At 47.1% G+C, this 142,436-nt stretch overlaps 5 protein-coding genes and 3 long non-coding RNA genes across 31 annotated transcripts; 6 read left to right on the top strand and 2 right to left on the bottom strand.

The window, feature by feature from the left end:
- Nucleotides 1-7,699: 7,699 nt before the first annotated feature.
- On the top strand, nt 7,700-14,077 carry LOC112272392. The gene is made up of 2 exons (XR_002966117.1): nt 7,700-7,923; nt 13,855-14,077. It is a non-coding gene; the product is annotated as an uncharacterized LOC112272392 (long non-coding RNA).
- A 74,927-nt stretch (nt 14,078-89,004) lies between these two features.
- LOC104584625 lies at nt 89,005-91,169 on the top strand. Of its 2 annotated transcripts, none has more exons than XR_002966451.1 (2): nt 89,005-89,442; nt 89,666-91,169. It is a non-coding gene; the product is annotated as an uncharacterized LOC104584625 (long non-coding RNA). The 2 variants fall into 2 exon arrangements; XR_002966450.1 differs by having other exon boundaries at nt 89,559-91,169.
- Nucleotides 91,170-92,394: 1,225 nt separating this feature from the next.
- LOC104584626 lies at nt 92,395-99,085 on the bottom strand. Of its 20 annotated transcripts, none has more exons than XM_024463564.1 (6): nt 98,627-99,085; nt 98,454-98,535; nt 96,722-96,845; nt 96,214-96,265; nt 95,799-95,863; nt 92,395-92,667 (listed from the first exon to the last, which is right to left on the bottom strand). In XM_024463564.1, exons 2-6 carry the CDS (start codon nt 98,523-98,525, stop codon nt 92,639-92,641), a joined length of 342 nt encoding a protein of 113 aa, XP_024319332.1. In that variant the 5' UTR covers nt 98,526-98,535; nt 98,627-99,085; the 3' UTR covers nt 92,395-92,638. The 20 variants fall into 20 exon arrangements, 1 of the variants encoding a protein (XP_024319332.1); XR_001407881.2 differs by lacking the exon at nt 92,395-92,667 and adding an exon at nt 96,458-96,514 and having other exon boundaries at nt 93,771-95,863; nt 96,722-98,370; nt 98,627-99,072; XR_002966446.1 differs by lacking the exon at nt 92,395-92,667 and adding an exon at nt 96,958-98,370 and having other exon boundaries at nt 93,771-96,514; nt 98,627-99,075.
- A 1,422-nt stretch (nt 99,086-100,507) lies between these two features.
- On the top strand, nt 100,508-101,206 carry LOC112272513. Its single transcript, XR_002966452.1, has 2 exons — nt 100,508-100,678; nt 101,010-101,206. It is a non-coding gene; the product is annotated as an uncharacterized LOC112272513 (long non-coding RNA).
- A 4,535-nt stretch (nt 101,207-105,741) lies between these two features.
- LOC100832378 (protein NETWORKED 1A) lies at nt 105,742-114,509 on the top strand. 2 transcript variants are annotated; one of them, XM_003577725.4, is made up of 6 exons: nt 105,742-106,405; nt 107,764-107,991; nt 108,880-109,227; nt 109,303-110,624; nt 110,758-112,521; nt 113,144-114,509. In XM_003577725.4, the coding sequence occupies exons 2-6, from the start codon at nt 107,889-107,891 to the stop codon at nt 114,200-114,202; spliced, it is 4,596 nt and encodes a 1,531-aa protein (XP_003577773.1). In that variant the 5' UTR covers nt 105,742-106,405; nt 107,764-107,888; the 3' UTR covers nt 114,203-114,509. The 2 variants fall into 2 exon arrangements, with proteins under 2 accessions (XP_003577773.1, XP_024318845.1); XM_024463077.1 differs by lacking the exon at nt 105,742-106,405 and adding an exon at nt 107,004-107,139 and having other exon boundaries at nt 113,144-114,202.
- An 803-nt stretch (nt 114,510-115,312) lies between these two features.
- Nucleotides 115,313-115,759, top strand: LOC112268673 (egg cell-secreted protein 1.2-like). The gene has a single exon (XM_024454604.1). It carries the CDS (start codon nt 115,313-115,315, stop codon nt 115,757-115,759), a length of 447 nt encoding a protein of 148 aa, XP_024310372.1.
- A 9,968-nt stretch (nt 115,760-125,727) lies between these two features.
- LOC100831778 (MLO-like protein 4) lies at nt 125,728-130,903 on the top strand. 2 transcript variants are annotated; one of them, XM_024463223.1, is made up of 15 exons: nt 125,728-126,368; nt 126,457-126,514; nt 126,782-126,996; nt 127,110-127,226; nt 127,308-127,373; nt 127,459-127,566; nt 127,959-128,033; nt 128,116-128,201; nt 128,909-128,958; nt 129,055-129,095; nt 129,212-129,382; nt 129,470-129,505; nt 129,792-129,859; nt 130,089-130,149; nt 130,297-130,903. In XM_024463223.1, the coding sequence occupies exons 1-15, from the start codon at nt 126,252-126,254 to the stop codon at nt 130,591-130,593; spliced, it is 1,566 nt and encodes a 521-aa protein (XP_024318991.1). In that variant the 5' UTR covers nt 125,728-126,251; the 3' UTR covers nt 130,594-130,903. The 2 variants fall into 2 exon arrangements, with proteins under 2 accessions (XP_024318991.1, XP_003577771.1); XM_003577723.4 differs by having other exon boundaries at nt 125,729-126,368; nt 127,308-127,368; nt 127,478-127,566.
- A 287-nt stretch (nt 130,904-131,190) lies between these two features.
- LOC100831479 (disease resistance protein RPM1) lies at nt 131,191-137,363 on the bottom strand. 2 transcript variants are annotated; one of them, XM_010239583.2, is made up of 4 exons: nt 137,090-137,363; nt 135,313-136,564; nt 134,107-134,721; nt 131,191-133,463 (listed from the first exon to the last, which is right to left on the bottom strand). In XM_010239583.2, the coding sequence occupies exons 2-4, from the start codon at nt 136,366-136,368 to the stop codon at nt 131,670-131,672; spliced, it is 3,465 nt and encodes a 1,154-aa protein (XP_010237885.1). In that variant the 5' UTR covers nt 136,369-136,564; nt 137,090-137,363; the 3' UTR covers nt 131,191-131,669. The 2 variants fall into 2 exon arrangements, with proteins under 2 accessions (XP_010237885.1, XP_003577770.1); XM_003577722.4 differs by lacking the exon at nt 137,090-137,363 and having other exon boundaries at nt 135,313-137,083.
- Nucleotides 137,364-142,436: the final 5,073 nt, after the last annotated feature.

Genomic DNA, 142,436 nt, shown 5'->3' with positions numbered 1-142,436 from the left:
TAGTATTAATGTTGTACTTTGACTGTTCTACTTTGTCCGTTCAGTGAATGAAATGAAGCTAGTGTTGAAAGCATGAAATGATTGTGGACAGAAATATGAAATTAAGTCATATTTAGAATTGTGGACAGAAATTTGGCAAAATTTTACTACATTATAGCATAGCTTAAAGTGCCTTCATACATCACAACAAAATTCAGAAATGGTCAGATATCACAGCATAGATTCAGCACAGCTTCAAGTTTCTTCATACATCACAGCAAGATCTATCACTTCATAGTTTTACATCATCACAATACTTAAAGTTACTTGACAGCAAGCACAATTCAGCCATGCCTACTTACTTCATACATCACATCACAGCAAAATGCATCAAGTTTTATGACAACTTAGTTTCAGCAAATCACAACAAAGTTTCATCACATCACAACATACTCTACTTGTAGCCACCTCCTTCAGTCATGGATAGCCAAATTCTAGGTGCTTGAACTCCAGCCTGCCTCCTGCTCCTCACAGGTGGTATCTTACCTCTCACAGACTGTTCTTGGGCATACCTTGCTGGCATTCTACCTGTTGTGGCCCTACTTGGTCTTGCTAGAGCTGCTTGCCTTGATCTTGTCATTGGGGCAGTAGTAGTTGGAGCAGTAGATGCAGCTGGAGCAGTGTTACATGCAGCTGAAGTAGAGTTCTTCCTTGGGGGCTTGAAGGCAACTTTGGCTGCTAGAATTGATCCTGCCATTTTCCTTGGTGCTGGAGGTTTCCTTGGTGCTGGTGGAGCAGGGGGTGAGGGACCAGGGGGAGTTGCATCATTTCTTGAAGATGGCCCAGCTTCATATCTGGAAGATTTGCCTGCCTCATTTCTGGATGATTGCCGTGTTGTTCCATCATGCATAGTAGAAACATAACTCCTCTGCAAAAAATGGCGGGTTAGATATTTGAAACCAGCAGTGAAACATAAAAAAATGGCATTGACAATTTGAGCAACTGGATGTATACCTTGTGTTTGCTCTTTCTTAATGCAAATTAAGGCTTTAGAGGGACATCACAGCTAGTATATTTATGCCCTAGCATGTGACAATTTGAGCAACTGGATGTGGTCATCCTTCCTCTTTCAACTGGATTCTGGTTTTCATCTTGACTTTTCTTTCTGTTTTTCTTTTTCCTACCAACATGGACTAGGAATATAGGTGGGTCAACATCTCTTGTGTCAGTCTTTGTCCAATCAAGATGCCCTGGCACTGGGAATATAATGTGACTGTGTGTGTTTATGTAAATGGGCTTCTTAAAGAACTCATTGACATAATCTTCTGGTGATTCTTTTGCCTTGTAGATGGCACAAACAGCATGTTTGTAGGGAATTCCAGTAAGGTCCCACTTCCTGCAGCCACAAGTCTTGTTCTCCAAGTTCACTGCATATGCATTGTTTCCAGAAGTTACTTGCCATAATCCTTTTGCTGCACACACAGGCTTGAAGAACTTGTACCACGTTTTCTCAGTTTCCAACTTCTCTGCATAGTGTTGTGTTATGTCCCATTCTGCCTTCTCAAGTACAACTCTTTTTGCATGGAACCTAGCCATTAACTTTGTTCTAATGCCATCTATCATTGTTACTATTGGCTTGTCCCTAACATTGATAATGACGTTGTCGAACACTTTACTCAGATTGTTAACTACTAGGTCAGTTTTGCAATTAGTATCCATGGCATGCCTAACCCAGTATTTTGGGTTGATTTTACTAAGCCACTCCCAAGCTTCTTCACATTCTTCTTTAAGCCTACCCATTGCAGCATCAAAATATGCTTTGTTCCAAGAATAAGCAGCATCATCAAAATATGTTTTCAATTCCCCCCCTTTGAAACCAGCGGTCTTAAAGTTGGCATATATATGTATTGTGCAATATCTCTGAGGACAATTTGGGAATACTCTATGGATTGCAGTAAGCAATCCCTCATAATTGAAAGTTAACAATGTAAACTGAACTTCCATTGCAGTTAAGTAAGCAATAGAGAACAAAATTTATGTCTATCAGAAATTAACAGAGCTTACCTTTTGTCTGTCAGACATGAATGTGAATCTACCAAACTTTCTGCTGCCTCCACCAAGTGCATACTTCAGTTGCTCTAAGAACCAGCACCAGGACTGAGTGTCTTCTTTGCCAACTACACTAAATGGAAGTGGGAATAGGTTGGTGTTCCCATCCTTACCAGTGGCAGCTAGCACTTGAGCACCGGTGGTGAGCTTCACAAAGCATCCATCAACACCTGCATTAATGATTACCATTAGTTATATGCCTCACAAATTTTTTGCAATTAAAACTTTTGTAAAGAATCATTTAACATACCAATGAAAGGTCTGCAACCATTAAAGAACCCCTCCTTCTGTGCATTCAGCATCATGAACAGACCATGAAACCTGGGGTTCCTTGCTGGATTAGGATGGTTAATTGTGCAAACTGTTGCTCTGCTTCCAGGGTTGGTATCCATAACTGTCTGCACATAATCTCTTATCCTTTTGTACTGGCCCTTGTGATCACCCAAGACTTCTGTCCATGCTTTTGCCCTAGCTCTGTATGCCATCATCTTGTGTACATCGACACCATGTGCTCTCATTGTGTCATCAATGATTGACTGCACTTTATAATCTGGATCAGATCTCACATTTTCTTGGTATGCTTTAGCTAGCCAAGTGCTGTTGATCCTTGAACTCTCATGGGTTATACCACATGTATGTGGTATACCAACCTCCCTCAAACAATGTGTCTTCTCTCTTGCAATCTGTGATGATGCCATGTAAAATGGACAAGGACCATCACTTTTGCAGCAAACTATGACCCTATCTTTTTCATTCCTAAGGTAAGTGTAGTCTCTTCTGTTCACAATGTGGTAGTTCTTCAAAGCATCTCTGAAATGGTACACATCCTTGAAGCACAACTGTTCCTGAAATTGTTCATGTGGCAGTGCCAGGTTATCATTGTACCAAACCCTAGCCTTAGCTGGCTTTGCTCTGCACTTCCTTTGTGGTCTTGGTAAAAAGGTAGGAATGGGCTGAGCACCACATCATCACAAGAATCTACAAGGTCAACACAGTCCTCACTATCTTGTGCACTTATATATTTCTCATCTGAACTATTCCTCTGTGATGCCTTTTGCAAATGTTTCCTTGTCTCCTCCTTTGAAACCTTGCATTTCTCTGCATAATTCTTTTTCTTCTTAGCCTTCTTCATATTGTCAATCCCTGCTTTAGGGACAACATTAAGAGGCTTTGGCTCATAATCATTTGATTCCTCATCATCTTCTTCTTCTTCTGATTCTGGTGCATACAAATCATCAACTTCAGTGTCTCCTTCATAGACCTCACCCTCTGCATCATTGTACTCAGCTGTGTTTCCCTTACTGACTTTTGAATCAGGTTCCTCTGCTTTCTCCTTTCCTTTATCTCTTCGGTCTACCCTCTTCCTCTTTGCTCTGACATTGCTCTGAGCTGCCTGCTCTTTGTTGACACTCTCCTCACCAGCACCAACCTTTCCCCTTCTCCTTTTCCCAGCAACTGGTACATCAGCATAAAACTCATGAAAAGAGTTGCTCACAGAACATGGCCTGACAGGAGAGAAATGAATCTCTTGACTGCCCCTTTCCAGAACATAGAGGGTTAACACCCTTTCTTTCCCAAGCTTCTCCAAAATATGTGGCATTTGTTTCTGATGATGCAGCAATGCCCAACCTGTTATCCCTACATGAGGCGTCTCAACATACTCCCTCTGTCCAACAAAGGATGTCTCAACTTTGACTAAATTTGAATGCATCTTTTTTTGGACGGAGGGAGTAATAAATATGATCCCAAGAATCCATTCCTAAATAACCCACCAACTGATGTATATTGCCGAAGGTAAGATAAGATTTGCCTACTGTCCTATGTACCATCTCTCTGCCACGGCACATAACCTTCACCGTCCACAACTGGTCCTCGAAACTACGAAGGCGAAATTGCAAGAATGTTGTAAGAATTCTTAGAGACACGGCCAAAGAGACGAACGAAATCAACCTAGCTCGAGAAATCCCCAATTTGGGAACCCTAGTTCTCTCGGCACAAAACTAGAAGCAAAATCGGCTAATAGAGTAAAATCTGAGCACCATTTCACCGAGAATCTAAGGATTTGGCAACAATTTCACGTCGATCATTGCGGATTTCAAAATGCCAAAAGCTAGGGTTCTACGCAGATGGTGCGGGGGTGAGGGGGGAATCGATTCGGCCGATGTAGAAAAGAGGCGGAGAGAAGGACAACTTACTCGAGCCCGGCGATTGGATCCAACCAGTCAAGCGACTTCTTTGGCGGCCACCACGCCATGGCTCGACGGCGGCAGTAGCTTCGCCGCGGCTACTTCGCCTCGGACAAGAAGAAGGAAGACGTGGTCGGGAGTATGACAAAGAGCTTGTGATTCGTGAATCCCTGACAAAGAATAAAGAAGAGAAGGGTAATCGGGTCGGGTCGGGCGGGCGCCCGTTAAGAACTGACGTGGCGTCTGAGCTGTGGGCCGCACCTGTCGGATTTGCTGTCAAATTGACAAAACCGGATCATTTGGGTTTTCTAAAACAATTAGACTCATAACTTGTGGTTTTCTGTTGCAAATCACAAAACTTGTGTCCCCGTGAAATCCTAGCCTCCAAACCTGTGGTTTCTTGAAATTTACTCCTATTTTTTTAGACTGACGTAGACTTGTATACTTTTACACATTTGGAGTTTTGGACCATTATATACTGTGAGTTTTGACTAATTTGTAGTGCTATATTCTAACACTGATGTGCACTGCAGTTCTTTATACTACATTTCTCTCGTGAGTATTTTCTTTTTTGGTCACAATGAGCAGTCACATATTTCAATTAGGCGGAGATAAGCAGTGAAATAAATGTCGAGACAGCAACTACCCAGCGGCTAATTCAAAATGAATGGTAATTTGGGTTTAATAAATAAAATGGGTCATTTAGAAGAATAAAACGATTGTGTAGATACAGTTCGATTAATTGGTTCATGCACGCAGCATATTCAACTTGGGGCATAAAATAGAAATCCGTATAAAACGAGTGTGCGAGTACAAGTACGTACATAAACCCAAAATCCGTGAAGCAAAGCACGAAGGCGACGACTATATCACTCGATCTTCCGTCGTCATCATCGAGCGTCCCTTGTCGGCGTGTATTTAGTGTACGTGTGTGCACTGTGCAGAACTATCTTTCTCCGTACATAGCTTACGACGTGCTACGTGTAGGAAAATTAAATCCGAGTTTTTTTTAGCTAACAAATTTAGCCGACCAAGTGCACGTGGGCCGCTCCGGCCTGTTGTCTCGTTATTATCCAGACACCATGCTACACGTACAACACCCCGGCCCAACCGGCCAATCGGCCATATATCTACATTAAACGTGTTCTACGGTACCTCTGTCGACGGCCTGCTAGCCGTCCACGTAAACCCGCACACCTGGCACATTCCTTCCCAGAGTTCAATCATACAGCATGTAGCCACTGCCTCGTGTCTAGCTCGGCCGGTTTGTCGATCAAAAGTCTCGATCTTACCCAAAAGCACACGCGTCAAAAAGAAGAAGAAGAAGCTAGCCGCTCTATCCGGAATCCACGGATGGCCGGCGCCCGGAGCTGCATATAAAGACGATCTCGTAGACAGAGAGAAAAGAGCACAAACACACCATCGACCCAATCGGCTCTGCTCTACTCTCACGGATACAGTACACCACCTTGAAGTCTTAAGTTTTTACTTGCAACGCGAGCACGTCGCTGTGGCAGAGGAAGAAGAAGACGACGAGGCCGGCGCGGCGGAGGATACGTCGTCGACGCCTTCCCTGGGCGCGCTGTGGCGGCGCGTGGCCGGGGGCAGGAGCAAGGCGAATAAGACGAAGAAGAGCAAGAGCAAGAGCAAGGCCGGGACGACGCTGTCACGCGCGTTCCGGGTCTTCTCCTGCGTGCGCTACGGCAAAGGCGGCGGCGGCAGGACGGCGGCACGCACCGGGCGTCGCTCGTGAGCGAACGTTATTTGGTTGTGATCGGTGGATCTTGTAGATCCGTTGTCCATAGTAGACTCTTAGCTGTGTGCACGATGAACTGTTCGTTCGTTGAGTTCTGTATTTTCTTTTGTATGCATCTTGTAGAGGGTCCCTCTGGTACACCACATGTCTGTACAAAAAAGTACTACCATATGCTATTTATTAGTGTTCTGCAAATGTGTATTGTGTACCTGTGATGTTTTGGTGGATTAAACAAAACTTCTTCATTCCCTCTAATTAAATAAGAACATCTTCAACAAAGGTACTAAAGATGTTATTTATACTCTTTTGAACTGATGTGAACCAAAAATTGAAAAGATGGTTACTTGAATAAGGCCACAAGAACCACGAATATGAGGAGCGAAGTAGAAGAAGAAAAGTGTGACATATGGGTCCAAACTTGATAAAGTTACCTTGAAATAAGATATCACATAATTAATAGAGCAGGAAGAAAAACAAAGTAAAAGAGAGAAGATAAGTAACGTCTTACGTAACACCTTGTTGAGGATGCTCTAAGTGCCTTGCGCAGAATGACACACTGTTGTACATGTGCTCTGTTTCAGCGACACCGTAATGGAGGGGCTGAGAAAACTTTTTCTGTTTTGGCGACACCGTACACGGAGGGGCTGATAAAACTTTTCCGGCGACGCTGTACACGGAGAGGATGATAAAACTTTTTCGGTGACACTGTACCCAGAGGGGCTGAAACTTTAATTTATGTATAATTCTTTTAATAAGGTCTTCTATTTATTCACATTTGTATTTATGTCCATATTTATTTTACCGAACTCCACACTCCACAAATGATTGTGAAAAATCATCATGTTATTCAAGACATGGCTTTTATTGTTACTTAATCATATGCCAATAGTAATGCAAACCTCCTATCTCTCCTTTCTCTCTAGAAAAGAACCTCCTATCTCTCCTATTCTTCCCTAAAAAAATATCTCACCTATTCAGCCGTAGCACTCAATGTATGTTGGCACAAAAATTTCAAAAAACATAGAAATTGTGGAAGATTTAGTAACAACCTAAGAAACATGTTGTTGGAGGACATGTTTCTTCGAATAAAATTTCACATTCTCTCTCCTTTCAGTACGACTGATGAAAGTAATACCTTGTTGACGATGCTCTTAGCTCTTGTTCTCAGATATAATAAGAAAACGTCATTGATTAGTGATGTCCATATAATCTTAGAGCCTGAGCGAAATCTACCTGGTAAACGTTGGTCCATGTGCTTCCACCACCTTCAGATTTCACTTCGACAGGAAAGAAAACCTCCCTATAATGACATAAATTGGGCCTACCACTGCCATGCTCACAAGCTTTGTCTACTTGTAAAAAAAGGTAGATTTATTACGATGTTATTCAAAAAGATAACCTTGATTCTCTTTGATAGGATCCTAATCCATAACACAGCTAAAAGGGCAAATATAGCTTCGTTGATCCTGGTCAAACATCTCAGCCTATGAAGGTAATTAAATGCGATGTTCATTGATTTGTGGGCTTTGTCCTAAACAGCTGTTGCTCCTGTCAAAAAAATCGAAACCCTCCTGTTAATTGGGCCGCGTGGGCTGCCTCGACCAAGATGGGCCCACGTAACATCTCATGCTACATCCTCGTTTGTCGGCGTCGCGACCCATCTCTCGTCCTTCGCTCCAAAAAAAAAAGGCGCCTCTCTCGTCTTCTCTCCCGTACGCGCCCCAGTGAATCGAGCAGTGGCAGTGGCGATGGGATTCGACGAGGGATGGGCGGCGGAGGAATCCGGACGCTCATCCGGCCGGCGGCAGCAGGTGGACACGGACCGGACTCGCTCCGGCGCACGTGGCTAGCCGCTCGCCAAAGAGCTCTCCATCACGCTCCTCCTCGCAACCGGTACCAACTTGGCTGAAGTTTTTTTCTATCCTTTTATCTGTGTATGTGATTCAGGATTTTTCTTATTCTTGGACTTGTCATGATATTATGAGCCCTTCTCAGATGTAGCGCCGGTGGGGGTCGCCGGCAGATCTACACAGTGCCTTAATTCTACATATCCCCATTGCAACCTTCTTTTAATTTTATCGAGAGGTAGCAACACCTTCTACTACTGATCAGGAAATAAATCGCCCAACTACTACAGCCGCAGATGCTTCAAATACCTCAACAAAAAATCTGGCAAAAAGGTCATTCATATTTATTTTCTTCCCTATTCATTAATAGTTTGTTCAAAGCATATATGAACTCATAACAATGCACATATGAACTACAGGACTGCAGCTGAAACAAGTAAACCCTTTAATTTTCTTCAAAGAAGTCCAGTTAAAGGACCATCATGATCTAATCATATATATATAGATATAACAGAAAAGAATCAGTGTTTCACTTTGTCTTTCATTGCAATTCACATGACACTACTTGAACATCACCTTGATATTTGCTTAAGATAAACAGTATATATAGCCGCAGCATATAATTAAGCACACACCGGTGCTTAACAGGGAGATGAAGCTGCTGCCCAAGAGTACGGGAAGCCAACCATTTGGATATAATTGTAAAGGAAAGAATGCTCATCTGCAACCACACCAAGTAGCTGGCTCTCATCCTGTAGAATGCATACAACATGGTCATTTTCACAAAAGTAACAACAATTGGTAGGAGTAGAAGGTATGTTCCTGGATGAGTTAGCAGCGTCTTGTTGCTGTTGTCATCCTCGTCCTTTTCCTTTGCCTGGCAGACACACGAACAACATAGTTGTGTGATAGGAACCTAAGATTTAACTGGTTGTGGCCATGTGTCAGTAGATGAAGGGATCTGCTTCATCAAATGAAACCACATGCTTCCCGTTAATTGCATCCAGGTAACAAAATGGAGGGTAGGCTGAAAAGTAAGTAAGCAGCTGAGGAAAATATATATGATAAATTATTCTAGTATTACTTAACATGGTACATCTATATCTATAGTACTTGTAATCGTGTGCTTGCAACACGAGTGCATACTAATATAAATTTAATCACTCTTTAGAAATGCACAAATTCAAGCACAAGCAAGAGGTTGGGAACACATGATCAAGCACTACCAGTTGTCTTCCTGTCTAAGAATTGGGCGGTGCCTTTGTCTGTCACAGCAAGAAAACCAAGCCAACCAACACCTTCCGCTGCTGGTATAACCATGATGTCATTGATGCTATTGGCATACATATCCACTGGCGCCAGTATCAAATTTAGGATCTGCCTGCCGAGACCAAACTCAAGAATGTCAACCAGAGCAATAAGGAACCAGTGAAGAGAATCCCCAAAAGAAGAGCAGTGCTCGAAAGAACCCCAAACGGGCCCCATAGCCTCAGCTAGAGGCGGCGTCGAGACTAAATCATCCGATACGCTAGTATCCGATGAGCAAACACAACGAGCAGTCTTGTATGTTGTTCCCCGTTGATGCTTACCACAACGACCTTGATGTTGTGCCATTGTTCACAATCGGCGTCGTCTCTGTCTTCGACAGTGTGAAGCACTGCCCCGTCGATCATGGTTATATATGTTCCCATCCCCGAGAGCATAGCGAGCATGGTTCGTCGCTTCGTCTCTACCCTGGGAGCAACATCGATGTAGTACTTGTGCTGTTGATGAGAACCCACACCAACGACTGGTTCCAGGTCTAGAGGAGGATTAACAGGCAGCCACGATGGCAGCTGAGGACATTGAAGTGGTCTTGGTCATGGAAGTGCAAGCCGGGGAAGAGCCCCAAAGGGAGGCGTACACAACTGGGACAGGATAGGGCCTGTTGGCACAAAGGAGATTCCTTGTCGTTGCTAGTCCTTGATGAAGGGACCGAAGATTGGAGAGTTGCGGTGATGGTCGAAGTGGAACTGGAGGATGAAGCCGTGGTCAGAGACGTGACAAAGCTTGCGCTTGGAGAGGAGGGAGCCGCGTGGGGGAGTGAGGACAAAGACAGAGGGGGATCTCACAGAGGAGACTCTCGTCATCCAGCAGCGCTGTCGTTGGACGATGATGACCTACTCTGTAAGATCCTCCTCCGCCTAGCCGCAGAGGTCCTGGTTCCCACACGCCTCTCTCGTGTCCAAGCGTTAGCTCCTCCTTGTCTCTGATGGTGGCTTCATTGACCACTTCCGCTTCCACCAATGTTGGAACTCTCTCCTATCTTCGTTCTTTTCATCAATGACGACCCATGACGATGAGGAATCTCCTTCGTTCCTACAGGCCCTGCCCTGGGTGCTCTCAACCATGTCCCTCGCTTGCACTTCAACAATCGAGACCACTTGATCAATCTCTCAGTAACCGCCATGGCCTCGTACTAATAATCCACTAGACTTGGAACAACTTCTTGGTGTGGGGCATCATAAACAACGATGAGTCCGCATCAATATTCCTCCCATAACGGAGTCGGAATGAAGAACCATGCTCCTGGGGATTGGAACATATGTAACCATGATCAATGGGGTGGTGAATCGTTTTCGGAGACGGAGACAACGACCACGACGAACTTTTGCACCACTTTAAGGTGGTCACGATAGGCATTCATGAGAACAAACATCCAAGACTGCTCACCTGCGTTTACTCAATGAAGACCGGCGTATGGCCGGGGTGATTTCGTGTCGATGCCGCCTCCGAGGTTGCTAGGCTAGTTGGGATTCTTCTAGGTAGGCCTGCTGTTCTGCTTGGGGACTCTCTTTACTGGTTGCTCTCTGGCTGCCATCCTTGAGTTTGACCTAGGAAAACAGTCCCTAAATTTGATACTAGCACCAATGATATGTGTGCCAAGATTGAGCATCAATGTCATCATAGTTATGCCGGCAACAGAAGATGTTTTTTGCCTTGGTTTCCTTGTTGTGGCAGAGAAAGGTAGTTCCCAATTTTGGAAGAGGAAGACGATAGATAGTGCTTTATCATGGCCGGTGTTGGGAACAAGTATTTGACTAGACAATAATCAACTTCCCCTAGCTCCAGAATCAAAGAGTGGCGACATGAGGTGCTAGGATTTGTTGAGGACAGTAATGTGGCATTCCTATCGATACCTGTGGGTCTCTTCATGGTCCAGCTAGCTTAAGTCATTTCGGAGGGGGTTTACTAATGGGTGCAAGTCCATGAAACTGTTAGGACTTTGGGTGTCGCTATTGTCCATTCAAATATGTCTATGCAACAACAGGTAATCAACTATACCTGCAAAAAAACATGCAATCAATTATAGCATGTTCTTAGACTGCATAGGGTATAAAAAATCCAAGTTACCCCTTTTTGTGTTAAACTATAACAATTTTATTAGTGTCATATATACTAATTCTTTATTTTCTGGTTGATTATCTCTCCAACATGTATATAGCCATGTTTAATTTGTTGGGTGGCACTTTATGTGTGGTTCTGATCGGAAACCTAGCTCGAAGCCGCAGTCAATCTTGCCGCCAATTTCAAGTTTCGTCGCCATTTCCACGCAAACTCCGGCAAGCAATTCCTACCATCTCGCCCCAAATTAGCCCGATCCATCACCACTTTAGATCCCTATCGACGCCTAGAACACCATACACCACAGCTTTGCCTTCGGAAACCTCTGTTTCGCCGACTCTCATCAACTCCGGTGAACTTCATCTTCTCCGGTGAGCTTTCTTGTTCTGTTTTCGAGCTGCAGTCTGTTTTGATTAGTCTACTTCTAGACCCCGTATCTTTTCTTCCGTAGATCCTATCTAGGAAATTCTTTTTGAATTTGTTAGCTTACATCTTTTTCTATAAATTAGATCTCTTTGGAAGCCCCGTCTCTATCATCTTCAGTAGTGCATCGTCGTTCCAAATCGGTATTCGCAGTAGTCTGTTTTGGAGTAGATACCTTTCGAAGTTCTTGTTGAGTAAATCATAGACCCGTCTAGATTGTAAGCTTTTGTCGTTTGATGAGTAGGTCTTGTGTTACACCCTGTTATTTTTGTGCACCTTTTGTAGGTTTAGATAATGAACTAAAAGATTGTCAAAACTAGCTACCACCGGTTTAGTCTAGCCAGCACAATTATTGATTTGACACCTTGTAGAGCTTAATGTTTAAAATCTATAATGTAAACATTGGTTAAAACTTTTGGTTTATTCTTTCTGTAATTAAACATTGGTTAAAACTCTACACCTCAGGACTCTTTTTACGTAACATGTAATTAGATTACACTGGTAGATTAATAATTGAAAACTGTATTCACAGAACCCTATTTTTGATTAGCTACTTTCGTAGGTTTGTATCTTTTGTTTCGTAGCTCCGTTTTAGATGAATCTTTCTGTGTTGTAAGCCTTAAGTTATGTTCTTAACTTCAGTACCTTCTGTGCCGTTAGTTCAGGCGTGTTTCGACAGTTCCCTTTCCGTTAGAATTGCTATATGTTATCAGCCTGTAGGTTATCAATCGGTTTCCACTTGGTTCCAAATCTTGTTCCTAGCCTTAGATCTGTGCTTGCGGTTGGATTAGTATTAGTTGTGACCTGTTAGCTACCGTTCTAAATTTAAATTTGTGTAATTCTTATTCGGTTCTTATTGGAGTTATTATTTGGAGTTGTTGAAAATTATTCATTACTGCTTTCGTTCTTCGCGATAGATTATCCCGAGTGTGAGTGCGAATAGTGCCAGGAAAATTCTGATCGTTACCGCAACTCAGGCTCAGGTAAGTGGATACCTTTCATCATCTAGAATCCAATAAATTTTGCATATGCTACTTTGTTTACAAGTTGTAGGCATGCATGTGTAGGTTTATATTGTTATGAAGTATTTATAAAATGCGTTTGAAATTTATTAGCTATGTCCTAAGTAGTATGCCTATAGGTTATTGTCATGCCACCAATTACCCTAAGTTATTAATTGTATGTTTTACAAAGTGCTTGCTACATTATTTTACCGGGAGGGACCCAAAACTTCAAAGTATTAAGTGCTCAGAATTGAGTCGTATGTGTTTGGAAAAATGTTTTCGAAACAAAACCTCAAAATGTTTTCAAATGGGCGGAGTGGTATGTTTGAGACCATTATTGGTTGTCAACAAGGGCAGCATCCAGTTCGGCTCTGCAGATGCTCAAGAATTCGGTGGGGACCGCCGTCCAGAATCTAAAAGTTCAATTCTTTTCCAATGGAACCCAAAAGCTTACCTGTACAACCACCTGCTATTATGGCTCTGGCTTAGTCGAGTAACTAGCGGGAAACCCTTACTTGGGTATCGTCCTCCGGAGAGGGGCCAATGTGCTCATATGGAACGGGCGGTGCCAGGATTAAGTATAGGGGACTTATAGTGAAAGACTTCGTCACAATCTTTACCTGTTGCGCACGCTTGTCATTAGGCAACACTTTGGATTGATTGTATCTGGTGGCTAAAGTGTACAAACCTCTCGAGAGTGTCAATCTAATCTATTAGCCATGCCCTTGGTTATGGGCGATCCTTGAGCTACTAAGTCTGGTTAAGAGGAGATCTTCTAGTTTTTTTTTTCAAAAACCAAAAACTGTTTTGACTCGATGGAAGCATCCACAGAATGAGTATCTACTCGATGGATCCCACAGAATGGGTCAGGGAAATCAAGGGTTGCTATGTGAGTGTCAGTTTGACCCAGATTACATAGTTAGGTCATGGAGATTCCACAGAAAGACAAAATCTACTTTTCAAACTATTTTCTATGAAATTGTAGATTAGAGTTTTGCAAAAAAAGCTATTATGAGTATTTCAAAATAAAACTTGTTGTTTCGGCAAATGAACCATAGAAGCCACTTAGGAACTATCCAATCAGCATGTACTTGCATTTCTTCTAACCTCACAGGTATTTATTTGCGAGTACATTCAATGTACTTATCTGCACCTATCATGTGCAGAGAGCGATAATTAAAGGAAGGAGGTATGCAGGGTCGCGAGTCTACATTCAACGTGCCTGTGGCGTGGATGGAAGCTCATTTATCTAATTTGATATTTTTAGACTTCCTTTGTGTAATAATACTCTGGATTATTATGTTTTATGCGTTGTAATAAAGACATGAATTGTGATATTTCATCGTGAACTGTGGGTAGTAGCATTGATCCAGGGACTAGTACTATAAACACAATGATCCCAGGTTTTTAATGGTTTGGGTCGCCACAGATGGTATCAGAGCTCATGTTGCCCGTAGGTCAAGACCCTAGACTTGAAAAACCTTAGGAAAAATCTTATCACCCTGAAAATTTATATACTTATTTTTCTTGTACCCTTTACTATCTTCATGAATTAAATTATTAAATTTAATTTTTGCTAATCTCTTCTATTCTTCTATCTTTTAGATGACTTTCCCCAAACGATTCCACCAAGCCGGCCAAGGAGACCATGCTTTTGAGAAACAGCTTTGTGACGTTGCTAGTATCCTGAGTTTACTAGCCCCGGAGTTCGTAGGACAGGAAGGTGGAGTGAACCGTCACCGCCTTGACAATTGGACCGTGAGAGCGCGCATCAGGAGCAATCCTGCTAACCTCTACGGCAAGGACATTGTCTTTGAAGTTTCTGCCAACTCATGGGAGACGACCATCTCAAGAGCAATGCAGGAGGCATTGACTCGGTTGTGTGGAGTTTACGCTCGTGACTTGAGGGGAACGGAGTACTACTATTTTGCGAGGTTGGACCGACATGGAGAAGTTCAGACCCTACCCACTGGCCCTGACGCCATCACAGTCACCATGGTCCAGATGCATCATCTTCTCTCTGCCACTCAGAGTGAGTACAATGTTGCAAGAGTCATCGCTAAAAATCATCAAGACAAGGAGAAGTATTTCAACCGTCGTATGGTAAGAATGGAGGATAAGATGACATGCATGTCCGAGTACATTGACCGACTTGAAGATGAGAAGATGGCCCTCCAAGAAGAATTGGAAGAAGCAAGAGACGAAGGTGAAAACATTAAAGATGGACATGGCGCCTTTGTCAGTGATGAAGAGGATTTTGAGGAGGACAATGATGACATGGATGAGGATAACAATGGAGATGGAGGATCCGACGATGACTCAAGTGGAGGAGACTCTGACCCCGAAGAAGAAGACCCTGAGGAGAGAGTTTTCTACATTAGTGATGACGAGTAGATGCTATCTTATTAGAACCTTTTCGTTTAGTTCTTCCTTAGTCCTTTGTTTAAACAATACTGACCAATCAAACTTTGTGGTTGGCAGACTTTGGATTTTTCGTGAAACTATTCATTCGAGATTGATTGAGTTTAATAAAGTCGAATTTATTTTAGTCAATTTATTTGACTTCTTCATGCTGCAAGCATCTATGGTTAATTATGTTCTTATAGACCCTTCTTTCTCGACTCTTATCTTTCCAGCAAGATGTCAACCCGCAACACTAGGAGCAACACCGGCAACAACAACACTGGCAACACCAACCCCAACCTCAACACCAACGCTGGCAACAACAACAATGGAGTACCCGGACTCAGCTAGTGAACCTGCTCACTCAGAACCAGAACCAGAACAACCGCAACAACCCGCAACCTCCACCACCACCCTCCGACCGTTTGACTAGGTTTTTGAGGCTGCACCCACCTACTTTCTCTAGCTCAGCTGAACCCATTGAAGCAGATGATTGGCTTCGCACCATTCAAAAGAAGCTACTCACCATCCAATGCACTGATCAGGAGAGAGTACTATATGCAAGCCATCAGCTCGAAGGAGCCGCAACAGCTTGGTGGGATACCTTCAAGTTCAGATTTGGAGGAGATGAGATCACATGGGACGATTTTGTTGAAGGTTTCCGCAAAGCTCACGTTCCAGCAAGGAGTATGGGATTGATGAGGAAGGAGTTCCTTGCATTGTGTCAAGGATCCAAGATTGTGCAGGAGTACTTGGAGAGGTTCACTTAGCTCGCTATGCCCCTGACAACGTAGCCGATGATGATGATAAACAGGAGCTCTTCTTGGATGGTCGAAATGACGAGCTCAGTGTGTAGTTAGTTTCATTTGATTTTCACAGTTTTCAGAATCTGGTTGACAAGGCAATCCGCTTCGAAGACAAGCAGAAGCAAGTGCAGAACCACAAGAGGAAGGCAAGTAACAAGTTTGGTATGGGATTTCACAGCAATCACCGTACCCATTCACCTCCAAGGCACCGTCACTTTGGTTCTTCATCAGGACGATCCCATGAGGAGAAACGCCACCACCAGCACAAGGATCAGTGCCAGCACCACCATCACGGGAGTAAGCATCGTGGAAGCAACCATGGAGGTAATGGCAGCAGCAACATCAGTGGACACCGTCAGCACCGCAGTGGATCAACTTCAGAGAAGAAGGACTTGAGTCAAGTGGAATGCTATCATTGCCACAAATTGGGACACTACTCAACACAGTGTCCGGAGAAGCAGCAAAGCAACAAGAACCAGGGAGACAAGAGGCCTAACCCCTTCGTGAAGGCCAAGCTGAACCATGTTTCTGCAGAGGAGGCTTATGAAGCACCGGACGTCGTAGTTGGTACGTTCCTTATAAACTCCAACCCAGCAGTTATATTATTTGATACTGGAGCATCGCATTCTTTCATTTCTAAAGCTTGGGTACAAAAGCATGGGTTAGCGATAGAGGCACTTAGAACACCATTGTTAGTGACATCCCCTGGGAAAGAATTTAGGGCAGACCATTGTTGTCATGGGGTTTTGATAAAGCTTGGCAGTGAGACTTTTCCCTCAAACCTTATCGTACTAGAGTCCCTAGGTTTAGATGTAATCCTAGGGATGGACTGGCTATCTAGACATAAAGGGCACATAGATTGTGCTAACCTAGCATCTACTGTGACCAGCCCGGAAGGAAAGAGAATCAGATTTACATCCAAAATCAAGCGAAGAAGATCCATGGTTAATGCACTTAAGGGGAGTAGTCTCGAGGAAGTTCCCATCGTTAATGAATACATGGATGTGTTTCCAGAGGATTTACCAGGAATGCCACCTGATAGGGATATTGAGTTTTTAATTGACTTAGTTCCAGGAGCTGCCCCAATATCCAAAAGACCCTATAGGATGCCCGCAAATGAATTAGCGGAACTTAAGAAACAGTTGCAAGAATTGCAAGCAAAGGGGTACATCAGACCGAGCTCATCACCTTGGGGAGCACCGGTACTGTTTCTACAGAAGAAGGACAAGAGTATGAGGATGTGTGTTGACTATCGTTCTCTTAATGAGGTCACCATCAAGAACAAATACCCTTTACCCATGATCAATGACTTGTTTGATCAGTTGGAAGGAGCTAGTGTGTTTTCCAAGATAGATCTGCGATCAGGTTATCATCAGTTGAAGATTCGAACCCAAGACATACCCAAGACGACATTCTCTACAAGATATGGACTATATGAGTACACAGTTATGTCATTTGGTTTAACCAATGCCCCAGCCTATTTTATGAACATGATGAACAAGGTGTTCATGGAGTTCTTAGAGAAGTTTGTCGTAGTCTTCATTGACGACATTCTTATTTATTCCAAGTTTGCTAGTGAGCACGAAGTACACCTTCGGAAGGTATTGGATAAGCTTAGAGAGCACCAGCTTTATGCCAAGTTTAGTAAGTGTGAGTTTTGGCTTAGTGAAGTTGCTTTCCTTGGACACATTGTGTCAGGAAAAGGAGTGGCCGTAGACCCCTCAAAGGTAGAAGCTGTCACTGAATGGAAGTCACCAAAGTCAGTTCCAGAAGTTAGAAGTTTCTTAGGACTTGCGGGATATTACCGTAGGTTCATTGAGAATTTCTCGAAGATAGCCAGACCGTTGACCCAGTTATTGAAGAAAGAAAAGAGGTATGATTGGACACCTGAGTGTGAAGCAGTATTTCAGGAATTGAAGAAGAAACTAGTTTCAGCACAGGTTTTGATCCTACCAGACATACACAAAGACTTCCAAGTCTATTGTGATGCGTCACGCCAAGGTTTAGGATGTGTTTTGATGCAGAAAGGAAAGGTAGTTGCATATGCGTCGCGTCAACTTCGGCCACATGAGATGAATTATCCCACTCATGATTTGGAGCTAGCAACCGTAGTTCACTCACTTAAGATATGGAGACATTACCTTATTTGTAACCACTTTGATATTTATACGGACCATAAGAGTTTGAAGTATATATTCACACAGAATGAGCTGAATCATAGACAGAGAAGATGGTTGGAACTTATCAAGGATTATGACTTTCTCATTCAGTATCACCCAGGCAAAGCTAACGTAGTAGCCGATGCCCTTAGCTGTAAGAGCCACTGCAATTTCATAACGACAACAGTGATTCCTACGGAGTTATGCGAGCAGTTTAGGAACCTAAGTTTGGAGGTGGTACCAAAAGGATTACTAGCCACTTTGGAAGTAAAGCCTACTCTTTTGGACAGAATTAGGGAAGCCCAAAAGAAAGACGACAATTTTGAAAAGATCAAGCAAAGTATGAGAGAAGGAAAATCTTTAGAGTTCTCCGAGGATGAGCATGGAACCATTTGGTTTGGGGAGCGAATTTGTGTGCCCCAAGACTCAAAAATAAAGAACGTGATCCTTCAAGATGCTCATGACTCACCATACTCTATACACCCAAGAAACACTAAGATGTACCTCGACCTGAAGGAGAAATTTTGGTGGCCAAGTATGAAGAGAGAAATTGCAGAATATATCTCATTATGTGATGTGTGTCAGAGAGTCACGGCAGAACATCAGAAACCCGCAGGATTGTTGCAACCCCTTCCTATACCGGAGTGGGAGTGGGATAGAATTGGTATGGATTTTATCACTGGACTACCTAGAACCCATTTAGGCTTTGATTCTATTTGGGTAGTAGTTGATGGACTCACCAAAGTCGCCCATTTCATCCCTGTCAAGACAACATATACAAGTGCCCAGGTAGCCAAGTTGTACATGTCCAGGATCGTGTGTTTGCACGGAGCGCCAAAAGAGATTGTATCGGATCGTGGAACCCAATTCACATCCAAGTTTTGGGGCCAGCTACATGAAGCCTTAGGTACTCGATTGGAGAGTACCGCATTTCACCCACAAACCGATGGACAGACTGAGAGAGTGAATCAGATATTAGAAGACATGTTGAGAGCGTGTGCTTTGGATTATGGATCCAGTTGGGATGACAACTTACCTTATGCAGAGTTTTCTTATAACAATCGTTTCCGTTTGAAGCTTTGTATGGAAGGAAATGTAGGACACCACTTATGTGGGATGAAGTTGGAGAACGTCAGTTGTTTGAGCCGGACTTAATCAAAGATGCCGAAGAAAAGGTTAAGTTAATCAAGGATAGGCTGAAGGTAGCTCAGTCCCGGCAGAAGAGTTATGCAGATTCTAAGCATAAGGAAGTCACGCATGAACCAGGTGACCGAGCTTACCTCAGAGTTTCGCCACTTAGAGGCGTAAAGAGATTTGGAATTAAGGGAAAACTAGCACCTCGCTATGTAGGACCCTATAAAATTCTAGAGCGCCGAGGAGAGGTAGCTTACCAGCTAGAATTACCAGAAGCTTTGTCCAGTGTGCACAATGTTTTCCATGTGTCGCAATTGAAGAAGTGTTATGCAGAGGAATCCGAGTTACCACTGAGAGACACTGTACCAATAGAAGCAATTCAGTTGAATGAGGACCTCGCCTATGAGGAACACCCAGTAAAGATTCTTGAGACGACTGAACGGATTACTCGAAAAAAGACCATTCGATTTTGCAAGGTTCAGTGGAATCACCATACAGAGGAAGAGTCAACTTGGGAACGTGAGGAGGACTTGAAGAAGGATTACCCTCACCTATTTGCTAGCCAACCCGAATCTCGAGGACGAGATTCATCTTAAGGGGGTAGGTTTGTAACATCCCAATTTTTCTAATTTGGATGTTATTACCTTTTTCATGTCACATGCATATCATTTTGACCATATTTGAGTTTGGAAATGATCTTGCAATTTAATTGGGAGTTTATTTGGACATTAAAAGTGATTATATGCATTTGTTGGAATTTATTTGAGTTGCATATGCATTAAAAACATTTTTCTAAATTATATTCCATGAGGAAATTATTTTTCTTAGCTTCCAAACAGGTATTTGGAATTTCAGGAATTTTTTGGAATTTTTCATATGCCGTTTGGTATTTTATTTGCCTTATTTGATTTTCTGGCGATTTAGAGACCCAGAAAATCTATTTCTTTTAATTCCTTTTCAGTTTTCCGCGGAGTACGTTTTCCTATTGTGGACGCGTATTCTGCGAAAAACCGTTTCCACTTAAGTGAACCCAAGGGGTATCTTCTAATCTCACCCACCCATTTATCATCCAATGGTCCAGATCTCTCCTTTTCTTTTACTTTTTTTTCTTTTTCTTTTCTTTTCTTTTCTTTCTTCTTCCTCACGCCGGACGTGCTCGTGCATCTCAGGCCGAGCGCCATGGCCCCGCTCCGGCCGCAGCTGCCGCTGGCCCCCGCCGCCCCGCCGCCAAGCCCCGCGCCCTCCTGCTGTAGCCGAGCCCGAGCTCGAGCTCGTGTTCGCCGGCCTCAATGGCCGCCCCATCGCGAATTCAAATCCCCTAACGTGTTTTCTCCGAGATTTTCGCACCAAATCTTTCCCCTTGCGTCAAGGAACCTATCCACGCAAACTCCGGCGAGCAATTCCTACCATCTCGCGCCAAATTAGCCCGATCCATCACCACCTTTACATCCCTATCGACGCCTAGAACACCATACACCACAACCTTGCCTTCGGAAACCTCTGTTTGGCTGACTCTCGTCAACTCCGGGTGAACTTCATCTTCTCCGGTGAGCTTTCTTGTTCTGTTTTCGAGCTGCAGTCTGTTTTTAATGCCTACTTCTAGACGCCGTATCTTTTGTTCCGTAGATCTTATCTAGGAAATTCTTTTTGAATCTGTTAGCTTACCTCTTTTTCTATAAATTAGATCTCTTTGGAAGCCCCGTCCCTATCATCTTCAGTAGTGCATCGTGGTTCCAATGGTCCAGATCTCTCCCTTTCTTTTTCTTTTTTTTCTTTTTCGTTTCTTTTCTTTTCTTTTTTTCCTTTTCTTTCTTCTTCCTCACGACGGACGTGCTCGTGCATCTCTGGCGGAGCGCCATGGCCGAGCTCCGGCCCCTGCCGCCGCTCGCCCCCGCAGCCCCGCCGCAACGCGCCGCGCCCTCCTGCCTTAGCCGAGCCCGAGCTTGAGCTCGAGTTCACCGACGTCCATGGCCGCCCCATCGCCAATTCCACTCCCCGAACGCGTTTTCTCCGTGATTTTCGCACCAAATCTTTCCCCTCGCGTCAAGGAACCTATCCCAACAAGATTGAAATCATCCTGGACTCTATCTCGTCCGAATTTTAAGCGAAACCGATCCCGTTCAAATCTCACCCGCCGCCGGCCTTATCCCGAGCGCCCCGCGTCGTATAAAAGCATCCAACCTGACGCACTCGAGAGCCCCGACCAATCCCTTGAAACCTAGCTCGAAGCCGCAGTCAATCTTGCCGCCAATTTCAAGTTTCGTCGCCGTTTCCACGCAAATTCCGGCGAGCAATTCCTACCATCTCGCCCCAAATTAGCCCGATCCATCACCACCTTTAGATCCCTAGCGACGCCTAGAACACCATACACGACAACCTTGCCTTCGGAAACCTCTGTTTGGCCGACTCTCATCAACTCCGGTGAACGTCATCTTCTCCGGTGAGTTACTTGTTCTGTTTTCGAGCTGCAGTCTGTTTTGATTAGCCTACTTCTAGACCCCGAATCTTTTCTTCCGTAGATCCGATCTAGGAAATTCTTTTTGAATCTGTTAGCTTACAGCTTATTCTATAAATTAGATCTCTTTGGAAGCCCCGTCTCTATCATCTTCAGTACTGCATCGTCGTTCCAATGGTCCAGATCTCTCCGTTTCTTTTTCTTATTTTCGTCTTCTTTTCTTTTTTTTCTTTTGTTTATTCTTCCTCACGACGGACGTGCTCGTGCATCTCTGGCCGAGCGCCATGGCACAGCTCCGGCCGCTGCTGCCGCTCGCCCCCACAGCCCCGCCGCCGAGCTCCGCCTTAGCTCCGCCGCTCGCCCCGGCAGCCCTGCCTCCTAGCGCCGCGCCCTCCTGCTTTAGCCGAACTCGAGCTCGAGCTCGAGTTCGCCGGCGTCCATGGCCGCCCCATCGCGAATTCCACTCCCCGAACGTGTTTTCTCCGTGATTTTCGCACCAAATCTTTCCCCTCGCGTCAAGGAATCTATCCCAACAAGATTGAAATCATCCCGGACTGTATCTCGTCCGAATTTTAAGCGAAACCGATCCCATTCAAATCTCACTCGCCGCCGGCCTTATCCCGAGCACCCCGCGTCCTATAAAAGCCTCCAACCTGAGGCACTCAAGAGCCCCGACCAATCCCTTGAAACCTAGCTCGAAACGCAGTCAATCTTGCCGCCAATTTCAAGTTTCATCGCCGTTTCCACGCAAATTCCGGCGAGCAATTCCTACCATCTCGCCCCAAATTAGCCTGATCCATCACCACCTTTAGATCCCTATCGACGCCTAGAACACCATACACCACAGCCTTGCCTTCAAAAAACTCTGTTTGGCCGACTCTCATCAACTCCGGTGAACTTCATTTTCTTCGGTGAGCTTTCTTGTTCTGTTTTCGAGCTGCAGACTGTTTTGATTAGCCTACTTCTAAACCCCGTATCTTTTGTTCTGTAGATCCTATCTAGGAAATTCTTTTTGAATCTGTTAGCTTACATCTTTTTCTATAAATTAGATCTCTTTGGAAGCCCCGTCCCTATCATCTTCAGTAGTGCATCGTGGTTCCAATGATCCAGATCTATCCCTTTCTTTTTCTTTTTTTCTTTTTCTTTTCTTTGCTTTTGTTTTTTTCCTTTTCTTTCTTCTTCCTCACGTCGGACGTGCTCGTGCATCACTGCCGAGCACCATGGCCGAGCTCCGGCCGCTGCTGCCGCTCGCCCCCGCCGCCCCGTCGCCGAGCTCCGCCCTGGCTCCCCCGCCCCGCCGCCCCGCGCCGCGCCCTCCTGCCTTAGCCGAGCCCGAGCTTGAGCTCGAGTTCGCCGTCATCCATGGCCGCCCCATCACGAATTTCACTGCCCGAACGCGTTTTCTCCGAGATTTTCGCACCAAATCTTTCCCCTCGCGTCAAGGAATCTATTCCAACAAGATTGAAATCATCCCGGACTCTATCTCGTCCGAATTTTAAGCGAAACCGATCCCGTTCAAATCTCACCCGCCGCTGGCCTTATCCCGAGCGCCCCGCGTCCTATAAAAGCCTCCAACCTTATGCACTCGAGAGCCCTGACCAATCCCTTGAAACCTAGCTCAAAGTTGCAGTCAATCTTGCCACCAATTTCAAGTTTCGTCGCCGTTTCCACGCAAATTCTGGCGAGAATTTCCTACCATCTCGCCCCAAATTAGCCCGATCCATCACCACCTTTAGATCCCTATCGATGCCTAGAACACCATACACCACAGCCTTGCCTTCGGAAACCTCTGTTTGGCCGACTCTCATCAACTCCGGTGAACTTCATCTTCTTCGGTGAGCCTTCTTGTTCTGTTTTCGAGCTGCAGTCTGTTTTGATTAGCCTACTTCTAGACCCCGTATCTTTTCTTCCGTAGATCCTATCTATGAACTTCTTTTTGAATCTGTTAGCTTACAACTTTTTCTATAAATTAGATCTCTTTGGAAGCCCCGTCTCTATCATCTTCAGTAGTGCATCGTCGTTGCAATGGTCCAGATCTCTCCCTTTCTTTTTCTTTTCTTTTGTTTTCTTTTTTTTCTTTCCTGTTCCTCATGACGGACGTGCTCGTGCATCTCTGGTCGAGCGCCATGGCCCCGCTCCGGCCGCTGCTGCCGCTCGCCCCTGCAGCCCCGCCGCCCCGCGCCGCGCCCTCCTTCCGTAGCCGAGCCTGAGCTCGAGCTCGCATTCGCCGGCGTCCATGGCCGCCCCATCGCGAATTCCACTCCCCGCACACGTTTTCTCCGAGATTTTCACACCAAATCTTTCCCCTCACGTCAAGGAATCTATCCTAACAAGATTGAAATCATCCCGGACTCTATCTTGTCCGAATTTAAGCGAAACCGATCCTGTTCGAATCTCACCCGCTGCCGGCCTTATCCCGAACGCCCCGCGTCCTATAAAAGCCTCCAACCTGACGCACTTGAGAGCCCCGACCAACCCCTCGAAACCTAGCTCGAAGCCGCAGTCAATCTTGCCGCCAATTTCAAGTTTCGTCGCCGTTTCCACGCAAATTCCGGCGAGCAATTCCTACCATCTCGCCCCAAATTAGCCCGATCCATCACCACCTTTAGATCCCTATCGACGCCTAGAACACCATACACCACAGTCTTGCCTTCGGAAACCTCTGTTTGGCCGACTCTCATCAACTCTGGTGAACTTCATCTTCTCCGGTGAGCTTTCTTGTTCTGTTTTCGACGTGCAGTCTGTTTTGATTAGCCTACTTCTAGACCCCGTATCTTTTGTTCCGTAGATCGTATCTAGGAAATTCTTTTTGCATCTGTTAGCTTACATGTTTTTCTAAGATCTCTTTGGAAGCCCCATCTCTATCATCTTCAGTAGTGCATCGTCGTTCCAAATCGGTATTCGCAGTAGTCTTTTTTGGAGTAGATACCTTTCGAAGTTCTTGTTGAGTAGATCATAGAGCCATGTAGATTGTAAGCTTCTGTAGTTTGACGAGTAGGTCTTGTGTTACACCCTATTATTTTTGTGCACCTTTTATAGGTTTAGATAATGAACTAAAAGTACTTAGACACCGGTTTTGTTTAGCCAGCACTTTTATTTATTAGACACCTTGTAGAGCTTAATGTTTAAAATCTAAAAATCCCTTTTGGTTTTTTATTTTTTTAATGTAAACATTGGTTAAAACTCTACACCTCAGCACACTTTTAACGTAACATGTAATTAGATTACACTGGTAGATTAATAATTGAAAACCGGTGTCTAATAATTGAGTATAAAATAAGGACCCCCGCCAACTCTCAAAGGGTTGGAATCTCAGTTGGTTCCAATAGACGCCAGGGTTCGGTTGAGTTCGATCAGCCCACAGTTAACCCCTAGTATTAGCAGAGATAGTAAGGAGTACCTAGCCAAAAGGAGAGGGTACCTGAGAACTTACCCGGCAACCTGTAAACACTTGATTCAAAGCCAGTACCAGCTCAGACAAGCAGGACCTAGGGTTTTACACCTCCGGGTGGCCCGAACCTGGGTAAAAACGTGTGTGTATCTGTTCTTTGAATTAGCGCGCGCTTTTAGTGCATCATTTCGCCGGCCCCGCAGGGCCTTATCGGCCGAGCCGGCGATCGCCAGGGTGAACCCCGACGCCCCTATCGAACCAAAAAGGGGGCCGTGACCGCACGCCCCCGGTGTCAGAGCACCGTGCGACGACATCGGGCGCGCCAGGTAGGGGGCGCGGGAGAAGATCCTGCCGGTTGTTGCCGGCAGCATCGTTTGCATCGACGTCAGCCTCGCCTTCTTCGCCGATGAGACTAGTCGCCATGCCCCCCAAGCGGGCTGGTGATCCTCGTATAGACCCGCGTGAAGCCCCAGCGGCGCACACGCGGTCACATGACATGCGACCCAAGTCGGGGGCTCAGGAGAACCCCGAGCCCTCGAGGGTGCAGCAAACACAGCTGCCTCCCCCGCCTCCTCGGCCGAGGGGACCGGCTACCCCCAGTGCCGGGGCCAGTCGCGCGAGCACGCACGGTGCTGCCCGCGTCGGGCAGCGGGTTGAGTTGCGGGCCGAGGATGCTCCGTGACAGTGGCACCAGGAGCATACCGCGTCGCGGGCGACCCCTGGGGTTCGCACCTTGCGCACTCGGAGGCATCCGGGGCCAGAGCGGGAAGCAGCCGCTCGGGAAACCGGCTGCCCCCCGCACGAACCCCGGCGGAAGCCATCATCGCCGCGCGCGTCACGGTGCGGTACGAACCACAGCAAGGTGCGCCAGCGCACGAGACGTGGGGCGAGGAGTTAGAAGCGCTTCTCGCCCTGGCCGCCCAGCAGCCGCAAGGCGAGGGCACCCCGGTAGGCTCCGGCCACGGGCAGAACCTGGAGCACGGGGACGCACCACCCGCCTCGCGACAAGGGGAGAATCCTCCCTCTCCGCAGGGAGGCCAAGGAGACGGGGGCCCAGAGGTGTCCTCAAACTCGTCGCCCACCATTCCAGGGGGCGATGCGCGCGGCATCTTGAATGCCCGCCAGCAAGAGGATTTGCGCCCGCGCTTGGAGTGCCGGCGCAGGCGCGAGGTAGAGCACCAGCGCCCACAGGAGCAGGAAGACGCTCCCATGGGCCCCGAGGACGGTTGCACCGCGTTCACACGCGAGTTGCGGCGGGTGACGTGGCCTCGTAAGTTCCAAGTACCCGCGCTCGGTACGTACGACGCGACCGCCAACCCCAAGGATTTCCTCCTTACCTACACGTTGGGTATGCACGCCATTGGCACCGACGACAAGGTCAGGGCAAACTGGGTCCCGATGGTCCTGAAAGGATCAGCACGAACCTGGCTACTCAACCTGCCCGCCGGGTCCATCGCCACTTGGGCGGACCTGCGCGAGCAGTTTGTGAGCGCGTTCTAGGGCGGTTATAAGCGCCCGGGAACCATGGCGGAGCTGCACACTATTGTGCAGAAGCCGGGAGAGACGTTGCGGGCCTTCGTCAACCGCTTCTCCAACCTCTCCTATTCCATCGCAGAGGCGGAGGCGGCTGCCAACATCAACACCTTCGCCAGCAACGTCCGCGATCCCAAGATGCGCGAGAAGCTGAGCACGCATCGGATCCGGACGACGCAGGACCTGTACGCCCTGGCACACAAATGCGCCATGGCCGAGGAAGGGCGCCTAGCACCCGAGCTAGCAGCTAAGGCTGCCGCGAGCCCTGGCGAGGGTTCGCAGAAGAAGGGTTCTCGTAAGCGTAGCGGGAAGCAAGTTCTCGCTGCGGACTCGGGGGCTCCTGCCACGAGGCCTGCGAAGAAGGCCTCGCCGGGTGGCGGATCTGGCGGGAAGCAGGGCGACGCGCCCCGCGGCCCCATCCACAGCAACTCCACCCACGACGCGCAGAACTGTCGCGTTCTGCAGGGGATCAAGCGGCGGCGGGAGCAGCACCATGAGGAGCGCCGCGTCGCCGACGCCTGCTTCAATTGTGGCGACATCGGGCATCTCTTCCGAGACTGCCCGAACGACCCCAGGGCGGGGCCAAGGCCAGCCGGTGGCGGTGCCAGCAGGGATGAACCCCAAGGGGGGCGCGGTCAGCCCGCGCTGGGCGGGAACGCCCACCCCGGGGACGCGACAGGGCACGCGCTGAGGAGCAGCGCGAGTCCGACTGTACTGGCGGTGACGAGCAAGGTTTCCAGGAGCCTCGCAGCGTCGCCTGCATCCATGGGGGAGCTTACGCTCTCCCATCCCACGCCGCGGTAAAACGCCTCACCTGCGACGTGTGCGCACTGTTGCCGGATGCGGAGCCGCAACAGCCGCTGAGGTGGTCGCACGTGCCGATCACCTTCAGCGCCGACGATCACCCAGCACGGCAGTTGGGTTCAGGGGTAATACCCTTTGTTGTCTCGCCAATCATTAACAATATGACGGTGACCAAGGTGCTGGTGGACAACGGAGCAAGGTTTAACCTCCTGTCCGCCAGGCTAGGGGAAAAACTCCAGTTGCCGGTGGAGCAGCTGAAGCCCACCGACCCGTTCCGGGGGGTGAACCCCGGGATCGTGCGCCCGCTGGGACGGATCATGTTGCTGGTCACCTTCGGGTCCCGCGAAGCGTTCAGGACCGAATGCAAAGTGTTCGACGTGGCGCTTCCCCGTTGCCCTACAGCGGGATCCTTGTTCGGCCAGCGCTGATCAAGTTCATGGCGGCCACGCATTGCGCCTATGGCATGATGAAGATGCCGTCCGTCTGTGGAGTCCTCTCCATCAGGTGCGACCTCGAGGACGCGGCCTGGTGCGTGGGCGAAGTCGTCCGGGCCGCGGCCGCAGCTGGCGCCGGCAAGGGGCAGAAGCTCCGGGAGGAGGCCGCCAAGGTGAAGAAGCTGCCGCTCCAAGCCGGCGACAAGGAGCGCACCGTTACCATCGGTGCGAACCTTACTGCCGAATAGGAAGGCGCCCTCATCACCTTCCTTCGGGATAATGCCGACGTGTTCGCTTAGGAAACGTTGGATCTTCCCAGAGTTCCTAGGGAGGTGATTGAGCATCGACTCGCGGTGCGCCCGGACGTGCGCCCCGTCAAGCAGAAGGTCTGCCGGCAAGCACAAGAGCGTAAGGAGTTCATCAAGCAAGAGGTGGACAAGCTCAAGGCTGCCGGGGTGATTAGGGAAGTTCTGTACCCTACTTGGCTGGCTAACCCTGTAGTAGTGCCTAAAGCGGGGAATAAGCGTCGCATGTGTGTAGATTTTACTGATCTTAATCGCGCATGCCCCAAGGATCCCTTCCCTGTACCCCGAATCGATCAAATAGTTGATTCTATCGCTGGTTGTGACTTGCTGAGTTTTCTGGATGCTTTCTCCGGCTACCATCAAATCAAGATGGCGGTCGAGGATGAGGAAAAGACAGCGTTCATCACCCCGGTTGGCTGTTATTGTTATACATGCATGCGTTTCGGGTTGAAGAACGCGGGCTCCATATTTCAGCGCGCCCTGCGCGAATGTTTGGGGCCCCAGCTAGGCCGCAACGCGGAGGCCTACATGGACGACATTGTCATCAAATCGAAGCGTGGGGACTCGCTGATTGATGACCTGCGGGAGACGTTTGACAACCTTCGCAGGATCAAGCTCAAGCTGAACCCTGATAAGTGCACCTTCGGTGTCAACCCCGGACAGCTTCTAGGTTTCTTGGTTTCACACAGGGGGATACAGGCCAACCCGAGCAAGATAGAAGCCATCGAGAAGATGGAGGCCCCCCGCAAGGTGAAGGATGTCCAGCGCCTCAACGGCTGTGTTGCCGCGCTGGGACGCTTCATCTCCAGGCTGGGCGAGTGTGCCCTGCCTTTCTTCAAGGTGATGAAGAAGAAGGGTCCAATCGACTGGACTCCCGAGACTGAGGCGGCGTTCCGGGAAGTCAAACAGTACCTGAGGTCGCCGGCCGTCCTCGTCGCCCCCAAGCCGGGCGAGCCGCTGCTACTCTACCTAGCGGCGACTGACTAGGTGATCAGCTCGGTGCTGGTTGCCGAAAGGGAGGAAGATGTCCCGGGAACTGAGGCTGCAGGGCAGGGGGCTGAGCGGCCCCCGGCAACCGCCTCGGACCCGGGGACCACCCTCGAGTCGGCAACCTCGGCACCGCGGAAGCGGGTGGTGCAGCACCCGGTGTACTTCGTTAGTACGGTGCTGCGCGACGCGCGGACGAGGTACCTGCAAGTGCAGAAGCTCCCTGTAGGGATTCTCCTTGCGTCCCGCAAGCTGCGCCACTACTTTCAGGCGCACCGCGTCACGGTGGTGTCGGGATTCTGCCTCGAGAGGGCCCTCACCAACCGTGAAGCCACCGGGAGGGTGGCCGAATGGAGGATGGAGTTGTCGGAGTTCGACCTTCACTTCGCCAACTCCAAAAGCATTAAGAGCACGGCCTTGGCGGACTTCGTCGCAGAATGGACGTCTACGGGCGTGGAAGAGAATGAACTGTAGACCAGCCTGCCCGGCAAGCTGGACGAGGACCACTGGGTCCTCTACTTCGACGGTGCGTTCAGTCTTCAAGGAGCAGGCGCTGGAGTCGTCATCGAGTCACCGACAGGGGACCAGTTGAGGTTCGCTGTCCAACTCGACTTCGTGAACTCCACCAACAACACGGCGCAGTACGAGGGCCTGCTTGCCGGGTTGCGGGTGGTGGTCTCCCTCGACATTAAGCGCCTAGTTGTTCGCGACGATTCCCAGCTCGTGATCAACCAGGTGAACAAGGACTACGACTGCCCACAAATGGCACCGTACATGGAGGAGGTCCGCAAGCAAGAACGTAAGTTCAAAGGTTTGCATTTTGAGCACGTCAAGCGGAAGGATAACTTCGCTGTTGACGAGCTGGCCAAGATGGCAGCAGAGTGTCGAAAACCTCCGGCGGGGGTGTTCTGTCAGAAGCAAGCGGCTCCTTCAATCGCCCCCCAGCCGGCTACCGGGGACGCCCCTCCGGCAACCGAAGGAACCCCTGCAGTAGCAGGGGTCCATGCCGCTGACATAGCGGCATGCGTTGGCAGGGAGATCACTCTCTGGGCGGAAGAGATCGCCCACTACTTGAAAGGAGGGGCTCTCCCGGAAGATGACATCGCCACGGAGCGAGTAGCGCGGCAAGCCAAGATGTACACTATGGTGGATGGGAACCTCTATCGGAGGCGTGCGAACGGTGTCAAGCTTATCTGCGTGCCGCAGGATGAAGGGCGCGCACTGTTAGAAGACATACACCAAGGCACATGCTCACACCATGTGGCCTCCCGGGCTTTAGCCAGCAAGGCGTTTCAGCACGGCTTCTACTGGCCCACGGCCCTGGCCGACGCAGAGCGGCTGGTGAGGACGTGCGAAGCATGCCAGTTCCATTCGAAAAAGAGCAACCAGCCGGCACAGGCTTTACATGTCATCCCTTCCTCGTGGCCGTTCGCGGTCTGAGGGCTCGACATCATCGGTAAGCTACCAAGGGCGGTTGGCAGTTACGAATATCTGTTCGTAGCCATCGACAAGTTCTCCAAGTGGATGGAGGTGGAACCAGTGCGGAAGGTGACCGTCCAGGCAGCCGTCAAGTTCTTCAGAGGGATTGTGTGCCGGTTTGGTGTGCCTAACAGCATCATCACCGACAACGGCACACAGTTCACGAGCGCGGCGTTTCAAGCCTATTGCGAAGACATGGGCACTAAGCTGCGTTTCGCGTCCGTTGCTCACCCAAGGAGTAACGAACAGGTGGAACGAGCCAACGCAGAGGTGCTGCGGTGGCTCAAGACGAGAACCTTTGACAAGCTCAAAGGCCACGGGAAACACTGGGTCGAAGAACTCCAGCCCGTGTTGTGGTCAATCAGGACCACACCTAGTCGGGCAACGGGCGAAACTCCTTTTGCCCTTGTCTACGGGGCAGAAGCGGTGCTGCCCCTCGAGCTCAACCACGGATCTCCCCAAGTACGCGCGTACGGCAACACCAGCCAACACGAGCAAAGGGTCGACGATCTAAACTTCATCGAAGAGCTTCGATGCCGGGCTACTGTGCGAGCCGCGCGCTACCAGCAGGGACTTCGTCGTTATCACGACAGGCGAGTCCGCCCCCTGGGGCTCGAGAACGGAGACCTTGTCCTGCGCCGGGTACAAGGAACGAAGGCCGGGAACAAGTTGACTCCGAAATGGGAGGGCCCCTTCCAGGTAGTGCAGGTCACCAGGCCAGGGGCTGTCCGGCTGGAAACCGAAGACGGCTTGCCGGTGCCCAATAGTTTGAATATTGAGCACTTGCGCAAGTTCTACCCGTGAAGCGGCGGAGCCCGACCCTCAGGTGATGCTGCCGATGCATACCTCTCGAACTAGTGTAGCCGGGCAGCCCCCGTGTGTAAACCACTAGTTATTGTGAATAAAGATAAGTGTTTCACCCCTGAGCTTTGAATTTGCCTTGTTTATTCGCATGTTCCTCCTTCTTCTGTCTCCTGCTTTAAGTGCACAAAAGTGTCTTCCCATACTTGGTTGTGAGCAGGGGGCTGTTGGAGCCTCGAAAACATAAACCCATTGCCGGATCGTTCCGGCACGGGACATGCAGTTGCCGGGCTACCCGCAACGTGCATCACTGGACATGCAGTTGCCGGGCTCCCCGCAACGTGCACCGCGCAGTCGCTGTTCCTGGGAAATGAAATGCTCACATCCAAGTTTGGCATCGACCCCTTTGTGCCCGGGGGCTGGGAGGTAGGAGGAGTTTGTCTGTGTTGCTTTGTGTATTTTCGTGAATTTCGAAAAAGTTTGCAGCACCTCGGGCCTGGTAAGAATCTAACCGCAGGAAAGGGTGGAATCTTGTGCACTGTGATGCCCGTGGGCTGCCCACGGGTCGCGGCATGCACCGGTGCCTTGTGGTGCGGGACGACCGCAATACAAGAGACTCACCGCACTCCGAGGCTTCTGACTCGGGATGGCACCGCCACATGTACCACAGTTGCTTGGCATGCATGGTGGCTGAGACTGTATCGCGTTTCAAGGGAAGGGTGCCACGGGTGCTGTGCGGATCCATCGCACACGATGGTAAATCCCCCTCCCGCGCCTATAAAAGGCATGCCCCAGCCACAGAACGGCTCAGAGCGAAGCCGAGTGAGGGGCCGTTAAGGCGGGTAGTGCCACGGAGGCGCGATGGGGGTGCATTCCATCAGCGCTTAGCGCCGACGGGTGCACGGCCATCGCGCCCTTGCCGCATCACCCCATCGAGCCCGCCCCGAGGGGCGTCGCAGAGGCACGGTGGGAGTGCCTGCCACCGGCGTTCTGCGCCGACGGGTGCACTGCCGCCGTGCTCCTGCCACGCCTCGTCAAGCGGGTGGCTCCTGGGCGAGGGTTGCCGTGGAGGCACTGGGGTGGTGCATCCCATCAGCGTCCGGCGCTGACGGGGTGCATTGCCGCAGTGCCCTTGCCGCATCCCTCCATAAGGCACCTCCGCAAGGAATAGGGGCTGCCGTGGAGACTCTATGGTAGTGCATGCCATCCGTGCCTTGTGCCGACGGGTGCACTATCATAGTGTCTCGGCCGCATTCCCCTTGAGAGAGCCTTATATCGGGCGCGGGTCGTTGCGAGGACGCTGTGATGGCGCCGGTGCCGGCGCCCGCTGCCCGCTTCGGCCCATCACCGCCTCCTGCCACGGCCCTCGAGCAGTTTTGCTCCCGGACAACGAGGGCTGTTACACCCCTTGGGATGAGCTCCCCAGAAAAATCAGGTCTCCCCAGTTGCGGGGGCTGTCGCCGAGAGGCTATAACTTCCTCGCCACCCGTGCCCGCCGCCAGGGTGGGGTGCAACTGGCGGCGAGGACATTATAGCCGTCTTGCGGCCGCTCCCGGGGCGGAGTCCTCCCAGGCCAGGGTTCCTTCCTGAAGGCGAGGATTGCTGCATGAGCGTGGTGGTAGCATCGTTGTCGGCGGTTGCCGCGGGCGGCGATCCTGCCCCCGCGTTCCTGCCGCATCCCTCAGAAACAGTTTTCCTTGAACAGGTACCCGAGGTGGGTCCCTACCAAGGCAGTGCTCCAGGTGCACTTTTCTGCCAAGCGTCACGAGGCATTGGACTGAACGGAAAAGCTAAGTGCTTGAACATGAACGCCGGATTCGCTAAGAACTGAACGAAATTGAGCGCTGTCTCGTTGGGTGTGGTCCCAGATTCTGTGCGTAGCCAGAGTGTTAAAAGGACGCTTGCGGGGAGAGTGCGTTCCCCTTGTGGCTTCACGGGTCCATCTCGGAAGGGCACGGCTTGGAGTAGTTACCCCGCAAGTGGAGTGACTCCCCGCTACCGCTTGGCCCCAGGTCAGCACCGCGGGTCCGTCCCGGGTCCCTGGTCTGGTCAAGGGTGAGGCGCGCGAGTCCCCTGCAACACAAGGCAAAATGCGCAAAGGCTGAAAGGGCCGCCCCGCTATACAGTACCGGGAACAATGAACATGTCGAAAAACTTAATTGACTAAGAGTCGAACGATTACATGGCCTAATCTGAAGTATAATTGTTCAAATGGCGCTAAGCGCCACACTTGCAGGGAAAGCAAACAAAGAAGATACATCTGGGAGCAACAAGCACGGCTGGGGGCTGCGGCAACTAGTTGCCGCCGTCTTTGGCCGGGGGGTCGGCGGGGAGATCGGGCTCTGGCTTCATCTGCATCCGCTCGACCACCTCGTCGACGAACGCGCGCACTGCTTGGGTGTGCGTGGGCTCGTCCTCGCTGTCGGACCAAGCGTCCAGTAGGGACTCGAAGTGAAACTCCGGGTCCCGAAGATGAATCCACGGGAGGATTGTCCCGGCAACCTCCTGAGCGCAGTTGGCGACTTCGTTGGCACCGTACTGGGCGATCCAGACGTCGAGCGCCCCAAGCTTTCCCACCAGATCGGAGAAGAAGGGGATCAGCGTCGTGACATCTGTCCCGTCCACTTCCGCCGCCTGCAGCTCGAACTTGGGCAGCAGGTCATGCAGCACTTGGGCGATCTTCAGCAGCTTCTCCGTCTCGATCTACCGCTGCCCGATCAGCGTGCCGTGATGGAGTCGAGCATCGTGCGCGGCCTTTTTAGCCTTGCGGACGTTGCCTTCCATCGCCGCGAGCTCCGCGGTCTTCACCGCGATCTTGTTGCCGGCCTTGGCAAGCTCCTCCCGGACGGCGGCCAGCTCGGTCTCAAGCCTAGCCACTCTATCCTTGGCGGAGCCGAGCTCGGTCTCATGCCGAGCTGCCGCTCCCACCGCATCTTCGGTGGCCTTGACTTGCACCTCCAGCATAACGCGAAGGCCTTGGATTTCACCGCGGTAGTTGGCGATCAGGACACTCTTCTCGTCCAGCCGGGTCTGGGCCGCCGCGACCACCTCGGCATGTTCCTTCCTGGTCGCCTCGAGGGTGGCCGCCATTGAGTCCAGCTTCCCTTGAAGCTCCGTGCGCTGGGCCTCCAGCTACCGGTGGAGCTCGGCCGCCGGGACCACCGGCTCCCGGGCGTCCTCCAGGGCTTGCCGGGCCAGCCGCGCCTCCTCCCCGGCGAGCCGCGTCTCCTGGCGCAGCCGGGACAGTTCTCGCCGCTCTCTCTCCACGGTCTCCCGCACCTCGCCAAGTTGATTCTTGGCGGCGGCGTGGTGCTCCCTCACCTCGTTGGAGGTGACGAAGGCCTGCTGCTGGTCCCTAACGGCGTCCAGGAACCGGTGCCTCCGCTCGAAGATGCTCGACTTCTAGGTGAGGGGGTTCCAAGCGACCCCGACGAGGGTGCCGAGGTTGGTACCGGGGAGAGCCGCCGAGGACGATGAAGCCCCCGCTGCCGATGTGGGGCTATGCACAGGGTCACCAGCCTGCTCCTGGGGGTTTTGCTGTCCTTCCCCGGCAACTTCCCCTGCGCCTGTGCCCAGGGACCCCGGGGCTGGGGAAGCCTCCCTGCTCCCGACGGGGGCTGTCCCCTGCAGGGCAGTAGGTGAGCCCGCGCCAGTCACATCCGCAGCTGCGGGCGCGTCATCGGGCGCCGTCACAGCGGCGGTGGTGTCCACCGATGCCCCTGTCTCCGCCGCGGCGGGGCTTGACGTGAGAGCCGATTCCGACTCTACCTCCGCCCCCGCAACTTCGACGACCGGGTCAAGATCGACCTCGGTCGCGCCCGTTCTAGGTGTGGGCGCACTTGTGCCTGTCAAAAACGGACAAAGGTGACCAGGATGGTTACCTTGCGCGGCTGTCGGGTTTGCGGGGGAGCCTCTACTGCCTCGCCCGCGCCGGCGGGAGCGTCCAAGAGGCTTGCCGCGGGCAAGCTCCCGCTCATTGCGAAAAGAGGTACGTTCATGAGTTTGGCTAACAAAAATTGCAGCTGTGGAGAAGTAACGAAGACATACCGGTTGCCGGCCCTGCCTCCGTGGGGGCTGGGCCGTCAGGGGACGCGATCGCGTCGCTGCTAACCCTTGCGGCGATGGGGTCGGCGACGCCGCAGGCATCGGCACGCGCCCTCTTGCTTGGCGTGCCGGTGAGTTGGACTTCGGGGGCTTACGCCGGAGCGCGAAGCCCCGGAAGACCCCCCGAGCGGGCGGTGCCGTAGGCGGCCCGGAGTGTCCCGGGCGTTGACGGTGATGCCGCCGCAGTACCGGGAACCAACCTTGGGGAGGCTCCTGCTATTGGGGCGAAGACTGTTGCCGAGACTCCGGAGGCCCCTACGGATGCGGGCTCTGCCGGAGTGCCGGCGGGCGCCCTGGGAGCGGCTGCCGCCATGGTGCGGGCGGCTGCCGCTGAGGCGGAGGCCACCGCCGAGGCACCCGCGGCCCCTGTGGCCCCTGCCGCCGAGCTGCCGATGGGCGCCCCTGAAGCGGCCGCCGCCGCAAGGGGGGTGGCCGCTGCCGGGGCGGATGGTGCCGTTGAGGAGACAGCGGCGGCTGCTGCGAACGCCCTCGATCTCCTCACGATCAGGGGCGCGCTGTCACTGCTTTCGTCGTCGTCGTCCACGGCGACGACCTCCAGGGACGCAGCCGCCTGGCCCGCCTCGTCGTCCAGCGACTGGAGGGAGGGTTAGCTGGGCTCAGATCCGCCCCCGCTCTCCTCAAGCACCTGCTTCTCGCGGGGTGCTTGCGGGGAGCGTGTGGGACCCACGTGGGGGTGTCGTCCATCAACCCCCACTCGTTGCAGGGCGGGAAGGCGCTGACGATGTCGCTGAGCGCCTTGACGCCAGCGTGAAGAGAGGAAACCCCCGGCGGGAACTCCGTTGATTGGAAGATCGCCGGAGATCCCCCTCACCCACGTCCTAAGGGTCTCCAAGTCCACGCGGTGCTACTGGTGACGTGTCCTGTCCTCGGGACCCGTGTACATCCACGCGGGCCAGGAGCGTAGCTGCAGCGGGGCTATGCGCCGATGGACGAAGGTGCGTGCCACATCCACGTTGGTGAGCCCCGCTAGCCGCAGTGCCTTGATCTTCTCCATGATGGGGAGGAGGTCGGCGTCGTGGTGGTACCTGTCCTACCAGCCGTTCTGGGGTTGCGGCAGCTCCGTCGGCGACTGGATGAACTCCTGGGGGTCCTCCACTCGGACCCAACACCAATCGCTCCGCCACTCCTTTTCGATTTTCTTCCTCGACCGGACGATGAATTCGGACTTCATCTGGTCGCGGGCGCAGAATACCACCCCCGACGACATTGCCTTCGCAGTGTCAATGCGGGGGTAGAAGTAGTGGCGGAAGAGCCCCACCGACGGCATCACCCCCACGAACGCCTCGCAAAGGAACTGGAAGGTGGCGAGGAGGAATAGCAACGTGGGGTGGAGCTGCGCCACCCGCAGCTGGTAAGACTCCATCAGTGCATGGAGGAATAGGGAGAAGGGCGGCACCAGGCTGCAGAGGAGGAAGCACGCGAACACCCGAAAGTCGTTGTCCTGGTGCTCGACGCCCACCGGGAAGATCAGCGTCTCCAGGTGCTCGTTGAAGTTGGAGGCGACGGCGTGCCGGAGCTTCCCCAGTGCCTCGCCGTTGTAACCGGAGCGGAAGAAGGCGACCGCGGCCCGCATCTCCTGCCTCTTTTGGTCCTTAGCGGCGGCCGCCTTGGTTGCCGCTTCATTCTTACTGGCCGCGGCTTTCTTTGAGACCTGGACCTCCTTCCCCTTTCTGGTGGTGGGGGGCGCCATGAAAAGCGAGGGCGAAAGTTAGCAGGAGCGCAGGGATGCGAGATGCGGAAGGGGATGAAGACGAAGGCTATGGGGGCAGAGTGTTTTTCCCCTTTTGGCAACAGTAATAGCTTTATAACGCCCGGCCGTATGGTAACGGCCGGTTCCGTACCCTACGGGTGCGCGGGGATAACTTCTAATCATTAGGAGTAATGCGTGGAGTGGCCTTAACTTCCCTATTTAGTGGGGGAGTTAGAGCGAAAATCACGCGCCCACTACCCCGTCTGTAACGGCGTCGTACACGGGCAGCGAAGGGACGCGGGCCCGCGGCAGATCGGGCCCACACGTCGGTTAAGGGCGTAGCCCGGCAACCGACCTGGGGGAGACTCATCCGGGAATAGGTGATGCCGGCCCACGCCCGGGGGCTACTGTCGCACCCGTGGCACCCGGGGTACCACCGCTGCGCGACACGTGGGCCCCGTCCCTGAGTTCTCGGGAAGGTTTCATCCCGGGCAGCGTCTACGAGCAGCCCAGCAAGCTACCAGCCCGGAAGGGCTAGTGGGGCTTCGGGGAATATTCCCACCTGGGCACCTCACGGGAAGCCGCTTCCCGGGGGGAGGTTCCCGGGTGCGTTGGGGCCGGGCGCTTCCCGGAGAGCGACTTGCCGGGACAGAGGGTTTTCGGGCGCAGGCCCCCGCCTCAAGCGTGGGGCCTAGTAGGCAGATCAACAGCGCCACGCGGGCGTGTGGCGGGCGTGGGGTGCACGGCCCCACTAGGGCAAGGAGTAAGGCGCACGGCTCATTAAATGAGCCGATTGACGGGGCGTTACCCGTCCGATCAAGTGAACAGTGGCTGTCCAATCCTACGCTAGGGTTTTAGACCCCTAGCGGCGGAGGTGGAGTCCATGTGCGCCACCAGCTCACCGAGGGGGAGTTGTATGCCTCCCCGCTCGACACTTGTAGCCCATGCACCGTGGCACCTATGGCATCTCCTTGAGTATAAAAGGAGGACCCCCGCCAATGGTCAAAGGGTTGGAATCTCAGTTGGTTCCAGTAGACGCGAGGGTTCGGTTGAGTTCGATCAGCCCACAGTTAACCCCTAGTATAAGTAGAGATAGTAAGGAGTACCTAGCCAAAGAGAGAGGGTACCCGGGAACTTACCCGGCAACCTGTAAACACTTGATTCAAAGCCAGTACCAGCTCAGACAAGCAGGACGTAGGGTTTTACACCTCCGGGTGGCCTGAACCTGGGTAAAAACGTGTGTGTATCTGTTCTTTGAATTAGCGCCCACTTTTAGTGCATCATTTTGCCGGCCCCGCAGGGCCTCATCGGCCGAGCCGGCGATCGCCGGGGCAAACCTCGACGCCCCTACCTAAAAGGGGGCCGTGACCGCACGCCCCCGGTGTCGGAGCACCGTGCGACGACATGTCCTAAGTAGTATGCCTATAGGTTATTGTCATGCCACCAATTACCCTAAGTTATTACTTGTATGTTTTACAAAGTGCTTGCTACATTTTTGTACCGGGAGGGACCCAAAACTATTTTCAAAGTATTAAGTGCTCAGAATTGAGTCGTATGTGTTTGGAAAAATGTTTTCGAAACAAAACCTCAAAATGTTTTCAACTGGGTGGAGTGGTATGTTTGAGACCATTATTGGTTGTCGACAAAGGCAGCATCCAGTTCGGCTCTGCAGATGCTCAGGAATTCTGTGGGGACCGTCGTCCAGAATCTAAAAGTTCGATTCTTTTCCAATGGAACCCAAAAGCTTACCTGTACAACCACCTGCTATTATGGCTCTGGCTTAGTCGAGTAACTAGCGGGAAACCCTTACTTGGGTATCGTCATCCGGAGAGGGGCCAATGTGCTCATATGGAACGGGCGGTGCCAGGATTAAGTATAGGAGGCTTCTAGTGAAAGACTTCGTCACAATCTTTACTTGTTGCGCACGCTTGTCGTTAGGCAACACTTTGGACTGATTGTGTCTGGTGGCTAAAATGTACAAACCTCTCGAGAGTGTCAATCTAATCGATTAGCCATGCCCTTGGTTACAGGCGATCCTTCAGCTACTAAGTCTGGTTAAGAGGAGATCTTCTAGTTTTGTTTTCAAAAAACAAAAACTGTTTTGACTCAATGGAAGCATCCACAAAATGAGTATCTACTTGATGGATCCCACATAATGGGTCAGGGAAATCAAGGGTTGCTATGTTAGTGTCAGTTTGACCCAGATTACATAGTTAGGTCGTGGAGATTTCACGGAAAGACCATATCTACTTTTCAAAACTATTTTCTATGAAATTCTAGATTAGAGTTTTGCAAAGAAAAGCTATTATGAGTATTTCAAAATAAAACTTGTTTCGGCAAATGAACCATAGAAGCCACTTAGGAACTATCCAATAAGCATGTCCTTGCATTTCTCCTAACCTCACAGGTATTTATTTGCGAGTACATTCAATGTACTTATCTGCACCTATCATGTGCAGAGAGCGATAATTAAAGGAAGTAGGTACGCAGGGTCACGTGTCTACATTCAACTTGCCTGTGGTGTGGATGGAAGCTCATTTATCTTCATTTGATATTCTTAAACTTTCGTTGTGTAATAATACTCTGGATTATTATTTTTTATGCGTTGTAATAAAGACATGAATTTTGATATTTCAACGTGAACTGTAGGTGCTAGCATTGATCCAGGGACTAGTACTATAGACATATAGACACAGTGATTTCAGGTCTTTATTGGTCTAGGTCGCCACAGGGTGCGGGAGCGCAAATCCGTCCTCCTTGCAGCCCCTCGGATATCTCAGAGCGAGCGAGCTCAGATCGGGACTACTTGCCGCGGATCGCTGGCCGCAGGAGCATGGTCCGCTGCGTGGAGGAGAGAAGAGAGGGTCCGTGACGGCGTGTAGGGAGGAGGGCGGTGGTGGTGAGGTGTGGGGAGGAGGAGGGGTCAGGGAAAGAAATGAGAGAGCCAGAGAAGGGAGGTAGGATTGGAGACTCGGGGGAGAGAAATAGGAGTGGGAGGAGTAGGTGCGGGAGTCATCCGCCTGCGACGGAAGAACACCAAAGAGGTGTTTTGCACACATCCCCTCACCTCCAGGAAAAAAAAAGTTGTCACGTTATTTCCTTTCTTGCATGTACGTAGCACACACATAATAATTCATCGCATTCCTTGTATCTCTGCAATAGGTTTCGCTTCCGTTCGGGACAATTTGAACAAGTTACTTCTCAAACCAAGTCGAGGTGGGTAGGCTTTCTGAGAAAGGAACTTGCAACATGTCAATGCAGCATATATTCAATAACTAAAAAGGAAAACAAGCTTTAGACATGGAAAATCGAAAAAGAGTGAGGGCACTTGGATACCTCTCTTGGAGGGGTTCTTAGCCGGCCGTGGGTGATAAACAGTGCTACTAGCTAGTTCTTCATGTACATCGGTGTGGAGACCTACCCACCAGAGGGAGTTTTTTCCTTCTAGTAGTGAGTGCACACAGGTTCCATTCATGCATGCGTATGCTAGCTGCAAGCAAACACGTCTTCCCTCCGTTGCATAATTCTTATCGAAATATTACATATGTCTAGACGATTTTTAAGAATACATACATTTATTTTTGACGAATTTGAGATAAGAATTCTGCAACAGAGGGAGTAACAAACTAGCCAATGTTCCAAGCTTTTTAAAAGCGATAAAGAATTCATGGTACAGCTAGCGTGTGCTAATCTTCAGATCAAACAGGAGGATTGAGAGAATTGAACACGTATATATATGTACCTGAATTCAGGAGAACGGATGGACAATCTAGAGCATGCCAGGATCAAATTAGTCGAGACCGGCCCCTTCCAAAAGAATGGATTTCCAGCTCGTACTGTGTTCCTTGCCTAAAGTGTTTCACAATTTTTAGATTAACGCGTTATGTGTTTTTTGTCTCTGTATGTCGTTTTAGACTGATGTAGACTATATATTTTTACACTTTTGGACCATTGTGTGCGGTGACTTTTAACTCATTTGCACTCCTTATTTCGGCCTAAATTCTTGTCGTGATTATAGTGCAATTTAAACTAAAACCATGACGAGAATTTAGAAACGGAGGGAGTACTATAGTCTACGCCCTCTGTACTGAATTAATTCGCGCCAAAAATTCCGAAAAAGACCTTGCTATTTTCCGAAATCGAGCTGCAGTCCACGTGCTACCAAAACTTTTGCAAAGAAAAACCCTGTAGTTTTCGGAATCAACACGCAGTTCACGTTCAATTGAAGATGTGGACTGCAGGTTGATTTCGTAAATTAATAGTTTTCTTTTTGCAAAACATGCACTGTGCAGTTCTTTATAGTACACTTCTATTACCTTCGTTTCATAATTTTTATCGAAATATTACATGTGTCTAGACACTTTTTAGCAATAAATACATCCAATTTTTGATCAAATTTGAGACAAGAATTATGAAACGGAGGGAGTACATTTCTCTCGATCGTGAGTATATATATTTTGTCACAATGAGCTGTCACATATTTCAATTAGGCCGATCGAGATAAGCAATGAAATAAATGTCGAGACAGCAACTTACATAACCCAACGAGTAACTAAAACGAATGGTAATTTGGGTTTAATGGATAATTTGTGTAGATACAACTTGATTGGTTCATGCATGGCGGCATATAAACTAGAAATCCGTAGTAACGAGTGTGCGAGTACAAGTACATAAACCCCTGAAGCCAAGTCACGAAGGCGACGAGAATCAGTCGATCATCCGTCGTCATCATCGAGCGTCCCTTGTCGGCGAGCAGTACGCGTGTTTGCAGAACTCTCGTACTACGTAGCGTGCAGTTGACGTGCTACGTGGAGCAAAAATAAAGCCGACTAGCCGACTAAGTGCACGTGGGCCGGCCCCCACCGCTGTTCCAAAACCGTACATGAAACCTTAGCAACAAAGAACTGGCAAACTGCTTTTAAAGGGAAGGGAGGCAGACTGTGCAGTTCTTTCATTTTTTTTTTCTGCAGGGTAGGATTCGGAATTGTCTTTCTTTCCAAGAAAAAATTGTATCCTTGCGCTTCAGATTATTAGCCTGAAATTCGCCACCAGCGGTATAGCCAACCCTACCTTATCAATGAAACTTTCGTTTTAACTGGTGTGACCAAGAAACCACCGGGTTTGCTTGGTGGGCTGGGAATAAAAATAACAGAGAATTAGAAATCGTAGCTTGAAACAAGAACTACAAATGTAAAGCAATAATTAAAGAGCCATCCGGGTTAATAAAATCTAGAAAATTAACTCGGAAAGACATTTTTTTGAAGCTCCGTTGCAGGATTCAGACCTAACCATTCAAGGAGAAGCAGTGGGAACGACAGAACCTATGACTCCATAGGATTTTATTGCAAAGAATCCAAAAACCTCATTGGACGGAATGGCGGAACAAACCCTGCTTCTTTCTATTGAGATGAAAAAGGAGAAAGAGTAGATTTTTAGGGCTGCAAAATTCATAAAAAATAGGAACCATTAAGTAAACGACTCTTAAATGTATATCCCCCCCTCTTCCTTTTAAAGGCATAATAAAAGATTCTTTTTTTATACCTAATCCCTGTATAGGTAAACTCCAGGTCCGGAAATCTGTGCCTGCTGCTCTCCTCTATCTTCTGATGTCCTTAACCATCTCTCTGAAAAAAGTAGACAGTAAAAGCCAAAAATAAGAAAAATCCGGAATATCCTCTCAAGTTGGCTCATCTATCTTTCTTCCTTTCCCTTATTCTTTTTACTTATTATTTATTCCTTCAGAAAGAGATAAGAATAGGTTTGGTGAATCAAAACGCGAAGAACCTTACTAGGGCTTGACATGCCACGAATCCTCTTGAAAGAGAGGGGTGCCCTCGGGAACGCGGACACATTTTTGCCAATAAATGATGAGCTACAAAAGGATTCATTTTTTTTGTGTCACAGCTTATTACTCCTTTATTTTTCCTTTTTAAAGAGCGGCAATCTATGTCCAAAGAATCGTCAACAAGGGCGTTCTAGTGCGTTGTAGATTCTTATCCAAGACTTGTATCATTTGATGATGCCATGTGAATCGCTAGAAACATGTGAAGTGTATGGCTAACCCAATAACGAAAGTTTTGTAAGGGGACTGGAGCAGGCTACCATGAGACAAAAGATCCTCTTTCTAAAGAGATTCGATTCAAAACTCTTATATGTCCAAGGTCAATATGGAAATTCTTTCAGAGGTTTTCCCTTACTTTGTCCTTGTCAACAAACAATTCAAAATACCTCTACTTTTTCAGAACAGGTCCGAGTCAAATAGCAATGATTCGAAGCACTTCTTTTTCCATTACACTATTTCAGAAACCTAAGGACTCGATCGTATGGATATGGAAAATACAGGATTTCCGATCCTAGCGGGAAAAGGAGGGAAATGGATACTCAATTTAAAGTGAGTAAACAGAATTCCATACTCGATCTCATAGATCCCTATAGAATTATGTGGAAAGCCGTATTCGATGAAAGTCGTATGTACGGCTTGGAGGGAGATCTTACTTATCTTTCGAGATCCACCCTACAATATGGGGTCAAAAAGACAAAAAAATAAGTGATTTTAGCCCTTATAAAAAGAAAACAGATTCTTGAACCTCTTTCACGCTCATGTCACGTCGAGGTACTGCAGAAAAAAGAACTGCAAAATCCGATCCAATTTTTCTTAATCGATTAGTTAACATGGTGGTTAACCGTATTATGAAAGACGGAAAAAAATCATTGGCTTATCAAATTCTCTATCGAGCCGTCAAAATTATTCAACAAAAGACAGAAACAAATCCACTATTGGTTTTACGTCAAGCAATACGTAGAGTAACTCCCAATATAGGAGTAAAAACAAGACGTAATAAAAAAGGATCGACGCGGAAAGTTCCGATTGAAATAGGATCCGATTGAAATAGGATCTAAACAAGGAAGAGCACTTGCCATTCGTTGGTTATTAGAAGCATCCCAAAAGCGTCCGGGTGGAAATATGGCTTTCAAATTAAGTTCCGAATTAGTAGATGCTGCCAAAGGGAGTGGGGGTTCCATACGCAAAAAGGAAGCGACTCATAGAATGGCAGAGGCAAATAGAACTCTTGCACATTTTCGTTAATCCATGAACAGAATCTAGCTATGTAGACACATGGATCTATACATCTCGATCGGAAAAGAATCAATAGAAGGAGAATCGGACGATATCTTTCTCGAAACAAACAAAAAGGAAAAGAAAGAGAAAACAAAAATCATGATCAACTAAGCCCTCTCGAGGGCTTGCTTAAGAATAAGAAAGAAGAATCTTATGAAAATGGAATAAGGTTTGATCCTATTCATGGGGATTCCGTAAATATGCCATTCCAAAAATAGAAACAATCGGGATTCCTATTTAAAGAGTGCCTAACCACATGGATAAGCTCACATTAACCCATCAATTCGGATTTTTCTTGGGAAGTTTCGAGAAGAAATTGGACCGCCAATTTTGGATCCAATTGGGGATTTTTTTGGAAAGTTTCAAGAAGAAATTGTGTGGGGACCTGATATTTTCGGAGTCCTTACGTGAGGAATTACAAAAGAAATTTTTTCATCAAAAATGTGAATTAGGAAGGATTGGTCGACGAACGGCCTGTTGTCTACACGTGCGTCAGCCCGGCCCAACCGGCCACATAGTATTAGGATAAATTAAACGTGCTCTACTGGAGTACCTCTGTCGACGGGCCGCTAGCCCGTCCACGTAAAGCACACCTGGCCCACAGGTCAATCATACAGCATGTCGACAATGATAATATCCCACCAAACCAGGAAGCCACTGTGTGTGTCGACCTGAATTAAAGGCCGGCTCGATCTCACTCAAAAGCACACGCGTCAGCTACCTGCTCCATCCGGAAATGCGACGCATATAAATTGATCGCATATGCGGACAGAAAAGAGCACAAACACAAATCGAGTAATCCTCTACTTGTTTACTCTTACACCTTGAAGTTTTTGACTAGCAGCGAGATTTAATTGATGGCGTCGCTGTGGCAGAGGAAGAAGAAGACGACGGCGACAGCGGCGAGGCCGGCGCGGCGGAGGACGTCGTCCCTGGGCGCGCTGTGGCGGCGCGTCGCCGGCGGCAAGAAGAGCAAGGCGAAGAAGACCAAGACGAAGAAGAGCAAGAGCAAGATGACGCTGTCGCGGGCGTTCCGGGTCTTCTCCTGCGTCCGCGCCTGCAAAGGTGGCGGCGGCAGGACGGCGGCACGCGCCGCCCGCCGCTGGTGATCGATCTAGTTGAGCGCGCGCGAGGGCGTCGCCGGAAGCGTTAATTCGGTTGTGATCGGTGGATCTTGCATGTTCCGTTGTTCGTTAGACTCGTAGCTGGTGCGAGTGCAGTGTGTGCAAGATGAGCTATTCGTTGAAGGGGGCGGCCAGGGGGTTGCGCTCGCACCATCCGGCATAGAAAGTGCGTCCCCACAGCTGCTGTGGTCCCGCATCACGTTCACACCAAGAAAATAACAGCTGATGTGTTCACACCGAGAAAGCGCCACGTAACACCAGAAGAGAAATGATTTACCTTTTTTTTTCGCTTTACACTGTACCTTACTGACCCACCCACGTGACAGCAGAAGAGAGATGACTTTCCTTTCACTACATTATACCATCTCTTTTTTACTCCTTCCCGCTCAATATCCCCATGAAATACATCTACTCGGGAAAAATGACACAAATTACATCCAATAAAAGGTCCAACGCAAAACTTGATCTGGTCAGGACAACACCAACCCTTGTTCAGTCATGCCTCTTCCTAAACCAAATGCATCTAGTTACTCTAATTTCCATCCAAAAGTTTACTAAGATCACATGAAAATTCATCGTTACATACACACAAACCAACAAATAATCATCAAAAGGCACTTATTTACTACACATCAAAACTAACTCTTATGTAAACACAAAAAAAAATGTTACATCTAATTCATGAGAATTGCATACGTCCAGCAAAAGTTACTTTGTCCAAGCTCACAAATCACAAATGGATGCCACTTTTAACATCACAATTACATCTAAAAATAAAAAAAGTAACTCATAACTTTAAAACTACATGTAAAAAAACAAGTAATTCTTAACATGGAAACTACATCCACTTGACTAAAAAGGTAATTGTCATACACTGAAAATACATCCAGCAAATTCATAAAGTAACTATGACTAGAATTTACATGAAGCACCGAACACAGTTCAAATCCAACGTAGAATCGAAAAGCCGAAACCGGACAAGCAGAGGAGGAAGTGCATGAGTGGTTACATGCGGCGGACCTGTCCCGTGCAAATCCAGCCTTGCTACCACCGGATCCGGCCATCCCTGCGTTGCTGCCGCCGGATCCGGCCTCACGGGACCTTGCCTACGTGCTTGACAAGGTCGTCTACGAGATCTTCACTGGACCCAGCACGGGGATGGCGACGGCCATCGAGCAACAGCCAGCAAGGGGATGGCGACGTAGCCAAGCAGGAAGATCGCCATGTGCCCATGTTGGCCTGCTTCGCCGCCACGACGCGGACGCCGAGATCCTCACCGAGATGCCCTTCCCGTGCACGCCGTGGCGGAAGTTCTTGCCGTATTTCTCGCAGAACCGGCGGAAGGCGGCATCGGTGTGAAGCTGCAGCACCCACAGGGACCCGGACGCGGTGAAATCAGCCCGGCACTGCGTGGGGAGCGGCTTGAGCTGGAGCTCTGGTCGCATGGGAGCGGAGACCCGCCGTCTTGGCCCACCTCAAGAACCCACTGACGGTTCAGAGAGGGAGGAAGGGATGGCTAAGTTGATGAAGGTAGAGCTTGGTGGCGCGGCATTCGGGCGGAGCTTGGCAAGGATCCAGCAGGCGGGGGCGGAGGCACCGCCAGTCTCTGGTGGCGCGACGCTCGGTGGGATCCAGCGCGAGGAGATCGAGGGAGCGTGGCGATCGAGGGAACGGGGTGGTGGCAGAGGGGATCCGACGAGATGGGAAAGGATAAGCACGAACGTGGGGCCCACGTGAGACGCAGCCACACAAAAAGAAGTTGCTAGGAGCCGTCGGACAGAACGAGAAGCGCACGATGAATCGGACGGCCAAAACACGTGAGCACCGGGCGAGACAGCAGAGTGCGCGGTTACAAAGTAGATTCTGTGTTAGTTGAATTCTGTATTTTGTATGCATCTAGTAGACAACGTGCCTGTGCAAAAAAACTACTATCTATATATATATATATATATATATATACACATATGCTTGTCAGTGTTCTGCAGATATATATCGTGTACATGTGATGTTTTGGTGCAGTAAACAAGACTCCTTTTATTTTTTCTCTCTCCAAACTCCAAATAAGTGCCTTGCACAGTGTGCGACCAAAATGCCGCAATTGGTGTTGGTGCTCTATTTCGAGCTTTCCCCTCCTGTTGGATTTATGTGTGATCCTTTTAAATAAGATCTTCACATTAATATTTATGTCCATTATATGTGGTCTCGAGCTAATTATACTATCATGGGTTACCGAAAAGTACGAAAGATACTTACGTAGTCATGCAACAACTCTATTCTCATGTCATCTCGTGCACTCAGAAAATGGATCATATCCACTACTAATACTCGAATCTTTCGGTTTCAAATAATCGTGAGATCTTTTCCCACAAATAGAATACTGCCAGACAATTGGTACAAGCAGTGGTGGAGCGTGAAGTAAACACAAGAGGGGCCGATATATTCCATATCAAAACATAACATATGCACGAAAAAAAAGTCAAGTGATAGAATAAATATAAGAGATACTTAAAGGGCAATGTCATGATGATATATATCTCTTGTTCATATAAATACCTAGTGCACATACACCTGGTTATTGTGGACAAGTAATTTTTGTGCTCCAAAAGAAAAAACCACATCTAATGACCAAAAGAAACTAAATAGGACTAATGACTAGAGAAATGCTCTTCTTAGCTCTGAAATCTGCAATTATTTCTTCAAAACCAAGTTTAGATAAAATTTCCACTTTGTTTAGATGAAATCGTTCTACTTGTAGCAGGAAGCTGCCTGCAAGGAAATCATCTTCCATTTTGTTGCGCAGCCTTGTCTTGATAATCTTCAATGCATTTTATATATCAATTAATCGATAGAGTGGCATTTCAATTAAGAAAACATCTCAAAAAATCAGAATACACAAAGAAACACTCGAGGGAACAGGGCACACCAGCCACTGCACTTCCGTCAGTCTCTCCCGTGGGCTGCAGACGTGCTAGTGCATCGATCGGTCGCCGGGCAGTGAGCCGTGTAGGGGTTCAGCAGCAGCACTCCCTCAACAAGCAAGCACGGCGTGCGTGTGGCAGCATGGACACAGGCGCCGCCGTTGCCGGGTTGCCAACGGAGGAAGGAGTAGCCGAGAAGGAGAGAAATCGTATGGAGTGAACAACCGAATTGGGAATCCCATTAGGCTTCGTTTGGATGTAGATATTGCAGGACTTGGAATTTAATTGGGTTCAATTTCAAATCAGCCTTTGCATTGAAATGATCTTCAACACCGATTCTACCCTTTGGTTGTAGATGAAATGGCTAGTCGAAATTACATGAAGTTTACAACCAACCTCTGTTTGCATGCCTTAGTATTGAAATTCCCCGTCTTCTCTTCTCCACCTGGGCATCAACGACACCGTCCAGTGACTTATGAAAGAGCCAAGAGCAGCACACAACCAACGAACTCGCTCGCGCACATGCAAGAACTATGGGGCGGCGGAACTATGGGGTTGGGCGACGTGGGAACTCGCTGGTCGCTGCGGCGGACAGCCCAACAAGGCAACAACTTGTGGTCACGGGCACACAGCTAATTGCAGCATATAGCCAACGACTCGCGGCAGAGGGCTACGGGGCAGTGCCCGGTCGGAGTTGAGGAACTCACGGGGGCGGCTGGTTGGTGTTAAGGAACTGGGACAACGGCCAGTCGGTGTTGAGGAGAGGACCTCGTGGCTCACGGCTGAGGGCTTTGGAGCGGCGGCCGGTCAGAGTCGAGGAACTCACTACGGCGGCTGCGACATGGTCCGAGTTGAGAAAGAAGAGGAGCTGGCAGTGGCTCCGACGTCAGTGGTGTTGGAGAGGAACCTCAGACGGCACCTATGGTCGCATGGGATCCTTCTCCTACTAAGGCGTAAGTGGTCGGTGGCAAATCTCTAGCGGTGTTAGTAGGTGGCGAACCTCCAACTAGGGTGGTTGGCGGGCAACGTTTTTGGCCGCCGGCGGTGAGGTGGCTGGCGTCTGCTGTTTGGTTTTGGAGAAAAGAATCTGGGAAAGAGTCAATTCCACACAATACATAGGGCCGAAGATCGGATTTGGAGACCTTATATGTTATGGGCTTCTGTGGGCATCAACTTATGTATGAGTAGTTGGGCCGAGCCGCTGTGCGCTCTAACAATTGGTATCAGAGCCTCGTGGTTGATATCTTAGTAACGAGAGATCAAGGCCCATGGTTGAAAAAAAAACTAACATCTCGAGATGACGGGAAAGCCCGTTCAGCCCGATGTGTGATGGGGGAGAATGTTGGATAAGGCATCAACTCATGTATGAGTAGTTGGGCTGAGCCACTGTGTGCTCTGTTCGTTCCTACGCCGGCAGTCATGTCCCTTACGATATCTATTAATTTTTTTTTTTGGTTTTTGAAAGGAAGAGTCGCGGACCATGTTTGACTTTTGTAGCTCCATCATTGGTTACAAGAGATGAAGCACATAACTTCAGAAGTTTTCTCGTCGTTAAATTTTTTGCAATTGGAGTTGTAGCTTTTGACGAATTTTTCGTTATTTTCCAAAGTAAAGCAGCCGTGAGCATATTAGGGATCTCGTTTGTTTTATTTACCATCCAAAGGGAAGCTACCTGTTCCAAATTCAAGCCCAGGGGTTTTTCCAAAATCTGTTGATAGAACTCCCATAATTTTCAAGCAACATGCAGTCAAAAAACAGATGATATTCAGATTCATTTTCATTATAGAAAAGGCAAGTAAGATCAGCGAGCTCTTACCTCTTATTGAGATTGTCTCTCGTTAGAAGCTTATGATACACTAACCATAAGAAATTTTTAATTCTGGGAGACAAATGAAGTTTCCACACAGCTTGAATGAAAACAGCCGTGATTCCACGAAAGTTAATCACTTCATAAAGAATAGAGATAAGTTCTCGTCGACTTTTATTGTACATCGTCGGCTCGAACTAAAAACTTAACAACCTGTCGATATAAGTGCTTCAGTTCTGATACTGATGTTTAGTGATCATGAATTAACTACTCTTATATATTTATATTAAACTTTTTTTACTTATTTAACATTTTTTAAATCTAAATAGTTTATCTGTCACAACACAATTTATCATGTCAGTAAATACTAAAATTTAAAATGTCTTGTTTAACTTTGTACAATTCAAACATGCATCATATTGCAAATATGTCTATGCATAATTGGAATCACACTTGCAATAAAAGTGAAGTTTGTTAGTTATAATATTTAGTATGCGGCAATGACACTTTAATATAATTATTAACTGGATTTTTTGTATATCCAAGGAAAATAAAAAAACTAAAATTTCTTCGCATACTAATTTCTATCTAATAAGTTTCATTAGTGTGTATTATATGTATTTGTACCCATTTTAGTATCCATAAATATCTTATAGGGAAAAAATTAGAAAGTACATGTCTAAAAAGAATATCTTGATCGAGTTTTCTACACACTGGTACAAACCAGTCATTCACACTGTAAGATAGCAAGGTGCATAATCCCAGCAACAAATGCAACAGAGAGTAGATTGTTGGAGAAGTCTGTCGCACATGTAGGTAGGTTTTGTTAGAATTTGGTGTTGTGGGCCTGATCAGCCCAAGCCCAATTTTAATAATTTCTGAAAATCTCAAAGGCCCATTCATGAAGTGGGATGAGAAGAGTGGGAATGGAAATAGTCACACCTTGCTAGTTTAGAGTGAGTGAGACCAACATATAAGGGATGTTGCTTCTCACCTATTGAGCAAGTGAGCAAGGGAGATCCCCACGCGCGCTCCTCCTCCTCCTCCTCCTCCGCTCCCCGCGTGCGCGCCTGCTGCGTTTCGTGGATCGATTTCGAGTTCGAGCCGTGCCGGGTCGGGGCCGGGCTTCTTATCTTTTTGTAGATCAGGTCTCCGGAACCTTTCGCCTTTGCGATCCTGTACGGGAGAGGGTGAACAAGGCTTTTGGGAAGCGCTCCGCGCGACTGCTCGCTTCCATGCAGCCACAGGTCATCTGCCTCCTCGAACCGGCAGGTGCGTGACGCGCCGCCGTCTTCTTCGTCAACAACTTCGTCAAGCAAACACAACAACAACGCCTTTCTCTCCACCGCAACAGTACGTGCATTGTGATTCGATCTGTTGTTTACTTATGATCTGCGAGTTCATATTGCTGTTCGTTGGGTTGTTTAATACTTCCAGTATTTTCGAGATGCATCTGTTAGTTGCTACTGTCGTCATGATCTATATTCTAGAATTATTCATTGAATTGTTATTCTCGAAATTGCTTAATTTTCCTACAATCCAAAAACCTTATTGTAGGCAATTTCCTGATTTAACTATGGGTTTAGCCGATTCATTGAAGATGGATAAATTTTCCGGGATGTACTTCAAGAGATGGCAATTAAAGGCCATGCTCTGGTTGCAGACTCTGAAAGTATTCTGGGTGACAGACGGCAAACCAGAGGGAGATTTATCTGAGGAAGATCAGAAATTTTTTCAGGATGCCAATGTTGCCTTTAGCATGCATTCTGAGTGTTCTTTCTGACCGTCTTTGTTATGTGTATATGCACATAGAAGACGGGAAGGAGCTGTGGGATGCACTGGATGCTAAAGTGTAACCGATGCAGGCAGTGAACTGTATACCATGGAGTCGCTGAACGACTACAAGATTATGGATAACCGTTCTGTAGTTGAACAGGCGCATGAGATACAGATCATTGTGAGAGAGCTCAAGCTTCTCAAGTGTGAATTGCCCGACAAGTACGTGGCTGGGTGCATTATTGCAAAGTTGAACAAGAGACAGGAGATATCAGTTGAACAACTGATAGCATCCCTTGATGCTGAAGAGAAAGCTCGGGCTAAGGACACCACTAAGAAGGCTGCTAATTTTCCGTCTAACGCCAATATGGTACAGAGGAATTTTCGTGGCAACGGAAAGAACAAAGGGAAGAAGTCTGCTGTTGTTAACAACAACAAGCCTGCGCAAACTACTACCTTCAAGAAGAAGAAGAAAGTAAACAAAGGCGAGATGAATTGTTTCACCTGTGGAGAGCTCGGCCACTTTTCCAGAAACTGTCCTAATCGTGCAGATCGGAGAGGGAAAAAGGGGCAGAAGACTGTCAACGTCGTGATCGCTAGCAGCACTGACATGTATGATATTTTACCAATTGTTCTTTCAGTGTTTCAATCTCCATGTTGGTGGATTTTTGCTAATGTTCATGTATGTTCTGACATCTCTTTGTTTACTTCTTACCAGCATGGAAGGGATTCAACCGTCTTGATGGGAAACGGGTCACACGCAGCTGTTCGTGGTGTTGGTATGGTTGATCTGAAGTTTACTTCGGGGAAGATCGTGCAGCTAAGGAACGTGATGCATGTCCCCTCCATGAACAAGAATCTCGTTAGCGGTTCCCTTTTATGCAGAGATGGTTTTAAGGTAGTTTTAGAGTCTCATAAAGTGGTTGTGTCCAAACATGGACAATTTATTGGTAAAGGCTATGAGTGCGGAGGCTTGTTCTATTTTTCCCTTTCTGATTTTAGTGACATGTCAGTGAACCATATTTGTGGAGTGTTAATGATGATGCAAGTGTTTGGCACTCTCGTTTATGTCACGTTAATTTTGGTTTAATGTCTTGGCTATCTAATATGAGTTTAATTCCTACTTCCGCCATTGCTAAAAGTTCTAAGTGTCATAGTTGTGTGCAATCAAAGCAACCTCGAAAGCCCCACACGGCGGCCGAAGAGAAAAATCTGGCACCTCTAGAACTCATACATTCTGATCTTTGTGAGATGAATGGTGTGTTGACAAAAGGTGGAAAGAGATATTTCATTACGTTAATTGATGATGCTACTAGATTCTGCTATGTTTATTTGTTGCGAACTAAAGATGAGGGTTTAGACTACTTTAAAATATATAAGACTGAAATTGAAAATCAATTGGAGAGAAAGATCAAACGTTTTAGGTCGGATCGTGGTGGCGAGTATTTCTCCAATGTATTTGATGAGTTTTGTGCGGAACATGGTATTATTCATGAGAGGACGCCTCCCTATTCTCCCCAATCAAACGGGGGCGCCGAGAGGAAAAATCGCACACTGACTGACTTGGTGAATTCCATGTTTGACACCGTCGGTTTATCTAAGGCATGGTGGGGGGAGGCGCTACTGACTTCATGTCATGTCCTGAATAAAGTTCCAAACAAAAATAAAGAGAAGACTCCCTACGAGGAGTGGATTGGAAGAAAGCCATCACTTTCTTACTTGCGCACTTGGGGATGTTTTGCAAAGGTCAACGTTCCAATTCCCAAGAAACGCAAGCTCAGACCGAAGACAGTGGATTGTATCTTTCTAGGCTATGCTCAGGGGAGTGTGGGCTATGGATTCTTAGTAGTTAAATCCGAGGTACCTGATATGCATGTTGATACTATTATGGAATCTCGTGATGCAACATTTTTTGAGAATATTTTTCCTATGAAAAATATGCATAGCATTGCTAGAATTTCTTCTGAAATATTACATGAGTCTAGCATACCTGAATCTGATACATCTGATAATGAATCTGAACATCCTGAGGATGATATTGAGAAGGATGACAATGAAGCTCCTTCCAGGACTAAGAGACGAAGGATTGCAAAATCCTTCGGTGATGACTTCATTGTGTACCTTGTGGAGGATACTACCAAAACCATTGCAAGGCATATGCATCTCCGGATGCAGATGACTAGAAAGAAGCTGTCCAGAGTGAGATGGATTCCATTCTTTCTAATAGGACTTGGGAGCTATCTGAACGACCCCACGGCTGTAAGCCAATAGGCTGCAAGTGGGTGTTCAAGAAGAAGCTAAGGCCTGACAGTACTATTGAAAAGTACTCTCTCCATTTCACAAAAAATGGCATGCACGCATTTCAAGATTTTACTTTGACCAACAATTGGACTAATAATTTGAGGTTTATGTGTTACAAAAATTATATCATTGGATTCATATTTCAAAAACATTTCCAAGAATATAAAATTTATAACATATAATCTACATGCAATTGGTCTAATCGTTGGTCAAAGTTTAACCTCGAAAAGCGTGGGCGCCATTCTTTGTGAAAAGGAGTGAGTATAAGGCACGGCTTGTGGCGAAAGGCTACACTCAGAAAGAAGTCGAAGATTACTTCAACACCTATTCACCCATTGCTAGACTTACTACCATTCGAGTACTACTATCCCTGGCTGCCTCCTATGGTCTTGTCGTTCATCAAATGGACGTAAAGACAGCTTTCCTGAACGGAGAGTTGGAAGACGAAATTTACATGGATCAGCCAGATGGATTTGTGGTAAAGGGTGACAAAAGCAAGGTGTGCAAGTTACTGAAATCTTTGTATGGACTAAAACAAGCACCTAAGCAATGGCACGAGAAGTTTGACAAAACTTTAACTTCTGCAGGCTTTGTCACTAATGAGGCTGATAGATGTGTGTACTATCGCCATGGTGGGGACGAAGGTGTTATTTTGTGTTTGTACGTGGATGATATTCTGATTTTTGGTACAAACATAAAAGTGATAAATGGGGTAAAGTCGTTTCTGTCAAATTGCTTTGACACGAAAGATCTGGGAGAGGCTGATGTTATTCTTAACATTAAGCTGGTTAAGGATGAGAGTGGAATTACTTTGTTGCAATCCCACTATGTTGAGAAGGTCTTGAGTCGCTTCGGTTTTACTGACAGCAAACTTTCACCAACACTGTATGACCCCAGCGTGATACTCAGAAAGAACAATGGAGAAGGGAAAGATCAATTGAGATACTCTCAAATAATCGGTTCCCTTATGTACTTAGCTAGCGCTACGAGGCTTGATATCTCTTTTGCTGTGAGAAAATTAAGTAGGTTCACGTCAAACCCGGGTATAGATCATTGGTGTGCACTAGAAAGGATATTGTGCTATCTAAAAGGTACGATGAGTTATGGAATACATTATTCAGGGGATCCAGCTATGCTTGAGGGATATTGTGATTCGAACTGGATCTCTGAAGCAGATGATCTCTACGCCACAACCGGGTATGCCTTCATACTTGGTGGTGGTGTAGTATCATGCAGATCTTGCAAACATACCATATTAACGAGGTCAACTATGGAAGCAGAGCTTGCTGCTTTAGATACATCCACTTTTGAGGCAGAGTGGCTGAGAGATCTTCTGATGGACTTGCCGGTGGTTAAAAAATCAGTGCCGGCTATTCTCATGAATTGTGATGATCAAACGGTTATTACTAAAGTAAACAATTCAAAGGATAACGCGAAGTCATCAAAACACGTGAGGAGACGTGTGCAGTCTATTGGGAAATTGAAAAACTCCAGAGTGATAACTGTTACATATATTCAAACAGAGAAAAATCTGGCAGATCCCTTTACCGAGGGACTCTCATGTAATGTGATAGAGAGTGCATCGAGGGAGATGGGGTTGAGACCCATGAGTGTTGTGCCATATTGGTAACCCAACCTATATGATTGGAGATCCCGTGAAGTAGGATCTGGGAAGAACGAAGCTGTCGGTATAACAGAGGAGAGTATGTTATAACCCTCTCTATGTGAAGATGTGCGACTCTCAAATTGCTGTAAGGCAGGTTGGCGACACGCCTTAATGTGTTCATTGCAGCTTTACGTAGCGAAAGATGCTGTTCTACAGAGTATTCTTGAAACAACACACCTATATGAGTCCGACTGTCTAACGTCGCAGTCTATGAGATTTGGGTGATCTCTAGTAACTCATGAAGAGACCACGGAGTACGACGCATATGCTCCACCCGCGGGGTAGACTAATGATAGCCCAGTACTGGTTGACTTTGAGTGAAATATATTTCACGCCAGCTTGCAATTCAAGGCTTAGTCCATTGTGAGTGTGGATGGATGTAACTTAAAGTTCTAGGCAGAAGTTCAACTTAACAGTCTCTGCTGACACACTAGTGTATAAACAAGTAGCGAGAACAGGTAAATCTCTAAATGGGTATTTGAAATCTGGCGGGGGATTGTTAGAATTTGGTGTTGTGTGCCTGATCAGCCCAAGCCCAATTTTAATAATTTCTGAAAATCTCAAAGGCCCATTCATGAAGTGGGATGAGGAGAATGGGAATGGGAATAGTCCCACCTTGCTAATTTAGAGTGAGTGAGACCAACATATAAGTGATGTTGCTTCTCACCTATTGAGCAAGTGAACAAGGAAAATCCCCGGCGGGTGCGTGACGTGCCGCCGACTTCTTCGTCAACAAATTCGTCAAGCGAACGCAACAGCAACGCCTTTCTCTCCACCGCAACAGTACGTGCATTGTAATTCGATTTGTTGTTTACTTATGATCTGCGAGTTCATATTGCTGTTCGTTGGGCTGTTTAATACTTCTAGTATTTTCGAGATGCATCTGTTAGTTGCTACTGTCGTCATGATCTATATTCTGGAATTATTCATTGAATTGTTATTCTCAAAATTGCTTAATTTTCCAACAGGTTTTACCTCCAAGCCGCAAAAATATGCACCTTGCTCCTGTGATCGAAGTACACAATCCCTTCGAGATATCCACGCGTGCATCCCGCAGCGAAGGTTCAACAACACTTCGTGAGGCTGCACCGGACGCATTCAATGTTGGCAAAGGTGGCGGTAGGACGGCAATCCGCACCTGTCGCCGGGTGCCCGAGGGCCTCGCCGGAAGCGTTTGGCTGTGATCAGTATTGTTCCGTTGTTCATCGGAGACAACTCGTATATCAGGACTAAACAGGAACCTACCCTAAGAGTTCCTATTTACCTTAAACAGGAACTATTCCCAACTACCACCTCCTACCACCGATGCGGGCGAGCAAGCGGCGGCGAAGGCCGATGCGAGGGAGCCCGCGGCGGCCGCCCGCGGCACCCTCCTCCCGACGCGCCCCCCGGCTACCACCTCCTACCACCGACGCGGGCGAGCGAGCGGCGGCGGAGGCCGACGCGAGGGAGCCCGAGGCACCTCCTCCCGACGCGCCCCCCGGTGAAAGGGAAACCTTGCCCCTGTATGGGTTTTGATGAATGATGACAACAGGTTGAGGAACTAATGAGTTACACGGAGTGTTTCAGGTTTTAGTTCCTCAGAAGAGTCGGTTTAACCAGCATCGACGACCCCTAAAAATTGAAGTACAGGTACTGGCTTGAAGTATGAAGAACTCAGTGAAGAACGGTGAAGAACATGAAGCGTAGCATTCTTCATAGGTCTTTCCGTAGCTTTTTCTTCACTTGAGTATAGGAACACCGTACTATTAAGGGGGGTTTGAAGTGTGGACCTGGTTCAGGTGAAACCTATTCTTCATGTTCAGCTTAGGCAAAAACCATTTTCTGTGTGGGTGTTTCTCGTCGGTGTAACATCCCAATTTTTCCCAAACTTTGCATCACGATTTGCACTCATAAGCACTTTGCGCATTTAAAACCAAGAGTTCAAATTTTAAAATCATTTTTCATCAAGCTTTTGCCTTTTTACCTTCTTTGTTAACTTTTTGGAATTTCTCAACCCATGAGGTTTGGTCAATATTAAAGGTGTTTATTGCATCAAGATAAGCTACCTCATATTTTCTGGAAATTGTTTTGGAGTTGAAAAACTATTTATTTCTAAATAATATTGCACCAGGGGCAACTATTTTAAGCAAAACTATTTTTAATAATTTGCTGTTGGAAGGAATCAAGTCCCAGATGCTTTAGCATTGAGGGATATGATTTTACAAATTTTCTGGAATTTATTTGGAGTCATTTGGAGTTCAAAATCAAAAGATAGAAGGGAAAAACAGAAAAAGAAAAAGAGAAAAGAAAATGAACAAAAAAAAGAGGAAACCAGGCCGGACCGACCGAACGGGAAAAGCCAGCACCCCCGCACGCGCGTCGACCCGGCCCAGCGCGGCCCGCGAACCAGCCCAGCTTGCAGCCCAGCCCAGCCGCGCTGCCCCCGCAGACACTGACAGGTGGGACCCACCTGTCAGGTTGTCTTCAAGCTCCGGCCGCGAATCCAGCGCGCGCCGTCTTTACACCTCTCTTCAATACACGATTTAGAGCGCCCCATTTACCACCCCTCCCGCGTCACTATAAAGAGCACCCCACACTCTCTCTTTTCCCCCACACCCCCCTCACTCCACTCGTGACCACGCCAGTGAATTCCTCGCCGAAGTTTTCCGTCGACGTCGCCGTTTTGGAGACACGGCCGCCACCCCAGTGAGCCATGAAGCCCGAGCTCTTCCATTTCTTAACCCTCTCGTCCTCGCGCATCTTTTGACGCGAGCCGTTCCTCATTTGGTGTCCTGTAGCAGCCGGAAGCCGCCGCCTGTCCTCGTCGGAGCGCCGAACCGCGCCGCCGCCGCCGCTCGTCGTCCTAGGCGTCGACACCGGCCTCGTCTCGCCAAACCGAGCACGTCACCATCTTCGTCACGCCACGCCGCCCTCGCCCACCTCCTTCCCGACGACCGGAGACCACCGGAGCGCCGTCCGCCGCCCCGCCCGAACCGCGCCGACGCCGGAGCCGCTCGCCGGAACCCTAGGCCACACCGGAGGTGAGCCCGACGATCCATGGCCGTTGGATTTCGGCCAACGGCCGAGATTAGACCCTTTAAATCTAACCGGTAGCAGTGAATCACAGCGCGACACGTGCCGATGTAATAGAAAAAAAATGTAATTTTTATTCCCGGATTGAATTAAATGGTAAAATTGCAGAAAAACCCCTAGAACTTCAAACGCTTATAACTTTTGAACCGTTTGACCAAATTTGATGATCCGCACCTTTTTGGAATCCTCATGACATGTAGAAACTTTAGGCACAGTTTGTTTTCAGTTTTGGACAACCGAAACAGGACCAAATGACAGAATGCTTCACTTTGAACGTAGTCACCTAAAAATTGTTTTATAATTATTTTGGACAATTTAACCACTCTTAAAATTTCTTAGTGATACACTCTAACCAGTAGAACCATTAGAAAAATTGGTCCGTTATAAAAATGAATGCAACACCAACGAATGAGTAGTCTGGCTTAAATGGATTAAACTGGCTTATTTTTCATGTTTCCAAGTTGCACCTCAGGAACCTGATCTTAACATTGCATCACGTAGACTAAAAATCACTAAACGAACTATTTGTGACATGAACAAAATTTAGGTTGCATCATGTGCATAGCATCATGGCATTTTTCAATTGATTGCCTGTATGTATGGGATGATTGTTCATTTCGGTTATACGTTTTGTGGTTAGATTTTACGGAGTGCGAACCCTATCTTTGCGACAAGTGTGAGAACAACAACAACTTTGGACAAGGCAAGTTCATTTTGATCATGAATCACCTATCATCGCACTTATTTTATCCCTATATGCATTAGAGTTGTTTGTAGGACTGCATTAGGATTACTTTATTATATTTATGCTAGCTATGCTGTCCTAGTAGAGTTGATTTTTCCGCGCTGTCAAATCCCCACCAATAGCCATCGTATTAGTTTACGCTTAGTCGTGCTATGTAATTATACGAGGGAGGGAACCACTTTCATTCTAGAGGTAATGTTAGAATAAAATTGTTATTTTTGGAAGTATGGTTAAAATCAACCCTTAATGAACCATCCCGGGTGGGCGGCTTTGAGTACTTTGGATGTACGCGACGTCAGGTCCATATCTATGGGGCCCGCTGAGTCGTCTCTCCGTGGTTACGGGAGCGTCCATGGTTGTCTCTCCCGTGGATTCGGGGAGCGCCTGCGTCGCAAATGTGGAATGCCACCTAGGGTAACCAGAGGCTGAATTGGGTTCCTATTTAAATTGCTTCCAGTACAACCACATGCTATATGGGCTCTAGCGAGAATAGAGTATGTTGTATGAACCTAGACCCGAAGAATTGTAATGATGTAGCCGTGTTGGTGGAGCGTGATTCTCTCGTGGTCTAGAGAATTACTTCTGAAAATCTCGTAATCGACGCCGTTGCTACTCTACCCTGAGGACGGCAAGGGATTAACCCATCGGTATCTTATGGGAAATGTGTACAACCTCCCGAGAGAGTCAAAACTAAGTACTTAGCCGTGTCCCCGGTTATGGACGAATTATGAGCAGCTAGATATGGAAACTAAGTAAGGTCTCACTCATTCAAATTTCTAAAATAAAATGAATGGTTTAAACTTGGTTAGGAGCATTGATGTGTCTACTCAATGTCCTTAGTTTTAATAGGAGCATCGGTGTGTCTACCCGATGTCCAATAGATTTATCTTACTGTAAAATTCAATTGTAGTAGGATAAAATTATGTTATTTGCTTCCACACCAAAAAGCCTAAACTCCACCTAACCAATATTGCATATATTTGATAGGATCTGTTATAAACTCCGATGAACTTGCCAATACATTCAATGTATTGACCCTAGCGGCTGCAACCTTTAAACTGTTGCAGGAAATTTCGACGACGAGTAAGGTTACGTTGTTGGGTCACGAGCCTGCATTCCAACATGCGCTCTCTGTGGCGTCGAATTGGCTCAATGTTTTTCCTCGCTTTTCCGCTATTGAATAAACTATGTTATTTTAAAAAAAATGCTAACCCGAGAGGTTATGCAAAGTTGGAAGTACTATAAAGATCTGGATGATGACGTTGTAATAAAATTACTTGACTTTTGTTTCTCGATATTACATCTTGAACTGTGTGTGCTAGTGAGTCGATCCAGGGACTAGCACTAAAAGCACAGAGATCGAACCCTGTACGGGGGAGGTCGCCTCAGTCGGAGTGAAGAATGAAGCATTTTAGGCTTCACAAAAACTTCTGCGTGAAGTCTTCACTCTGATTTCAAATATGTTTGAAAAATCTGTCGCTTTCGTGCTTGACCACCTAATCTAACCGTTGTGAGACAAAGTGATAAAGTGTGAGCTCGAGTCTCAAGGATCACTTTATCCAATGGGTCACAACGACTAGATCAGCCGTGACCAAGGCTATATAAGACGACCCACCCTGAAGGAGTTCGGTGGTGATCCCCAGTGAGTTGTTTTGAAGAACACCTGATAAAACCCTTAGAGCTGAACTGAGCGTGAAGAATGGGATCCCTCTCTAGCCGAGCACTTGAAGCTTGTTACTCTTGGTGATTGGCTAGACGGCTAGGAGTCAGTGTTGAAGAGCAGTCGACGATTGTGATTTGCCATCAACCAGTCTGTGAAGGTCCGGAGATCACCTCAAGATCTACCACGAGTAACTGGGCAAGACTTAGGTCTTAGCTCGGGAGGATTGATGGACTTGTGTGTTCGCAAGTCTTGTGTGACTCAGCCCCCGCAACGGAGACGTAGGATTGTGCCAACAATCTGAACTTCGGAAAACAAATCCCTGTGTCTTCAGTCCTGGTGATTTCGTTCCTCAACTTTTACTCTCTGTTGAAGTATAACTGATTCATTGTGTTTTGTCTTCATTGTTGTTGCTATAAACTTGTTCATCTTTCTTCTTTCCGCTGCTACTCTAAAAATTGCTAAGTGTAATCTCTTTTGTTGAAGTATTGTGACTGTCTTCAGTCTTTAGTCTTCATATTTCGAAGAAAGAATTAAAACTGGTCACATTCACCCTCCCCCCCCCCTCTGTGATGCTGAGTTCAACAAAATCAGTAACCTTGTTGATGCAAAGAAGATTTGGGATCTTCTCGCTGAAGTCCATGAAGGAACAACCACTGTCAAAAATTCTAGAGTTACTCGCCTCATCAATCAGTTTGACAGACTTATGCTTGAGCCCAATGAGACTGTTTCTTCACTCTACGACCGCATGAGTACCATTGTGAATGAGCTGAATACTCTTGATGATCACAATATCGCTGACTTGATGCAAAACAGAAAGTTTCTTCGGGCTCTCCCCATGGAGTACACCACTGTCTGTGAGTTGATCAAGCATAGGCTAGACTTCAAGGAGTTAACTCCCACCTGGGTGCTTGGAAGAATTGTATCCTATGAGCTTAACCTAGAAGAAAAGAGGTTGATCCATGGTTCGGGATCCAGTTCGAAGAAGAACAACATTGCACTCAAGACCAAGAAATCATCCAAGAAGATTGCCAGCTCCAGGGAAGAATCTGAAGACTCATCTTCGTCTAATGAAGAATCCAACTCCAATGACGAGCTTGATCTATTTGTGAAGAGGTTCAATAAGAAATTTGGAAGTAAGTTTGGAAACAAACTGAAGCATCAAGGTGAATCCAACTCCTCCAAGTTTCGGAAATCTGCTCATCGGAAGAAATCTGATATGGCCAAGAGAGCTTGCTTCAACTATGGCAAGAAAGGTCACTTCATTCCTGAATGCCCCGAGAAAGCTGATGAAGACAAGGAGAAGAAAGGATTCAAGAAACACTCTTACAAGAAGAGCCATGACCGTCACGAGAAGAAGGATTGGAAAAAGGACTCTGCTCACAAGAAGAAGGGGAAGTATTACTCTAGAGCACACGTTGGTGAATGGAACTCAGGTTCTTCATCATCTGAAGAATCATCTGACTCTGAGTCTGAAGACGGCGTCGCCGGATTGGCCATAGCTATTACATCTGCCAGAGAAAAAACTTCACTGTTTGACTCTGCAGATTCATCTGAAGATGCCTCCGGAGACGATCGCACCTCACCATCATGCTTCATGGCAAAATCCTCTAAGGTATCATCTCCTAGTGAAGAAGTAAATTCTAGTGATAATGATGAAACTAATAATGAAGAATCTGAACCCATGACATATGAAAGACTTCAGTTCATCGTTGAGAAGCAAGAAGACCTGCTTATTACTGAGATCAAGAAGAACACTAACATGGCTATTGAACTCAAAAGACTCAAGTCTAAGTTTCGGGCAATGGAAGAGGCTCACAAGGATCTGAAGAAAACTCATGCTGAGATTAGTCTTAACTATGTTTCGATCAAACTCGAGCATGATAATCTGAAGATTTCTCATGAGGACCTCAAAACCGAGAATCTTGATCTCAACGCTAAGCTAGTCAACTTACCTCAAAACGGTGAATCCTCTGAAGTATGTTCTAAATGCAATTCTTCATTGAACAACATTCCTCAAATCACTACTTCACATGCTGTGACTCAAACTGATTTCCCTGACTCACCTGATATTGCTTCTAGCTTTACTATTATTAGTGAATCTTGCACTGCTGTCACTAACCCTTCACCTAGTGATATCTCACTGGCTGAAGAAAATGCTAAGTTGAAGAAGCAGATTGAGACTGGTATCCTCAAGTGTCACCAAGGGACTGAAACCTTGAACTAGATTCATGGTCTTCAAATTCCTCGTCGACGCAAGGATGGTCTCGGTTTTGAGAGGAAGTACAATGTTAACAGTGATGCTTAGCTCCCTGAGCAATATCCCCTACAAAGTTTTTCCAGGGAAGAGGGAAGTATACTGAGGTACCTCCATTCGTGGGAAATCTGAATCCTCACAAGGATGCTTCAAAGCGTTCTAATATTTCACGCACTTACCCGATATTCCATGTTAATGATTCTTACATTCTGAAGATGGGTAAGGATAATAAAGTGAGAGCTAATTTCACTGGAACAATAATGCGTGGAGAACATGCAAAACCTCAAATTTGGGTATCAAAATCTATCATTGCATTATTCCGTGATGCCTTGTGTTCTTCAAGTTCTACTAACCTGCAGGAACCCATGAAGACATGGGTGTCTAAACGAGCCTAACTTTCTTCGTAGGCATATGCATCCGGAGCAAGAGAGTGGGTCATGGACTCCGGATGTACGAATCACATGACCGGTGAGAAAAAAATGTTTAGCTCTTTAGGACTTGGTCCTTGTCGTCGCTCGGTGCTCTGACACTGGGGGCGTGCATCCACGTCCCCCTTTTAGGTTCGGTAGGGGCCTCTGGGGCAGAGACCCGGTGATCGCCGGCACGGCCGTTGGGGCCCCGCGGGGCCGGCGAGATGAAGTGCTAAGGGTGCGCGCTAATCCAAGAACAGATGCACGCACGTTTTTACCAAGGTTCGGGCCACCCGGAGGTGTAAAACCCTACGTCCTGCTTGTCTGAGCTGGTATTGACTGCGGACCAAATGTTTACAAGTTGCCGGGCAAGTTCCCGGGCTTCCTCTCAATGTCTAAGTACTCCTTACTGCTCTCTACTGGCTGTCTACTGGAGCTAACTGATCCTCGACCTAACGAGCCAGCGAATGGAACTTGTGGAACCGAATGACTGTCCAACAATGCGGAACCCCCTGACCGTTGGCATGGGTCCTCCTTTTATACACAAGGGGATGCCACAAGTGCCACGGTGCATGGGCTACAAGTGTCCAGCGGGGAGGCACACAACTCCCCCGGTGAGCTGGTGGCGTGCATGGGTGCAACCTCCGCTGCTAGGGGCCTAAAACCCTAGGGTAGGATTGGACAACCACTGTTCCTTTGATCGGACGGGTAACTACCCGTCGGTCGGCTCGTTTGCTGAGCCGTGCGCTTCACTCCTTGCCCTGGTGGGACCGCGTATCCCACGCCCGCCACGCGCCCGCGTGGCGCTGTTGATCTGACCATTGGGCCCCACACCTGAGGCGGGGGCATTCGCCTGGGAACCTCTAGCCCCGGCAAGTCGACCTCGGGAAGCACCCGGGCCCAGCGCACCCGGGACCCTCCCCCGGGAAGCACCTTCCCGAGAGGTGCCCAGACGGGAATGTTCCCCGAAGCCCCGCTAGCCCCTTCCGGGCGGGTAGCTTGCCGGGGAGCTCATAGGCGCCCCCCGGGATGAGACCTTCCCGGGAACTCGGGAACGGGGCCCACGCGTCGTGCAGCGGTGGTACCCCGGGTACCACTGGTGCGACAGTAGCCACCGGGCGTGGGCCGGCATCACCTGTTCCCGGAAGGGTCTCCCCCTGGTCGGTTGTCGGGCTACGCCCTTAACCGACGCATGGGACTGATCAGTCGCGGGCCCGCGTCCCTTCGTTGCCCCGTGTACGGCGCCGTTACAAGCGGAGCAGTGGGCGCGTGATTTCCGCCCTAACCCCCCCTCCCTAAATAGGGAAGTTAAGGCCACTCCGCGCATTACTCCCAGTGATTAGGAGTTATCCCCGCGCACCCGTAGGGTACGGAACCGGCCGTTACCAAACGGCCGGGTGTCATAAAGCCTCCACTGTTGCCAAAAGGGGAACAACACTCTGCCCCTTCGCCTCCATCCTCTTCCGCATCTCGCATCCCTGCGCTTCTGCTAGCTTCCGCCCTCGCTTTCCATGGCGCCCCCCACCACTAGGAAGGGGAAGGAGGTCCAAACCTCGAAGAAGGCCGCGACAAGCAAGACTGAGGCGGCAATCAAAGCGGCCGCCGCCAAGGACCAGAAGAGGCGGGAGATGCGGGCCACAGTCGCCTTCTTCCGCCCCGGCTATAACGGCGAGGCGCTGGGGAAGCTCCGGCATGCCGTCGCCTCCAGCTTCAACGAGCACGGGGAGACGCAGATCTTCCCGGCGGGCGCCGAGCACCAGGACAACGATTTTCGAGTGTTCGCGCGCTTCCTCCTCTGCGGCATGGTGCCGCCCTTCTCTCTGTTCCTCCACGCACCGATGGAGTCCTATCAGTTGCGGGTGGCGTAGCTCCACCCCACCTCGCTGTTCCTCCTCGCCACCTTCCAGTTCCTCTGTGAGGCGTTCGTGGGGGTGATGCCATCGGTGGGGCTCTTTCGCCACTACTTCTACCCGCGCATTGACAACGCGAAGGCGATGTCGTCAGGGGTGGTCTTCCGCGCCCGCGACCAGATGAAGTCCGAGTTCATCGTCCGGTCGGGGAAGAAAATTGAAAAAGAGTGGCGGGGCGACTGGTGCTGGGTCCGAGTCGAGGACCCCCAGGAGTTCATCCAGTCGCCGACGGAGTTGCCGGTACACCAGAACGGCTGGTAGGACAGGTACCACCGCGACGCCGACCTTTCCCCCATCGTGGAGAAGATCAAGGCGCTGCGGCTGGCGGGGCTCACCGATGTGGACGTGGCACGCACCTTCGTCCATCGGCGCATTGCCCCGCTGCAGCTACGTTCCCGGCCCGCGTGGATGTACACAGGTTCCGGGGACAGGACACGCCTCCAGGCGGACGGCATGGACTTGGAAACCCTCAGGACATGGGTGAGGGGGATCTCCGGCGAGATCTTCCAATCGATGGAGTTCCCGCTGGGGGTTTCCTCTCTCCACGCCTGCGTCAAGGCGCTCAGCGACATTGTCAGCGCCTTCCCGCCCTACAACGAGTGGGGGTTGATGGACGACACCCCCACCCAGGTCACGCACGCTCCCCAGCAAGCACCCCGCGAGAAGTAGGTGCTTGAGGAGAGCGGGGGCGGATCCGATCCCAGCTGGCCCTCCCTCCAATCGCTGGACGACGAGGTGGGCCAGGTGGCTGCGTCCCCGGAGGTCGTCGCCGTGGAGGACGACGACAAGGAAAGCAGCGACAGCGTGCCCTTGATCGTGAGAAGATCGAGGGCGTTTGCGGCGGCCGCGGCTCCCTTCTCGACGGCAACGTCCGCCTCGGCAACATCCGCCCCCCTCACGTCGGCGGCCGCTTCAGGGGCGCCCGTCGGCACCTCGACCGCATCCGCGGCAACAGGGGCCGCGGGTGCCTCGGCGGCGGCCTCTGCCTTGGTGGCAGCCACCAGCACCGCGGCGGGAGCCGGTCCCAGGGTGCTCGCCGGTACCCCGGCAGCGTCAGCGCCTGCATGGGTCGCCGGCGCCCCGGCAACGTCCTTCGTCCCGGTAGCGGGGGCCTCCGCGAGTTTGGCTCCCGGCACCACGGCGGCCTCGCCAACGACAACCGGAGCTCTCCGGGTCACGACGACTCCTCGGGCGCCCACGGCGCCACCTGCTCGGGGGGATTCCCGGGTTTCGTGCTCCGGCGTAACCCCCCGAAGTCCTTCTCGCCGGCGGGTGCCAGCAAGAGGGCGAGGAGCGATTCCCCGCCCGGTACACCCAGCAAGAGGACGCGCGCTGACACCAGCAGCGCCGCCGACCCCACCGCCACAGGGGCCGGCAGCGACACGGGCGTGTCCGTTGGCGACCCGGCCCCAACAGAGGCAGGGCCGGTAGCCGATATGTCTTCATTATTGCTCTACAATTGCAATTTTAGTTAGCCGAATTTATGAACATACCTTTTTTCTACAGTGAGTGGCAGCTCACCCGCGGCAAGCCTCTTGGACGCTCCCGCCGGCACAGGCGGGGCAGGGAAGGCTCTCCCGGCAAGCCCTACGGCTACGCAAGGTAACTACCATGGTCACCCTTGTCCGTCTTCAATAGCGCCATCACTCGCCGATCTTAATGCTTTTCGTTGCCGCAGGCACAAGTGCGCCCATGCCTGGAACGGGCACGACCGCGGTTGATCTTGACCCGGTCGTCAAGGCCGTGGGGGCGGAGGTGGAGCCGGAACCGGCTCTCGTGTCCGCCCCCGCTGCGGCGGACACAGCGGCAGCAGTGGATACCGCCGCCGCCGTGACTGCGCCTAGCGACGTGCCCGCGGCTGCAGGCGCGGCCGACGCGGGCTCTCTCGTCGCCCAGCAGGGGACTGCTCCCACCAGGAGCAGGAAAGCTTCTCCGACTCCGGGGTCCCTCAGCGCAGGCGCAGGCGAAGTTGCTGGGGAGGGACAGCTAGACCCCAGGGAGCAGGCCAGCGACCCCGAGCACAGCCCCTCTTCCGTAGCGGGGGCTTCACCGTCCCCGGCGGCTCTCCCCGGTACCGACCTCGGCACCCTCGCCGGGGTCGCTTGGAACCCTCTTATCTGGGATCCGAGCATCTTCGAGCGGGGGCACCGGTTCCTGGACGCCGCAGGGCCAGCAATTGGCTTTCGTCACCTCCTTCAACGAGGTGAGGGAGCACCACACCGCCGCCAAGAACCAGCTCAGCGAGGTGCGGGAGGCTGTGGAGAGAGAACGGCGCGAACTCTCCCGGCTGCGCGAGGAGACGCGCCTCGCCGAAGAGGAGGCGCGGTTGGCTCGGCAAGCCTTGGAGGCCGCCCGGGAGCCGATGGTCTCGGAGGCCGAGCTCCACCAGCAGCTGGAGGCTCAACGCGTGCAGCTTCAGGGGAAGCAGGACGCGATGGCGGTCACCCTTGAGACGACCAAGAAGGAACACGCCGAGATGGTCGCGTCGGCCCAGGCCCGTCTAGACGAGAAAAGCGTCCCGATCGCGAACTACCGTGGCGAAATCCAAGGCCTCCGCGTCATGCTGGAGGTGAAGGTCAAGGCTACCGAGGATGTGGCGAGAGCGGCGGCTCAGCACGAGGCCGAGCTCAACTCTGCCAAAGACAGCGCGGCCAGGCTCGAGGCCGAGCGGGCCGCCGTCCGGGAGGAGCTCGTCAAGGCCGGCGAGGACAATGCGGCCAAGGCCGCAGAGCTCGCGAAGCTGGAGGGCCTCGTCGGCAAGGCCAAGAAGGCTGCGCACGACGCCCGACTCCATCACGGCACGCTGATCGGGCAGCGGCAGCTCGAGACGGAGAAGCTGACGAAGATCGCCCAGTTGCTGCGCGACCTGCTGCCCAAGTTTGAGCTGCAGGCGGCGGAGGTGGACGACACGGACGTCACGACGCTAATCCCCTTCTTCTCCGACTTGGTGGGGAAGCTCGGGGCGCTCGATGTCTGGATCGCCAAGTACGGTGCCAACGAAGTCGCCAACTGCGTTCGGGAGGTTGCCGGGACAATCCTCCCGCGGATTCACCTCCGGGACCTGGAGTTTCCCTTCGAGTCCTTGCTGGACGCTTGGTCCGATAGTGAGGACGAGCCCACGCACACCCAAGCAGTGCGCGAGTTCGTCAACGAAGTCGTTGAGCAAATGCAGATGAAGCCGGAGCCTAATCTCCCCGCCGACCCCTCGGCTGAAGACGGCGACAACTAATTGCCGCAGCCCCCAGCCGTGCTCGCTGCTCCCTCTGTATCTTGCTTTGTTTGCTTTTCCTGCAAGTACGGCGCTTAGCGCCATTTGAACAATCACCTTTTGATTAGTCCATGTAATCATTCAGCACTTAGTCAATCAAGCTTGTTAATTTTCTCAATTTTCCTGACCTACTCGCGCTGCTCCTCAGCGCGCGCCCTGTCGCGTCCCCGAGGAGGGCGTTCCCGCCCAACGCGGGGCTGACCGCGCCCCCCTTGGGGTTCACCCCTGCCGGCACCACCGCCGGCCGGCCTCGGCCCTGCTCTGGGGTCGTTCGGGCAATCTCGGGAGAGATGCCCGATGTCGCCACAATTGAAGCAGGTGCCGGCGGCGCGGCGCTCCTTGTGGTGCTGCTCCCGCCGCTGCTTGATCCCCTGCAGAACGCGGCAGTTCTGCGCGTCATGGGTGGAGTTGCTGTGGATGGGGCAGCGGGGCGCGTCGCCCTGCTTCTTGCCAGACTCTCCACCCGGCGAGGCCTTCTTTGCGGGCCTCGCGGCAGGAGCCCCCGAGTCCGCAGCGAGGACTTGTTTCCCACTGCGCTTGCGGGAACCCTTCTTCTGCGAGCCCTCGCCAGGGCTCGCGGCAGCCTGGGCTGCCAGCTCGGGCGCTAGGCGCCCATCCTCGGCCATGGCGCACTTGTGCGCCAGGGCGTACAAGTCCTATGTTGTCTGGATCCGATGCGTGCTCAGCTTCTCGCGCATCTTGGGATCGCGGACGTTGATGGCGAAGGTGTTGATGATGGCGGCTGCCTCCGCCTCTGGGATGGAATAGGAGAGGTTAGAGAAGCGGTTGACGAAGGCCTGCAACGTCTCTCCCGGTTTTTGCACGATAGTGTGCAGCTCCGCCATGGTTCCCGAGCGCTTATAGCCGCCCTGGAACACGCTCACGAACTGCTCGTGCAGGTCCGCCCAAGTGGCGACGGACCCGGCGGGCAGGTTGAGCAACCAGGTTCGCGTTGATCCGTTCAGGACCATCGGGAACCGGTTCGCCCTGACCTTGTTGTCGGCGCCGATGGCATGCATGCCCAACGTGTAGGTCAGGAGGAAATCCTTGGGGTTAGCAGTCCCGTCGTACGTACCGAGCGCAGGCGCTCGGAACTTAGGGGGCCACATCACCCGCTGCAACTGGCAAGTGAACGCGGTGCAGCCGTCCTCGGGGCCCATGGGAGCGTCTTCCTGCTCCTGTGGGCGCTCGCGCTCCACCTCGCGCCTGCGCCGGCGCTTGGAGCTCCAAGCGCCGGCGCAGGTCCTGCTGGCGGGCATTCAATATGCCACGCGCATCGCCCTCCGGAACGATGGGTGATGAGTTTGAGGACCCCTCCGGGCCCCCGCCTCCTTGGCCTCACTGAGGAGGGGGAGGGTTCTCCTCCCGTCGTGAGTCGGGCGGCGCGTCTCCGTGCTCTGGGTTCTGCCCGTGACCGGAGCCTACTGAGGCGCCCTCGCCTTGTGGCTGCTGGGCGGCCAGGGCGAGAAGCGCTTCCAACTCCTCGCCCCACGTCTCGTGCACCGGCGTGCCCTACTACGGCTCGTACCGCACCATGACGCGCGCGGCGACGATGGCTTCAGCCGGGGTTCGCACGGGGGCAGCCGGTTTCCTGAACGGCTGCTTCCCACCCTGGCCCCGGACACCTCCGGGTGTGCAGGGTGTGAACCCCCAGGGGTTGCCCGTGACGCGGTGTGCTCCTGGTGCCGCTGCCACGGGGCATCCTCGGGCCGCGACTAAACCCGTTGGCTGGCCCGGGCGACGCCGTGCATGCTCGCCCGACTGACTCCGGCACTGGGGGCAGCCGGTCCCTTCGGCCGATTGTCGGTCGACGGCCGAGGAGGCGGTGGAGGCAGCTGCGTTTGCTGCACCCTCAAGGGCTCGGGGTTCTCCTGAGTCCCCGACTCGGGTCGCACGTCGTGCGACCGCGTGTGTGCCGCTGGGGCCTCACGCAAGTCTATGCGTGAGTCACCAGCCCGCTTGGGGGGCATGGTGACTAGACTCGTCGGCGAAGAAGAGCGAAGCCGACACTGATGGAAACTCTGCTGCCGGTGATCTCCGGGGTTGTCCACTCCCACGCCCCCTACCTAGCGCGCCAGATGTCGTCGCTCGGTGCTCCGACACCGGGGGCGTGCATCCACGTCCCCCTTTTAGGTTCGGTAGGGGCCTCTGGGGCAGAGACCCGGTGATCGCCGGCACGGCCGATGGGGCCCCGCGGGGCCGGCGAGACGAAGTGCTAAGGGTGCGCGCTAATCCAAGAACAGATGCACGCACGTTTTTACCTAGGTTCGGGCCACTCGGAGGTGTAAAACCCTACGTCCTGCTTGTCTGAGCTGGTATTGACTGCGGACCAAATGTTTACAAGTTGCCGGGCAAGTTCCCGGGCCTCCTCTCAATGTCTAAGTACTCCTTACTGCTCTCTGCTAGCTGTCTACTGGAGCTAACTGATCCTCGACCTAACGAGCCAGCGAATGGAACTTGTGGAACCGAATGACTGTCCAACAATGCGGAACCCCCTGACCGTTGGCATGGGTCCTCCTTTTATACACAAGGGAATGCCACAAGTGCCACGGTGCATGGGCTACAAGTGTCCAGCGGGGAGGCACACAACTCCCCCCGGTGAGCTGGTGGTGTGCATGGGTGCCACCTCCGCTGCTAGGGGCCTAAAACCCTAGGGTAGGATTGGACAACCACTGTTCCTTTGATCGGACGGGTAACTATCCGTCGGTCGGCTCGTTTGCTGAGCCGTGCGCTTCACTCCTTGCCCTGGTGGGACCGCGTATCCCACGCCCGCCACGCGCCCGCGTGGCACTGTTGATATGACCGCTGGGCCCCGCGCCTGAGGCGGGGGCATTCGCCCGGGAACCTCCAGCCCCGGCAAGTCGACCTCGGGAAGCACCCGGGCCCAGCGCACCCGGGAACCTCTCCCGAGAAGCTGCTTCCCGGGAGGTGCCCAGGCGGAAATGTTTCCCGAAGCCCCGCTGGCCTCTTCCGGGCTGGTAGCTTGCCGGGGAGCTCATAGGCGCCCCCCGGGATGAGACATTCCCGGGAACTCGAGAACGGGGCCCACGCGTCGTGCAGCGGTGGTACCCTGAGTACCACTGGTGCGAGAGTCCTCAACATCATGAGAACATCACTTTTGGTGACAATGGTAAGGGAAAGGTAATTGGTCTCGGCAAAGTTGTTATATCTAAGGAAAATGACCTGTCTATCAATGAAATACTTTTTGTTGAATCACTTGGATATAATCTTCTATCTGTTGCTTAACTATGTGATCATGGACTAATCGTTTGCTTCACAAGACCATATGTGTATGTAACTTTAGAAAAGGATAACTCTTTTGTCTTCAGAGGGCGAAGAAAGGGTAATCTCTATCTTGTAAATTTTGAAGACTCCTCATACTCACCCCCTACGTGTCTTGTTGCAAAATCACCACTAGGGTGGCTCTGGCATAGAAGACTCGGTCATGTGGGCATGAAGAATTTGAGCAAACTTGTCAAGGGCGACCACATCCGAGTCTTGGAGAACGTTTCTGTTGAAAATGATCGTTGATGCAATGCGTGCCAAGCTGGGAAGCAAATTGGAGCGTCTCATCCCGAGAAGAATGTCATGTCTACTTCAAGACCTCTCGAGTTGCTTCACATGGATCTTTTTGGTCCTACAACTTACATGAGTGTAGGAGGTAACTCATATGGATTTGTGATTATTCACGTTTCACCTGGTTGTTCTTTTTGGATGATAAGAGCACAGTAGTTCAGATCTTCAAGAAGTTTGCATGAAGAGCCCAAAATGAGTTTGAAGTATCCATCAAGGGTGTGCGAAGTGACAATGGAACAGAATTCAAGAACCTGATGATGGAAGAATTTCTCGATGAATTCGGCGTGAAGCAGGAGTTCTCTGCACCTCATGTTCCTCAACAAAATGGAGTGGTGGAGAGGAAGAACGGCATGTTGATTGAAATGGCCCGGACTATGCGGAAGGAGTACAAGACTCCTAATCGTTTCTGGGCTGAACCCATCAACACCGCTTGCCATGCTTCAAATCGCTTGTATCTTCATCGACTTTTGAAGAAAACACCATACGAGCTCATCTCCAACCGCAAGCCTGATGTGTCATACTTCAGGGTCTTCGGAAGCAAATGCTACATCCTCAACAAGAAGAATAGACGAGCTAAGTTTGATTCTAAATGCGACGAAGGTTTCTTCTTGGGTTATCCCTCGAATGCACATGCTTATCGAGTCTTCAACAACACCACAAAAGTTGTTAAAATTGCTAAGGATGTGCAATTCGATGAAACTAACGGCTCACAGGAAGAGCAATTGCCAATGTCTGTAGATATTGAAGAAATTTTAGGAAATATCCAAAAGATGGCCATTGGTGATATTCATCCAGAAGAAGTCAAGCAAAGTGAATCCAGAATCAAAATGAAAAAGGTTCTTCACAAGCTGAAGAACTTAACCAAACCGGAACTTCCACCCCAGCTGAAAAACAAACTGCTGCTTCAAATGAAGCACAACCTAGCACTGCAGGTGATTAAGTACATCATCCGAAGATCTGCAAAAGAATCCAGAAGGATCATCCTGTCGATCAAATTCTTGGAGACATCAGAAGATGTACTCAAACTCGCTCATGTGTTTCAAATTTTTCTAAGCATTTCTCTTTTGTGTCTTCAATTAAGCCAAAGACGACGGATGAAGCACTATCGGATCCGGATTGGGTAATGGCTATGCATGAAGACCTGAACAATTTCAAGAGAAATCAAGTCTGGACCCTTGTGGAAAGGCCAAGACAAAATGCCATCGGCACCAAGTGGGTCTTTAGAAATAAGTAAGATGAAGACGGAATCGTCGTGAGGAACAAAGCACGACTGGTTGCACAGGGCTTCACTCAGGTTGAAGGTTTGGATTTCGGTGAAACCTATGCCCATGTTACACGTCTTGAACCCATTAGAATTCTTCTTGCATATGCTAATCATCATGACATAACTTTATATCAAATGGATGTAAAAAGTGCATTCTTAAATGGTGAAATTGAAGAACTTGTTTACGTTGAACAACCTCCTGGTTTTGAAGATCCAGAACATCCTAATCATGTCTATAAAATTGATAAGGCACTCTATGGCTTGAAGCAAGCACCTCAAGCCTGGTATGAATGCCTCAGAAAGTTCTTAGTCAAAAAAGGGTTTCAAAATTGGTAAAATTGATTCAACACTTTTTACAAAGAAAATGAATGATGATCTCTTTGTGTGTCAAATATATGTGGACGATATTGTGTTTGGTTCCACTAACCCTGATTTCAGTGAAGAATTTGGAAAAATGATGACGGAGAAGTTTGAGATGTCTATGATGGGAGAATTGAAGTTTTTCCTCGGTCTTCAAATCAAGAAAATGAAGAACAAAATCTTTATCTCTCAAACAAAGTACATCAGGTACATGCTGAAGAAATTTGGGATGGAATCTGCTAAGGAAATTGAAACTCCAATGCCCACAAATGGTCATCTAGACCTCAACTCAACCGGTAAACCTGTAGATCAAAAGGTTTTTTGTTCCATGATTGGGTCTTTACTTTATCTTTGTGCATCTAGGCCAGATATCATGTTGAGTGTTTGCATCTGTGCAAGGTTTCAAGCAGATCCCCGAGACTGTCATCTCATGGCTGTGAAAAGAATCCTCAGATATTTAGTTCACACTCCATTCTTCGGTCTCTGGTATCCCAAAGGAGCTTCTATCAATCTTGTTTGCTATTCTGACTCAGATTATGCCAGTTGCAAGGTTAACAGAAAATCCACATCCGGCACTTGCCAATTTCTCGGAAGGTCCTTAGTGAGTTGGTCTCCAAAGAAGTAGAATTCTGTTGCTTTCTCGACGGCTGAAGCAGAATATGTTTCAGCAGGCAGCTGTTGTGCCCAACTTCTTTGGATGAGACAAACTCTCAGAGACTTCGGTATCTCAGTGGATGTCATTCCTCTTCTGTGTGACAACGAGAGCGCCATAAAAATTGCCAACAATCCCGTCCAACATTCTCTGTAACATCCCAAAATTTCAAACCTTTACATGTGCATTGCATCCATGAGCATCATGCCACAATTGCATGTTTGAATTCAAATTTTGAATCACAAAAGACTTTAAGAGATTTTGTTTACATCCCTGTAACCTTTGGATTTTCAAACCAATAGGGTTGAGGTATAAAAAGGGTTTAATGCATATATAAGCTATCCCATAATTTTTGGTTAACTAATTGGAGTTGAAAAAGTATTTTATTCAAACACATATATAGCCCTAAAGTCATGTATAGGGCAAATGTATTTTTATATATTTTATTTTGAAGAGAAACTACTTCCAAAAGTTGTATCATGGTAGAACATGATTTTACAAATTTTCTGGAATTTATTTGGACCAATTTGGAGTTCAAACACAAAAGATATCAAAGAAATGAGAAAAACAGAAAAAGAAAAGGCCTAAAAGAAAAAAAAAAGGGGTAAACCGGACCGGCCCGGCCAAAATGGGCCGAACCGGCCCAGTCCGACCGCGCCCGACCGGCCCAGACCGCCCGGTCCGCGCGCGCGCGCCCGCAGTCGCTGACAGGTGGGGTCCACCTGTCAGCTGCGTCTTCCCCGAAGGAAAGCGCCGCCGGTCACGCGTGCGATTTCCGGCCGCCGTCCCCGCGCGCCCGCCGCCGCAATCCGCTCCTCCGGCCTTCCATTTTCATGCCCGAGCACTCCTTTATAACCCCCGCGACCTCCTCTCTCTTTCCCCCTTGTTTCCTCATCCGATCGCGCCGCCGGGCTGCCCCGATTTCTCGCCGGAGCCGTGCCCGCGCCGCCGCCCATCTTCGTCCTCGGCGCCGTCCCCGACCGTCCCCGACCGCGCCCCGTCTCCGCCGTGCCGCGCCGCGCCTCCCCGTGCCTTCACCGTCGCGCCCATGTCGCCGGAGCGTCCCCGTGCCGCCGCGCCCGTGCCCGCGCCGCCGTCCGCCGACCGCGCCGCCCGCTCGTCCCGTCCTAGGCGCCGACCCGCGCCGCCCGAGCCCGCGCCGACCGCGTCCCCGAGCTCGCCGTGCCGCGCCGCTCCGTCCCCGCGCCTCCCCGTCACGCCAGCCCCACCGGAGACCCCGCCGCCGTCCCCGCCCGCGCCGCGCCGCCGCCGGAGTTTCCTCGCCGGAACCCTAGGTGAGCCCGAGAGTCCCCGTCCGTCCGATCGTGATCAACGGTCCAGATTAGATCCCGATTTCTTTTCTTTTAACCGAACCGTTATGCACCAATGAGATTGCGACACGTGGCACCCGGTTTTATAAAATAAAAATGTAATTTTAATCCCCCGGAATTAATAAAAGGCACTTTTGCAGATAGGCCCCTGTAACTTCAAATGATCATAACTTTAAATCTGTTTGGCCAAATTTAATGATCCACACCGTTTTGGAATCCTTAGAAAGTGTAGAATCTTTTGGCACTGTCCAAATTTAAATTTTAATATTTGAATCACATTCAAATTACAGATTAGGGTTCATACCATTTAAATCATAACTAATTATTTAGAAGTCTTTTTTGAATGAAACCAGTGCCCAAAATTTTGTTTTAATGTCCTCTGTCCAATGGGACAGAGAAATAAATGTTTTGAATTAATCTATTTGGCTGATGCTAATAAAACCTCATTTTAGGGTTTAAACCCTAGGCTTTACAATTCATTTAAAAACCCTAATTGCATGTGCCTAATTGTCAATGCCTTGGACCAGTAGATCACTCAAATAAAACCAACCCACCCATGTCATATGTTTTGCATCGCATCATGGCATACATATTCTTTTGTCATGTATGTATTATGTGTTTATGTGTGTGTATATGTTTGTTGATTGTATAGTAGTCTCGGAGAGCGAACCTTGCGATTGTGACGAGTGTTTGAACTCCATCTACTATCAAGGCAAGTTCACTTTGATCATATACCCATTATTTTATTATGCACTAGATTTTTATTAGTTGCGTTGTCAGGATTATTATTGTATCTATGCTAGCTATGATCTGTCCTAGTAGTATAGGATACCTTTGCCATGACTTCACCACCAATTGCCATCGTAGTAGTAAGAGGCTATGCTATGATAATATACGAGGGTGGTATTATTACAAATATGATACTATTGAATTACAATATGATCTTCCTAGTGTATGGCAAAACAAGTAATTCAATGAATCGTCCTGGGTGGGCTGCTTTGAGTTTTCGGATGTCGTGACGTTAGGTCCATTTCTATGGGGCCCGCTGAGTCGTCTCTCCGTGTGATTCGGGAGCGTCCATGGTCGCCTCCCCGTGCGATTCGGGGAGCGCCTGCGTCACAATGTGGGATGCCACCCGGGATAACCAGAGACTGGACTAGTTTCCTGTTTAGTAGCTTCCAGTACAACCACATGGTATTATGGGCTCTGCCAGGATGGATGTAAGAAATATGAACCCGGATCCGAGGTGACATCGGTATGTAGCAGTGTAGGTGGGGGCGCGTCCCTCAGGTGGTTTGGGGGAATATGTTCTGAAAATTCCTGTAATCGATGCCGTTGCTACTCCACCTGGAGGACAGCAAGGGATTAACACGTCGATTTCTTGTGGGTAAAGTGTACCACCTCTCGAGAGTGTCAAACTAAGTACTTAGCCGTGTCCCCGGTTACGGACAATTATGAGCAACTAGACATCGGAGCTGTAAGGAAAGTCTCACTCATTCCAATTTCCTAATAAAATGAATGGTTTGAACTGGGTAGGAGCATTGATGTTTCTACTCAATGTGCCTAGGTTAATAGGAGCATGGGTGTTTCTACCCCGTGTCCAATAGAATTCAAAACTATTTGTCTAAAAATAATAGGATTTTAACAATGATGCTTTTATGCAAAATAGCCAAACCCCACTTAGCCAAACTATGCATGTACTTGGTAGGTCCTTTATAACTCTAGTGAGCTTGCCAATACATTCAAATGTATTGACCACGTAGTGGCTGTAATTAACAATGCAGGTGGATCCGACGATGAGTAAGGTTCGTCGTTTTGTCATGGGTCATGTGCTTACATTCCAACATGCTCTCTCCTCTGGGAGTAGATGAGGCCCTTTTACTCTACCTTTCCGCTGCAGCTTCATGATACATTGTTGTCATGGTTTTGAACATTATTTGTTTATGCTGGCCTAAGAAGTCATGCAAGTTTGTAAGTACAATTTAAGTTCAGGATGATACGATGTAATAAAGTACTTTTGACCTTTGTATCTTGGTATTACATCTTGAACTGTGTGTGCTAGTGAGTCGATCCAGGGACTAGCACAAGTAAGCACAGAGATCAAACCCTTGGTGAAGGGGGATCGCTTCAGATGGTATCAGAGCAATGTGTTGCCTGTAGGAACGTGACCCTAGTTTGGATTAAGATAAGACAAGACCAAAGACCAAACCTTAGGAAATGTTCTCATCCCTTTCTGTTTTATATCTATATACATACATTTTATTCCTTATCCCTATTCATCTAAATCTTTGCATTTATAACTTACATATGCATGACATGTTTATTGTTTTATTCCACATATACACCGAATACTATGTTTATTACTACATATGTATGCTTAATATATTTTACCACAGATGCATATTCGATTTTTACACCATACACCACTATAATCATGTTGCCATGTTGTTCACATGTTAGTATGCATCCAATTTTATATTTACATTTCCACCCTTGATATTAATGTTATCACTTGATTCCCACTCTACCACTTTTATTTTATTTTTACTTACATTCGACCATTTGATCATGTCACTGATACTCCCTTATCTCCTTCTTTATTTTCTATAGATGGGAAGCCCAACACCGTTCGGCAATGTACCGCCGTTCACCCGCGTCTATTACCCTTCCACGGACGACGACCAGCTGTTCAGTGCCCCTTTGGCGGCACTGTGTGCTTTCCTCGACCTGCCACCACCCAGGTTCAGAGGCCGAGTTGAGACCGCCGCACCCGAGGGATGGCAGCCACGGTGGGAGATCGAGGCGAAGATCCGGGGCCGTGAGATCGCGCCAGCTACGCCGGATATCACCTTCATCAGCCGCTACCCCACCTTCGAGCAGGGCCTCCAGTTTGCCATGTAGTGCGCCTTCGCACAGGTGTGTCGGGACTATCGGCACGAGTTCCCCGAGGACTCCCCCTTCCTCCTCTTTGGAAGGCGGAACCATGCATGCTCGGCAGTGGCTACGACCAACGACGAGGATGCGACCCCAGTGACGACCCACTTCGAGAACATGGAGATAAACACCGTGGACTTGGAGTCTTGTCTCGAGCACGAGATGACCCGGGCCGACCTAGCCGAGGAGCAGGTTGGTAATCTGCTGGGAGAGAAGACCCAGTGGCTTGAGGACAAGGCCGTGTTGGAGGACACTGTCCTCAATATGGGAGACGCCATCGAGCAGCTGCAGTACGAGAGGGACCAGGCTCGCTACTACTGCGAGCAGTTCCAGGCGTTCATCGCAGCAGCGGCCGCAGCAGCACCAGCTGCCGCACCGGCGCCAGACCAGGTCCCACCTCCACCACAGGATCAGGACATGGAGCCTCAAGAGGAGGAGCCGACTGAGGAGGAGGAGCCCCAGGAGGTCCACGAGATGGACACCCCTGCTACCAACACCCGGTCCAAGATGAAGGCGAACGGGACCACACCGACAGCCACACTCCCCTAGACCTATTGATGCCTACCAGCTTTTATTAGTTTTTATCGTTATCACCATTGCGAGTTAGTCATTGACCATACAATCTATGTGTATGGCAATGTAGGTCGATTGCTTTTTCTTCGTACTCTTTTCCTTATGGGCAATGCCCCACCATAAACAAGTGTGTTGTGCTATGTTTTCCAAAACTTTTATGATTGATGAGTGTATGCTTGAGTTACTACCTTGTTTTGAGGGTTTAGTTATCCTTAGCTCTATTCTATCTGTTTCCTCATCTATGCTACCCTAAACAGATGCCTCCGAGACGTCGGAACCCCGCCAACAACGCCGAGGCTAACAATGCCGACGCAGAAGGGAATGCTGCCACCATGCAACAGTTATTCCTCAGTTTGTGTTATCTGTTCTTTGTTTTCGTTTGTCTTCAGTAGGTTTAGAAGCCTGTTGTTTGCTTCTTTCTTCAAATTCATCTGCGCAGCTGTTCTTCACTGCTTTTGCCTCTTACTGCCAGATGAAAATGAAACTTAAGCACACCTTAGAACCCATCTATCTTATCTATCTCTTGTCTGTACACAAAGTATGTTCATCGTAATCCGGGTATCATCAAAATCCTTGTCGGTGATACAAGAATTTTCATTCTTCAAAAATGAGTTTTGTTTTCGGTAAAACCGCCAGTCTTCAAAGTTCTGAAGAATACAACTTTAACGGAATTTCCGTTTTAGCAGTAGTCTTCACGAATCTTTCCGAACAGTAAAATCTTATCCCTAAGGAAATTTAAACCATACGGGGAAATCCTAACGGAAATTTTGGGATAAAAAGATACCGGTAAGATCCACATTTTTCACCTCTCTATATAAGGACAGCTACCCCTCCTCGAAAAAATCACTTCCACCCAAAATCCATCGCTCTCCCGCCTGGAAGCTCTCGCGACCTCTCCTCTTCGTCGCGAACACTCGGACGCATTCCTCAAGCCCGGATCTTCAGCGCCGCCGCTGATCTTCGTCGATTCAAGTCGGGAATTGCAAGCAAGCGTCATTTTTCCCTTCTTAGATCGATTCCGCGTAGCAAACTCATCTAAATATCCCTATTTGCTGCAGTAGATTGACTGCTCTCGCCGAGTTAGGGTGTTGCGGTTAGGGTTTTGGTGATTCCTTTGTTCTTCACTGAGCTCATCCTAGGTACACTTCAAATCTTCATTACATGAATACTTAATGTTCTCTAGATTGCTATGTTTGCGTAGATTGATTTACTCTGAATTTTCGAAACTCTAGCTAAATCAGATCTAGGTTGAAGCTCTCTCGTAGAATTTTAGTTTAAATCTGGGTAGCTGTCTTCGTTGAAAAACTAAGTTGTCATTCTTCACAAACGTAGTCAATTTGCTTCAGCTAAAAACACTTGCCAAAATCGTTTTGTTGCTGAGAATTTGTGTACTTTTTGCCTATTCTTCGTACCCTCTATTTCACAGGTGTCACCATGTCTGACTCAACCCGCTCCAGCAATGACTCAGAGAGAGAAGGACAATATATGTTTGACTCAACGCCTCAGCCCTCACCGCCTGCTTCTCCCAACGTTAACATTGAGGACTCAGATGAAGAGGTTGAAGAACCTGTGCCTCTGAAAGTGACACCCTCTCCCGGAGTGCGCCTGAAGTATGCTATCAACTCCCCACAGCCTGGTGAAGTATTGCCCAGTCGTGGAAAGAAAGTGGCGTCGAAGCCCAAGGCAGAGAAGAAAGAGAAGGTCAAGAAGTTCAAGGATGTGCCTGCTCCCACTGCTGAAGAGATTTTTGTTTTCTATTCTTTAGAAGACGATGTGGAAGGAGAGACCAGGATGAAGAGGAAACACTGTCTCCAGCATATCATCCGCAAGCACTCCCATGTGCTCGCAGCTGAGATTCGGAAAAGAACCAAAGAAGTGGAGAACGCCAACATGTATTTTCCGGCTCCCAAGCTGGAAAATTTTAAGATTGCCCGCAAGGAAGGCGGACCTCATCGTGAGGAATTCAACAGAATAGCTCTGAAGATCATCAGAGACATTAACTATGTTGACATCTCCAAGAAGCCCAAGTCCAAGAAAGCTTCAGATGCTGAAGACAGTGACGTGTTCCTGTCTGAACCAGTTGTTGAACTGCGTGGTCCTGCAAGAGCATCCAGGCTCAGAGGTTCTTCACTGCCTCCTCCTGTGCCTCGCAACAAGCCCAGTGAAGACACTAAGTGCAAGGCAAAGATGCCTGAGAAACGGAAGAGCTCTGAGGACGCAGAAAAACAGTTCAAGAAAGATCTGAAGAAAGCTAAGAGACCCTCTGCTGTTGGACCTGGTTCTTCATCGAAAGATGCTGTGGATGCTGCCGCAATGGCTTCTGGAGATATTCCATATCCTCCTCAAGTCGTTCATAGTGATCCAGTTCTTCTTGCTGCATTCAATGAAGGAACGCTCCCAGAGACCCTCATGAGCCATGTTGAAGGTCTGATCGTTGCCAAGACTCGGGCTGAAGAATAGAAGCAGAACCGTAGTTTGCGTGTTAACAGAAGATTGGAGGAAGAAGAACGTGCAGAAAAGGAATGTGTTGAGAAGGAGAAGGCCGAAGCTGCCTTGAAAAGAAAGGAAGAGAAGAAAGCTGCTGAACTGCAGAAGAAGAAGGCTGAGAAGGAAGCAGAGGAGAAGAAAAGGGCTGACCTCATCGCCCTGAAGAAAGAAAAGGAAATTGCCTTGAAAACTCAAGCTGAGCTTGAGAAGAAGAAGAAGAAGAAGAAGAAGAAGAAGAAGAAGAAGAAAGCTCTGCTCGCTGAGCAGATGAAACAAGCAGCCGAAAGTTTGAAGGCTGATAAGGCGAAGAGTGATGCCAGGAAGAAAGCTGCCAAGAAATCTCCTGAAGTACAGGGCGGAAATGAAGAGGTTGACCGTGAAAAGACTGAATATGAGAAGACGAGGGAGGCAGCTCGTGAGATCCGTCGTGAGATTGGTCTCAAGGCCAGAAATGATCTAGCTGCCCCCTCTGACACTGAAGAAAGTCAGGATTTACCTCAGATTGTTCCATCAAAGAAGATCACAATGACTCGACAGGCGTCTGAGATTGCTGAAGTGAAGAAAACTGCCAAGAAGTTTGGTCTGAGGATCAAAGTTCCTGCTGGAAGAAGTACCTCTACTTCATCATCTGTGGCAGTTCCTCTGAAGAAGAAAGCTATTGACAACCTTGTGCCATATACATCCAATGTCAAGCTTACTTCACTTCTTGAGGAACAGTAACAAGCTGCTTCATCTCCCACAGTACTGTCTGAGCACACCGCTCAGCAGGAAGAAGGAGATGACGTGCTGGCGAAGAACCAAGAAGACCTCACCCGTCCTGAAGAACCCCCCACCAGCAGCTTGTTGCCTCGCACTGAATCAGTTGATGCCTCTGCTGAAGAAGGAAGGACTTGTGACTTCGAAGCTGAAGCCACTCGTGACTTGAATGTCAATGACGCAGAGACTGACGCAGATGCCCCAGTGCCCACGCCGGAAGTCCGTTTGAAGAAAGTTGTTAAGAAGAAGAGTGTTGCACCGTCCGACCCGTCCGAACCGTCCGAACCGTCCGACCCAAGTTCCTCGAGTGAGGAGGAGAAAGAAGAAGAGAAGAAGGAAGAAGAGAAAGAGAAAAAACCCGCGCAAGAGTCTGATGATCTGATGGAGATTGATTGTCTGCCGGAAGATCTGCTAAAGACTACGCCTAAGAAAAAACGATCCAGAATTGCTAAGGATCGTGAAGACAGGAGACTCTCGCGGATGCTTGTGAGGTCTCAAGCCTTGTCTGAGGACAACCGTGAGTTGCTATCTCCGAAGCCCATGATGCCTATATCCTCTAACCGTGAGAAGGTTTACTTCAAAGCCCTGAAGAACGCTGAGCTTCGCCTCGTGAGGCTGAACAACGGGTTGAAGTACAAGGAGGAAAGATCAGCTGAAGACCGGAGGTTTTGGTCTTTTGAGCAGCAGGATTACTATGCGCAGATTCTTTTGCCAAGGACACACTTTGCTAAGATGAAGTATCTCAATGATGATTGGTTCACCTACAATCGTCAAAGTGGTGTCATGCATGCAGCTAATGCGCTTAATGATCTGCATCTACTGAAATTTGTAGAGACCTGCCAGAACTGGAATGATGAACTGATTCTTCAGTTCTATGCTACATTCGGCAAAAAGGTCTGCAAATTTGAAGACAACTCAAACGGCTACAACATCTACTGGATGACGGATGGTGACAGGCACAGTTGCACCTCCAGGCACTTCAAGGAGTTTCTTGGTCTCGCTGAGTTCGATGGCCAGCCCAAGATCCATGAAGAACAGGCTGCCTCCGATGAAGAAATTGCTATTCTTTATGAAGAAGAATTCTCTGGCGCCTTTGGAGGACTGTCTAGGTTAAAGCCTGAAGTGAAGATCCTCAACGATATTCTCCGTTTCACTCTCTCTCCCAAGCAAGGCAGCTCCAGTGAAATTGCCGGTCTTCACCGCAATCTGCTGCTTGCAGTCTACAAGGGTGAGAAGAAAGATTTTGGAGATTATATTCTTCAGACCATAACCCATGCCTCAGATCATGAAGATAATCTTGAAGTTGTCAGAGAAGCGTTTTGAGTTAGAGCATCAGCACAAGTACTTCTCGCTGAAGCCTCAAGACCCTGAGCCTTCTGTGCTTCCTCCTACTTCTGTGTCTGATCGCCCGTCCAAGGAGTCTTCACAGCCTATTCCGTCGCAACCGCAGCTGAAGCAACCACTTTGTCCATCTGATTCTCAGTACGAGACCAGCTCCGGCATGGATGGTTCTTTGAAGAATCTCGTTGTGAAGATCTCCCACAAGATTGATGATCAGCAGGATCTCCTTGAGAAGCAGGCCGCTCTTTTGAAGAATCAGCAAGTACTGCTCAAGAAGCTGATGTCCCGCGAAGAGAAGACCAGTGGCATGATTCAAGACTTCCTCGCCAAGCACTACCCCGACGTTCTGAAGCCTGAAGACAGCGAAGCTACTCCAAGCCAGTAGTCTTCAACCTTTTTGGCCTTGATGCCAAAGGGGGAGAAGGAGTCAGGGGGAGGTTTTACTTTTATTGACGCAGGGACAGTTTGCTTTTATCTGGTTCTTCGTCCTTTTTTAAAACTTTAGTCCTATTTGCTCGTGGTTAAAACTTTTGGTCGTGTTGAAGTACAATTAATATTGCCTCTTGCATGAGGATTCTGCAATGCCTGTAATAAACTTAATCTTCATGCATTTTCGTTCCTCATGCATGCATGTTTACTTCAATACTTGCTGGTGCTGCATCTGTTTACTTAAATTTATTAGCATGTATGAATTCTTATTATTTGTGCTCTAATCTTGTGCACGATGCACACCCTTGCCTCTGAAGAATATGAAGATTTCCTCACACTCCTAAAGCTCTTTGCACTTGCATTCAAACGCAATCTTAAATACTCCCTCCATTTCACAAAGAATGGCACGCACGCATTTCAAGATTTTGCTTTGACCGACAATTAGACTAATGATTTGAGGCTTATGTGTTACAAAAATTATATCATTGGATTCGTATTTCAAAAACCTTTCCAATGATATAAAATTTGTAACATATAATCTACATACAATTGGTCCAATCATTGGTCAAAGTTCGACCTCGAAAAGCGTGGGCGCCATTCTTTGTGAAATGGAGGGAGTGCATATCTTCAGGGGGAGTCTTCATATAAATCAGAAGCTAAAACCTCCACACTTCATTTTTCCTATCTTTGAAGCTTTAACCAGTGTTGTCATCAAACACCAAAAAGGGGGAGATTGAAAGGAAACCTTGCCCTTGTATGGGTTTTGATGAATGATGACAACATGGTTGAGTAACTAATGAGTTACACGGAGTGTTTCAGGTTTTAGTTCCTCAGAAGAGTTGGTTTAACTAGCATTGATGACTCCTAAAAATTGAAGTACAAGTACTGGCTTGAAGTATGAAGAACTCAGTGAAGAACGGTGAAGAACATGAAGCGTAGCATTCTTCATAGGTCTTTTCGTAGCTTTTCTTCACTTGAGTATAAGAACGCCGTACTATTAAGGGGGGTTTGAAGTGTGGAGCTGGTTCAGGTGAAACCTATTCTTCATGTTTAGCTTAGGCGAAAACCATTTTCTGTGTAAGTGTTTTTCGTCGGAGTGAAGAATGAAGCATTTCAGGCTTCACAGAAACTTCCGCGTGAAGTCTTCACTCTGACTCAAATATGTTCGAAAAATATGTCCCTTTCGTGCTTGACCACCTAATCTAACCGTTGTGAGACAAAGTGATAAAGTGTGAGCTCGAATCTCAGGGATCACTTTATCCAACGGGTCACAACGGCTAGATCAGCTGTGCCCAAGGCTATATAAGACGACCCACCCCGAAGGAGTTCGGTGGTGATCCCCAGTGAGTTGTTTTGAAGAACACCTGATAAAACCCTTAGAGCTGAACTGAGCGTGAAGAATGGGATCCCCTCTCTAGCCGAGCACTTGAAGCTTGTTACTCTTGGTGATTGGCTAGACGGCTGGGAGTCAGTGTTGAAAAGCAATCGAAGATTATGATTTGCCATCAACTAGTCCGTGAAGGTCCGGAGATCACCTCAAGATCTACCACGAGTAACTGGGCATGACTTAGGTCTTAGCTCGGGAGAATTGGGTGGACTTGTGTGTCCACGAGTCTTGTGTGACTCAGCCCCCTCAACGAAGACCTAAGATTGTGCCAACAATCTGAACTTCCGAAAACAAATCACTGTGTCTTCGGTCCTGGTGATTTCGTTCCTCAACTTTTACTCTTTGTTGAACTATAAATGATTCATTGTGTTTTGTCTTCATTGCTGCTGCTATAAATTTGTTCATCTTTTTTCTTTCCGCTACTACTCTAAAAATTGCTAAGTGTAATCTTTGTTGTTGAAGTATTGTGACTGTCTTCAGTCTTCATATTTCGAAGAAAGAATTAAAACTGGTCACATTCACCCCCCCCCCTCGTGACGTACTCGATCTTTCACCCGGCTACCACCTTCTTCCCCTGGCGCGGGCGAGCGAGCGGCGGCGGAGGCCGATGCGAGAGAGCCCGCAACAGAACCGGCGAGCTACCTCCCGTCGCGGGCGAGCGGACCTTCTTCTCCGGCGTGGGCGAGCGAGCGGCGGCGGAGGCAATCGGTAGTTTCTACGATATATTTTGAACCGCTTGTCGGAATGATGCAAATTATACAGCGTTGGAAAGCTATGAACCAGGCGCAACTGTTTTGTTTATAACGTTTTTGCTAATTCTTAACGGTTTAAGAGCAGTTTGCAAATTAATGTCCGCCGGATTACGACCAAACAAAAAACAGCGGACGATGTTTCTACGATATATTTTGAAGCACTTGTTTGAATGATGCAAATGATACGGCGTTGGAAATCTATGAACTAGGCGCAACTTTTTCGTGTATAAAGGTTTTGCTAATTCCTTACGGTTTAAGAGCAGATTTCGAAATACCGTCCGTTGTTCGAAACCGTCAGGAAGTTCACACGGTATAAACGAGGAAGATATAAGCGGCGGAGGTTTAGAGACCGCCAGGAAGTTCACAGTATATAAAAGGGAAGTTCACTCATGTATCGATGGAAGTTCAGAATGTTCAAGCCCGTAGACCTCCTTGTTGTCTAACGCGAGCAAAATTTACAGTCGGCGGAGCTTCAGAGACTGTCAACTAGTTCACAGTTTATAAAACGGAAGTTCACTCGTGTGGTTGATGGAAGTTCAGAACATTCACGCCCGTATACCACAGTTATAGGCGTGGTACGCTGGGAAGTTCACATGTGCTTTTAGGGAAGTTCACGTATGCAGATTGAGATGTTCACTAGCTAATTTTCATGAGAGTTTACTTGTTAGAAGTTCAGATGCCCTATCATGGGAGTTCGCTTGTACAGACTGAGAAGTTCACTGGCTAGTTTTCATGGGAGTTCACTTGTTTAGACTGAGAATTTCAAATGCCCTTTCATGAGAGTTTCGTTTCTTTAGACTGAAAAGTTCACTAGCTAGTTTCAGGTGAGTTGGCAAATTTTATTTGGGAATTGCACTAGCTGGCACTCTGCAAAAACAGGGGTGTAGTAGTCTTGTTAATCTGGATTTGCAAAACTTTCTCGCCAAAATTCTTGTACCAGGGAAGTTCACAGTCTATAAAAATAAGAAGTTCAAACTTGTATTTACGGAAGTTCAGTACATTCACGTCCGGACACCTCCTCCTTCAAAATATTACAGCCGACGGAGGTTCAGAGACCGTCAGGAAGTTCACTGTGTATAAAACGAAGTTCACCCGTGTATCGATGGAAGTTCAGAACATTCACGCCGTGTTGACGCGTAGGATGTACTAATTTTTCTTCGCGTTTCTTAAACTTTTTCGGATTTGCCCAAACGATATACCGTTGGAAAGCTACTAAAAATCCGCAGTTTTTTCATATACGACGTTGGAAAGCTATGAACCAGGCGCAACTTTTTTGTTTATAACGTTTTTGCTAATTTTTAACGGTTTAAGAGCAGTTTGCAAATTACCGTCCGCTGGATTACGACCAAACAAAAAACAGCGGACGGTATTTTTACGATATATTTTGAAGCACTTGTTGGAATGATGCAAATGATACGGCGTTGGAAATCTATGAACGAGGCGCAACTTTTTCGTGTATAAAGTTTTTGCTAATTCCTTACGGTTTAAGAGCAGATTTTGAATTACCGTCCGCTGTTCGAAACCGTCGGGAAGTTCACAGGGTATAAACGAGAAAGATATAAGGGGCGGAGGTTTAGAGACCGTCAGAAAGTTCACAGTATATAAAACGAAAGTTCACTTGTGTATCGATGGAACTTCAGAACGTTCATAGACCTTCTCTAACGCGGGCAAAAATTGCAGTCGGCGGAGCTTCAGAAACTGGCAAAACTTTCTCGCCAAAAACTTCAGAGACTCGTATCTAAAGTTTTTGCTAATTCGTTACGATTTAAGAGCAGATTTTAAATTACCGTCCGCACGGACAACCCGTATACTGCGTGTGCGTGCAGACTATAACGCGCATGGAGGGAAGGTTAACTCTGTTATACCTGTTATACCTCAGGTGTAGAATAACTATTTTGCACCCTGATCGGTCTTACGAGCCGGACTCCACCCGATGGAACCCGTCGTAATTCACCTGAACCACGACGTAACTCCTCTTGTTTTTTTTACGACGACGGTTTTCTCCTGACTGAGCCCACATTCTCCTCGGAAAAAAAAACCAAAATCGTGCGTGTGGTTCGGTTGGAATCGGGGTGGCGTTCCGGCAGCGACTGGCGAGCGGCTGCAGCTGGAATTGCGGCGAGCCTAGGCGGCGGCCGCGGTTGGGGAACGCGGCTGAGAGGGGCGGCGCGCGAGAGCAGACGCAGTCGGCGGCGGCTGGGAGGAGCAGCTGGGTACCAGCACATCACCGGCCACCACCCCAAAATCCTCCGCTGACGGAAACCAGCGTCCTATCGACGATGTCTTCCCAGAACTGCAGCGACGACATGGAGCTTAGAAGAGCTAGATTAGGGAGGGGTTGTCATGGCTAGCTGCGGCTCTTGTTGGAGGTACCGTTCTCTTCCCCTTTGTGCTCTAAATCACCTCATCTTCCTCTTCTCCACTCCGTCTTCTTGCTCTGTGTTTCTGTAAATTTTCTTCTCAACTCCTTGCTGCCGCCGCCTAGGGTTTCTCGCGCCGTCGCTGCTTGCTGCTACAGCTGCCGGCGCCGCTGGTTGCTGCTAGGTGCCGCTGCGGGCTGCCGCCGTACTCTAATCTTGCCTCCCGTCGCAGCCACCAGAACCTGTGTGTCTCCTCGTTGCTCGTCCACCAAGGAGGGGAAAAAGGAGATGGCAGGGAGATAGCCAGCACCCCTGTTGCAGGTTTGCTCTGTCAGCAGGAGCCTGGGAAGAGGGACAGAAAGACAGAATTAAAGAATAGGATTTTGGAAACCCCAGGTTCACCATGCTCATCTCATCTCTAAATGAAGTTTCTCACAGAAAAGGTAGTCCTTAATTAGTCCCTAGATTAAATACCTATTGAATGTATTGAAACAACTGGTGTCGTGTTCGTCCCTTGTGGTCTGTGTTTACATATTGAAAACTGATTTGAGAAACTAATTCGAAAGCTGCTATAAATTGGTTAGTCATATGAGGGTGGTCACAAAAGGAGAATTGAGCTACTCATAACCATCTTTCTAGCGGATCTGACATTGCATAATTATTTCCGTATTCCTTGAAGAAAATCAAATTAAATGGAAGTGCTTCCCTGTAGGAAACAACCAAGTTGGAATAGATGTTACATAATTAGCTTATTGGAAGTGCTTCCCTGTAGCTCTAGATTAGAATAATGTCAGTTAGGCACCTTTACAGGAGGGTTCATCTCATATATAGATATTGTTGGTGTAAAGAATTATAGTTGTAAAGAAGTTTTCCAAACCAGCAGGTCACCGCCTTGCTGTGCCATTTGTTTTATCTTACCGGCATTCACATTGCTGATTAAAGAAATCCTTATGCTATACTATTCCTCACGATTCCTTGACTCTTCTCAGGCACAATCACCTTCACCTTCTCGGCTTAGTCAACCAATTGCAGGTAAACAACATTTTTGGTGCTTTCTGTTTATTCCAGTATGAACCGCTGCCTATCTCATTTTTTCTTTCTATCGCTGTTGAAGGGAATAATAGTCAGGGAAGTTTGCCTAACCGTACAGCTTTTCCTACATTCCAGTGGTGTGCTATCCTCTATGTTTTTGGAGTCTTTTTTAACCTAGAGAAAATCCTACTTGGTTCAAAACTGAGTTTCAGATTGCACACTACTTAGTTCTTTTGTCTGACAAATAGTTCAGCAGAAGAACTATCTAAAACACCATACTGAGCTTGCAAGCAAAAGAAAGAAGTCTAGGTGTGTTTATCCTTAATTTTCTTAATACTTATAGTTCACTCTGATGGCTTTAAATTCACCTTATTCAAGTAATTCTCGGTGTATATCAAAGCATAATCAGGTGAGGTGTGTGCAAGGAGAAAAAGAAAAATCAGAATCGACTTCTATGCTGAAAGAGTATATATGATTTATGGTTGCATGCTTTAATTGGAATAGAGAGATGTTGATTCTAGCTAATGCTTGCTTTATTTGTTATGTACCAGGCATATGACTTGATTTGTATTGTAATATATAGTCAGACTTCATGTCAATTGTCAACTGATCTAGAATAGAAGTGCGAAATCTACAATTTTGAAAGATAACTAGAAGGATAAGCGCGCCTTGCTGCACCGCTCAAAGCATTTCTTTCATCTCTATGGCCCCTTCTCAATATTTTTTTGTTGAGTTTGTTAATTAGTTGGGTGTTACGTATATACAAGTGTAAAACGTTCCCACACATGTTTAGCTGGGTATACATTAGAATAATAATAAAAAAATGATTCCTTTATATCAATACACAAGTCTACCTGATGTACCTCGGCATCGGTCATAAGTACAGGAAAAATAGAAGGATTTATCTTATTATAAATGTCACTATAACAACATAAAATTGAAGGGACTCAGCCGCTCCAACAAAAAATGTCTACCATAAATAGAAAACAGACAGCCAGCTTAGTTTTTTCTTCTAAAACAAGAGCAAATCTTCTCGTTAGCATTGTCGAGCACCTTAGCCCTTCCTTCGGCAATGCCACCATGTGAACAGAACAGAAAGAAAAACAGATTGTTCAGAACTTCAATTGATATGCTGAACCATGGAAATTCCTGCATCACCCGCTAGCTAGTCCATAAGCAAGATTTAATAAAATTGAAGGAGTGTAGCTCATAGTATTATTCTAGAAAGGACATAATCAAATAACAAAAGAGACAGCATTACCGATCAAGGGAATGGCGTAGTACATGAATTAGAAATTTTGCCAAAATCTGTTCTCTCAAAGTATGTAGATAAGATGGACTTCCCATGCTCTCAAAAAACAAAAAACAAAATGTGTTCCGCAATGTTCCTCATCTATGACCAGAAAGCATGAAAATACTTTCACCAGCTAACCAAGAAACCAATGAATCCCTTAATAGGTTGTGTTGTGTTCTAGAAAACAACAGGAGTGCGGGATGCCAATGCTCGATCGCACAAGTGCGAGAATGGTATGCAGGGGGTGTACGCCGGCTTATAGCGAAGGTCACTTTGGACAAGTTGACACGTCGATATTGTTTTAATAGGTTCGGTCAACCCTGCGGGTACGACTTAGTCCTATGTTAGGAGAAACTTCAAGGGGGTTGTTAGCCAAGTGTTTGGGCCGAACTCGTCTTCCCAAATCACCTATGGCGAGAGATCTCTATGGGCCGCCTCGAACTTGGGCCGAACTTGTCTTCCCAAGTAGCAAGGTGGGGATACCCTCGAGACTCTAACCCGATCCCTCTACTTCGAGTTGAGGTCATACTAGACGGCCCGGAACCTCAAAACTAGCCTTCTCAAGTCGCGTCCCCGAGGTCGAGTCGAGACTAGGCTCGACCCAAGTAATCGACAGCGGGCTTCTTAGGTTCCTCTAGCCCTTTCCCCTTTCATCTTATTCCAATGAAGTGTGTATCTTACATGCCCCATAAGGGAATATTTATAGCCTAGGAGTTCATGACAAAATGTCTACCATAAATAGAAAACAGACAGCCAGCTTAGTTTTTTCTTCTAAAACAAGAGCAAATCTTCTCGTTAGCATTGTCGAGCACCTTAGCCCTTCCTTCGGCAATGCCACCATGTGAACAGAACAGAAAGAAAAACAGATTGTTCAGAACTTCAATTGATATGCTGAACCATGGAAATTCGTGCATCACCCGCTAGCTAGTCCATAAGCAAGATTTAATAAAATTGAAGGAGTGTAGCTCATAGTATTATTCTAGAAAGGACATAATCAAATAACAAAAGAGACAGCATTACCGATCAAGGGAATGGCGTAGTACATGAATTAGAAATTTTGCCAAAATCTGTTCTCTCAAAGTATGTAGATAAGATGGACTTCCCATGCTCTCAAAAAACAAAAAACAAAATGTGTTCCGCAATGTTCCTCATCTATGACCAGAAAGCATGAAAATACTTTCACCAGCTAACCAAGAAACCAATGAATCCCTTAATAGGTTGTGTTGTGTTCTAGAAAACAACAGGAGTGCGGGATGCCAATGCTCGATCGCACAAGTGCGAGAATGGTATGCAGGGGGTGTACGCCGGCTTATAGCGAAGGTCACTTTGGACAAGTTGACACGTCGATATTGTTTTAATAGGTTCGGTCAACCCTGCGGGTACGACTTAGTCCTATGTTAAGAGAAGCTTCAAGGGGGTTGTTAGCCAAGTGTTTGGGCCGAACTCGTCTTCCCAAATCACCTATGGCGAGAGATCTCTATGGGCCGCCTCGAACTTGGGCCGAACTTGTCTTCCCAAGTAGCAAGGTGGGGATACCCTCGAGACTCTAACCCGATCCCTCTACTTCGAGTTGAGGTCATACTAGACGGCCCGGAACCTCAAAACTAGGCTTTTCAAGTCGCGTCCCCGAGGTCGAGTCGAGACTAGGCTCGACCCAAGTAATCGACAGCGGGCTTCTTAGGTTCCTCTAGCCCTCTCCCCTTTCATCTTATTCCAATGAAGTGTGTATCTTACATGCCCCCATAAGGGAATATTTATAGCCTAGGAGTTCATGACAAAAGATCATGTCTACCTTTGAAGGAGAGAGAAAGTGAGAGTAAAATGGTAAATTCATTCCTAGAGCTTTCTTGGCCCCTACTCTAGCTCCTTTGACCATGGCATGGGAGGTTTGACCCTTTTGACTCTTTTGACCGGCCTTTAGTTGGCATGACTATGCCTTATTGGCGATTTGACCGGTCTTTGGGAGTTGTTGACTTGATCGTCGCCACGTAGGATTACGGCCCGGCCCATGTAAGGAATTTATTATATTACAACAGGTTGACCTCAAACAATTCATAAATTCATTTTTGCATGGTACATAAAGTATTCTTGAGATCCTATCTCATTTTCTCTATAATAAGAATAAATAAGTATGATACCAAATAGCATACTCTCAGTCTAGAAGCCTGCCAAGGCCCAAACTCCTGCAAAATCTTGTATACCAAAGATGGCCTAAACAAAAAGCAGAACTTTCTCATAGCACCACATGGCCTAAACAATGAAGATGAAGAGAAATTCACCTAGGTAGAACTTTCAATACCGATCCCGATAGAGCTTCCACAGAATAATAACCTAGTTCATCTTCGACAACCCAGTCCTCGCCTCCTCCCTGCCGCAACCACTCAATTGATCGACTGAACTATCAAGAAGCCCCCTTTCGAGCACAGGGAACTATATGAAGCAAAGTTGACAGCCTCAGCTGCCTCTAAAAAAAAATCAAAATCCCAAGACCAAATAGGTAGTAATTAAAGAGGAGATCAGCTCATAAAAATATAGACCAAGAAACTAAAGAAAATGCCAGATCATAAAGAGGTAGATAAAAGAAAACCTAGCAGACTTGCTTGGAGACACCAACAACTGCTGTTTACAGCCATCACCGTCTGCCTAAAATTCTTCTGCACCCAGACCTCAAGTCTTACATGGGGTTTAAAAAATCGGCAAGCACAGACTACAGAAGTAAGACCTGGAAGCTCATTGTATCCCTGTCACAGATTCATGGTAGGCAGCTGCAGTGTTTGCGAGGTCTATAGACACGAGGAGGCAGCGACTAACTGAGATCTATTTTGGCCACATGCATCTGAACTCTAAACATCTGGATTGAAACTGTGCTACTATGTAAATGTAACCCATTTGCAAAGGAAACTTAATAGTGAAGTTCCATGTTCAGTGGCCAACAGCGGCAAAATACACTTATGTTACCTGAGTAATATGCAAGTCAGGATGAGCCGGCGGCAGAAGCCAGCAGACGACGACGACAGCGATGGAGGCGAGCAATGGACGGTGGCAGGATATAGGGGAGCGGCAGCCAGCGGGGGAAGCTCGTGCAGCGGCCAGGCTGCGGCAGCGAGGGAGGCGCCCGGTGGCCTGCAGTGGCATCTCAGGGAGCGCCAGCCGGCGGTGGAAGATCATGCAGAGGCCGGGCGACCGACAATGGGATCCCGAGGAGCGGCGGCTGGCAGTGAAAGCTCAATTGTGGAGAGGCCGAGGGCAGTGGGGAAGGAGTTGGACGCGAAGGAGGGTAGGCGGCAGACCCGGAGGGTAGTGGCAGAGGAGTCTTGAGCCCTAGCTGCGGAGAGAGAGGGAGATGGAGAGACTGATGCTGGGGAGTAGGGGCTGGCCGGCTGGGGCGCTGGGCTCGGGTGAGTTGGGCTGTTGGGCTGTTGGGGTCAGTTCGTCGGTGGCATTCGGGCCGTAAATTGCGACATAAACAAATGGTGAGGGAAGCACCATGTAGCGGCACTGAGAGGGCAAGAATACTCCGCCCTTTCATTCTTGTAGCTAGACAAGTTAACCTTCGCTGCATCGACTGATCTGGGTCTGTGGTTTACGTGAGCCTGAATTGTTTTTTGGTCCTGTTATCTATCACTTGCTCATGGTTATTCTCTCCTAATTTGTTCGGGCTGGATTGATCACCTGGAACGCTGGGAAGAATTACATGTCGAAGTAATTTGGGAAGAATTCTGACATGCCCAGTGCCAGGAGGAAAAGTATTTGTACATGAAATCCTGTACACCAAGATTCTGATTATTTCTTGTTCTTTTTTGGAGTAGGCTATGCTCATTTCTATAAACCTAGACGATGGTATTATCAATTTATAGTACACCGTGAATACTATCAGATCTCATGATAACTTGTCAAGAAGAATATAACAATCTAGTACATGAATAATAGCCAAGTGTCCTACAGAACAAATTTCAGGAACTCACATCAAGACTTCTTAATTAGGTGATGAGATGCAACCTTCACTCCATATCATACAATTAGCTAATTAAGAACGCACCTGTGTGGTTCCTGCTCTGTATTGCAGGATCGAATCTCACTCTTCCTATCAAACACAGCCACGGCCTACAACACCAAAAACGCTCCACACGTTTATACTTCATGTCGTCGTAACCATCTAGTAACCCAGGACGATGAACCAACCATATCTATCTTTGATTACAGTTTCTAAGCAAAAATGCAAGTGGTTCCAGGCATTTTATTCATGGAGGAAAACAGTAACGAAGTAGTGGTTTGATAAACTCGTTGAAACCAATGCTGCAGCCTAATATAGTAGTACTGTACTAAGCAGTAGAGAGAGGTTACCATGAAGCCATAATCAATAAAGCCAAGCATAAAAATTAGTAGCAAGATATATGGTAATATAAGAGAGAGGAGGCCGGGACTATCAAAATTGTCTAAGCAGAAAAGCTTACTTGCTTAGTGCCAAAAAAATAATTTTGGCGCTCGTTACCATCTTGCAAAGACCTATATGTGATGGATGAATGGTCAAATTTCAAGTGTCAATCGAGACAATATAACTGCATTGAAAGATAACGTACAAAGATATCACATTGCAGTAAACCACAATATATTAATCATTCATTTGAGCAGTAAACCACATGATATATGAATGTAAAAAGGAGCCATGAGACTGGAAAGATATGTAACTGAACGTACTTCTACCCTCACTGAAATATGGATCCCAGTCATCAGCCCTGTAAACTAAAGATCAAGCTACATGAAAATAAAATTAGATAAAAGGAAGATCAAGATATAGTATATCCAACATCCTTCAAAATTACATTTTAAAGATCATCTAAGAAATGGGGCAGAAGTTGTTCGTGCAAAAAACAAAAACAAATGAAAGTATAACAATGGGGTGATCCATCTCTGTCATCCTAAAATTACTTTTGATGCCTGCAGGAAAATATTATTTCATACCTGAACAAATAGGGAATCCAAAGTCTACCCACAGTGACGATGTGGACCGAACTGACCAATTTTCTTCTCTCCACCATGTACTCAAAGACCATGTAAATGCTCCCTTTGTACATGTTGCTGTCAACTATCTCACATAAAAGCAACAGGTCAAATGATAAATCAAGGCAAAAAACCATTTATTTGGATTTTAGAGAACAAGTAAAAAACGTTAATGTCGTTTTTAGATTAAACCATACTTTGCTTCCCCTGCTCGTCTCTCTCTGGCCCTGCCACAATTAATCTACACCATCAGTCCTCTGGACTCAGACAGTTAACAACCCGATAAGATGTTGTAATTCTTGGTGTTGTTTATCAAAACTGAAACCTGGTGATGTTACGATCTCCTTGAGCTGGATGACGTTCTGGTGGTGCAGCTTCTTGGCTTCGTTTGGATGTATGTATTGGAAGCCTTGGAATTGAATTGGGCTCAATACCAAATCAGCCTCTGTATTGAAATGGGCTCAAATGTCAATTTTGGTGTTTGGTTGTCGATGAATTCGTTATTTGGAATCACCGTATATAACAAATTCCAATTTCTGTTTGGGTGTCTATCCGCTGAATTGGCCCATCTTCTCCTCCTTTCACCGCGCTTGCTGCTCATCCTGCCGCCCCTCTGGCCGGCCATCTGCCCGCACGGCGGACCTCTCCGCGCCGCTGCCCACCTCTCTACCACTCACGAATTAATCAATTAACGATACTAGTATTCTGCCGCATGCATCCAATGGTGGATTGATTTGTTCGAACACGCACGTACGAATCAATTGATTTAGTCTCATGAATCGAAGCTCGTCAAGGATGTCCTCCATGGCCGCCTGCTCGCTAAACGCCGCCTGCTGTTTCTCCTCCACCATCATCTTCTCCCGCACCACCCGCTCCAACTGTGGCGGCTGCAGTCAGCAACGAATCTCCAACGGTGGTGGTCGGCACAGAAACTCCGGCGTGGTGCCGGCCGACTGCGGCGTAACCGGCGGTGGTTGGCGGCGAACCTCCGGTGGTGGTCGACATGGTCGGCGGCGAACCTCCGGCGATGGTACGGGACAGCAGCGAAAGGTTGCAGTCGGCTCCAATTCCTCTCAATACGGAGGGGAAGAGCTCGGTATTGTGAAGGGTTTCTTTTAGTTGTAGCCCAATTCCACGGAAATGAGCTGCAAATACCAACTCTGAATTCTGAGGACAACCAAACATCAGAATTGAGGAAACCTAATGCCAATTCCGAATTCCATGCTCCAATATCAACATCCAAACTTACTGTTACAGCCCGTTTGGTAACCATCATTTCATTTCATTTGGTAGAAATGAAATGAAATCCAATTTTTGATAGGATTTTATTTGGTTGAATTTGAATTCATTGTTCAAAAATCATGTTTGTCTACCATATGGATTTGTAGAGCGAGAGACAATTCCAGAGAAATGACGGCTTTTGGAGAGGAATTAGGATTGGCTATAGTACAATTCCATGAAATTTGAGATTGAATTGCCGTGGCCAATTCCGTGCCAACCAAACAAGTTTGTTTCTGAAATCGAAATGAATTCCTGAATTCTAAGCTCAAATGATGGGTACGAAACGAGCTGTTAAGGATTTTGATCTCGCGGATGGCCGTGATAGGGAACTGCGTCGAATTAAAAGAAATACTCAGAGCCAAGACATCTTGAAGAAAAAAGACGGACCACGGAAGAGCACCAGGATACTTACGTCCTCACGCTCGTTGTCCATGCGGATCTTCTTAAGCGCGACGATCTCCTTAGTCTCCGTCTCCTTCGCCATGTACACTTGCCTAATTACAGCAACAATGGGGCTGAATTGGAGCCACGCGGAGGTGTCTCGCGGGATTGGGAATCCAGATTGCGGGGTCGATAGACGCGTACCCGTATGTGCCCTCCCCGATCTGTTCCGGCTTCTCGAAGCAGTCGACGCTTCCCGCGCCGCGACGGGGATGGGCGACGGCGATGACCCGGGAGGAGGGCGACAGACGCCGGCGGAGGAGGTCGTTCAACACTGTGCCCGCATCCGCCGCGCGCTGGCCGAGGATGGACGGGCGGGGCCGCGTGGTCGAGGTGCAGCGGTCGAGGCGACGCGAGACCAGCAAGAACCTCCACCTCCATTGATCCCCCACCGCCGCTAAGAACCCGAACGGCCGAACCACCTCGACTCGAACCCCATCCACGAAACTTCTGGAACACACCCGAAGCCAGATGCAAACACAGTAAAAAGCCCGCCAAGCATGACGGCCCACAGAGGAGGCCCATCACCCCAAACGAAACTGAGAAACATCGAAACGCGTCGACGTGGCCGATCGTGGCAACGGGGGATTTCTCCGCCCTTTTCTCTTCAGGATTCGGTTTCAGCGGGAGCAGTGCGCACTAGAGTTTCTTTTGACGTCGTTATGAAATCAGGAGGCTGGGGTGATATTACCAAGGTGAAAATGGATCCATTGTTGTTGCCGCTGCCACTGGAAAAATAAAATCTTGCTGTTGACGCCTTGCAGACTGAAGCTATCGCAGCTGAACTTGTTATCTAGTATTTGGCAAATGATCTTGCTGTCTCAAAAAAAAAGTTGGCAAATGAGCTTGGTGTTTGCACGCCTATGAGATTTTCTCTTGCTTTAGCTTGTCGGCAACCCATTCATCCATCAGAAGTTCCTTCTGCTCTCCTGTGACTTGAGGTATCGTCTTCCTTCCCTGGTGATACTCTCTTCTCCCTTGTGCCTAATTGCTCAGATGGAAATGCTTCAGGTTGTGATTCAATCAATGAAGAAAGAAAATGTATGCCATGAAAAGATAAAGGCTTGTTATATGGCTTACTTCCTATATTTGTTGATCTGATAATTGCCCAAGAGGATCTAGATTATATCTTGCTGTATCCAGAAGAAGTGTTGGATTACTATACAATTTCAAATACCATGTCATAAAAATAAGTGAACTGACAATAGTGCATTTGGAGTCAAATTCACTAATAACCATCTAAAGAAGGCTCCACTGCACACCAATTCAATTGAACTAGAGTAAGATGCATAATTTTTAAGTACGTTCAGAACTATACATCCTCTGGAAGAGAAAATAAACAGCGAGAGAAAACAGTGCACATCCTCTTTTCTTATTTGTATTCGTCCTACTTTTCTTTAGCTGAGGCTGAAAGTAAGCATCTTGTGGTCATGTCTTAATGTTCTAATTCTCCCACTTTCCTCTCAGCTTTTTCCTTCAATCTTATGATAGCTTTTCACCTAAAAGTCACAGTATTCCTCTATTATTTACACACAAACCAGTTAATCAAAAGCTGAAATGATGTGAGTTAATTAGGTCAAAAGCTGAACTGATGTGAGTTCATCAGGTTTTCCTGTTAGTTAGCTTGCCCAATGGATATTAGTTGGCTTACTCAACAGAAACAGAATTGTGATAATTTGGGATTGGGGAAGGGGGACATATTTTAAGATTATGTCTCAGCACAAATATAAGCAACAAGCTCTTATCTCTTCCACTATTTCATTCCTATAGAATGTTTGTTTTCATAAACTCTTATAATTTACAAGTAGTGTTTAGCCGGTGCAATATAAAAATGTTAATAGTACATACACAAGATTGCTTCTGTCTTGCAATGTAGCCCTTCATATTACGACTCTGCATTCCAGGAAGTCTATGTGCTCAAAGAATAACCCTCTGTCATATTAGAACCCATGTTTAAATGGTCAATTCTTGTTCCAAACAAATTATGGATCTATCCAAACTAATTATGGATCTAGAGGAGGAGAGATTGCAAAATCAGACATATTGTTTTATGATTCATGGTTCTCACAATTTTGTTTCCGGTTTTCTTCAAAGTAATATTTTGCAGGTTGTTGCCTCTTGAAATGAGCAAATTGACCTGGGCACTTCTCATGACTCAGCTTTCAGGTAAATCATTTTCTATGACTGCCAGTGTAGGTCAGTTAGCTTTTTAACGCCTCTGTACCATGTTTTATTCTGAAAATGTTGTTTGCATCTGAGGAAAATATGTTCATCTGTTTATCTGCCTCTCATACTTGCACAAAAACTATGTTATAAGTTTGGTATAAATTAGATCACCAATGGTATCATCACCGTGCCATTTTGCTGTTCATATATCTAACGGGGTAACATACTAGCAGGCAGTACCTAGCAACCTGCTTACACTCCTTTTTTGGTTAAGATATACTCTCTTTTTTTGCATGCTAAGCAAAAGGTATATAAATGATTTGTCCAGAAATTAACATAAGCTTTTTATGGTCATCTGCAGATCATGTCATGATTAACGTGGCTTTTTCTTGAGAATATTACCACTCCTTCACTTACGGCATCAGCAGAGAATGTTGCAAATGGAGTATAAACACTGCAACCTCGTCAAAAAAGACCTCTCGGAAGATCATTTGCCGAACAAATTGTTCTATATGCAAAGAAATTTCAACATCTATACGAAGTTCAGGAGACGGATCCCAGATAGCTCTTCCAATTTGTCAAGGCTCTTTTTTTAGGGAAAATTTGTCACGGCTCTTCTTTTTTTTTTTTTGGAAAAATTTGTCACGGCTGTTTCACTGTAGTTAGCATTGAAAAGTGAAGTGATCACAATACCTGTTCCTGAAATTAGTTAACTGTGATGAGTTACTTCTCAGCTCTCGCCCAAAGGAAAAAATAATACTTTTTCAAAAAAAAACTCCGCCTTCCTAAATTGTTGTCGAAATATTAAATATATCTACATACTTTTTAATAATAGATACATCCATATTTGGTCAAATTTGAGTCAAGAATTTAAAATCGAAGGGAGTAGTTTTTTAGTTACCATGCACTATGACCAGTCTTAGATGTGGTATTCATCTCTCCTCCACATTGGCCATCTGTTTCTTGGTATCCGTGTAGTACCTCTTGTTGAGGATGCTCTAGTTACGATGGTGCGTGGTCAGAGGAGCCGCAGTAAAGCATGTGCCTCGGTATACGGGAGTGATCTAACACGACGTGTAAAATGGGTAGGAGGGAGTATTAATTTACATACACTTGCTGTCAAAATCTAATACTATTCCGTAGAAGCCAGCGAGATTAGCTGGACAACATTGGACCGGCTAATCAAATGTTGTCCAGCGAGACCAGGAGAGAGTCCGGCCTCGATTTATCTGCTGCGCCGACAAAATAGTCCTCCTTGCGGTGCGTCCAGCTGATTGTTGGACTGGCCCGGTGATTAATGATCAAACCGAATAATTAGCACCTGCTATCATAAGTCATTATTGTTCAGCTAACCTCACCGATCAACCGGACCTTGCATGGCTCGATCTTGTCAAGTAACTGCTCTCACCTGCTACATGTATCTGCCCAAAGGACCTACGGATGCGGTTTCATCATATTTCCATGACCATATGGTCCATGCACTGAGAACAATTTATTTTTTGCTTACTAGCTGAATTATTAAGAGCAATCAGAACAAGGTCACCAGTTGATGATGACCAATTTGAAGCAAATAGACTTGCAAGGCCCATGATTTGGTTGCTCCTGACCCACCGGCTGGCGTGGTATATATGAATTAATGCTTTGTGCTGATATATACTCCATATTGAGATTGAAAGAGAGGAACCTTTAATTACACTATAATTCATCAAGTCGCTCCTGCCTAAAAATGGTATCGGGTACACAAATATTTCTCGCCAAATCATATCAGCTAATGTTAAGAACCACCAAAAAGCTAATTAAGGGCAATCAGGACATGTGGTCCTTTGTGTTTTTTGTGCCGACATTTTGATACAAATTAATCGGTCCTACGAACATTCCCGGCCGGACCTCTGCATAGTTCTAAGAACAGCATGCGCACTTTCAACCACAGCCATGAAATCGGATTTTCGGGTCGTCCCATTTTGTTGACGTGGCAAAAAACCAACCATAAATCTCGGCACGAGGACAAAATTTTTACATGATAGTAGGATACAAAATTCGCACCAAAGAAACAGTTGAGAGATGAGAAGTTTGCACCTTTACAATAGTTCAGCGAGCAAATACACTAATCTCCTATTAGAAAAGCTTAAAGTTATCCACTAGGTTGGGATATACCAGCCTTCTTTTTAGGAAAAGCCATGATGAATTATGAATTTTATTACATACTGTAGGCAAAATAGTTACATCGATATCATCCGTCATCACATTCATCCTGCCATACCCCCTAGTCTTCTGGAGCGGTGGAGAATGCGAGGCTGCGCCGTTGGATCTCTTCGCGAACGAGGAGGGCAACCTTGAAGGATTGGATCGTGCACACCGAGTCCAGAAAGAAAATCATTTTTCCTATTTTGAAATTTTCTTTTGCAAAAAATGGTGTCCAAAAAAGAAGGAGCACAAGTCATCAGTACCTTTACTCACTCCACTTTTCAGCTTTTCTTTACTTACGCTGGACATAATACTCATATTGTATAGGACAATTAAGTGGCAATTCACATTTCAGTGCAAAGAGGTGACACTGATCCATCAGTCCAAGTAGGCGGTCAGTTATTCTTTCATCCTGTGGTCGGAGGAAGGCTCAAGGCTTTCAATTTCAAATCTTACCAACTTCCCTTTCGTCTTCCACATCTTTCAACCAAAAGGATACGAATTAAGAGTGAAGGAACGGTCATGCCATGCTATTGCTCTCCCCAAGCCAAAACAAGAAGAAGAAGAAGCAATCTTTTTGTATCTTTCTTAAAACTTTTAAAACCCTGCTCGTGACATTTTGGTAATTTCAATGAGAGAATTTCATATTTGCCACTGAGAAATTGACCATATGTCCAAATGCCACTGAAAATTTGACTGTTCCAAATATGCAATTCTAATTTTGTATGTGGTACAAATATGTCACTACCGTTAATTCACCGCTAGTTGACCGTTAAGTCAATTGTCAGTTATTTCATATTGACCAAAATATCCCTAGGTCAAAAAAATAGAAAGAACTAGAGACCTAGTAGCATGTTAATAAGTACAACTAATCCATGTGTCGCTGTCCTGTCAAAAAAAACTAATCCATGTATCTTGAAACTCATACTAGTATTATCGTTTTGTAATTCACACTTGATCAATAAATACTGCCAGCGCGAGTACAAAAGCTGCGTACAATGGCACCGCTTGCTTATGGAATCTGATCGATAATTCAAAAACCAACACTGTACCCGTTTCTTTACCGTGAGGAGAAAAGAATCATGTAAATAATTTTTCGTGTGTAAATTAAGTCACACGACATAACTATCAAACGAACGCCTTGGGCGGGTACTTGGCGACGCAGTCCACCCATGGGTTGCAGCTTTAAAATGAGTATTTTCTTGTAAAAGGAAAATCAACGTACTAACTAGGAGCAAAATTGTCTTTTCATCTCTAAATTAACGGTCAACTAACGGTGGTGGCATATTTGTACCTCATGCAAAATTTGAGTGGTATATTTGGAACAAACAAATTTTCAATGGCATTTGAGCATATGTGCAAATTCTCAGTGGCAAATATAAAATTCTCTCAATTACAATCAATATTCAGCATAGCTCTGGTAATTACAATCAATATTCAATCTTGTGTAGATCCAGAGGGCATATTGCAGTGTACTTATATATCACATCTGCAGATGCCTCCTGATGACAGCCGCAAATTACATGCCAAAAGTGTTCCTGTCCATTTGGGAGAAGAATATGTGCGCCCTTTAATATCTTGAAAAATGCTACTCTGCAATCAACTCGCTCAACTTAAATAATCAAGGTTTCTCTTTATTTAATTAAAGAACCAGCGACCCAATTTTTCGCCAAGCACATATACTTTTCACCAAGCCTGTCGGTGGCCGCTACGATCAGTTCAGCACAGAGTATACGCTGGCTGGCTACTTTTAGTGAGCTGACGAGTGAGACAATTTTGCCGACAATACATGGGCCACGCTTTAGTCAAATCAAGCATATACAGAGTTAGCGATGCTTCAACCGCTAAAAATGACAGATGGAAGATAATAGTAACATTTATGATAATTAAGTATCTGCAAATCACACCTTTTTCATTTTTATGTACAAGTCCCCAATGCAGATGATCTATGACTCGGGTCATGGACAAGAAGATTTGGAGCACATATTATCATGTGCTAAGCCATATCTATCTATCATGCTACTCCGTCCGGAATTATTTGTCGCAAATTTAGTCCTTCCGTCCAACAAAGGATGTCTCAAGTTTGATCAAATTTGAATGCATCTATACGCTAAGTTATGTTTAGATACATTCAAATTTTGACAAACTTGAGACATCTTTTATTGGATGGAGGGAGTAACAAATTTTGAAACATAATTTTTCTTTTTGGAATCGGTACAGATCGTTGTGAAAACAACAGATAAAAACACTACCGGCGCTATACCGTAGCAAAGCTTGACATGTGAGACAGCTATCTTAGCTGGGACTTGCATTTCTCACGAATATAACAAGGTAGGCTTGCCATCGTTATCAGGTCGCAGCAACAAAGATTAAGATGGTACGTCATGTCAGAAGGGTAGTATACTGGTTGTACAAACTTTATACTTATACAGAATGTTTGTATCAGGAATGGTTGTTGCTATGAATTACAGATGAAGCAATCTCAATTAATACACGTGCTGTATTTAGCTGTGGATCCCGGAGATTCTTGGCAAAAGGAAAAAAAAATTGAAGGTTGTCGTCGGTACAGAGGAAGCAATTAAGCAGGCAGGTAATTGCAATTATCTCAAGATGATGACATGTAATTAGTATTGGAACACTTGGTACGGAGTATTAAATTAGGCCATCACAAAACATGGTAATAGATCATCATATGGGGCAATGCAGCTGGTAAGCACTCTTAATCATTCTGCATTATACCTACAATTCCTTGCTCACCCGACTTTGTTTTATCAATTGTACTCATGATACATACATACATACTACAAGAGACCCCACAAAATGAAATGATTAATTTGACCAGCTGATCATCATCTTTGAAAATGCCACAAGCCAAGAATCAGAACAAAAAAGGACAGCAGCTAACCATCCCCCACATTACTCCTCACTATACTCCACAAAGCAAAATTTGCCAAGGGTTTCTAAGGGCGCAGATGCAAATCGCCCGGGAACTGAGACAAAGAACACATCCAGTCCTCCCTTCTTCACTCCCCAAGTGCCAATTCCCCAGCTTAGCTCGCACACAGAGACAAAGAACAACAGTGTGGCACCAACCAATGCAGCCAAGAATTCCACACCAGAAAGAAACAACCAAAAATCCTCTCTCAGAATTGAACTCGTGTGCTACAAACTTTGTCTCCTTGCTTTCCGGTTAAAGCACTAGCGAACAAGCAATTAATTAAATCCCCCACTACCACCGCCCGCGCCGCGGCTGCTAGCTGCTATCTGATCCGACTCCCCCACACTCTTCTTCTTGTCTCTGATTGATTGCATTTCGCTCTGCTCCAAGAAACGCGAGGAGAGGCAGGGCTCCAAGGAAATAAGCAAGAATCTTTCTCCTGATAGATACATACCTATACCATACGGAGAAGCGCATAGCCATCTTGTTGTGGATTCCTTCTTGTGGGTGCTGTGCTGGGCGCTGGTGGTGAAGAGATGGCCTAGCGGCGGGATGGGGGCGGCTGGATCTCGATCTATTGGGGTTGCAGCCGGCCGCAGTTGCAGCAGAGAGAGGAGGAATCCTGTTGGGGGCGGGTAAGAATTCCACCGCAAGATTTCTCTATCTCTGTCTCTCTTCTTTTTCTTCTGTGATCGATTTTTCCTGTCTCTCATGATGATATTTGCTTCCCTTTGCTGCAAGATATGTATTGATTTGCAGGTTTTCCGGGGCCTGTTCATGATCATCAGTATGCAGTTTATGAAATGCTGACATTTTATCCCTTTTCCCCCTTGCGAATAGAATTCTGCTCCTGGAAGTATTTGCGTTGTTTGTCCTCAGATATTGGGCATGTAGTACATCAATCTCACGGTCTAATCATGGTTTCGTCTTTGTTTCGTTGGAAATTTAAGATTGTTATTTTCTTGATGCATGTAGTAAGTGGTTTTGGTGCTCATGAAAGGGTGCTCTTTTCTCTGCGTTGTTTGATCACTGGTAGTAGTAATAACATAACTCATGAAGTATTCAAGTAATTAATGGTGCTTCCTTGTCATTCGGATTGCTGTTCTGCTGCATTTTCGTGGGTCATTCGAAAGCTGGAAAGTGGTTGGGCACATTTTTTTTATTGGGTGGTTGGGTTTTCTTGTCACTGCCTACCCTTTTCCCGATCATTCCTTTATTATTGCTTCATGATGCCTACCTGCTAGCTCAGCAAGCAACCTCCAATTGTTTATATAATTTTTATTTTTATTCACTATAGTAGTAGTTACTCCTTTTCTCTGAGCCATTGATGAGGTGAGCTGAAGCTTCTGATTTTTGAGCCATTGATGAGGTGACCTCAAGCTGCTGATTTCCTCAACATGATTATGCATCATGGTGTAATTATATATCTCTTTATTTTATTAACTGTTTGGATCAATTTTGGTTTCCTTTATATATTTTTTTGCTGTTTTTCGTCATTTTTTCTGTTGTTTTGGTATCAAAAAGTTGATGTTGGAATTCACTCTATACTGAGTTATGTGTTCATGCTTGGCCCAACTTTGAGGCTTTGAGCTATCTTTGGATATTGAATGCTTGCAGTTTTGCACTTTTGCTGCTTCCGACTCATCATTCACTAATCACGATGTACTTTTGTTCATAAGATAATATGATAATGCATCTTCAGAATTGAGTCGAGTATCCAAAAACAAATCCATTCCTGAGAGGTTTTGCTTCTGCTATGGCTGCCCTGTGGTGTTTTGCATGGCGAGGAAAAAATCCTAGCGCTTGCAGTATTGGTTTATCATCTGTTGCCAATTTTCTGAAAGTGGATTTGAAAAATAGGGGCTTCTTGTAAAAATATGAAAGTAGTATCCGACAGTGGTGATCATTTCTTTACTCAATTGGTCATTTATGCATGTTAAGAATACTTGGTGTTCTTGATGCTCTGAGTTTGATAGCTCTTATTATTTTGCAGGCAACTGATTGATGTTAGATTGTGATTAGCTGTTGTGGCTGTCATACTCTGGCCGTGGCATCACAGACGATCAGTGTGTTCTTTAAAAGTATAAGAACAGCTCGGCTGTTCAGTTTGTTTGCATAATGGCAGCAACATCACCAACTATTGCAAGGCGCAAGTACTCATGGTGGTGGGACAGTCATATCTGCCCGAAGAACTCAAAATGGCTTCAACTGAATCTTGAAGGTAAATTATGTTGACTAGCTCGGAAACCCCATTTGGCTCCCAAGATCTAGTGCTCCCTATAGTTCAAACATCATGAAAATCATGTTTTGAAGTGCTATTTGTATGGCATTTCTTTAGATGACTAGACCCTTTGGATTCTAGACACTGAGCATTTCCTTATATGGCTAGCCCCTTTGGATTCCTCAGATGGTGATCAGCCATTATCCTGGTTCTGAGTGATAAGCAAATGCCCAAAAAATTTAATGAATTCGAAATCCATGGCCACATCCTGCGAATTTAACTTAAGCAGAAACATAGATTCAAAAAATTGAGGTTTATGAGACTTAACAATTCACAGTTATTTGTGATGTAAGACCCTCACATTTAAATTTGATAATGAAAAATGATGGTTTGTTATTCAAATGTGCATTATGAAATTCGCAATACTTTACATTAATTGTGGAACTGGGAAATCTCCACACTGTATACAGAAGTTATTCAATTTTAGAAAACAGTTACCTATCTATAGAGTGCTGCTTTTAGGATCTGTATGATTATTTTTCAGAAGAGGTAGAAGCACTGCATTTGATTAACAGGAATACTGCCTGATCTAGGGTGCTTACTGGCATTGTTAACCCTTGCTTTCATGTTGTCTCAAGGAAGATTTTATTGATGCAGTACAGCTCTCTTATATCTTAACATTATTATGTGAAGTTGCTCTTTGATGGTATGTGTGTAAAAGTCAGATCATTGTGGGTGCACACGGCAAGTTCATTGTTAAAATGCATAAACAACTAGATAGTGTGAACAATGAAGCATTCAGATTATCCTGTCTTTGTACTGGATGATGGTTCAATTTGAGTTGAAGTTCGTCCTCGGCTCATATATTTTGTATACTTGATTACGCAGATATGGATAGCAAAATTAAGCTAATGATCAAGATTATTGAAGAAGATGCTGAGTCATTTGCAAAAAGAGCTGAAATGTACTACCGGAGGCGACCTGAGTTGATGACCTTGCTAGAGGAGCTGTACCGTGCATACCGAGCTTTAGCAGAAAGATATGATCATGCAGCCGGGGAACTCCGACAGGCTCATAGGAAAATAGCAGAAGCATTTCCTGATCAGGTTCTATTAGACTTGGATGATGATCTACCAGTTGAGACTACATCCATTGAAAAGGACCTTCAGAATCCAGACTTGACTTCATATTTCCTATCTTTATTTAATGCTAGTGAATCAAAAGGCCTTGTTAAAGGTAAGATATTAAAGCAAAGAAAAAAAAGTTGAACTGTTGAAAATAAATCATGACAAATAAAATGTGTCATTGCAGATGACCAGAATTATGAGAAGTTGCAAAAAGAACTAGTTAGTCTGTCACAAGAAAATCAAGAACTCAAGAATAGGATCTCATCAGTGTTAGAGCGGAGCAACAATGCTGAATCTGAGGTTCTTCGCCTAAAAGAGGATCTTGCACAACAAGAGGCGGAGAAGGAAGCTGCAGTTCTCCAATGCCAGCAATCCACTGCTAGGTTAGAAAACCTAAAGTCTGAAATATTGTATACCCAGGAGCAGTTCAGCAGACTGAAAGAGGAGATGCAAACTGGATTGCTACCTTTAAGCACCGCAAACGAGCGTTTTCTAATGCTTGAAAGAGCTAACCAGGACTTGCATTTGGAACTAGAGAAGCTAAAACATTTGTTGAAACAGAAGCATGACGAGCTAAATGAGAAGCAAGCAGAGTTGGAAAATGTTAATATCTCTAGAGAAGAAGAGCATCTCAAGTGTATGCAAGCAGAAATGGTGAATCTCTCTTTGGAGAAGCAATTTTTACTAGCACAGGATAGATTGAGCCATTTGGTTCTTGAGAAGCAGAGTGAAGCAATCAAGATTAAGGACATTGAAACAAGCAAATTTATGCTTCAGAAAGAGTTGGAGAAGATCCTAGAAGATAACAAAAGGTTGAATGATCAACACAACTCTTCTTCAGCAGTTATAACTCATCTTCATGATGAGATAATTTTAATGAAGGATGCACAACACAGACTTAAGGAAGAGGCGTGTCAACATGTGGATGAAAAGAAGACACTTCAATATGAACTTTCTCACCTTAAAGATGACAGAAGTGACTTAGAGAGGAAACACTTTTCAATCAAGGAGCAAATAGAATCGGTGAACTTAAATGTAGAATCACTACACGATCTTGCACAAGAGTTGAGGGATGGAAATTTTGAGCTCAAAGAGGTTATCAAGAACCATAAGAGCACAGAACTTCTGCATACTGAAAACCTAAGGCAGTTGGAGAAGATGTCTGAGAAGAATGCACATTTGGAGAAGTCTTTGGCAGCTGCAAATACTGACCTTGAAGGGTTAAGAGAGAAGAAGGTAGCATTGGAAGAATCATGCAAGGAACTCAATTCCAAGATTTGCAGTCGTCAATCCGAACGAGCTGTTCTGGTTGCACAGATTGAGGCAATTTCGCAGACCCTGGAGGGGCTGCTGAAGAAGAATGTATTTTTGGAGAATTCATTATCTGATGCTAATGTTGAACTTGAGAATTTGAGGACGAAGTTGAAAGAGCTGGAAGAATCTTCAGAGGCAGTCCACAATCAGAATTCCATTCTTGGAACCGAGAAGAGAACTCTTGTCTGTCAGGTATACTATGCCAAGAAGCTTATTATTTTCAACCAGCTGTCAACAGAACTGAAAGCATTTTCTTATCCAACAAAAAAGAACTGAAAGCTTTGTTATCCTTCTTAAATATCTACTTACCTTATTGTTGTTTCAGGTTGATAACATCAGCGGTACTCTTCTGAACTTGGAAGTCCAATACACAGAGCTAGAAAGGCGACACACAGTTCTACAGCAGGAGAAAGACACGGTGCTTGACGAAGTGATCAGGCTACAGGAACAGATAAGGTTCGAGAGGAAGGAACACAAACATGCAAGCAAGACTCAGTTTGATGATCTAGAGAAGCAAGTTAGCCTGTTGCTTGAGGAAGGCAGGAATAGGGAGGAGCAGCTTGAAGAGGAGGAACTCAAGATTGCCAAAGCTCAAGTAGAGATCTTCATCTTAAAGCAGTGTTTGCACGACATGGCAGACGCAAATTCTGATTTGTCAGCACAGTTGCAAAAGAAGAAAGAAGTATGTAAGGTTCAGGAGGAGAAATTGGACTGCTTATCACTGCGTAATGAGAAACTAACTGAAGGGATCGGTTCAGTGCTGAAAGTATTACACTTGGATGAGAAGTATGAATCCTTAGACCAAATGAAGCCTGAAATCATTGTGCAGCTCATCTTGCATGAGATCCACTCCCTGTGTAATACAATATCCGATGCCCAGGATGTGAAACAGAATGAACTTGTTGAGAAGTCACTTGTTGTCACACTTCTGGAGCACCTCAGACATGAGGTAGCTGACCTGAGGTCAGAGCGGAACATCCTCAAGCAAGATCAGCAGGAAAAAAGCAAGGAGTTGCTCCAGCTGCAGAGCGAAAGGCTGGAAATCATGAAAATCAGCAATGAGTTCTGGGAAGAGATGGAGGCTCGCAACCACAGAGTTGACGAGCTTAGGGCTGAGGCAAAGTTCTTGGTTGGACAGTTGTCAGAACTGCAAGATTCTCGGAGGTCACTGCAAAATGAGATTATCAAGCTGATTCAACAGAACTCTTTTCTGTCAGATGAACTAAAGGATTCCAGAGAGAAACAAAATATGTTTGAAGATGATTTCAGCACTCTCATCAGTGACGCAGTCAGCAAAGATATCCTTGTTGTGATCTTTAGAAGTCTTCATGAAGAGAGGGCCTTACAATTGAAGTCTTTGCACAATGATTTTGCATGTATTCAAGCTGCAGGAAGTGAGCTTTGTCAGGACATCAGCATGTTGAACAAGAATCTTGGAGACATAGAAATTGAGAATAACCACCTTGGGAAAGATCTCAATGGAACCATGAATATTCATGACCGGTCTAGTGCAGAAAATGCCTCAGAAAAAGGGAATCCAGCATGTAGAGATAATAATCTCATAAGTTCTGGCAAGATCCGACAGGATTACCATGTAAGCATGGAAGTGGAACAGCAGAAGGATGTAGACATCTCTGGTCTTGATAAATCGAATGAAATGCTACAAGAGGAGGTACTTAAATTGAAGGGCAAAGTGGAAGTGCTTAGGAGCAAGGATAAGACTCTGATAGACATAAAATCTTGCGATGAGGAGATCAAGGAATTGATGTCTAACATGCAAATGGCCATTATGAATGCAGCTCTGTTCAAGGAGAAGGTACTTGAGCTTATCATAACATGTGAAAGTTTTGAGATAAGTTCAATGGTGCAGAAGGAGGTGCTGAAGGAAGATATCACCCGAAGAAATTCATATGTGGATGAGCTGAAGGATAAGCTAAATGCCATAGAGAATGAGAACAGAAGACTGAAGGTTGATCTTAATGGTGATTTCACGATGTTAGGATCATTGCAGGCTGAAGTCAGTACCCTAGAGAAACAAACCATGTCTCTTGCCAATGATTGCTTGCAATCAAATAAGCTCAGGATAGAGGTATGTACAGTGCATTCCGTTTACATGTTCTGTTCAGGATCTAAGGATTATACTTTGGCGTATAATAGTTCTGCTGGATCATGGGGCGGCTGCACAAGCATAACCTCTTTTTGTCATATGATGCACAATTCAAGGAATTCCCACTTCTCAAGCTTTAAATGTTATAGCTATTACTATGTATATGAATCTTGGGGTGCATCATACGACAAATGGAGGTGGTTTACCTGCATCGCGGTTCAAAATTTCTGCATCCCATCTATTATTGTGACATTCTCTAACAAGTTAAAGCTTTTCCTTAGTACTCCCTCTGATCCTAAATTCTTGACTTAAATTGGCCAACATATGGATGTATCTATTCTTAAAAAACATCTAGATACATGTAATATTTCGACAACAATTTAGGATCGGAGGGAGTACATCTGATTCAACCACTTTGGCCTTACAGGAATACTATTGTGTGTACTCTACAATTGCAGTATCTCGCCGCTAACGATATATATGCAAGTCAAATCTAGCATTTTTCGATCACTTGATAGATTTCCCTAATATGTAAATCTGACATTTATACTTATCATGGAGTTATCCATTCTCTTTCCAGGACTCAATTCTTCTTCTTTTGTAGGAAAATGCATTATCACCTGAGCCTTTGAAAACCATGGTGTCAAGTGATCACAATGCAATGAAGATGGTGAAAGAAATGGAGCTGCAGAAACTGCATGGAACAATCAAAGCACTCCAGAAGATGGTCACGGATGCGGGTGTCCTTCTCGAGCAAGAGAGGCTTGACTTCAGTGCCAATCTGCAAGAAGCGAGGAAGCAGATTGAGGTCCTGAAGCTGAAAGAGATCTTGGATGATGACTTAACTGAAATGAATTATGAGAAAATGCTGAAAGATATACAACTTGATCTCATCCAAACTTGTTCAGGCCGTAGAGCTGAGTCCGTAGGTCAGGAAAAGAAAAATGTAGCACCAGCAGATGACAAGGTGCACGACGTTCGTGGCATTATTGGACCAAGCAGTAACCATATTCATGAAGATTTGAGACCACCACAAAGTGAGTCACTTGAGAAAGACAATAGTAAACAGTCTCCTGCCGACCTAATGGTCGTAAAGGAGCTCGGTGTTGACAAGCAAGAGCTACCAAGGTCTATCACCAGGGAGCCGCACCAGGAGTGGAAGAACAAGGTCATCGAAAGGTTATCTTCTGATGCACAGAGGCTCAACACCCTCCAATCCAGCATTCAAGATCTCAAAACAAACACCGAAGCATCAGAAGAGCACGAGCTGGAGAGTGTCAGATACCAAATAAGAGAAGCTGAAGGTACCATCATGCAGTTGATTGACACCAACAGTAAGCTGTCCAAGAAGGCTGAAGAGTTCACATCTGCGGATGGTCTCGAAGGGGACAACATTGACTTGAGGAGCAGACACCAGCGGAAGATCTTGGAGCGTGCCAGGAAAATGTCAGAGAAGATTGGGAGGCTGGAGTTGGAAATGCAAAAGGTCCAGCAGGCTCTGCTAAAATACGAGGAGCAGAGTAGCAGTAGATCATCGAAAACCACACAGCGGCGATCCAAAGTGCAGCTCGTGGAGTATCTCTACGGTAGAAGGCCAGACAGTCGAAAGCAGAAGCGATGCTCGCCCTGCGGTTGCATGAGAGCGAAAACCATCGATGACTAACCTGGCTTCACGCCACTTCTTTTTTAAAGGCAAAACTGGGAGGCCAGGATTTTCAGCTCCATGAATGGAGCAAATCATGATATGTTCATGTTTACTTGGGTGAATAATGGTGTTTGAGGATTGTAAATGGTAGTAAAAAACTAAACCATATGTTATAAGTTTACCTCCTGGCTTGTAAGATTAGTGCTAACATTTTGTTGCTTCTAGCTTCAGATCATGTTCTATGAATCGAGCAAGTGAACATCATAGCTAGTGGAAGTTTTCTGTAAACAAGAGGGCACATACATACAGTTCATTATTTGGAGAACATAGTTATGTGAATTTGTATACATATACAAAAAAAGGATGAACTATCACAAGATTGCCTGCTGACCTACCTACTGTATTGTGAGAATTTGTGATTCTATTCCTTGAACATGCATCCAAATGATTAGAAGAAAGCGCTGAACCTGTGATTCTGAATCTGATGAACGTCGATCTTATCCTGGTGGTGTCCTGTAAGACTGCGTTGGTTTGGTTACATTTTGAGGATTTTTGCCCCTCACTTGATTTTCTCCACCTCCTGGGATGTATTTCAGAATACTACTTTGCATCTCCGTTCTGTTCGGTGTGCTCAACTTTAGATTCTGACTTCTGAGCAAGGCCTTTATGAATGCTTGTTAGAGATACACATGCATCATCCACATGGCAGGCCGATATCACTATGATGACTTCCTAAACGGCACAAATTGTCCGTCCTGCCAAGACCGACGTGTGTTCAATTAGGCAGCTCCAGTCCCGGCAAAACTAGTAATCTAGTGGCCCCTCTAGCTCAAATTAGAAAGAACAAGTGTGCTGGTGTTGCTTTTATCTGTTCCCGAAATAACGCAGACGCAGAAGCATTGTTATCACCCAACAATGAGTCCTAACAACGACTGATCGATGCCCCAATCGAGCTCTCCGGAGCAGAGCATCAATCAGGCATTGCATCCATGTGCGCGCACGTCGCCCGGCCGGCCGGCTTCGCCTTAATTCCAAGCACTTAAACGCCCAACACCCGCTGTATAAAATGATCTCGCCCGCTGCCTATCTGAATTCTGAACCCAGCACACACGCGCACTTACCGAATAAATGGCGGCTGCCGTCAAGTTCACCATCGCCGCCGTCGTTCTATCCATCTTCGCGGGCTCTGGCGGCAGAAGAGCAGCCGCTGAAGCCGACGCTCGGGCGGCGGCGGCGGTGCCGGCCATCAGCGAGCGCCTCCCCTTCGCGTTCTCGAACGTGGCGGCGGCCGAGGACGGGGAAGAAGAGGGAGGGTCGTTGGTGGACTGCTGGGGCGCGGTGGACGAGGTGCGGTCGCAGTGCGCGGAGGAGGCGGCGGTCTTCTTCCTCGACGGCGAGGCCTACCTCGGCCGCGCCTGCTGCCTCGCCGTCCGCGCCGTCGCGCGCCGCTGCGGCTGGCCGTTGTACGCGCTCGGCGCCGCCGTCGGGGTCACCGCCGACGAGGCCGGCGTGCTCCGCGGCTTCTGCGGCGGCGGCGGCGACGCTTCCCTGCCGGCCGCGCATCCAAGACCATGAGCATATAGTATATCCAAGTCGGTTTTTTTTTTTGAGAGGATATCCAAGTCGTTTCAAGTTTAACACCAAGCGTATGCATGAATGAATGTATGACCCAAGGCTAAAGACTTCCTACCAGCATTCAGAATCAACACACAATCAGGCTGGTCAATCCAAAATTGATCTTCTTTATGTCTTAACCCTTTTCTACCGGAGCGAGGTGACAAATTTAGGTGATTTTGACATTTGAAGAGTGATTGTAACTTTCTGTGTTCTAATTGAGATGTTAAACTCGCAATTTTGGCAATATGTAAGAAAGCAAACTAGTTTCTTTGTTCCCAAACATTTCATAAAAAAAACATTTAGAAACAGAAAGAGATACATGAGGATTGACTTGTGAATTGCCTGTCTTGGCCAAAATGGCAACGGGACCATGAAACACTTATCCCGGATTTTGAATCAATTAGGGAACACCTATGTGTCGACATATATAACCTCAATACGTTTGTGCGTCGTTGCGTCTCACAGGTTCAAACACGTTCTAGTATCGATTGGAACACATGAAACCCACAAGTTTTTCAATACATGCTCCGGTTCAACCCATTCGAAAACCACAACTATCCCTAAGCCTCTTCGACTCTAACTCACATCCCGCCATCTTTCTCTCTCCTAAAATCCCATCCCATGAGCCACGATCCTATCGTTGCTGCCCACTCTCTCCACGTCGTTCTGTTAAGCCAATCCCCCCCCCCCCACCACCCACCACGTCGTTTCTTCCACGCCTATGCGAGACTTCACGCAATCGATAGTATTACTCATCATCATCTCCCCCCTTCCCACATTGATTGAACGTGCCTGACCATCATCGGCCGAATTTCTCCTCCCTCGTTCCAACTTCTTCTCAAACACGGTCACCACATTGTCTCCATCTTTCGAGACAGCAAAACAAAGTTCGCGCAGGAGAAAAAAAATCCCAACAAGGACAGGCTAAAACAGATATATGGAAGCATGTCCGAGGCAAGAACTACCTACCTAACAGGTGCCCTAACCCCTATCGGTGGATATCACTTGAGAATCTCCAGCAGTGAATTTTCTTTTTTAGGAAAATGGCAGGAGCTTTGCTGTTCAATTAAGAAGAGAAAGAGTACAAATAGCTCTGGGAAAAAGGACCAAAGCTAAAAAGAAACCCCTCAATCAGCAGCGGATTTTGGGAACCGCCGGAGAGTTACCCAACCGTGACGATAGACCAGCGGTGGTTGGTTCATGAAAACTACTAATGTTGCGTCTTTTCTCATTGAAGTGGATTATTATCATCCAGCTTTTGGAACCAACTTCTAGCTATTTAATCTATTTTCCCTTACTTTTCGCTTGTATTTTCCACCGTAGATTATAAAATAAATTCAGCGTTGAAACTGTTTTATTTTTCCTTTTGCCGGTGTGAGATGTGTTCTGCAGCAGTGCGTGTTGACATCGATCCTTTGCCTTCGAGTCGATGGGTGTCTCGTCCCGCGATGTTGGTACACGGGCAGTTGTCGGCGCAAGCGTACGTACTGTTGGGGAACCGATCGTTGGGGTGGGAGGGCCACCGAAGCGTGCGCCCCCCCTCCACCCCCTGAGGAATCGTTCCCCCACTAACGTTAAGTTTTGAGCCTTATCCCTTTGACCCCGTTGGGCCATCTAGTCTATATAAAGGAGAGGAGGCTACCCCTTGTACGTACTGTTGAGATCACAAATTAATAAAGAGCTCATGTGTACTTCCTTTCTACTTCCTGGTGTTCATCTACTTTACTGTACTTCGTGATTGTGTGTATGATCGACTCTTTCGACTACGATCTTGGTGTGTAACTCCGGGACCGGCCAGCCGACAAAGGTTGCACAACACGTTATCAGCACGAGTCTCTACACCGAGCCTTCATCGAGCCTCCTCCAAACAGGCTCTCGACATAAATCACGGAGGTATTGGATCCGAAATTTTATTGCAAAAATGGATTCCTCTTTGTGTTACGATTCCGTTTTTGTGATTAGATTATCTTTCGGATTTTTCTACCCACGGTATGGATTTTCCTCGCGAGATGTTGCCGACAAAGTCGCGGCCAATGCCGATCATTCTCGCCGCACGAGGGACTTGTTGACCATAACCATGGGGAGACGGTGTCGCACTTCTGTGTTCACCGCCGGCCACCGCAGGATCCATGCCGCGAGCTGTCCCAAGCCACCCCATGGAGCCGCTGCCTCGGAGCGCGCCGTCGAGCGCTGCTGCTAGGCGCTGGCCTGGCCGCTGCTCCGAAGTCGTCGCCTCACGCGCGACGTCGCACCAGCTGCTTCAATGCGCGAGCACCGCCCTCTGGATGTGCGCAGGCCGCTGCAGGCACGGGCCGTGCGGGAGCTGCAGCTGGCCACGAGCACCTCCGCAGAGTGCTGCTGAGTGCCGCCGCTAGATACCGCGCCTCGCCGCCGCTGCCGCCAGACATGTTTGGGCGCGTGCCGCAGAGAGCCGCCATCGAACCGGTGGCCGTCAGGCTCCACCGCGTTGGTGCGAGGCCTCGCTACGTGCCCTTGCTGGCGCTGCCGGCCCTGGACGTGCCGCCTCAGGAGCGCGCCGCCGCCTTGGGCGCTGGCTGCCGTCGCGTGCGCTGGCCGCCGCCATCCCCACCTTGTGCGCGGGCTGCCGCTCAGGCCCCGCCGCCGCGCCTCGACAACCTCTGCTGCTGCCCTGGGCGCGGGGCCGCCGCCGTCGCTCCATTTGCGGGCACGAGCGCTGCGGGCGCGCCACGGAGCGCGCGGGCGCAGGCCGCCACGGTTGCCGCCTCAGTCGCGAGCACAGGCTGCCGCCGCCACCCAAGGGGAAACCCTAATGAGGGTTGGCGCGGCTGGGCTGGGCCAGGCGAGGCAGGGAGTTAGGCCACCGGCCCAATAGGCGAGCGGGCGGGCTAGATTCGGTATAGGATGGTAGATTTGCATTTCAGCCCTTGGTCTTTCTGTAATTACGCGCATTGTTTACTATGCTGCGTTTTTGCGACTAAGGCCTTGGAATTGTCAGTTTTTGCTAAAATCGCGTATTTTCGCTCAAAATGGCTTCGGGAATGTGTTTTTGGGGCTAATTTTCACGTTTAGGAAACGTTTAACTTGCCATCTCGATGCACATGCTTGTATTACCATGTTTTACTGTTGATGATTGATTGTAAATATGCTTTATTTCTTTTAATCATTAAGTAAGACATGAACTCGCATGTTTTAAATATTGGAACGTTGTTATGAACAACTATATCATTTTATCACATTTATGCGATGGGTTACATGAGGTTACCTCAAGATTATATGTTGAAATCTCATAAAAAATCGCATTAATGATATGAATCATGAACCTGCAGTTTGAGGAGCCGACCTACAATGGTTGGACTTGATTTTTGGATGTGGATTGGTTCTCGGAGCTTGGTAGCTTTTGAGGAGGTTGATCGGCTTGGTGTCTTGTTGACTACCGCCACCACCCTGCGAGGAGAACATTTAGGCATTGCACCATCCCTTTGTACTTTTGGACAAGTACATACATGTTGGGAAAGTGTTATGCTTTACCAGATGGTCCTGGTTCCACATGTGTTGTTCATGCTCGCATGTCATAAGTATTTTCAGGCTATGTAATAGCGCGAGGTTTAACCTCGCTATAACTCAGAGGGGGAGGCGCAAAATGGAAGCACTAACTGATTCTATTAAGCTTGGCCAACCCCCGTTGAGTTTGTGCTTTGTGTGCTTTCACACACGTCTCTCCCGACTATCGCTACCGTGATAGCTGATAATGGGATGAGACCATGCCGAACTGTGACATATGCGGAGGATGAGGACACCATCGTCAAGTGCACTTGGCCCTCCTAATGATTCATTTGTCAATTGATTTTGATGATTGTATGATATAAAATCACCTGAGGTGGTTGTACATGCTCTGAGCAAGCAAAACATTGTTCTTTCAACGCTTGGATGATTTGTGAGTTCATCCATTAATTCCTTTATTTAATATTGATGGCTTGTTATGTTCTGAAATATGTAATGCATTTATTTAATTATGTTGCTACTCCTCGCTTCATTAATTAATTAGATGCTATATTTTAGAACACGTGGCGCTCGAATGGAGGAAACATGCCTTGTGGATAGTTGTACCACAAACACCATCTTGAGAGAAACTCATTATTTTGAGTCCATTAAAAAGACTCCAGGGAGTATAATGACTATCGCAGGGGGCGAGTCAAAAATAGTAGGCTCTAGACGAGCTACTATCATACTCCCCATGGGAACAACTTTGCTCATCGAGAAAGCATTATTGTACCCAGAGTCGACTCGAACTCTCTTGAGTTGTAAGGACATCCGCGCAAACGGCTTCCATGTGGAGACCGATGATGATAATGGCAAAGAGTGCCTACTTATCACAAAGCGCGATGCCCACGGTAAGAACGTTATTGAAAAATTCCTTTCATTCGACGCTGGGCTTTACTACACTAAGATAGTAGCGCCGCCCATATGCACTACCTTAAAGACTATATTTAGAAGCTCTGAACTATTTTGCTTATGGCATGATAGATTAGGCCACCCGGGTATTAGAATGATGAGAAATATAATTAACAACTCAAATGGGCATGGGGTGAATGTTAAAAATTTCCCGAATTATGATGATTTCGTGTGCTCGGCATGCGCGACGGGAAATTAATCATTCGACCATCACCATTGAAAGTGAGGGATGAAATGTCTGTGTTTTTGGAACGCATCCAAGGGGATATATGTGGTCCGATTCAGCCCCTTTCGGGGCCGTTTCGATACTTCATGGTGCTCATAGACGCTTCGTCTAAATGGTCCTGTGTTAACTTGTTGTCTACACGAAACCATGCCTTTGCCAAGTTGATGTCGCAAATCATACAAATGAGGAATAATTTCCCGGATCATCGTATAAAGTCTATTCGAATGGACAACGCTGGAGAATTTTCTTTAAAACATTCGATGATTATTGTATGGCACTTGGCATTAAGGTTGAGCACTCTGTACCGCATGTCCATACGCAAAATGGACTAGCGGAGGCATTGATTAAGAGGATTAAATTCATTGCCAGACCACTCCTTCAGGGTTGATCTTATCAACTATAGACCCACGGCCTACAACATCCATTCACCTGTCCAACTAGCGCAAGGGTCGGCACCGAAAATTTCCCACCTTCGTAGGTTCGGTTGCCAGGTATATGTACCGATACCACCCCCTCAGCGATCAGCAATGGGACTGCTCCGTAAGTCGGGGATATACGTTGGTTATGAGACTCTGTCCATAATCAGGTATCTGGACCCCATGACAGGCGACTGTCATACGGCCCGCTTTGCTGACTGCATTTTTGACGAGGATCTCTTCCCGACTTTAGGGGGAGGAAATCAACCTCTTGATGAGAAAAGTCGAGAATTGACGTGACAAGCCACGAGGATCCACGCAAATGACCCGCGCACAAGTGAGACACAGAGAAGTCTAAAAGATAATAGATTTGCATGCTTTAGTGAATCAACTGCCTGATCACTTTAGTGACTTGAGAAGTGTGAAAAAATCACATGTGCCTACGCGCAATATACCGGAAAGGGTAGAGACACCCAAGGATCCTGTGGGTCTAGCCGCTCGAGTCCAAAGGCCTAAAAGGACGAGAAATCCGGTTCATCAAATCACAGGTACTCGGGGACGCCTGACAAAAAAGGACAAGGGGGATTTATCACACTTGGTTACTAAAAATCCCCGAGAGAGTGAGGGGAGCCAATTGAGACCTGGCACAAGTACAGAATCTCCAGCGCAAGGAATTCCGGACTTTAACCTTCCAACAGTGGAAGCACCCAGCGGAGATGTGAGCGCACACATCGGCGCGGAAAAACTAAAAGACCTCGCTCCAGGAATGGGAAATCGACAGAGGATGCGCATGATGCGCCCCATGACGAAATGGCCATAGATTATGTTAACACGGGAGAATGAATAAACCGAGTGACTGCTAATGTCGACATAAACTTTGCTAAGAAAATTGCCGCAATCATCGATCTTGACCCCGAGCCTAACTCGCTCGCAGATTATAAAAAGAGGTCAGATTGGAAAGATTGGCAGAAGGAAATAGCTACCGAATTATTATCTCTGCACAAAAGAGAGGTTTTTGGACTTGTGTGTCGAACCCCTCCCCACGTACGTCCTGTCGGCTATAAGTGGGTATTTGTCCGCAAGAGAAATGAAAATAATGAGGTAGTACGGTAAAAAGCAAGGTTAGTTGCTCAGGGGTTTACTCAACGACCTGTGGTCGATTATGAGGAAACCTACTCCCCGGTCATGGATGGAATTACCATTAGATATTTGATCTCAATGGCAGTCAATATGGACTTAAAAATGAAATTGATGGATGTTGTTACTGCTTACCTGTATGGTAACTTGGATTCGGAGATTTATATGAGGATACCTGATGGTCTCCCGGTTTCGAACCAAGACAGAGCAAACAAAGATCTATACAGTGTTCAACTCAGGAAGTCACTGTACGGACTTAAACAGTCGGGTAGAATGTGGTATAATCGCCTGAGCGATTTTCTACATGAAAAGGGCTACCCGAGTAATGAAGATTGCCCATGTGTATTTATATGGCGATCCCAAGATCGATTCTGTATAATCTCGGTATACGTAGATGATTTGAATATCATCGGTACACCTGAGTATATTGAGGAAGCAAGTTCCTACTTGAAGTCGGAATTTGAGATGAAAGATTTGGGTAAAACCAAGTTCTGTCTAGGTTTGCAACTGGAACATTCCCATGATGGAATTCTAGTGCACCAGTCTACCTACACTCAAAAGGTGTTGGAAAAATTTGAATTTGACAAGACATATCCTTCAAAGACTCCCATGATTGGGCGGTCATTACAGCAAGACAAGAACCCTTTCAGGCCGAAAGAAGAGGGGGAGGAAGTTCTGAGTTCAGAATTTCCTTACCTGAGTGCTATTGGAGTGCTCATGTACCTCGCGAATTGTACACGGCCGGACATTGCGTTTGCTGTCAATTTGCTGGCTAGGTACAGCTCTGAACCTACCAAAAGGCATTGGAAAGGGGTTAAGGATGTCTTTCGGTACCTGCAAGGGACCAAAGATCTTGGGCTATTTTATAGAAGAAATCAAGACCTATTTTTGATAGGATATGCTGATGCTGGGTATTTGTCGGACCCGCATACATCCAAGTCTCAGACTGGCTATGTTTTTTCTATGTGATGGAACTGTTGTTTCATGGAAATCGTCAAAGCAAAGTCTTGTATCGACTTCGACGAACCACTCGAAAATCATAGCACTATATGAAGCATCACGTGAGTGTGTATGGCTTCGACGGATGGTTCGCCACATTCAGCAGACCTGTGGGCTAAACACCGTCCAGACCCCCACCATTATCTATGAAAATAATGCAGCTTGTGTTGCACAAGTATAAACAGGTTATGTGAAGAGTAATCTCACCAAGCATATAAATCTTAAGTTTTTCTAGGCACATGAGTTGCAAAAGATGAACGAGGTAAAGGTCTTGCATACTAAGTCGTGTGAAAATCTTGCTGATTTGTTCACCAAGTCACTACCGGCATCCACCTTTGAAAGGTGTGTGAGTGGAATCGGTATGTTGAGACTTAAGGAAATGCAAAGTTCAGCGAGAGATACTTCACATACTCATCGATAAATCTTGATCATGGCAATCAAGTACTCATCTTGGAGATTGAGTAGGTTGTACTCTTTTTCCCTCAACGAGTTTTCTTGTGTTTCTCGCATGAGGTTTTTAATGAGGCAATCTGTGCGACATAGCAACGTATCCTATGCGCTCTTTCTCCATGTGTTTTTCCCACTGGGTTTTTTCGGAGTTTTTGAGGCATATGGTATACGGGTATCGGCCCAAGGGGGAGTGTTGGTGAACCGATCGTTGGGGTGGGAGGGCCACCGAAGCGTGCGCCCCCCCTCCACCCCCTGAGGAATCGTTCCCCCACTAGCGTTAAGTTTTGGGCCTTATTCCTTTGACCCAGTTGGGCCATCTAGTCTATATAAAAGAGAGGAGGTTACCCCTTTACGTACTGTCGAGATCACATAATAAATAGCTCATGTTCTTTTCTACTTTCTGGTGTTTATCTATTTTACTGTATTTCGTGATTGTGTGTATGATCGACTCTTTCGACTATGATCTTGGTGTGTAATCGGAGTTCGCACAACACATGCTACTACAAACCACAACTTTAATAATCTTTAAAATACCCAAAAAAGCAAGCAACACACGCGTCAGTCCCCCCCGCGCCGACTGCAGGGGGTACACGTACGCGCTCGAGTTCCCTCCCCACGGAGCCAACGCAACGAACCCATTCCGAAGCATCTGACCCGCGGCACACGCGTCATCCAGCGGCCCTCTACACGCAGCCCCTGGGCCTTTCCACCCGCCAGCCCACGTACGCAGCGCAGCAGGCAGCCCTCGCGCAAAGCACCCCAAACCGCGCCGTATAAAAATGGCCGAGCGCGTATCAGATAATCATCATCAATCAATCCATTCATCGATCTCGTCCAATCCTAGATCTATATCACCACATCGAAAGCTTTATCACACCGCGGCGCTTGCACAGAAGCAAGGAAGAGCAGCTAGCTAGCCATGCCGTCGCTGTGGGGGAGGAAGCGGGCGGCGACGACGACCACCACCACGACGACGCACCACCGGCGCAGGATGCCGTCGCTGGGGGCGCTGTGGCGCCGCATCATCCGCACGCTCTCCTTCGGCCGCGCCGGACACAGGAGGACCACCGTGCGCATCTAGATTTATGTCGACCCCGGCGGCCGGTTTCAGCCGGGGTCGGAGAGTGCTAGCTGCTTGCAGCGGCTGAGCAGGATTCTGTTCCTGCGTTAGCAGCTGCCAGAGACTCGATGCGTGTGTGTTTGTGTTTGTCTTTTGTGTTGTAAACTTGTTTGTGATTTGTTCCCGACTGTCGTTTGTGTATGTGTATGTATGTACTCCGATCCGTTCCACGGAGATATAAATTTGACATCATTTTACCTTTCAAAGAGGAAACAACTCATCGCGTACGACGCCCTTCTTGATTGACGAATTGAGGCAAGAAAACAAAACGCTCACCACCTGACTTGTCGTCTCTCCTCCAGATACAATTAATTTGACGTACCACCCTTAATTTGCTGCTTAATCTCGTCAATAAATTGAGGCTGGAATCCCTCTTAATAAATCTTTAAAAAACAATAATTTGATTGTCTTGTACATGCTATTTTCTAGATACATCCAACAAGAGTCTATCGTCGGTTAGAGAAGAAATGCTGCAAATCAGCTTCGCGCACTCTTAAAACGGCCAGATTACAAAAATGGATCACTGTCCACTCCGACCGAACTCCAGGAATGACACCGAAACAAGACGACCCAAGATTGACAGGGAATTGCAGCCATGCTGGCCGTGCCAAGTTTGGCGAAGATGAAGCCACACTTGTTTGTCTAGCCGTAACACAACCAAGTAAGAGGCTAAAAATACTTGTAGATGCTATTTTCATACCAAAATGCTTGTACTACTTGAATCTACGCTAGTATAATATTTGCTGAATTTATAAGGTGCAAACGTTCGCCATTTCGTCTCCTGAAGCAAACACCGGTTTTTCCTCCGACTGGGAAGATCGCGTCTTTACTGCGGCAAATTTAGTTCCGCCGCGGTCGCGAATTAAATTCAGTGTGCTACAAGAATAAGAATAGAGCGCGAACGTTCACTCGTACCTCTCCTATGCGTTTCCTAATATTTGAATCTACAAAATTTCATATAAAAGTCCTTCATCTATGGCTATAAGAAAACAAGCATTTAGACAGTTTAAGCAAAAATACTATTTACGGGCAACAAATCATCATAATCAAACTTTTTTTCTTCACTTTTTTTAGAACTTATCTATGAACACACAAAATTTGGACTAAAGTGTGGAGTCATGAGTACCACTAATCTTCTAGAAGCCATTAACACCAACAGCACATCACCAGTGCTGCCCATGTGCCACTGCCCCTCTCTTCTCCTTCCCATCGTGGAGTACCTCGCTCGCTCATTCACTCCCGGTCTACCAAATTCGTCCAATCCGATCGCATTGCAATCAGCAAGAACCAGAATCCACCACCATTCGCCAAATCAGTTCATACCAACAGAAATCAATCCGCTCCGCGCCATCCCGAGCAGAAAAGTTCGGCCATTTTTACCCAATCCGGCCGCCGCTAGCTCCCTCTGTTTCTTCCCGAAGTCAAACTCAGCAGCTCTCCGGATTTCCGGATTCTGGGGTTCGGTTCTTCACGTGCAGCAGCTGCTGGGGTTCTTCCGATCCTGTGCCGACAGCGTCCACCTCCCCCGGCCTCTCCCTCGATCCGCTTTAACTAGCACTACTCCCGCTTGCTTCATCCTCGGCCAATGTGAGGGGAGGAGGCGCCGGACTGCCGGAGCTAGAGCTTAGGTAGCTGCCAGATCGCGGAAGGAGGGCGGAAGGAGGTCGGATGGAGGGGGAGGGGCGGTCGCTGGCGGAGACGCCGACATGGTCCGTGGCGACGGTCACCACGCTCATGGTCGCCGCCTGCTTCCTCATCGAGCGCGCGCTCTCACGCCTCGCCAAGGTAATTAATCGATCGACCCATCCCCCGGCCCGCCTGCATTTGCACTGCAGCTTTGCTTAGCTAGTAGCTAATACGACTTGGTGCGCAGTGGCTGCGGAGGACGAAGCGGAAGGCCATGCTCGCCGCGCTCGAGAAGATCCGCGAAGGTGGCCAAATACGACTGTTTGACTGTTTCTAAGTTGTTGGTCTTGACACTGTTTTTTTTTTCTGTCACCATTATATTTAGCATGGTTTTCATATTACTAGTAGCAGGTTCACTCGAAGATCTTCGTGATTTACACTTTCATCACGTTTATTTGTCAATTATCATAACGGAAACCTGGACTTTACAGTAAAAACTTTCTTTGTTTTGCTACTGTTGCTGCTGCTTGCGTGGTGTTTGAATGTATGCCTCAACCGTATCTCGCTTGCAGAGCTGATGCTGCTGGGTGTGATCTCGCTGCTGCTGAGCCAGACAGCCAGGTGGATTTCGGAGATCTGTGTGCCATCAAAGCTCTTCACTAGTCAATTCTACATGTGCACCGAGAACGATTTCGGTGACCTGGCGGAACACCGGGGTGGCACCGCTAACCACACACACCTTGCTAGAAGCCTGTTTGGTGGCCAGTCGACGCACGGTTGTGAGGAGGTAAGTGTCGAATCGACTGTCTCTCCTCTCTTGGTCTCTCCCATCAAATCAAGTTTGCAGTGGAAATTAAGGGCGCTGTTTCGTCATCTGATAGGTGTTTTCTCTGCTTCCAGGGTCATGAGCCTTTTGTTTCATACGAGGGTCTCGAGCAGCTGCATCGTTTTTTGTTCATTCTTGGTTTCACTCATGTGTTGTACAGTTTTCTCACAGTGGTTCTGTCGATGTTTAAGGTATGTGTCCTCATTTGTTGTTGATCTGACAGAGTGACAGTCCCTATGTGGTTAATGTGTTCATTGTGGCCATTGTTGCAGATATATAGCTGGAGGAAATGGGAAACTCAAGTTTCTACACTCCCCAGTGAGCATTTGCAACGTAAGGTCGAGTGAAGCTGGATGCTTGTTAGGTCATACATAGTACTATTATACGTTATCTTAATAATGTTGTTTTGTTCTACCTGAAAAGTGTTATCTCTCTCCGTCAGCTAAGAGAAAGGTGATGCAGAGGCAATCTACCTTCGTTTTTCATCATGCATCTCACCCGTGGAGCAAAAGTAAAATACTTATTTGGATGGTAAGATCACTCCATTGCTCCGAGCACACTGTTGAAGTTTTACCGGTTCTTATTGCATTATTTTTCACGTGGGCCTGTTAGACAGTGATGACTTAAACTTTCATGCTTTATTTGCATGTTTAATTCAGTCATTTGAAATTTATCCTTTAGGGCGTGCTTGATTTTTTTTGTATCGAATCAAAGTCCAAGATATTATTGGACAAAAATGGCAATTGATTTATGTCCATATGTACTCAACTTCACTTTTATCCCTGTGATGACTTTTTCTTTTTGGGAACTGCAAAAGCTTTGCCCCATATAGCTTGTTGAAATAAGAGATATCCTATGCCATCAATGGAAATTTTGAATTCTGAAATTTCTAATACGCTCTAGTAACCGTGGAAATGTTGCAGCTGTGCTTTCTGCGCCAATTTAAGGGTTCAATAAAAAAATCAGACTACATGGCATTAAGGTTGGGCTTTATCACAGTAAGTACTCGTTATCGTTCTGTTACTGCTGATATGTCACTTCTAAAAACAATTTTAATTGCTAATTTCTTTTGTTTATCAGTATCATAAGTTGCCACAATCATACAACTTCCACAAATACATGGTACGGAGCATGGAAGATGATTACAATGGAAGTGTTGGTATCAGGTAAACAGAACCTGCACTCCTGATCTGCTTTTCATCCAATCATGATACTAATATAAGCAGTTACGCATCAAACAAACTTATGTTTCTGGATTGCTTAGTTGAAAGCATGTAATTTTATTCCATTAGGCTTAACATGCAACAGGTTTGCTTAGGTATTCTGATTCTTTCCACCGAACACAATATTTATTCAATATATGTACGTTGAACTATTTATTCACTTTCTGATACACTGGCTTTACATGTGCATTGAACACCACATTAGTGTCCAAATTATGTCATGGAACACCTCCTCACGACAAGGTTCAGAAGTACTGAGGGTCTTGTTGGATTAGGTTGTGCCACTGCCAACTGCCATGTATTGTGGTAGACATGGACTGCAGTTGGTTATAGTGGGAGAAGCAGTGCAATAAAAAGGAACAGTAGCGTGATAAGGCTGTGAGCAGAAGTTTGGCTTTAGCCTCCTCCACTGTCCTTTTCGCGTATCTTTCGTCTCTTTATCTCCCTTGTAACCTCAGATCCCTGTTCTCTAAAACTTCCAAATACTTTTCATACTTCCTGGATTTTGATTATAGGTACTTTCCTTTTAGTCCGCTTAGGATTTCTCAGTATATTACGCTCTCTATTATTTTGCAACATTTTGTTTTGCTATTTATTGCCGTCTTTGTTCTGGTATGAGTGCATGAGCTGACATTCCATTTGTTGTACAGTTGGCCACTTTGGGCATATGCAATAATATGCATCTTTATCAATGTTCATGGTATGAACTCTACATTACTTTCTCTCTCTCACACACACATATTTCGTTGCCAGCTTTAGTCCCCATATAAGGTTCCCCACTTTTCATTAATTGCAGGTCTTAATATATATTTCTGGCTATCATTTGCCCCTGTTATTGTAAGTATCCCTCACATTTCCTAACCAATGTAGACATAGTTACTGGTCTGTCTTGTTTCTTATCTCAAATGATATTTATGTCTTGGCATAATTAATTGTCTTCAAAATGTTTGAAGCTCGTCCTGCTCGTGGGCACTGAGCTGCAGCATGTTGTTGCTCAGTTGGCACTGGAGGTTGTCGAGGCAACATCCAGATATGTCGGGACGCAACTGAAACTGCGTGATGATCTCTTCTGGTTTGGGAAACCTAGGGTCCTGTGGTGGCTTATACAGTTCATTTCATTTCAGGTGATGTCTCTTATTACTGTAGATAATGTCGTGTTGTGTTGTGATGCTTTGAACATCTCCACATCCTAACTTCTACTCTTTTTTCAGAATGCCTTTGAAATGGCGACATTTTTATGGTTTCTGGTGAGGATCTTCTTCTTAATCTATGATCAGTTACATATTGTTTTGGATTAACTGGCGTTAGTGTAAGAAGATGAAAGGCAGATGCTGGTTCATGGAATCTTTTGAATCTGGATCTTATGAGTGCTAAACGAATAAGTGGTTGCAGAAGTTACCAACTAAATGGGTTTCTAGACCAAGGGAAAAAGAAAAGAACAGCGTGACCTTACAGCTTTCTTTTGGTTCCTATGTATTATTAGGTGAACTGCTCGTACCACCCTTACAGGCTACAGCTTCTTGTCCTTTGCAGTGGGAACTGAGTGCAAATAGTTGCTTCATGAAGAACCAATATATGGTTGTTATTCGCTTGGTTTCTGGGTAAGTTCCGCAATATGATTATGCTGCGAGCCAGGAATGCCCATATGTTCATTTTTTTTTGCGGGGATGTCCATATGTTCATTTGACACATTGTTTTTGAGAAAACTAACACATGCCGATGGTTTACATCAGTTTCTACAGCAATCCACTTTAAAACATTTTAACAAGTGTATTGGTTCAGACTCGAGACTCGAGAGGAGTCATACAGTTTTCCTTTTGGACATTGCAGGTTGCTAGTTCAGGTGTGGTGCAGCTACAGTACGCTGCCTCTTAACGTGATTATTTCACAGGTAGATTCTTAAACAGAGATCCACTTCGCAAATTCCCCACTTGTTTCATCAGAACTGTTTACTGTATCAATGTATTACTGCGTCGATGAATTTTTACTTCTTGTTCTCCTTTTCATGACTCTAGTTTCTTTTGCTGAAATTGGGCAGATGGGGTCGAAGTTCAAGAAGTCGCTGGTCTCAGAGAGCGTGAGGGACTCGCTCCACAGCTGGTGCAAGAGGGTCAAGGACAAGCGGCACAACCCGCTCTTCCTACGGAATGGGACGCTCACGTCGAGGTCCGTCTGCTCCCTCGACACTACCATCTACGAGACCGACCACGAGACCAACACGGTGTGCACGCTGTCGAGGACCGTGTCGGCGTCGTCCATGGACGAGGAGCTCACCGTGGTCACCGTCGACGACGAGGACATCGCCCGCATCGAGCAGGATGCTCGAGATCCTTAGGTGATCCTCCGGTGATGCCCTGTTCTTCGCCAGGCTAAAACCTGTCAGCGGCTAGAACCCTGCTGATCTTGGGAAACAATGATCACTCCAGCCTACTCTTTGTAGTTACTGCAGAAAAGAGCCTGCGGATTAACACAAAGTGTATGCGTGTATCAAGTGATTGACCCTCTATATAATTATATACATAGTGATCTGTCTTCTTTGTATTGACTTAAAACATTGTACTAACCTGTCAGAATTCAGAACCACCATATACCTGCTTCCACCAAGCGGACGAAGGGAGAGATTTGGGCTGGGCTTAGCTAGCAAACTTTGGTCTATTGTTTTTAATTTTTTTATGAACAGAGCTCATCCATCTTTACAGGAAATGGTGGTGTGTGCTCGGAGCAACAGCGCAGGAGGGAGCAGTTCCTGCTATAGGAGCTAGCTGCTTCACACGCCCGTGGAGAGGATTTTCGACGAAAGTGTATCACTCAAACCACAAACCAGTTTATGGTATTAAGCGTGCGTTTCTTTAATTCGTCAGTGTACTTCACTCGCATGTCTATCCCATCCTCAACAGTATATATGAACACAAGCACGCAGAGCGCCATCTACTAGCAGGAGAGGGCAGTAGTATACTCTAACAAAACCCTGCAACCAATAAGAACATATCACATCTACAAAAACTTTACACACCCAACCATGGAAGGACATGGAGGCCACAGATGATTCTCCACAATAACATTTTTAGATAATGTGAGAGAATGTCCCACAAAACTACCAAGGCAATAAATGATGAGATTGCATACAAACAGGTGTACATATATACACCAGAATGAAGAGACTGGCAGCATATATAGTCTGCATTCCATTTGTTCTCCTGGCGATGCAGAAAGCACGGTGGCAAAGCAGCGATCACGAAGCATAAATGAACCAGCGTTAGTTGACTTGGCATGACGGTTGCAGCGCAGGTTGTTTGCTCACATGAGAATTTTTATTGACAAGGCTGGATCGAAGTGGTAAATGAAGAGAAGGCAAAATGGACAGGGGAGAATGAGTGAATGACCGTGAACTCGGGCAGAGTTCGGTATCCATCAGAACGAAGCTGTTGGTTCCTCCAGCTTGAAAACAGGTGGCCTTCGACGGTCATCAAACTGGCGCCGCAGGTCTTCCTCCATTGTGTCCTCACAGGAACCCTTAATCAAGACTTCCTTGAGTTCAGTTAGATTCTCCAGGCCAGACACCTTCACTGATGACCCACTGCAGCAGCTAATCTTCAGCAGCTCAAGATGTCTCATTGTTTCTGATCCAAAAGTCACGTGTAAGCTGGAGCTGCAAGCAATCTTGAGGATCTTAACCTTCTGATAAGAGCGATCCTCGAGTCCATTCATATATACACAAAAATGGAGCGAATCGTCTTCAGTCTGCTTGACATGAAGACGCAGAATACATATTTTTGGTAGCTTCCCAAGGAACTCAATGACACTCCTCTTTAATATTGTCATCTCCAGATCCAACTTTGTGAGCTTGCTATGCAGGTCAATCCCTCTTGGCAAACTGTCTAGAAGCCCATGCAGTTTAAGGCTCTGTAAGTTCTCTGAGGGCATGAGGATGCCATCCAGACAACCTTCACTGTCCTTGTCCGGTCGCACTGACAATGATTCCAAATGGCAATGACCCGAGATCGCTGAGAAAAACTTCAATCTGTTTCTCTTGTTGATGCCAGACACCCCGAGCTTGCGCAATTGGGTGAGCTGCTCGAGTTCTTCCAGGATGGCCTTCCCCCCTGAAGCACTGACGTTGACAACACCAAGTGTGTGCAACGCCGTCAGTTCCATGATCCCTCTAGGCACCACAATATCAACCAGTCGACGTTGGCTACCAAACATGGACAGCTGTTTTACTAATGCTGGGCCGGAGATTCCGCCACGGATGTACTGCAGCTTCTGTAACTTGGTGATGTTCTCCGGCAGATTGACTATGGACGAGTGTCTGATATCCAGGGTCTGGAGTTGCCTCAGATCACCCAGTGAACTCGGCAGATGGGAGACCCCAATGCATCCTCTCAGGGACAGGAACTTGAGACGAGGAAGCAGCTTGACCATCTGCTCGAGATCGTCATCTGTAACCCCTGATGCATCCTCCAAATCCAGCACCCTAAGTAGCTTCATCTTTTTAGAGACAAGGAATGGCTTCCACTTCCCGTATACCGTCATTGACCTCAGCCGCGAGAAGTCGATGCTCTCGAACACAATCTTGTCTCTGTCCCAGCTATCCCAGATGGCAAGGTGACGCCCTGTGCGTTGGGTAGTCATAGTGCAACGGCCCCCGAGATCGAAGTCAAGGTTCTCTTCCGTTTTCTGTGAGATGATGTACTCGCAGATGAAACCTTTGACCTGACACGAGACCATTCTTGTCTCATCGAATACAGTGGCTACTGTCTGAGGAGGCTGTTGGATTACGCTCATATCGATTAGCTTGGAGAAGAATTTCTCCCCGCTCTCATCAGCAGAGATATCCTTAGTGTCTCGAGAGTAGCCCTCTGCGATCCACCGCCTCACCAGGCGCCTCCGCCGAACAGCATGGTCTCTAGGAAAAACTGATAGATAGAAGATACATGGTTTGAGGGGATCTGGGCAAGAACGGAAGAAGGAGTGCATCCAACCAAACAGACCATGTAAATCAAACTCTGGGTTGGTCTCCAGCTCATACATAAATCTGTGATTTAGAGAACTTATAGTATCCATCAATGTGACCGTCTTGGTGGCCAATAGTCTAGCAATACCAACTATTACTTTGGGAATTCCACCACACTTCAAAATAAGTTCACTTAGCTCTGCATCTTCTTTGAGATCATTTAAAGGCTGCCATGAGTTTTTCGTATGCACCTATTGTTCAAACAGTATGAGAAACAACTTTGCTTAGTATGGCATGCACAAATTACTATGGATATTGATATTTTTCACATACAAAATTCAATTCTAAGCTAGATAAATACAAAAAAAAGTTCCGAGATAGATAAATACAATGGATTTTGTTGTGGCCTCTTGGTTCCACTAGTTAACAATCTGAGGCACCACCGATGGATCTACCAAGAAAATCATGCAAGATGTCAATTGTTTGTGAATGCTGTAACGTGCATCCCTGAGAGATGATGACCAGTGACAACATTCTTAACAATTCTACGGTACTTGGAAAGTATCTCATCCGGTCAAATGTGCGTACATTCATAGGAAAAGCTCTCAAGCATGGTAGAAAAGCTCATTTAAGATTACTAGCTCCCTCAAATTAGAAATTACATGACGTCATAGGAATGAGTAGTTCTTTTTACCTGTCTACAGGTAGGACCTGGCTAATACAACAATGTATTCGGGATAACATCTAAGATGGCATCCTCTATATGCCGTTTCTTGATCTTCCTTAGTTGAAGGAAAATATAACTAATGCATGAGGTGTTAAATATGATACGAACACGCATGGACCACATTGGATGGGAGAACTAGAGCAGATGAAAGTTATGAGAAAACACACCTCATTTTTTAAGAGATCAAAAGCCGCTTCAGGTTCTAGGCATTTGACATTAAACACAAGGCCTCCACGACCTGCGCAATATGTTGCAATGCTTGCTTCAGTTGTAATAACAATGATAAGGCTTTTAGAAGATCTAGATACCAATGCAGCCTGTATCAAATCCCATTCTTCAGTGGATTGAAGATTATCAATAACAACTAGGCAATTAGAATGCTCTAGAAGCTGGCGACACTCTTTAATGGGGTCTTCTTCTGAATATAGGTCCAAAAGTAAGCTCCGAGAGAAGTCTGTTAAATTTAAAGGATGGCACACATCCACCCAACTGAACTTTTCAAAATGGCTGCTATCAAGCACTCTGTCATAGTAGAATTTTTTCACAAGAGCTGATTTGCCAACGCCAGCAATCCCCCACACTGATATAACTTGGTAAGGGTTGAAGCGTGCCATGGCTGCATATTGGCAAAGCTTATCTATTTCTGGCTCACGACCAACAAAGAGCGAATTCTCCATCCAGTCAATGGCTGCGTCCTTATTACCATTGAGGATTTTGTCGAAGGAGCAAATTTCATGCTCTTCGGATATCTCCTTGCCTTTATCTCCATCACCTTGAGAAGCCTGAAAATATGAAACAGTTATGGCTGAGAGGCACCAACTCTATTCATGTTACGAGATGTGGGACATATATGTGAGAACATTCATGAACAGCCTGTAGGAGGAGGTAATTAAATATTTCTTAATCCGGTGTTGAAGCCTTAAATGATCAGTTGGGATAGTTCAATAGTTGAATTTGTGATTAACCCAAACAAATTTCACAATTCGTTTTAAATTGGTCATAGTTTTCAGTTTTCAATTCCATACCTGGTAAGAAATTCACCATATGTCAAAGGTGTTTCGATATTTCTACCTGTAGGGGTTCCTTAAACCAAGTAATTTGGTTTGGCATTTTTGTAAAAAATTATGGATGTATGGAGGCTGGTCTTTCCATTATCTAAGAGAACTTGTAATATTTTTTTTTTGCCATTTCCTCTAGCTATTGGAGAGTATGATGCTTTGCTTGATATTGGATTTGCCTAGCTGCTAGCTTATTATGCTGTCTTGTCAGAATATTTTATCCAGACCATTTTGTTGTTTGCTGAATGTTAGTGCACCCATAAATTGAAATAATCCAGAAAGCCCCCAAAGTATTAATTTTCTGCGAACAATTACCTCAGTTAAGAAGGCACAAACCGAGTGCTCAGCTGAGAACTGCTTCAGCTCTAATACTTTGTAAGGATGTGCGACGCACAAGCTTGCCATTTCAAATTGCTCCGTGGACGCAATGATCCAGCTGCCATTCTTCCTGTCAGGGAGGAAGGTCCTGATAGCATCCCACTCTACCATGGAGGACAGCCCTTCCAAGACGACGAGGTACCTGTTGCCGTTGATTTGGTTTGCAAACTCCTTGAGGAGATTTTCTTGAGTAGCCTCCATCTTCTGTAGGACTTGTAAACCGACAATTGCTCCTTGTTTCTCACAAGAATTTGCATAGAATTGGGCCATCAAGCACTGTATGAACTCTTGTGGATTGAAAGGATGAATGAGCTTCACCCAGGCCTGGCATGCAAAGTTTGGGCAGATCTCAGGGTCATTGTAAGCCTTTCTGATGATGGATGTTATACCAAGATGGCTGCCTGTCCCCCACACCGAGATCACTTGAAGGTCATGTTTCTTCATGTTTATCAACCGGGCGAGATCCCGAAATTCTCGCAGCCCTTCCACATCCTCCTTTGCTTTCATGACCAAGTTGGGTGCAGTCGCACCAACGGCAGCGCTGGGCGCCACCGTCGATTTGGACCCAAAGTCAGAGACCAGGTTGTAGCGCATGTAACTGCTGCTCACATCCACGACCCTGGCCTTGAGCTGCTCTATCTCCGCGACCGCCTGGTCAAGCGGCAGCGCAGCTGCCGCAATGCACGGCGGAAGCAGGCGGCGCCACCAGTCCGATTTGTTGTCCAGGTGGATGACGAGCTCGATGCAGTCCTCCACGTCGTAGGCCAGCTCGCGGACATGCCTCACCCAGGTCCGCACCACGGTGTTCTTGGCGGCGCTCTCCTGGTCGGCGACGCTGAGGAAGGCGTGCATCATCTCGAACTCGAAAGTGATGAACACGAGGTCGCGCTGCGCCTGCTGCCGGAGCTTGCCGTGCTCCTCGATCGCCGACTGGGCCTTGCTCAGAGTCCCCTCCACCACCGACTTGGCCAGGCCAATGACGAGGTCCCCCATTGCTATCTCCCCCCTTGGTGTTTCTTGTGGAGTACTAGTAACTAACTAGCCAGTGGTGATGCTGGTCCGGTGCTGCTCTGTGGGTTGTGCGACTGAGCACCTTGAGATGGGATCTTGAACTCTTGAAGGGCAGGTCAGCTAGTAGCAAACCGCGTCTGTGAGAGTGAGACGACTTGACTTGACTTGACTGGGAGTCCTAACAGAGTTATTTATGCAAGCTGTAAGCTTCGGGCAAGCTTCACAAACCTTTAACTAATGTTCGTCGCCCATCATGACCGTAAATTAATCAACCATGCAATTGACTGTCACTCGCGCGGAGCATTGCGCGCGGTCGATTCTGGACGCGACCCGCTGTTCTATCTCTAGAGAGCTTATACACATTCCAAAAAGAGAAACAGATTTCAAGAAAATGAATCCAGCCAGAAATACAGAAACCTGAGCAACCCGAAATCGATCCCTGCACTAAATGGATTTCGATTCTTTTGATTTTTGAAGGTGCCCCCAAAATTAGGGCATGGGCTTTGCTGGAAAGGTGGGGAATTTCTTTCCCGAAATTTGGCATGTACGGAGTACTTTCAGAAACCGGAACGAACTTCCCCAAAATTCGGGATATGCTTTGCGAAATTCGTGACGAACTAAATCCAAGGTTTTCCATGCTTCAACCCTCGGAAGATCAAATCCCTCCAAACAAACAAAAAAAAACAGCCGGCCTCCTACCTACCTTCTCTGCGAACCGCACGAACGACGGCGCCCTGCAGCCGCTCACTCACGGCCGCCCAACGTGGCCGTCAACCTCCGCCGCGCCCTGCCTCGCGGGATGCAGCGGGCCTCGCGCGGCACGCCTCCGCTACATTGCGGGGTCGTGGGGAGCGCCGGTTTGCAGCGGCGAGGACGGCCGGATGCATGAGGCGGAAAGTGGCGGCGGCTCCTGGCCTCGTGGGGGAGGAGGGGAACGAGAAGCCAGATGTCAATGAGCTCCTGGCCTCGTGCTCCGCTCGTACGTGTCCATATCCAAATCCATTTTCAAATCCATCGTCAATCTTTCGTATCCGTGGAGCGAAAATATACATATCCACCGGTATCCGGATATCATAGAGTTTTATGGAGCAACATAAAATGTTTAAACAACAACATATACACCTTAAACAACAGCATCTTATAACTCCTATAAAAGAGCCATTTGATGGTGGCGGTACGTCGTCTATTTTCTGTCTCTTACATGTGGGACCTACCCGGTCTGTTCCGCTTCCATCGGGATATCTACCTCTTCCCCCATCTGCCATGCCTTCCACTCCCTGCTATGTCGCCGGCCTCCCCTCACTGCGCCTCCCTCTGTCCTAGCGTTCCCTCACTGGCCTCCCTCCGCCCTAGCCTCCCCTCACCACGCCCCCTCCTCTCATCTCTAGAAGGCGACGCGGCTGGCCCGCCAAAGAGCAGATCGTCCAGGCGCTGGCCAAGAAGGAATAGTAAGCGGGGAGGACAGAAAGGAGGTTGCCGGCGCCTGCGAGTTGCCGTGAGGTGGGTGCGAACGGAGCAGGATCAGGCTCCTTGCCCCTCGCCCGGCGGAAGACACGCAGCCACGGAGCTGGCTCACCTCCACCACCGGCGCAAGTGAGTTCGCCGCCGCCTCCACCTCATCCGCTGGTCAAAGTTCTGTTCCTTGCCCTGCAAAAAAAAGTTATGTTCCTTGGTTTGGCTGCCCTAATATTTCTAGCATGCCAATCTATGCCGATGTTCAGATATCTTTTGTGATAACAGTACCAATTCTACTTGTCTCACATGAATTGCTAACAGCCCAACACCAATACAAAGGTGAGATCGAAACTCCCAGGAGCACGTCCACACGATTTAAGGAGTGCAGAGGGTGTGTCCCAATAATTGGTTGCCAGTGTGACGAAATGTGCAAAAAGAATATCTTAGCCTGATGGAGTCCATATATCAACCTCAAGGTTGCAAGCAGGAGGCCTTTATCCAAACATTCTCAAGTTCTGCCATGTCCTTCTTAGTACTGTGTGTTTTGGCCTGAAGAACAATTTGCTGCAGCTTATCATTCTCGACCAACAATGCTCTCTTCTCTGCCTTGGGTCACTCAACAGCATCACGCAAATACCAATTGAATCATTCAAAATTTGCGTGTTTGTATTGTTGTACCAGCAATAAAACCATAATCCACACCAGGAAAGTTAATAAAGTTGGAACTAAAATCTGACCAAGACAGAACAAAAAAGACAACCAGGAACTTATCCTTGTTAATTTATTGGAAGTTCTGCACAAATGAAAAAAGGTTCCAAGCAGGAGGCAACCGTTGCTGGTGACAGAACAAGGAGAAAAGGAGCATGTAAAGGAAATTACCAGCCAATATCGTGTTGTTAGTTCATCAGTTAGCAGGCTTTCCAGTTGCAACGGGGTCAAATGATTTGTTTGGCTCGTGTAAAAAAGAGAGAATGTTTTATCTCCGACTTAATAGAAAGAACTGCCGTGGTGTTCTAATTCAAGTAAGAATGAGCAAATAATTGCTATATGAAGTGAGAGCATCACTTTCAATACTCACAGTTAATAGAACATACATGATTCAACAGCATCACATTTTAGGCACTTGCATGTATATATCAGTGCTGCTATAGAAAAGTGCAGTACTCGCACATAATAAAAAGAAAAAAAAAATATGATGTTGTTTGCAATACTGGTAATTCCAGCAAAATTCAGTTATTTTTTTACGAACGATTCAGTTTACTGATTTTGGATAAAGGCTTTTTAGCCCTTAAAAATGACACGACAAAAATCTTTGCTCGTGAACGCTCCAAAAAAAGGGAAAAAACTTACTGATATTTATCCATATATGCACAATCAACTTTGTTCTGTCATTAGCATTTTTTTTAACCTAGGAGTGGTGTTTTTTACCGTGCGTTATAACACTTGCATATTTGTGTTTTCAGTTTATAACATGGTTCATGTCTTATTTAGGACAACTTCTTTTTCTTGCAGAAGCACTACCTGCATATTGGCATTTCAATTTCTCCTTGGCAAGACTTGTGAAGGCAGGTAAAGGTAAAGTCAAGGTTAGGGACAAGGAGTTATCACAGCAACTAGGCTTTACAAACTAGACATACAGTTGGTTACATTGTATCTTTTACTTGGTTACATTTGCTATTTGGTACACCGTATCAGCAATGATGTCCGCCTCCTATTTGTAATTTCTTCATATATACATTTCGAATCGTGCAATTTATTGTATGTCATATTTTGTAGGCCTGTATGAGCAATGATCTCCACCTCCTATTTTTGCGCTCACTTAAAGTTTCTTCGAGCATGATTCACTGAATTTGAGTATGTAGGTCTGCTAGGGGGCTAAGAAGATGAGTGGAGTTTATTTCTGGCACTGAAGTGCCATAGGGAAGAAGGATTAACAGATATACTTGCATAGGTACTAGCATATGAGAACTATACTTGCATAGGTACTAAGTATTCGTTAATCTGCTGCTCTCAAGAAGGTATTGTTTTCTCCTTTCCTCGTCTCTGTAACATTGACATATTCATTTCTAATTTGTAGACGTAACATGATTACTTCTCATACTGATTAATGACAGTAATGCTTTACATGACATTACAAATGCAAATCAGTTAGGTATGCACGACAACTTTTTCTCTTGTCTCCTCAAGCTGTTCCTGTGTCATCTGATTGAAAGAGACCCAGTAAGGAATTCATACTGAAATCCTTTAATTGCTTCATTTGAAATCCTCTGGAGTGCTCTTTTTTGCATTAACCGTTTGCTCGGGGAATTTGTTAAACAAAGTGTAGTCTTAGTGTTGCAATCCCAAAACACACCAGCAGAAACCAGAAAGAAACATGGCATTCTTATTTAAGTATCTTGTTTTTCTTCTGCAAATCAAGTTGGTACCCAAAAAAATGTCTTGTATAGATGTTGCCAACACAATCTCTCTGGATGCATATAGCTCTGTTTCCTGTATCAAAAAAGAAAAAGAAAAGAATGACTACAACTGTGATCTGATTATGGGATGGAATGCTTCGATATTTTCTGATTATGTAGCCATCGTTAATTCTTTAACTCTGGATGTGGTTGAATTCTGTAATACGTGTTCTCTCCATTGCTACTTGTATGTTATTATAGATTGTCATAATGTTTGAGGCTAAATTCATTCAATTTGGGAGCAGCTTTGTTGGATGACTTCTTCACTTCTTCACCATGTATCTAAAATAGAGAGTCACAGTGTTGAATGGGATGTGCATCTGGGGTTGGTGGTTCTGAAGCATTTGTTGTGTTGGCAAACTAATATGAGATTGTGTTGGGAGTCTATTCACTTTTAACTTTTTGCTATCTCCTGTGAACTATTAGGCAAACCAATACAAACTTTGAGAAGTTTGACTACTGAAAGATTTACTCGTTTGCTGCAATGATAAGGAGATTGGATTCCATATTCACTTAAGTGTTCACCGGGAGTCTTTCTACACACAAAATTGAAGCTAGCAGTTTTCTTTAAGAAATTCTTTTTGCGCAAAAGTTTTCTTTAAGCAATTATAAGGGCTTTATGCTTTGTGTTGACAACAACTTGATGATTACCAGAAATATCTCAACATGTTAAGTCATTTGAACTGATTTTATTACAAGCACCACACTCCAAAAGCTCGTCCTTTCAATGTATGTGCTGATCAAACATTTTATGCTTTATAATCAGTTAAAAAAAATTATTATCAGTTATGAACATTGAGAACATCAACATGATACAACTAAATCTAACACGAAATATACTTTTATAATGCTTATTGTTTGACTTAATCAATGTATTTTTAAATAAATTCGTGGCCAGAAATCACATTTGAGACCATGTCAATAATCGAAGGAACAGATTTTATAGCAGAGAGTGTTATGACTTATGATTCGGTAACACAAAAGGAAAAGTTAATTAGGTTTTTCAAACAATACCCGACTACGTATGCGTGCTTTCATTGCAACGCACGGGCACTTTACTAGTATACACATATAAAACAACATATGCAGCAGCGAAAACAATTAAAAGCAATATATAGCAGCAACCCATGGAGCGTGGTAGAGGAGGGAGTTAGAGTTATTTATATATGACTTATATTGCTAAAGAATGGACCACATGTCAATAATTTATTTATTTTATTAAATACCGAATATCCATGAATCAAATGTGATATTCGTGCCTCTGAACCTTCACAAGTTGGCGGGTATGCATTCCTGGATATCCATGAAGCGATAACCCGCTCCATACCCGTGATCCATTGACTGGATATCTACATTCTGACTATGCAATGCCATCTTGAACGAGAAGACGAACGAGTTAGAAGGAAACTAGAAAATTTAGCAGTCGTCGTACAGACTCACCAGCCGGCTCTGAGTGAGGTTGAAACTCAGAAGTGACCATTTCCACGGATGTCCGTCTATGAGTGATTTGGACTGATTCCTGGGATCAATTATGTGCGCCAGCCAGCCGGAAGATCTTAGTATGCTAACTGCTGGCCAAGTTGCCAACCAACCACTACCAACTGTCCGAGTTGTGCAGTGACCGGAAAGACTCCCTCCGGAAAAAAAAACTAGGGTTTTTCTCTTTGTGCCCTTTGCATTGAAATTTTTGTGTGTTAATAATAAAAAGGGATAAAATAGTGCGTATGCATGACATTTGCATTAGTGCTTTTTTTCGACATAACCATTTGCAACTACCCTTATATTTCAAAATATAATGTTCATCTTCATGTGATTACAACAAGTTGAGGGAGGCTGGTACTGGCGGTCCGTAATGTGTAGTGGGTCGTGTTGTACTTGTGCGATGCTTGTCTTTCATGGCGGAGAGAAAATTATACATAACCACCACATTTGAGACTCTTCTGGCAAAACCACATTTTTGAAATAAAAAATATTAAATTACCACAGTTTTTGGGGCGGAGGTACTCTCGCGCGCTGATTTCGCAGTTGAGTGCGTTTGGATGGTAAATCTGACAGGTGGCCCCACCTATCGGTGCCACGTGGCTCCACGCTGGACAACTCGTCCACCTGTCCGAGCCCTGACCGAACCCAAGCTGGTTG

The sequence above is a fragment of the Brachypodium distachyon genome, chromosome 4, assembly GCF_000005505.3.
Source record: "Brachypodium distachyon strain Bd21 chromosome 4, Brachypodium_distachyon_v3.0, whole genome shotgun sequence".
NCBI lineage: Eukaryota > Viridiplantae > Streptophyta > Magnoliopsida > Poales > Poaceae > Brachypodium > Brachypodium distachyon.
This window is presented reverse-complemented; position numbering and strand designations above follow the sequence as displayed.

Coding starts and splice junctions, on each gene's coding strand:
- LOC104584626 (XM_024463564.1), bottom strand. CDS start 98,525: ATGGCGAAGGAGACGGAGACTAAGGAGATCGTCGCGCTTAAGAAGATC. Junction 96,846..98,453: donor TGGACAACGAGCGTGAGGAC/GTAAGTATCCTG, acceptor TATGTGAGATAG/TTGACAGCAACATGTACAAA. Junction 92,668..95,798: donor ACAGAGCAGGAACCACACAG/GTGCGTTCTTAA, acceptor CGGGTGATGCAC/GAATTTCCATGGTTCAGCAT.
- LOC100832378 (XM_003577725.4), top strand. CDS start 107,889: ATGGCAGCAACATCACCAACTATTGCAAGGCGCAAGTACTCATGGTGG. Junction 107,992..108,879: donor GCTTCAACTGAATCTTGAAG/GTAAATTATGTT, acceptor TTGATTACGCAG/ATATGGATAGCAAAATTAAG. Junction 112,522..113,143: donor CAAATAAGCTCAGGATAGAG/GTATGTACAGTG, acceptor CTTCTTTTGTAG/GAAAATGCATTATCACCTGA.
- LOC112268673 (XM_024454604.1), top strand. CDS start 115,313: ATGGCGGCTGCCGTCAAGTTCACCATCGCCGCCGTCGTTCTATCCATC.
- LOC100831778 (XM_024463223.1), top strand. CDS start 126,252: ATGGAGGGGGAGGGGCGGTCGCTGGCGGAGACGCCGACATGGTCCGTG. Junction 128,034..128,115: donor TAAGGTTGGGCTTTATCACA/GTAAGTACTCGT, acceptor TTTGTTTATCAG/TATCATAAGTTGCCACAATC. Junction 130,150..130,296: donor TTAACGTGATTATTTCACAG/GTAGATTCTTAA, acceptor GAAATTGGGCAG/ATGGGGTCGAAGTTCAAGAA.
- LOC100831479 (XM_010239583.2), bottom strand. CDS start 136,368: ATGGGGGACCTCGTCATTGGCCTGGCCAAGTCGGTGGTGGAGGGGACT. Junction 134,722..135,312: donor TTTGTGCCTTCTTAACTGAG/GTAATTGTTCGC, acceptor TCATATTTTCAG/GCTTCTCAAGGTGATGGAGA. Junction 133,464..134,106: donor TTGATCTCTTAAAAAATGAG/GTGTGTTTTCTC, acceptor TTTGAACAATAG/GTGCATACGAAAAACTCATG.